This window comes from Panulirus ornatus, chromosome 40 (genome assembly GCF_036320965.1).
Source record: "Panulirus ornatus isolate Po-2019 chromosome 40, ASM3632096v1, whole genome shotgun sequence".
NCBI lineage: Eukaryota > Metazoa > Arthropoda > Malacostraca > Decapoda > Palinuridae > Panulirus > Panulirus ornatus.
In genome coordinates, this window is record NC_092263.1 from 4,780,634 (window position 1) to 4,908,580 (window position 127,947).

Genomic DNA, 127,947 nt, shown 5'->3' on the forward strand with positions numbered 1-127,947 from the left:
AGTGAATCATTCCAGCGAAGGAGATACGACCAAAGCGAGAGACAGTACGGTCTCAAGGAGAGGAGATAATATAAAAAAGAGCATTAAGAGCATTCTAGAAAATGACGAGAGAGTGAGCACATTTTAAGACAAAAGAAAACGCTGTGTGGAATGTTTGTATCTAGACTGCCGGAAAGCATTTGACACTATCACAAAGGAGCATGGGCATCAAACCAATGCCTTCACCCAGTCATAAGAGGAAGACGACTACAATGAATAGGAGATTATCTTCATGAAAGGTAACACAATATGTACCTCGTCTTCCACTGTATCACGTCATACTCAATATCTCGTCATACCCAGCATCTCGTTATACACCGGTTTCTATCCATTTTTTTTTTTTTCATCTCCTTAAGACCTCCTTCCACTTCAATATCTCTCTCAAAAACTGGGACGATTTCATACAGATTCTCTTCCAGTTGCTCAGTTACTTCTACCAACTTCATTATACTGATATTTTCATCCTCATTCAACAGATCATTAAAATCTTCTTTCTGTCGACGAGCTAACTCATATGGTTCTACTGGAAGATTTTCTTCACTATCATCCTTTATGGCATATACTGTATCGTTATTTCCTTGTCTGTGGTTCTTTGTTGTATTGTAAAGAAGAGTCTTAGTTCCAGCCAAATTGATCTGTAGATCATGTCCAATACACTTCCAGACTTCTTCTTTGTCCCTTACCTTAATCATTTCAGCTTGTGTGTAATCTTCTGCATAGTTCTCTGGTCTTCATTCATTTTCAGAATGCTAACATCTACACTTTTACCGCTTCGTTCACGTCTTCATCCCACCATGCTATACTTTAATTTCTAATTCCATGTTTTACGCTGACTCTGCCTTCTTCTTCGGCTATGTGTGGTTCCATTCGTGCCCAGTGTGTTACTCTTGTTTCCATTACTTCAGGTAACTTAACACTTATTTTGGTCATAATGTTTTACGTACGATTATTCTTTTCTAATTTTCTAATGTATTTTCTCTGTTTCTATGAAACCTTTTTTTTTTTTTTGTTGGTTTTACTAATTTTAGTTCCGGCAGCGCCAATCTCTGGCCTGAGTCCCATGACATTGATGATGTAAATTTAACATCTATAAATGTCTTATTATTCGTTATAAGCAAATCTTTCACTGACTTGTCAGCGCCTCTTTGTCTTTCATGGTTCTATCTGTACCAGGATCACTTGTCCTTAAGATTATAGGAAATTTACGTTATTGATAGGAAGATGGAAATAGAAATCACTAACTCTGTAACGTCATTATTTTTGGTTTCGACTCTCTATGCTTCTGTGTCACTTCCATCCCCCTTGCCCTACTTGGCCGTTCCAATCTCCTTATATAACTATATTTTCTCTGCATTACAATGCTCTTCGTTTTCGGCAGGAATCTTCCTTGCTAGGTAGTAAGTATTTTTGTAAGGCTCAGTTTTACAGATCTTGAATTTACTGACATGCTCATGATACGTTCACCTCTGTAATTTTATATTATCAGCTCTTTCAGATATTTGAAGTTAAGCTCAAATTGACCAGAATCAGAGCTTTTATCTACAAACTGATAATGAAATCAGAGTAAATCACAGCTATCAAAAAAATTTCTAAATCAATTTGACAATGTCAATAATGATCATCTGTTTCACAGACAACAGGACAGAGCAACCAAACGTCATAACAGGAAATCAAGCAAAATATTTGTTGGCCAAAATTCAAGGAAAAAATTCTCTAGCACCAGAGTTATGGCTGAGTGGAATCCCTTGCGTAATAGAACAGTAAATACACCTACAGAACAAGAGCTTGAAAAAGAACATTATATTAGTGAAGTTTATGAAATGGAGTTCGACGTGTATAGAACTTCCTCCTCGTACTATATTGATAAGTAATGACATAGATCATTTGCAGGAGAAATCGTCGACCATATTAAAGTACAACTGTGATCTCAGATGCAGTAGCTTACCAACAGAGTCCAGTGCCTTAACCATGTTGTTGACCTGTGTCTCTGTAGCTCCTATAGCGAGGCGGTGGTTAGGGATCTTCTTGCAGAAGGACAGGGCTGTCATGGAGGAGCTTTTCTTATCTGGCACAAGATACAGCTCCCTACCATCAGTCCACCGGTACAAGTGCGGTACAGCGGCTACAAGACGTAGATACAGTTACAAATTCAAAATAGAATATAATGATATGATACATGTCTTTAAAGTTTGAGGAAGCATAACAGAAAAATTCATTAAACAGAAAATGATAAAGTCTGCTATTGTTAAATGGGTGTGAGGCAAATAATTAAACCTGAAGCTAATCAGGATGGCAAACTGCATCAAAACAGAACACTGATAAGCTTGGGTAAAGCTTTAACCATTTATACAACTTGCGACTAAATTTTTCAGGATATATTTCTTAAGATCACAAATGGCTTCAAGAATAGCCGACAGTTCTCTCTGTATATTTCTCTGTTTGTCTATGGAAAAGGAAAGACTTTGACCTCAGCTGTAATGATTAGGTCAAAGGTTAGTGGTATCAAGGGTGTAATATTGATGATAGAAATGAATACGAAGGTGTAGTGAAAGTGAGGTTGCATGGATGATACGGGTGTAGTGAAGATGTATGTGAATGAATATAAGAGTGTAGGGAAAATGTGTGTGACTGAATATAAGGGTGCAGTGAAAATGTGTGTCAATGAAGATATGGGTGCAGTGAAGATAAGGGTGTAGTGAAGATGTATATGAGTGAAGACAAGGGAGCAGTGAAGATGTATGTTAGTGAAGATAAGGGTGTAGTGAAGATGTATATGAGTGATGATAAGGGAGTAGTGAAGATGTATGTTAGTGAAGATAAGGGTGTAGTGAAGATAGCCTTTGGCAAGACTTCCCCCAAAATGGTCCAAGCTAGGTTTAAGAGTCGTTCACAGACTGGCGAAGCTGGTCTATATCTTTATAGTGATAATGGTGATGTGTGCCGGTAAAAGATTTGACCTTTGACCTCAGCCATGAAGTTAAGATCGCATATCAATGGTATCAAGAGTAAATATAGTGCTACAGATGGTGACCTAGTGGTGATGAGATTATAGTGCAGGTATCGAGAGTATGTTTAGTACTGCAGATTGTGACCCAGTGGTGATGGGAATATAGTGTACTGTTAAACCACTTTTGAGCAGACCATTCAAGTCTTTTGTATATCTTAACCCCAATCTCTGCATTCCTTCCCTCTCAGCCCCTTACCATGATTAGTTACTCTTTGTTAGTATGATTTACTCCTGAGGAACTTTCGGAAAAGTTTTCGGAGACCTTCTGCCTTGTTCATAGTGTTCTAGTTAAGTTCCTCTGTTTTATCTCATCACAATCGTTCCTAATCTATACGTTTTAGATTCAACTTCAAAACAGACGACTTAGACATGGGCCAACGGTCCCTTTGTTGTCTGTGTTTCCCACATCCTTCCATGCAATCTCCCTTATGACCTTCAGATGCTTGCTGGCTGTAGTGCTCCCTCTGTCTCCACCACAGTACATCCCTGATCTCCCTCTCTCTCCCCCACAGCACACCCCTGATCTCCCTCTATCCACTGAACCCTATCTTTCTTGTTTCTAACCTTCCACCTTTACTTCCCTCCGTCGCATTAGATTTCACAGAACCTTCCATGACAATATCTACATCGTTACTACAAAATTCCATTTTCCAGTCCATGTTCTCTGGAAAACTATTCAGATTCATTTAGTTTCCTCAGTTATGTTTCCTCTCTGAGTTTGCATTCCCATAGCCCATTTTTATGACCTCATTTATGAGGTAACCAACGTTAACTATTTTATTTCTTTTACCAATATACATATAATGATTAATACGCTCAATGTCTATGCTGCTAGATTAAAGATAAGATTTTAGAGTGATCATATATTAGCATTTCATTCTAGCGTACACATTGATGTTCACATACAGGAAATTTGACCGAAAGAAGGAAGAACAACTTCACAATTTCAATGTACGATGAAAGAGATTATCATAACGGTTAACCTTCATGTTGTTGGTGACCACACGAAAACAATGGGAAGCATCAGCCAGTCGAGTGCCGCGGATTCTGACCTTTACGGCTGGAATACAAACATACTCTTACAGGAACAGATTTTAGTGTTGTCAATGACGTGCAAGTACAGGAAGCTTTCCAATAGGGATCTTAGGATCCGGTGTCTCCATGACTCTCTATCTTCATAAGAATCTAAACGGTTGTGTGGATTTCTACCGTGATTCAAATTCCACATTATCAGAATTGTGCCATCTCTGAAGAGTGTGTCTCATTGCCTCCTGTATCATCCTTATTGTCCCTTAAATGGTGTCTCTGTCAGTTTGTTCTGGTTTATTCAGGATCTTTGAAGGATTGTAGATTATCAATACCTCTCTGCTGTTTTTCCCCTCAGTTACTCTTCTCATAATGAACCATTTGAACGAACCGTTTGAATGAGTTACCTTCCTATATTTCCTTATGTTTAAGGACTTTCCTTGTTAAGAAGAAGAATTCCTCTCCTCCTTTACCTTCCTTCTTCCTCCTTGTTATCATTGATGCCTTACATCGAGTCACGTTTCATCTCTTCAGTAAGATTCGTCTCCGCTCCTCCAACAACACCAGGTGCGTTTTCCCTAATACTGTCCCTGAACCCCAGCTCTCTTCCACACCTGTACACATCATTTTCAGTTTGATATTGGTATCATTTAACGTTCTTAACTTCTCTAAGGTAGCGGTGGGGATGATTCGTGCCCTAACCTCTTAAAATGCCTCTTTTGTTCGTTTGTCTGTGTAATTATTTGCTGCCTTCCTTACTGTTTCCTTATCCTTCCCACTGTTTATCGTCTCTCATGAATATCCTTTCTGAATCCCTTGTGTTCGTAAGTTTCTTAGCCTGCTTAAGTTATCCCTGGCTTAGCCTGCTTAAGTTACCCTGGCTTAACCTGCTTACGTTAAGCCTGGCTTAGCCTGCTTAAGTTACCTCTGACTTAGCCTGCTTAAATTATCCCTGGCTTAGCCTGCTTAAGTTACCCCTGGCTTAACCTGCTTAAGTTATCCCTGGCTTAGCCTGCTTAAGTTATCCCTGGCTTAACCTGTTTAAGTTATCCCTGACTTAACCTGGTCTCCGCCGAATTCCTCATTAAATTCCTTAAAATGCCGGACGAGTATTACCCCATCATTCAGTCTCCTGCTAACAGATCTAATCACTACCGTATGGGTCTTGCTGATTTACCTTGTCTCTGTGTTCGTCTGTCTAATCCGTCTGTCTGTGCTACAACCGAGAAGGAAAGTAGACGGTTATAGTGTTAGTCAATAGCGTCATTGAGTATATCACAGACCCTCGTGCCGTAAGGCCTTACCCATGAAGAAGATGTAGGTTGAGCCAACTCGCTCGACAGTTTCTGGGAGCCTTTCCTCTTGACGGCGATACAGACGACAGAGCGTGGCCTCACCGTTCTTGTCCAGTGCTGCTGCCACACACGTTCTGGACGCCCAGCAAGCTGACCGGCACCCACCTGGGGCAGGACAGGTGCACGGACCTTTAACCACCAGAGCAAGCAGCACTAGACATAATTATTACTAATTATTATTATCTCCATATAATGATTTGTGATCAATCTGAATACAGAAGTCACTAAATAATATAGTCATATTATCTTTACTCTTTAAATATCAGTTTGTTGGTGGTACTCACAAACAGTGCTGATGGCTGAAGTGGTGAGGAACTCTTCTCCTTCAGCCAGCGAGGTGTTGGAGGCCACTAAGAAGTCTCCAAAAGTGGAGCTCTCCACGTACGACACCTTCCCAGACTGTGTTTCACTGTTGGCGCCAGCGGAGGTGATGATCACCAGTACTAGGCAGTGCTGCCAACTCATGACCAGGTAATGCTGACACTCCATGACCAGGTAATGCTGACACCTTACAACACTTCTAAGCTCTACTATTATATCCACTTACAACACTTCTAAGCTCTACTATTATATCCACTTACAACACTTCTAAGCTCTACTATTATATCCACTTACAACACTTCTAAGCTCTACTATTATATCCACTTACAACACTTCTAAGCTCTACTATTATATCCACTTACAACACTTCTAAGCTCTACTATTATATCCACTTACAACACTTCTAAGCTCTACTATTATATCCACTTACAACACTTCTAAGCTCTACTATTATATCCACTTACAACACTTCTAAGCTCTACTATTATATCCACTTACAACACTTCTAAGCTCTACTATTATATCCACTTACAACACTTCTAAGCTCTACTATTATATCCACTTACAACACTTCTAAGCTCTACTATTATATCCACTTACAACACTTCTAAGCTCTACTATTATATCCACTTACAACACTTCTAAGCTCTACTATTATATCCACTTACAACACTTCTAAGCTCTACTATTATATCCACTTACAACACTTCTAAGCTCTACTATTATATCCACTTACAACACTTCTAAGCTCTACTATTATATCCACTTACAACACTTCTAAGCTCTACTATTATATCCACTTACAACACTTCTAAGCTCTACTATTATATCCACTTACAACACTTCTAAGCTCTACTATTATATCCACTTACAACACTTCTAAGCTCTACTATTATATCCACTTACAACACTTCTAAGCTCTACTATTATATCCACTTACAACACTTCTAAGCTCTACTATTATATCCACTTACAACACTTCTAAGCTCTACTATTATATCCACTTACAACACTTCTAAGCTCTACTATTATATCCACTTACAACACTTCTAAGCTCTACTATTATATCCACTTACAACACTTCTAAGCTCTACTATTATATCCACTTACAACACTTCTAAGCTCTACTATTATATCCACTTACAACACTTCTAAGCTCTACTATTATATCCACTTACAACACTTCTAAGCTCTACTATTATATCCACTTACAACACTTCTAAGCTCTACTATTATATCCACTTACAACACTTCTAAGCTCTACTATTATATCCACTTACAACACTTCTAAGCTCTACTATTATATCCACTTACAACACTTCTAAGCTCTACTATTATATCCACTTACAACACTTCTAAGCTCTACTATTATATCCACTTACAACACTTCTAAGCTCTACTATTATATCCACTTACAACACTTCTAAGCTCTACTATTATATCCACTTACAACACTTCTAAGCTCTACTATTATATCCACTTACAACACTTCTAAGCTCTACTATTATATCCACTTACAACACTTCTAAGCTCTACTATTATATCCACTTACAACACTTCTAAGCTCTACTATTATATCCACTTACAACACTTCTAAGCTCTACTATTATATCCACTTACAACACTTCTAAGCTCTACTATTATATCCACTTACAACACTTCTAAGCTCTACTATTATATCCACTTACAACACTTCTAAGCTCTACTATTATATCCACTTACAACACTTCTAAGCTCTACTATTATATCCACTTACAACACTTCTAAGCTCTACTATTATATCCACTTACAACACTTCTAAGCTCTACTATTATATCCACTTACAACACTTCTAAGCTCTACTATTATATCCACTTACAACACTTCTAAGCTCTACTATTATATCCACTTACAACACTTCTAAGCTCTACTATTATATCCACTTACAACACTTCTAAGCTCTACTATTATATCCACTTACAACACTTCTAAGCTCTACTATTATATCCACTTACAACACTTCTAAGCTCTACTATTATATCCACTTACAACACTTCTAAGCTCTACTATTATATCCACTTACAACACTTCTAAGCTCTACTATTATATCCACTTACAACACTTCTAAGCTCTACTATTATATCCACTTACAACACTTCTAAGCTCTACTATTATATCCACTTACAACACTTCTAAGCTCTACTATTATATCCACTTACAACACTTCTAAGCTCTACTATTATATCCACTTACAACACTTCTAAGCTCTACTATTATATCCACTTACAACACTTCTAAGCTCTACTATTATATCCACTTACAACACTTCTAAGCTCTACTATTATATCCACTTACAACACTTCTAAGCTCTACTATTATATCCACTTACAACACTTCTAAGCTCTACTATTATATCCACTTACAACACTTCTAAGCTCTACTATTATATCCACTTACAACACTTCTAAGCTCTACTATTATATCCACTTACAACACTTCTAAGCTCTACTATTATATCCACTTACAACACTTCTAAGCTCTACTATTATATCCACTTACAACACTTCTAAGCTCTACTATTATATCCACTTACAACACTTCTAAGCTCTACTATTATATCCACTTACAACACTTCTAAGCTCTACTATTATATCCACTTACAACACTTCTAAGCTCTACTATTATATCCACTTACAACACTTCTAAGCTCTACTATTATATCCACTTACAACACTTCTAAGCTCTACTATTATATCCACTTACAACACTTCTAAGCTCTACTATTATATCCACTTACAACACTTCTAAGCTCTACTATTATATCCACTTACAACACTTCTAAGCTCTACTATTATATCCACTTACAACACTTCTAAGCTCTACTATTATATCCACTTACAACACTTCTAAGCTCTACTATTATATCCACTTACAACACTTCTAAGCTCTACTATTATATCCACTTACAACACTTCTAAGCTCTACTATTATATCCACTTACAACACTTCTAAGCTCTACTATTATATCCACTTACAACACTTCTAAGCTCTACTATTATATCCACTTACAACACTTCTAAGCTCTACTATTATATCCACTTACAACACTTCTAAGCTCTACTATTATATCCACTTACAACACTTCTAAGCTCTACTATTATATCCACTTACAACACTTCTAAGCTCTACTATTATATCCACTTACAACACTTCTAAGCTCTACTATTATATCCACTTACAACACTTCTAAGCTCTACTATTATATCCACTTACAACACTTCTAAGCTCTACTATTATATCCACTTACAACACTTCTAAGCTCTACTATTATATCCACTTACAACACTTCTAAGCTCTACTATTATATCCACTTACAACACTTCTAAGCTCTACTATTATATCCACTTACAACACTTCTAAGCTCTACTATTATATCCACTTACAACACTTCTAAGCTCTACTATTATATCCACTTACAACACTTCTAAGCTCTACTATTATATCCACTTACAACACTTCTAAGCTCTACTATTATATCCACTTACAACACTTCTAAGCTCTACTATTATATCCACTTACAACACTTCTAAGCTCTACTATTATATCCACTTACAACACTTCTAAGCTCTACTATTATATCCACTTACAACACTTCTAAGCTCTACTATTATATCCACTTACAACACTTCTAAGCTCTACTATTATATCCACTTACAACACTTCTAAGCTCTACTATTATATCCACTTACAACACTTCTAAGCTCTACTATTATATCCACTTACAACACTTCTAAGCTCTACTATTATATCCACTTACAACACTTCTAAGCTCTACTATTATATCCACTTACAACACTTCTAAGCTCTACTATTATATCCACTTACAACACTTCTAAGCTCTACTATTATATCCACTTACAACACTTCTAAGCTCTACTATTATATCCACTTACAACACTTCTAAGCTCTACTATTATATCCACTTACAACACTTCTAAGCTCTACTATTATATCCACTTACAACACTTCTAAGCTCTACTATTATATCCACTTACAACACTTCTAAGCTCTACTATTATATCCACTTACAACACTTCTAAGCTCTACTATTATATCCACTTACAACACTTCTAAGCTCTACTATTATATCCACTTACAACACTTCTAAGCTCTACTATTATATCCACTTACAACACTTCTAAGCTCTACTATTATATCCACTTACAACACTTCTAAGCTCTACTATTATATCCACTTACAACACTTCTAAGCTCTACTATTATATCCACTTACAACACTTCTAAGCTCTACTATTATATCCACTTACAACACTTCTAAGCTCTACTATTATATCCACTTACAACACTTCTAAGCTCTACTATTATATCCACTTACAACACTTCTAAGCTCTACTATTATATCCACTTACAACACTTCTAAGCTCTACTATTATATCCACTTACAACACTTCTAAGCTCTACTATTATATCCACTTACAACACTTCTAAGCTCTACTATTATATCCACTTACAACACTTCTAAGCTCTACTATTATATCCACTTACAACACTTCTAAGCTCTACTATTATATCCACTTACAACACTTCTAAGCTCTACTATTATATCCACTTACAACACTTCTAAGCTCTACTATTATATCCACTTACAACACTTCTAAGCTCTACTATTATATCCACTTACAACACTTCTAAGCTCTACTATTATATCCACTTACAACACTTCTAAGCTCTACTATTATATCCACTTACAACACTTCTAAGCTCTACTATTATATCCACTTACAACACTTCTAAGCTCTACTATTATATCCACTTACAACACTTCTAAGCTCTACTATTATATCCACTTACAACACTTCTAAGCTCTACTATTATATCCACTTACAACACTTCTAAGCTCTACTATTATATCCACTTACAACACTTCTAAGCTCTACTATTATATCCACTTACAACACTTCTAAGCTCTACTATTATATCCACTTACAACACTTCTAAGCTCTACTATTATATCCACTTACAACACTTCTAAGCTCTACTATTATATCCACTTACAACACTTCTAAGCTCTACTATTATATCCACTTACAACACTTCTAAGCTCTACTATTATATCCACTTACAACACTTCTAAGCTCTACTATTATATCCACTTACAACACTTCTAAGCTCTACTATTATATCCACTTACAACACTTCTAAGCTCTACTATTATATCCACTTACAACACTTCTAAGCTCTACTATTATATCCACTTACAACACTTCTAAGCTCTACTATTATATCCACTTACAACACTTCTAAGCTCTACTATTATATCCACTTACAACACTTCTAAGCTCTACTATTATATCCACTTACAACACTTCTAAGCTCTACTATTATATCCACTTACAACACTTCTAAGCTCTACTATTATATCCACTTACAACACTTCTAAGCTCTACTATTATATCCACTTACAACACTTCTAAGCTCTACTATTATATCCACTTACAACATTTCTATTCTTTACTATTATATCCACTTACAACACTTCTAAGCTCTACTATTATATCCACTTACAACACTTCTAAGCTCTACTATTATATCCACTTACAACACTTCTAAGCTCTACTATTATATCCACTTACAACACTTCTAAGCTCTACTATTATATCCACTTACAACACTTCTAAGCTCTACTATTATATCCACTTACAACACTTCTAAGCTCTACTATTATATCCACTTACAACACTTCTAAGCTCTCCTTCATGTGAGGTGTCATCAGAGTATATACGACACATAATACGAGGCGTCAACAGATGCAGGAAGAAGCAGGTAGTGAGAGGAAGTACAAGTGGGTCTTTCTGTAGCAGAGCCTGGAATATGGTGGCCTTACCTGCCTTGTCCAGGTGCACACACTCGGCACGTCCGACCTTTAATAATTCTGAGGCGGGAATGAGAAAGGTGTAAACACAAACACACACACACACACACACACACACACACACACACACACACACACACACACACACACACATGTACAATTATCTATCGATCATGATTTTCCCGTGACTAATTTATGTGACTGGCTTCAGGCATTACTCAGGACCAGGAGAAAGGTAGATGTGTTGGAAATGAGACGTTTGAGGACAATATGTGGTGTGAGGTGGTTTGATCGAGTAAGTAATAGAAGGGTAAGAGAGATGTGTGGTAATAAAAAGAGTGTGGTTGAGATAGCAGAAGAGGGTGTATTGAAATGGTTTGGACATATCCACCGAAACCACAGCTCCCTTTCCACATCCAGACCCCACAGCACTGTCCATGGTTTACCCCAGACGCTTCACATGCCCTGGTTCAATCCATTAACAGCACGTCGACCCTGGTATACCACATCGTTCCAATTCACCCTATTCCTTGCATGCCTTTCACCCTCCTGTAAGTTCAGGCCCCAATCGCTCAAAATTTTTTTTTCACTCCATTCTTCCACCTCCAATTTGGTCTCCCACTTCTCCTCGTTCCCTCCACCTCTGACACATATATCCTCTTTGTCAATCTTTCCTCACTCATTCTCTCCATGTGACCAAACCATTTCAACACAATCTCTTCTGCTCTTTCTCAACCACACTCTTTTTACTACCACACATCTCTTTTACCCTTTCATTACTTACTCGATCAAACCACCTCACACCATATATTGTCCTCAAACATTTCATTTCCAACACATCCACCTTTTCTCCGCACAACCCTATCTTTGGCCCATGCCTCGCAACCATATGACATTGTTGAAATCACTGATTCTTCAAACATACCCATTTTTGCTTTCCGATATAATGTTCTCGACTTCCACACATTCTTCAACGCTCCCAGAACTTTCGCCCCCTCCCCCACTCTGTGACTCACTTCCGCTTCCATGCTTCCATCCGCTGCCATCCACTCCCAGATATCTAAAACACTTCACTTCCTCAAGTTTTTCTCCATTCAAACCTACGTCCCAATTAACTTGTCTCTCATCCCTACTGAACCTAATAACCTTGCTCTTATTCACATTTAATCGTAGCTAGCTTTTTTCACACACTTTAATAAACTCAGTCACCAGCTTCTGCAGTTTCTCACATGAATCAGCAACCAGCTTTGTATCATCAGTGAACAACAAATGACTCACTTCCCAAGCTCTCTCATCCACAACAGACTGCATACTTGCCCCTCTCTCCAGAACTCTTGCGTTCACCTCCCTAACCATACAATCCATAAACAAATTAAACAACCATGGAGACATCACTCACCCCTGCCGCAAACCGACAATCACTGGAAACCACTTTCATTCTCTTCCTACTCGTACATATGCCTTAAATCTTTGGCAAAAACTTTTCACTGCTTCTAGCAACTTGCTTCCCACACCATATACTCTTAATACCTTCCACAGAGCATCTCTATCTACCCTATCATATGCCTTCTCCAGAGATAAATAAATGCTACATACAAATCCATTTGTTTTTCTAAGTATTTCTCACGTACATTCTTCAAAGCAAACACCTGATCCACACATCCTCTACCACTTCTGAAACCACACTGCTCCTCCCCAATCTGATGCTCTGTACATGCCTTCACCCTCTCAGTCAATACCCTCCCATATAATTTACCAGGAATACTCAACAAAACTATACCTTTATAATTCAAATATTCATATATATATATATATATATATATATATATATATATATATATATATATATATATATATATATATATATATATATATATATATATATATATACGAACAAAGTGCATATGAACGCGCACCTTTATACAACATACCCTCCACCCTTCCACCTCCTCTCTCTCTCTCTCTCTCTCTCTCTCTCTCTCTCTCTCTCTCTCTCTCTCTCTCTCTCTCTCTCTCTCTCTCTCTCTGTCTCCCGGTGAAAGCTGGCAATTAGAAAAGATTCGCTTGTGCGAGCGACGCGTTGTCCCTTTTTTTTTTTTTTTTTTTTGCCGTAATTAACCTTCGTCCTCTACCCACGTCTGAACCACTTCGTCACACCCTGGTTGGTTCCCTCAGTCATACTTTACTGACTACCGCACCTTCCTCTCTCTAATGCTATCTTTCCTCACACGATCAGCCCTCCCCACACAGCTCCATATATCATATATCATCCTCAGGCACTATCAACCCTTCCCACATTCAAGGCTTTAGATGAACGTCAACACAACATTGTGGGGGCTATTATACCTTGATACACACTCATTTTTGCCCTCAGAAAGAGTAATCGCTCTCTTTTTCCACACATTCCTCAATACTCCCAGAACCTTTGCCCCCTTACCCACCCTATGACTCAGCTCTGCTTCCACGGTTTCACTCATCACCATGTTTCCTTTCAGATACCTTATGGCCTCCTTTATTTCAGTTTCTCTCTGTTTTGAATTAGACTAAATAGAATCATAGAAAATGGGATAACTTGTCATCGTAGAAAAGTCATGATTAGGGGTAACTATAATAACTAACATAGTTTTTAGGTGGGGTTGGGGTAGAATTACCAGTATTATTCCACAGTGGTTGAAGCTTTTTATTTTACTATCTATTATTTTCTAACTTTTTAAACTACAGTGAACATCCTCAAGCTTTTACCATAGATGATTTACAGATGTTAATCCCATGGAAGGTTTTTGAACTTATATATAACATTTTTCCTCTGTCTGTAAACTTTGACCTCTGGATTATAAAGATGACATAAAAATCTGTGTAAACAATTATCGTAAACAAAAGATATCAATCTTTATAGTAATTACTGCACACACAGTTGCAGACAAAATATGAGCAAATGAATTATATTTTACTTGTTTTGTAAACAGTTTTAGTGACCATTAGTCAACACAAGTTCTATGAAGGAGACGTGGCACATCAGGAGAGACACGTACATGCAAGTTGAAATGTATTCATGACGTCTTCGTGATAACGTCTCGTTGATAGAGAAAAATAGTCAACATATCCGACGACGTACACACTAGTGGCGCCGCTCAGGGTCCTGCTACGCAACTACAACGAATCCATTCACTTTTCCTTTCCTTCCTCATGTTACAATAGACTCCATGCAAAGTTTACGGAACCAGGACTTCCTGTTATACATCTTCCCTGCACAAGCGAGAGTATTCTGCACACATGTCAATTATATCTATCAAAGGAATTTGCTGCTCTGATCTGCGTAAGGTGTGCTTATATTACATACATGAATACACTTTTCATCCTTGTATTTGTTCTAATTCTATTCTCGCAATGGGATATTAAGACCTTACTACTTCTTTTTTCCGACGTCGAATGTACCCCACACAAGCCCGGAGGCCTGTGTGAGGTGAGGGATCAAAGCTACGTGTGTGTGTGTTTGTGTTGACGAACGGACTTAAGGGATCAGCTGGCCTAGCCCTTTTGCTGAAGGTAATCAGGTCTCACGTTAATCGTATACTAAATGACTGTAGGAATTTTTCGCTGGCTCTAGTATAGTAAAGTGTTAAGGATGAGCCTAGTGGTCGTTGACCGAGGTAAGTGCTTCATTGAGGGAAAGAAAGCGATGTCAGTAGAACCTGAATGTAGGTCACCTTAGTAAGTCGTAGTGCCATCATGTTGTGTTATATTCACGAGAAATGCCACAACCCTTGACTTCAGGGACGGCATGAAGCGAACAAGTGATCCCAAAGGAGTTTATTCAGAGAATCTAACGATATATTCTTTGTGCAGGTCCGACCGAACAGCTGCATCACCTGTTAAGCAGTGCTGTGGCCAGAGGAACCTTGTGTATGTACGGTGGTGTTTGTGTGTGTGTGTGTGCAAGTGGTAGGCCAGTCCAGCTGAACGCTGTTCAGGGAAGAATTTTCGTTATCTGTGCAAAATGTTTCGTCTGGTGTGGCTAATGTGTATAGCAGGTTATGGCCCCCCCACGTTTGGTTGTTGATATTAGAGCACACTATGTGATCGCTCAGAGCCACTGACTACAGAATCAAATGTCAATGAACTGATGAATATAGTGGACAATGGAGAGTTATCAAAGCAGAGGGAAAAATGTAAGGTTAGAATAGTCAACACAGCCGACCTTAATTCCATACCCAGTTAGGTTATTCCAGACCTTGCAAACATAGCCACTATATCATTATTTTCCTGTGTTAATATTGGTTCAATGACTTGTGATCCGCCTTAACGTGTTGGCGTTCCTCAGGTCGAAGCGATGAGTGGAGCTGCTTCACCTGGTGATGAAGCAGCTGTTTACAACACGAGTCGGTCGCCCGTGACGCCTTGAGAGACAGTGAACTTTAAGCATTTGTTGACGAAGACGGTGTTGATGGAGGGTGTTGCTGAGGTGAGCGGTGGAGCCGTGAACTCGTTGCTAACCAACTCACTGTGTACGTCTACTAAACAGCCAACTGAACATGTTTACTGCATTAAGAAGTGACGCTTCTCGGGTGAGTGACGCCCCGTTGTCATATGATTCGCCCGCATTAGCGTGGTGGTGTAGCTCTACGTGCATAAAGCAGTCGTGAACTTCTAACGAGCTTTTAAGTATCTCCAAATGCTTGTGGGGTCATTGTCAGGTTGGATGGCCTTCCTGCATGACCGTAGTGTGTGTGTGTGTGTGTGTGTGTGTGTGTGTAAACGTTACACAAGTTTTGAGCCACTGGACCATGAGGGATGATGTGTGTGAGGCATAAGACGGAAGAGAGAGCTAAAGTCGAGGTCGGGAATGGATGTGTCTGAAGATACGGTGTTGAGGAGGGAGACTTCTGGACTGTGAATGTAAAAGATGGAAGTAGTATGAATGTGTTGGAATGCATGAAGATAATCATTATGTAGCGCACGGAGGGTTGAGTGTGTGTTGTACATGACGGTGTGTGAGAGAGAGAGTGTTGTGGTGGTATAATGAAGTATGACTGAGTGAGCCGACCAGGGTATACTGAAATGGTTCGTGTTCCTACATAAGATGAGTTAAAACTGACTGAATAAGAGGCTCTGTGCCTCCGACGTAGAGGGAGACAAAGATGGATACAGAGGGATGGAGTGAAGAAGACTCGGGTATCGGGTCCTGTACGTTCAGGAGGGTGAGAGGCAAGCATGGGATAGAAGGAATGAGACCGATGTAGAATAGGAATGTATGGAGGCCATTGTTTTTGATACTGCCTCGCCATGTTGGAAGTAGTAGTAGTTAGATAGACAAGAAATAATGTTCTGAGTATGTCTGAACACTGAATCCTTCCTCGTGTATGTGTCTAGTCATTTGTTTGCTCGGAATCCGCCATTATTGTTGACATTTCCGTTTACAGGGTTGCCATGGTTGTAGCCATTCCAGTTTACAGGGTTGCCATGGTTGTAGCCATTCCAGTTTACAGGGTTGCCATGGTTGTAGCCATTCCAGTTTACAGGGTTGCCATGGTTGTAGCCATTCCAGTTTACAGGGTTGCCATGGTTGTAGCCATTCCAGTTTACAGGGTTGCCATGGTTGTAGCCATTCCAGTTTACAGGGTTGCCATGGTTGTAGCCATTCCAGTTTACAGGGTTGCCATGGTTGTAGCCATTCCAGTTTACAGGGTTGCCATGGTTGTAGCCATTCCAGTTTACAGGGTTGCCATGGTTGTAGCCATTCCAGTTTACAGGGTTGCCATGGTTGTTGATATGCCAGTATACAAGTGTTTGAGACTGTCAGTTGCTCACTAGATCTACTTCAAAATTAAAACTTAACATTGGTATGCCAAAGTTATGAGCGTGTCTTACATATGTATGTACGTCGACCAGTGCATCAAGCCAGCTGATCCATGGTGCTAGTAGTGTTGCTGTTGTTATTGTGTTTGTTGTAGTTGATGCCAGTTGCAGCCTAGTCTGTAGGCCGCTAGACCTGGAGTGTTGCAGTGATGTTAGATCTGGAGTGTTGCAGTGGTGTTAGATCTGGAGTGTTGCAGTGATGTTAGATCTGGAGTGTTGCAGTGAGCTGGACTGTTGCAGTGGTGTTAGAGCTGTATGTTGCAGTGCTGTTAGAGCTGGAGTGTTGCAGTGGTGTTAGATCTGGAGTGTTGCAGTGGTGTTAGACCTGGAGTGTTGCGGTGGTGTTAGGCCTGGAGTATTGCAGTGTTGTTAGAGCTGGAGTGTTGCAGTGGTGTTAGATCTGGAGTGTTGCAGTGGTGTTAGAGCTGGAGTGTTGCAGTAGTGTTAGACCTGGAGTATTGCAGTGATGTTAGAGCTGGAGTGTTGCAGTGGTGTTAGACCTGGAGTAATGCAGTGGTGTTAGACCTGGAGTGTTGCAGTAGTGTTCCACGTAGAGTGTTGCAGTTGTGTTAGAACTGGAGTGTTGCAGCGGTGTTACACCTAGAGTGTTGCAGTGGTGTTAGACCTTGGGTGTTGCAGTGGTATTAGTTTTGGAGTGTTACAGTGGTGTTAGACGTGGAGTGTTGCAGTAGTGTTAGACCTGGAGTCTTGCAGTGGCGTTAGACTTGGAGTGTTGCTGTGGTGTTAGATCTGGGGTGTTGCAGTGGTGTTAGACTTGGAGTGTTGCAGCGGTGTTAGACCTGGAGTGCTGAGCGTGTTAAGCCTGGAGTGTTGCAGTGGTGTTAGACCTGTAGTGTTGCAGTGGTGTTAGACCTGGAGTATAGCAGTGGCGTTAGACCTGGAGTGTTGCAGCGGCGTTAGATTTGGTGTTGCAGTGGTGTTAGACCTAGAGTGTAACAGCGGTGTTAGACCTGGAGTGTTGCATTGGTGTTAGACCTGGAGTGTTGCAGTGGTGTTAGAACTAGAGTGTTACAGTAGTGTAATACTTGGAGTGTTGCAGTGCTGTTAAATCTGGGGTGTTGCAGTGGTGTTAGACCTGGAATGTTGCAGTGGTGTTAGTTCTAGGGTGTTGCAGTGGTGTTAGACCTGGAATGTTGCAGTGGTGTTAGTTCTAGGGTGTTGCAGTGGTGTTAGACCTGGAATGTTGCAGTGATGTTAAATCTAGGGTGTTGCATTGGTGTTAGTACTGGAATGTTGCAGTAGTGTTAGATCTAGAGTGTTGTTTTGGCGTTAGACCTGGAATGTTGCAGTGGTGTTAAATCTTGGGTGTTACAGTGGTGTTAGACCTGGAATGCTGCAGTGGTGGTAGACGTGAAATGCTGCAGTGGTGTTAGACCTGGAGTGTTGCTGTTGTATTAGACCTGGAGTGTTGCATTGTGTTAGACCTGGAGTGTTGCAGTGGTGTTAGACCTGAAGTGTTGCTATTGTGTTAGACCTGAAGTGTTGCAGTGGTGTTAGACCTGGAATGCTGCAGGGGTGTTAGACCTGGAGTGTTGCTATTGTGTTAGATTGGAGTGTTGCAGTGGTGTTAGACCTGGAGTGTTGCATTGGTGTTAGACCTAGAGTGTTGCAGTGGTGTTAGACCTGGAATGCTGCAGTTGTGTTAGACCTGGAGTGTTGCAGTGGTGCTAGACCTGGACTGTTGCTATTGTGTTAGACCTGGAGTGTTGCAGTGGTGTTAGACCTGGAGTGTTGCAGTGGTGTTAGACCTAGAGTGTTGCAGTGGTGTTAGACCTGGAATGCTGCTGTTGTGTTAGACCTGGAGTGTTGCAGTGGTGCTAGACTTGGACTGTTGCTATTGTGTAAGACCTGGAGTGTTGCAGTGGTGTTAGACCTGGAATGCTGCAGTGGTGTTAGACCTGGACTGTTGCTATTGTGTTAGACCTGGAGTGTTGCAGTGGTGTTAGACCTGGACTGTTGCTATTGTGTTAGACCTGGAGTGTTGCAGTGGTGTTAGACCTGGCGTGTTGCTATTGTGTTAGACCTGAAGTGTTGCAGTGGTGCTAGACCTGGACTGCTGCTATTGTGTTAGACCTGGAGTGTTGCAGTGGTGTTAGACCTGGCGTGTTGCTATTGTGTTAGACCTGAAGTGTTGCAGTGGTGTTAGACCTGGCGTGTTGCTATTGTGTTAGACCTAGAGTGTTGCAGTGGTGTTAGACCTGGCAGTCACTTGTTTATGTGTGGTCGTGATGGCAGTTCCCCACTGTTTGGTGTGTTGAACGATGTCTAAAGAGACACGTTATCTTCCACTGTCACCACTGACTTACGAGGTAAGGTAGTGAGGTAATTTACTATTCTAATTGTGCTAACTTGGTACTGGTTTTTTTTTCAACTTAACAACAGAGTAACTTGGATTGTACCTAATTGTACCAACTTAGGGAACATGCGATGGGAGCTGGAAGAAATAAGGGGAAAAAATCAGTAACCTCACTATTGTTACCACGTGGAAAGTAACTGGTTACCGGAGATCGGGTGAGATTACTGGGACGTGACGCGGAGAGGCACATCAAGATGGGGGTAACGTTGAGGAAGACGACAGAGGAAAGAATGTTGAGGAAGATTTGTTGAGATTTTTTACAATACTTACAGAGTAAGTGGTAGTACATCATCCCTACACTGTCCTCTGTACCACACATCATCCCTACACTGTCCTCTGTACCACATATCATCCCTACACTGTCCTCTGTACCACACATCATCCCTACACTGTCCTCTGTACACACATCATCCCTACACTGTCCTCTGTACACACATCATCCCTACACTGTCCTTTGTACCACACATCATCCCTACAGTGTCCTGTGTACCACACTTCATTCCTACACTGTCCTTTGTACCACACATCATCCCTACACTGTCCTTTGTACCACACATCATCCCTACACTGTCCTGTGTACCACACTTCATTCCTACACTGTCCTTTGTACCACACATCATCCCTACACTGTGTGTGAGGGAAGATGACAGGGTATTGCAACAATTCTCCATTGCCAGTGTTGTGATTCTATGCTCAGGGAAAGTCACATGTCGAGTTGTAGTTCTGTAGGCAAGTAGCTGTTGTGTAACGAATAATGACATTATCTTGAGTGTTTTATGTAAGGCAGAAAAGTGTGTGAGCCACGCGGCACCGCTGCCATGTTATGGTTGGATAGAGGAAAGCAAATCAAGGGGACCAGGGGAACAAGAAGATCACACGTGGGAAGTTTAGCGAGAAGATCCTGATACCAAACTTTGACAAGGGCGTTTGAACAAACGGTCTATCAAATAAGAAAACACTGCCTCAAGTGGGTCAGAGTGGCGTTGAAGTTTATAATGGGTTAAGAGAGAGAGCAAGATGGTCGGGCGGCGGGCCGAGTAAACCCAGACTTTGTGTCTTAGATCAGTTGGGAGGTGCAGGATGATGGTGAAGTTGTGTATGGAAGTTGTGATGGCTGTACTGATGCAGGAGGTCAGAGATATTGATCTGTGGTGCGGTAGGTCGGGTAAACTATCCTGTGAACAACTGTGGTGTTTATTGGCAAGTTTTGTGGACTTGGAGGTGAGGGAGGTATGGACTGTGCTGGTGGAGAGACGGTAGTATAGAGACATTGGAGAGACAATGATAGACGGGCTGTATGGGTGGAGAGACAATGATAGACGGGCTGTATGGGTGGAGAGACAATGATAGACGGGCTGTATTGGTGGAGAGACAGTGATAGACGGGCTGTATGGGTGGAGAGACAGTGATAGACGGGCTGTATTGGTGGAGAGACAGTGATAGACGGGCTGTATTGGTGGAGAGACAGTGATAGACGGGCTCTATTGGTGGAGAGACAGTGATAGACGGGCTGTATGGGTGGAGAGACAATGATAGACGGGCTGTATGGGTGGAGAGACAGTGATAGACAGGCTGTATTGGTGGAGAGACGATGATAGACGGGCTGTACTGGTGGAGAAACAGTGGTAGACTATACTGGTGGAGGGACAGTGACTGACAGAATATACTGGTGGAGAGACAGAAATGTATGAAGAGGAAAGTAAAGGTGGACCCATGCAGATGAACAGAAAGGAAAGATATGAAAGATGGAAAGAGAAAGAAAAGAATTAAAATGTTTAATGGAGAAGAGACGTGATGGAGGGAAAGAGCGACATGTTGTGACGTATGGTAATGGTTTGGATGGTGAGAAACGAAGAAAGACGAGACAATATTGCTAGTGGCAGTACAGGAACACTTGCTCAGAACACACTCTGTAAAGACGGAGGTTGGAGAGAGAGAGAGAAATGGTACCACTCATGTGAGGAGTGTGTAATGAATCAACCATTGCACTAAGTTGTTATAACAATGATACTGAGGCGTCACCAAGTGACGTAGTGGAATATTAAGTCGTAACGATAAAATGGCGTTTGATGTCGAGTGTTTTGGTTTGAGGACAGATCTCTAGAGCAATAGATATATCGAAGGTACATACTATGTGCGTAGAATTTTGGTAAATGATTTAGCGTCCAGTTTTGTACAACGTCATTTGCTGTTACATATCAATAACCAACAACCTCAAAGACCCAACATGTTGTTGATTCATAACAACACGCAATACTTGGCTCGCATCTCTTTCACCTCAGTGATATGTAATCTCGAAGATATATATCGATTGGTGAAAAATATTGACCGAAAGACTGTGAGTGTAGGGGGGTGGGGGACATTTAAGCTACTCACACGTGCCTCACTATGATACCTCATGACCGTGGCTCCCGGATGGTCCACCTCACTGTTGTGAGGCGTATGATGCATGAAATTTTAACTGGCTGGAGGAAACCACCACTCGACACACCCCCACACCCCCATGACTATCACCTAGCGATAGAACTCTCTCTCTCTCTCTCTCTCTCTCTCTCTCTCTCTCTCTCTCTCTCTCTCTCTCTCTCTCTCTCTCCAGAAACATTATTTAGTACACACACACACACATACACACACACACACACACACACACACACACACACACACAAACTGTTCCACATGTATGAATATCACGTACTATTTCCAGCGTAAATATATTCTTTTTACACATATTTCCAGACAGTTTCCGTGCCACATACTGGCCGGAAACTTTTTTAATCTCTTCTTTCGCAGGTTTACACCAAACTTCCGATGCGAATATTGAGACCTGAATTATGAGCTGGTCTCCAGTGTAAGACTTCGAACACGTACCCCCAGGTGGTCTTTCCTTTGTCATAGGAGTGAAAGCTGACAGCCACTTAAGTGTGAGTTCACTAAGGAGCCGAATTTAAACCATCCCGATGTATATGATGGAAGCAGTACTGGTAATATATTATTCATTTATTTATTCATTATACTTTGTCGCTGTCTCCCGCGTTAGCGAGGTAGCGCAAGGAAACAGACGAAAGAATGGCCCAACCCACCCACATACACATGTATATACATACACGTCCACACACAGCACATGTACATACCTATACATCTCATCGTATACATATATACATACACACAGACATATGCATATATACACATGTACATAATTCATACTGTCTGCCCTTATTCCCGTCGCCACCCCGCCATACATGGAATAACATCCCCCTCCCCCCTCATGTGTGCGAGGTAGCGCTAGGGAAAGACAACAAAGGCCACATTCGTTCACACTCAGTCTCTAGCTGTCATGTATAATGCACCGAAACCACGGGTCCCTTTCCACATCCAGGCGCCACAAAACTATCCATGGTTTACCCCAGACGCTTCACATGCCCTGGTTCAATCCATTGACAGCACGTCGACCCCGGTATACCACATCGTTCCAATTCACTCTATTCCTTGCACGCTTTTCACCCTCCTGCATGTTCAGGCCCCGATCACTCAAAATCTTTTTCACTCCATCTTTCCACCTCCAGTTTAGTCTCCCACTTCTCGTTCCTTCCACCTCTGACACATATATCCTTTTTGTCAATCTTTCCTCACTCATTCTCTCCATGTGACCAAACCATTTCAAACCACCCTCTTCTGCTCTCTCAGCCACACTCTTTTTATTACCACACATCTCTCTTACCCTTTCATTACTTACTCGATCAAACCACCTCACACCACATATTGTCCCCAGACATCTCATTTCCAGCACATCCACCCTCCTCCGCACAACTCTATCTATAGCCCACGCCTCGCAACCATATAACATTGTTGGAACCACTATTCCTTCAAACATACCCATTTTTGCTTTCCAAGATAACGTTTTCTTCTTCCACACATTTTTTAACGCTCCCAGAATTTTCACTCCCTCCCCCACCCTATGATTCACTTCCGCTTCCATGGTTCCATCCGCTGCCAAATTCACTCCCAGATACCTAAAACACTTCACTTCCTCCAGTTTTTCTCCATTCAAACTTACCTCCCAATTGACTTGTCCCTCAACCCTACTGTACCTAATAACCTTGCTCTTATTCACATTTACTCTCAGTTTTCTTCTTTCACACACTTTACCAAACTCAGTCACCAGCTTCTGCAGTTTCTCACCCGAATCTGCCACCAGCGCTGTATCATCAGCGAACAACAATTGACTCACTTCCCAAGCTCTCTCATCCACAACAGACTGCATACTTGCCCCTCTTTCCAAAACTCTTGCATTCACCTCCCTAACAACCCCATCCATAAACAAATAAAACAACCATGGAGACATCACGCACCCCTGCCGCAAACCAACATTCACTGAGAACCAATCACTTTCCTCTCTTCCAACACGTACACATGCCTTACATCCTCAATAAAAACTTTTCACTGCTTCTAGCAACTTACCTCCTACACCATATATTCTTAATACCTTCCACAGAGCATCTCTATCAACTCTATCATATGCCATCTCCAGATCCATAAATGCTACATACAAATCCATTTGCTTTTCCAAGTATTTCTCACATACATTTTTCAAAGCAAACACCTGATCCACACATCCCCTACCACTTCTGAAACCACACTGCCCTTCCCCAATCTGATGCTCTGTACATGCCTTCACCCTCCCAATCAATACCTTCCTATATAATTTCCCAAAAATACGCAACAAACTTATACCTCTGTAATTAGAGCACTCCCTCGTATCCCCTTTGCCTTTGTGCAGTGGCACTATGCACGCATTCCGCCAGTCCTCAGGCACCTCACCATGAGTCATACATACACTGAATAACCTTACCAACCAGTCAACAATACAGTCACCCCCTTTTTTAATAAATTCCACTGCAATACCATCCAAACCTGCTGCCTTGCCGGCTTTCATCTTCCGCAAAGCTTTTACTACCTCTTCTCTGTTTACCAAATCATTCTCCCTAACCCTCTCACTTTGCACACCACCTCGACCAAAACACCCTATATCTGCCACTCTATCATCAAACACATTCAACAAACCTTCAAAATACTCACTCCATCTCCTTTTCACATCACCACTACTTGTTATCACCTCCCCATTAGCCCCCTTCACTGATGTTCCCATTTGTTCCCTTCTTACGCACTTTATTTACCTCCTTCCAAAGCATCTTTTTATTTTCCCTAAAATTTAATGATACTCTCTCACCCCAACTCTCATTTGCCCTCTTTTTCGCCTCTTGCACCTTTCTCTTGACCTTCTGCCTCTTTCTTTTATACATCTCCCAGTCATTTGCATTATTTCCCTGCAAAAATCGTCCAAATGCCTCTCTCTTCTCTTTCACTAATAATCTTACTTCTTCATCCCACCACTCACTACCCTTTCTAATCTGCCCACCTACCACGCTTCTCATGCCACAAGCATCTTTTGCACAAGTCATCACTGCTTCCCTAAATACATCCCATTCCTCCCTCACTCCCCTTACATCCTTTGTTCTCACCTTTTTCCAGTCTCTCCTGGTACTTGCTTACACAAGTCTCCTTCTCAAGCTCACTTACTCTCTCCACTCTCTTCACCCCATCATTCATAGGAGTCAAACCTGACAGCCACTTAAGGACTAGCTCAGTAAGGAGCCGAATTTAAACCATCTCGATATATATGATGGAGGCAGTACTGGTAATATATATATATATATATATATATATATATATATATATATATATATATATATATATATATATATATATATATATATATTCCTCTGAGTCCACAGGGAAAATGAAACACGATGAGTTCCCAAGTGCACTTTTGTGTGATGATCACATCATCAGGGGAGACACAAGAGAGAAATATAACAATCAGTTGATATACAACGAAGAGACGTAGCTAGGACGCCATTTGGTAAACATGTGATTGTCCAAGACAGTCAACGAGCGTATCATAAACTTATTATGTGGACAAGAAGGTGAATTGTTTACAAATTTTATCGACAATGAAGTTATCCAATTTGTATAAACCATCACTAATATTAACATTATAATTCTTTGTGCGTTTGATAATAGAAGATTCAGTGATATTTGTCGTGGTAATAGGGTTAGAGTTAAGAACTGAGATGGCGTTACTCCAGTCAATACAATGATCATAGTTTTTAACATGATTAAACAAGGCATTTGATTCTTGTCCCGTTCTTATACTATATTTATGTTGCTTAAGTTTAACAGAAAGATCCTTACAAGTCTGAACAACATAAAACTTATCACAATTTCTACATGGCACTGAATGCTGCCTACCAGAGAGAGAAAGAGAGAGAGAGAGAGAGAGAGAGAGAGAGAGAGAGAGAGAGAGAGAGAGAGAGAGAGAGAATCACTAAGGCGTGTAATCTATTTTGTCTCGTATAACAATAGTTACAATTACTTCATAAGCGGTCGTTCTAACCTTACCCAAAGTAACACAGATTCCGTCATCTGATACCTTGATGTTCGCCAGCACCACTACCACTGTGGTGGGGAACTAAGGAGAGAGAGAGAGAGAGAGAGAGAGAGAGAGAGAGAGAGAGAGAGAGAGAGAGAGAGAGAGAGAGAGAGAGAGAGAGGCCCCCTTGTGGAGAAGACTGGTGGATGGGTTCGAACTCTCTTAAGTTTCAGACTAGAGTCACCTGTGAGCTATCCTCCTGCTGAGTATTGATCGCGGTAATATCTGTTCTCACACCTTCCTATACGACTGCCAATGTCAGTCATCATTTCTCTTGGAGGAGCAGTGGATGGGGAAGTGACATTTGGGACGAAGAAAGTGACTACTGTCCACCAGCAGATAACCTGGTCATAGTCCACAGGTCTTGTGTTATCTGTCCTTCCCATGTACTGTCCTCCAGCAGATAACCTGGTCATAGACCATCAGGTCTTGTGTTATCTGTCCTTCCCATGTACTGTCCTCCAGCAGATAACCTAGTCATAGACCATCAGATCTTGTGTTATCTGTCCTTCCCATGTACTGTCCTCCAGCAGATGACCTGGTCATAGACCATCAGGTCTTGTGTTATCTGTCCTTCCCATGTACTGTCCACCAGCAGATGACCTGGTCATAGACCATCAGGTCTTGTGTTATCTGTCCTTCCCATGTACTGTCCTCCAGCAGATAACCTGGTCATAGACCATCAGGGTCTTGTGTTATCTGTCCTTCCCATGTACTGTCCTCCAGCAAATAACCTGTTTGTGCATAACCAGATGTACTCTAGATGTACTTCCTTGTTTGTGCATAACTAGATGTACTGTAGCTGTACTTCTTCGTGTGTAATTACCCATAATCACTTCAGCAGACCGTCTCATTCTCACCACACACACACACACACACACACACACACACACACACACACACACACACACACACACACACACTAGCCTCGAGACTGATCAGCTGCTGATCAACCAGGAGTAGAAATATAATCAAATTTCCCACATTAATCCCGAGGAAGTAAACATCATAAGTTCTGCACGTCTGTCAACATCATTCATACCTTCATTATTGGTGAAAGAAATTGTAAATGAGTGAAGGAGCTGAAAAGAGAGAACACGAGGGCGTGTCGTGTACACCCACTATATAGAATTTGTTTTGCATCCCAGATAATGGCTTGTACAAACTGCAGGTGGCTAGTTATTTCAACTCATTTAATGGTAACAAAAGGAGACAACATTGATTATCAGTAGAACACATCCTTGACAACAGCAACAGTTCAGCTACCACCAGTAGTAAACACATGACCTCTGGTGCTATACGATGTGGTATTTGATGTATACAAACACAAGGATGTAACATGGATATAGTTCACTAAACTGAATTAGATAAGTTGTGTTTATTGTACAAAGATGAGAGACCACATCTCACACACCAACCTGGCCTGCTGTACATACACACATCTCACACACCAACCTGGCCTGCTGTACATACACACATCTCACACACCAACCTGACCTGCTGTACATACACACATCTCACACACCAACCTGGCCTGCTGTACATACACACATCTCACACACCGACCTGGCCTGCTGTACATACACACATCTCACACCGTTGTAAATACAGGTGTTGAGTAATCGCCGTGGTGGTCTTCACCAGTAGCCGTGGTGGTCGTGGCGGTGGTCTTCACCAGTGGTCGTTGTGGTCTTCACCAGTGGTCGTGGTGGTGGTCTTCACCAGTGGTCGTGGTGGTGGTCTTCACCAGTGGTCGTGGTGGTCTTCACTAGCGGTCATGGTGGTCTTCACCTGTGGTAGTGGTGGTGGTCTTCACCAGTGGTCGTTGTGGTCTTCACCAGTGGTCGTGGTGGTGGTCTTCACCAGTGGTCGTGGTGGTGGTCTTCACCAGTGGTCGTGGTGGTCTTCACTAGCGGTCATGGTGGTCTTCACCTGTGGTAGTGGTGGTGGTCTTCATCAGTGGGTCGTGGTGGTCTGCATCGTTTGTGACTGAGGTAAGAAATGTTCTCAGTCATGTTAACTTGCGGTGGTCTTCTGTCCCTTCCATAGCTGCCATCAGCAAGATTCGTCTGGGCTCCATCCTGTCCCTCCTACTGATTGTAGCGCAGCCTTGGAGCTTCAGGGGTCCTTGCAAATGGCATCCAGAGGCCTTATGGTAGTAGTGAACTGGAGTTCTTTGGTGGTGAGGGAACACTGGTCGTGGTAGTTAAGGGTGAAGTGACGAGGAGGAGATGGGAGAGGGTCAACGGTAGTTTGCGACGCTGGTTAACAATGTTCGTACCCAGCAAGGTCGAGGTCGACCAGTCGATGGCCATCAGCACAGGTCGTGTATACGTCGACCTCATGTAGGAAAGTTGCGTTACGCAGGATCCAAGCTATGTCACACGTGCAGTGAAGAGGGTTACCTGCAGGGCAAGGGCATGGTGTTACTCTGTTACTGGGGCAAGACTGTTACTGGGGCAAGACTGTTACTGGGGCAGGACTGTTACTGGGGCAGGACTGTTACTGGGGCAAGACTGTTACTGGGGCAAGACTGTTACTGGGGCAAGACTGTTACTGGGGCAGGACTGTTACTGGGGCAAGACTGTTACTGGGGCAAGACTGTTACCGGGGCAGGACTGTTACTGGGGCAAGACTGTTACTGGGGCAAGACTGTTACTGGGGCAGGACTGTTACTGGGGCAGGACTGTTACTGGGGCAGGACTGTTACTGGGGCAAGACTGTTACTGGGGCAGGACTGTTACTGGGGCAAGACTGTTACTGGGGCAAGACTGTTACTGGGGTAAGACTGTTACTGGGGCAAGACTGTTACTGGGGCAGGACTGTTACTGGGGCAAGACTGTTACTGGGGCAGGACTGTTACTGGGGCAAGACTGTTACTGGGGCAAGACTGTTACCGGGGCAGGACTGTTACTGGGGCAGGACTGTTACTGGGGCAGGACTGTTACTGGGGCAAGACTGTTACTGGGGCAGGACTGTTACTGGGGCAAGACTGTTACTGGGGCAAGACTGTTACTGGGGTAAGACTGTTACTGGGGCAAGACTGTTACTGGGGCAGGACTGTTACTGGGGCAAGACTGTTACTGGGGCAGGACTGTTACTGGGGCAAGACTGTTACTGGGGCAAGACTGTTACCGGGGCAGGACTGTTACTGGGGCAAGACTGTTACTGGGGCAAGACTGTTACTGGGGCAAGACTGTTACTGGGGCAGGACTGTTACTGGGGCAAGACTGTTACTGGGGCAAGACTGTTACTGGGGCAAGACTGTTACTGGGGCAGGACTGTTACTGGGGCAGGACTGTTACTGGGGCAAGACTGTTACTGGGGCAAGACTGTTACTGGGGCAAGACTGTTACTGGGGTCTGGGACTCACCGTAAGGGTCCAGATATCCGCCATCCTCGAGCAACTTTCGCCATGTGCCCTCGGGCAGCGACCTGAGATGGTTGTGGTGGATGTACACCCAGCCGTTGACCAGACCTGTGGATGACAACGGTAACACAGGTCAGTACTGTTCACACCCAGCCGTTGACCAGACCTGTGGATGACAACGGTAACACAGGTCAGTACTGTTCACACCCAGCCGTTGACCAGACCAACGCCTACACCGTTTGGTTATACCCTGACCCCAAGAACAGATCTGTTGTAACAACGGGGCCTCAATACTGTTTGTACACGACTGTTTGCTCGTTCATTTTCTTAAGTGACCTGCGCCAACCATGATGATGACCTGCGCCAACCATGATGATGACCTGCGCCAACCATGATGATGTTTCTTATCATTAAGTTGGTCATGAGAGACAGGACGCGTGCCAGCAGGTGTTTGACATCTGATATTGACCCATTATTCCCATGAGCCCATATCTTGCCTCCCCATACTCCCATTCTACACCCATGTCTCACCCATCACTTCCAGACCTCATATATATGGAAGGATATTTGAGTTAACCATATAGTTTATCTGAGGAGATATCCATTTTCTTTAGCTGAAGGTTTCGTACCCAAATTGCATTTTTTTATCAGCAGCTGTGTAGCCAGATGGGTTCATTTCTTCACTGAGTGAATCATTTATGAAATATCTGCATCAAATCCTTCACTTCACAGTGTTGGTCTGGCGTTCGTAGAACATGTATGATCCAGACACACGCACCTTGCCCGTAGTCTGGGTCTGTTTCACAACAGATGTTGCTTCACATCCTGTGTGTTGTCGTAGTAAGAGACCTACCTTACCCTGCAGATGTCAGGCGCGCTCATAATGCCTTGCAACTTTGAAATGAAACCAGAGTGATTGGATGGTGAGATCGTATACTACATTTATCATGTAATGTAGTAATGTAGTCGTAATAGCTCTCTCTCTCTCTCTCTCTCTCTCTCTCTCTCTCTCTCTCTCTCTCTCTCTCTCTCTCTCTCTCTCTCTCTCTCTCTCGGGTCCAGCAAGCCTTTACGTGACCCTTCCCAAATCTCTCTGAGGGCATCTGTTACCCCTCACACAAACGTGACAAGACGCTTCGTGTAACAGACTGGCATGTGACATGACCTGACACCTCCAGTACCTCTCCTGACCTGACCAGCTGTAACACACACCTCTGGCAACGTTCCTGACCTGACCAGCTGTAACACACACCTCTGGTAACGTTCCTGACCTGACCAGCTGTAACAGACACCTCTGGTAACGTTCCTGACCTGACCAGCTGTAACACACACCTCTGGTAACGTTCCTGACCTGACCAGCTGTAACACACACCTCTGGTAACGTTCCTGACCTGACCAGCTGTAACAGACACCTCTGGTAACGTTCCTGACCTGACCAGCTGTAACAGACACCTCTGGTAACGTTCCTGACCTGACCAGCTGTAACACACACCTCTGGTAACGTTCCTGACCTGACCAGCTGTAACACACACCTCTGGTAACGTTCCTGACCTGACCAGCTGTAACACACACCTCTGGTAACGTTCCTGACCTGACCAGCTGTAACACACACCTCTGGTAACGTTCCTGACCTGACCAGCTGTAACACACACCTCTGGTAACGTTCCTGACCTGACCAGCTGTAACACACACCTCTGGTAACGTTCCTGACCTGACCAGCTGTAACACACACCTCTGGTAACGTTCCTGACCTGACCAGCTGTAACACACACCTCTGGTAACGTTCCTGACCTGACTGGTTGAGGAGCCAGAGTTGTGTAGCTTCGTTGCTCTCACCTGGGAAGGCGTCGGGGGAGACGCTGCTTATCTCGTTGTATCCCACGTCGATCATGCCAGTGGCGGGGGTGCAGTCCACCGAGCTGGGAGGCAGGTGGGTCAGCTGGTTCCTACCAAGTCCCACGTTCCTCAACTTCCTGAGACCAGAGAACGTCCCTGTGGGAAGGCGAGAGATGTGAAGCAGGTGTTGGAGATGAGAGAAGGATTGTGTGGGACACCACACAGGGTGGGACGGGTTGGGTGGGACTGGTGACTTGAGATGGGTGGGACTGGTGACTGGGTTGGGTGGGACTGGTGACTTGAGATGGGTGGGACTTGTGACTTGAGATGGGTGGGACTTGTGACTTGAGATGGGTGGGACTTGTGACTTGAGATGGGTGGGACTGGTGACTGGGTTGGGTGGGACTTGTGACTTGAGATGGGTGGGACTGGTGACTGGGTTGGGTGGGACTTGTGACTTGAGATGGGTGGGACTGGTGACTGGGTTGGGTGGGACTTGTGACTTGAGATGGGTGGGACTGGTGACTGAGATGGGTGGGACTTGTGACTTGAGATGGGTGGGACTGGTGACTGGGTTGGGTGGGACTGGTGACTTGAGATGGGTGGGACTTGTGACTTGAGATGGGTGGGACTTGTGACTTGAGATGGGTGGGACTGGTGACTGGTTTGGGTGGGACTGGTGACTTGAGATGGGTGGGACTGGTGACTGAGATGGGTGGGACTGGTGACTGGGTTGGGTGGGACTTGTGACTTGAGATGGGTGGTACTGGTGACTGAGATGGGTGGGACTGGTGACTGAGATAGGTGGAACTGGTGACTGGGTTGGGTGGTAACTGTGTGTGTGTGTGTGTGTGAAAATCCAATGATATATAGTGTAAACAGAGGCCAGAGTATTTAACTGATACAAGAATTGCACACCATCATTTATATAATGCTCCCTTGGTAACAGTGTAATGTAATTCATTATGGGTTACGTATGTAATGCTCCCTTGGTAACAGTGTAATGCAATTCATATGGGTTAAACATGTGATACATCCTTCAGTAACAGTGTAATGTAATTCATCAGTTAACCAACCAATCCTGACACTGGGAAGACGTAGATACATTTAGTTGGTAGTTTTATATTTCTGTGCCAAGAGAACGTAAAAAATGCCAACATTTGTTATATTTGGGAACAAATGTTGACTGGGAAGTCTAGAAGGAAAAACATTCCATCCTGGGAGTGAATAACACCTCGCTGAATATTATGAAAATCATTATGGATAAATGTATAGTGACAACCGCTCCATCTGACAGTAGACAATATGAATGGAATTGATTAATTCGAGACTTTTATCATCCTTGACATCATACCAAGGAAAGACTGTCGAGGTTTGTATGACCAAGAGAACAGCGGTCGACTCCTGACTCGACTGAATAATGAATCAGTGTCGAGTACAGACGGGAGGTTAAGGTGTTCGCTTAAGACGTTAGTAGTTCATACCAGGGACCAGCCCAGAGATGCCGACGTCTGACAGATGAACATCAAGCAGCTCTGGTGTATTGACGAAGGCTGAGCCTGGCAACCCGCCCAGGGGATTGTGGGAGAGGTAGAGTGTCTGCAGACTGGGCGACACCAGCACGGGGAACCCAGCCAGAAAGTTGTGTCTTAGATCCAGCGACTTGAGTGACGTGAAGAAGTGAAGGTCGCTGAAGGGGAAGAGGACGATATTGTTGAAGTTGAAGACCATGTGGACCGCGGTGGCGCTGCTGCCGATAAGAGCGTTGTCCTCCACAAGTTCCAGGGCTCCGTCTGTGATCCAGAACTCCTCGAAGGTGGCGCTGCCTAGGGCATCGCTCTTGAGGATCCTCAGTTGCCTGTTGCCGAAGATGGTCAGCCTATGGAAGGTGGTGGAGGGGAAGTTTGCCTGGAACACGGCAGCTAACTCGTCCTCGCTCGTCACTTCTGAACAGTTCATGTCCATCGAATTCTGGGAGTTCAAGGAACACACGCAGGGGAAGATGTCCTGCGCGTCAGGACAGGCCAGGTCACGCGGACCATCGTCCTGGGGGCTCTGGTTCGAGGCCTCCACCCCCCCAGGTCTGGCGACACTCAGTACCAGCAGCAAGGACCAGAACAGCCAGGAGAAATCCATCATGTGGCGGGAAGGAGGAGAAGTGGACCGTCTCGTTCTGATGGCCGCCAAAGGCAGAATGAGGCAGCGTCAGCGAACCCCGGCCAAGATGGCTCGGTCGGCAGCTGTTGCCAGGGTATGAAGAGACCCCGCTGGAAACAACGTGGGAAATGGGGTGTGCTGTGAGGGTGGCGCGGGATGATGAGGGTGAGGGTGGCGCGGGATGATGAGGGTGAGGGTGGCGCGGGAAGCGTGGATGATGAGGGTCCACATCCAGGTTCTTGCTATGCAGACTCTCACTCAGGCAGCTGGCCAGTCTCACTCGTCTATTGCACCTCATTATCTCTCACCCATCTATTGCACCTCATTATGTCTCACCCATCTATTGCACCTCATTATGTCTCACCCATCTATTGCACCTCATTATGTCTCACCCATCTATTGCACCTCATTATCTCTCACCCATCTATTGCACCTCATTATCTCTCACCCATCTATTGCACCTCATTATCTCTCACCCATCTATTGCACCTCATTCTCTCTCTCATTAACTTCCAACGTTTTTATAAACACAATCCCAGTCTCTGTCACCAGCCTCTAGAACATCTTTCTGGACTCTGCCACCAGTTCCTCATCATCTGCAAACAGCAGCAGACTTACTTCCCATACTCTCCAACCGACTGGTAGCCCCAAGACCTTTCCAATTACCTCCGTAGATTAAATAGCCACGGTGCAATCACATATCTTTTATGCAGAGCTTCACCGGAAGCCACACACACACACACACTTTGCTTCCTAGAGGCACATACATCCTACTACACATGGCCACGTATAACCTCCTCCTTCCAACACGTACTTACATCCTCATTCACGCCCTTCACAGCAAAACCCTGGTCCACACACTCACCCGAAACGACTTTGCTTTCCCCCAGTCAGCTGCATGTAAACACGACACCAAACCTCTCGCTTCCCACTGATCGAAACCCCTTACAAACATACTCAACTGGACACAAGCCATTTTCTTTTGTGCTCCTAATCTCCCCCCGACTCTTTCCCTGCAGATGACTACCACTGACATATCTATTTCCTACTTCACTAGTAATTTAGCTTCCTCCCACCACTCATCATCGCCTTTCCTTACACATCCCAGCTCCTGCTACCAGGCGCTTACCTGCACACTGACGCACATCTTCCATAAGTGCCTTACATTTCTCGTGTTTCATTTACCTTCACCTTGTGCCATTTCTCGATCATTGTCTATTAGTATCACTGCATAAATTCCATTCTCCTAAAGTCACTCACTCCTACCACATCTTTCATTAGCATGTCATTTCCTGCTTCCCTGGACCCACCACCATCTTGGACTGTCGCCTCCACTAAGAAATGATAATACATTTTATCTGCCGTTTTTTTTCAGCACGTTCACGTCCAACAATCTCTCCTTTGAACATAATTCAATAAACATACAGTCCACTAAAGATCTTATACCCCACACCTCAATCTCTCATGTTTGATGACGTATGAACATTGTCTTGAACCACGCGTTCGCAATCACCATTCCTCACTCAGCACACAAGACTTAACATATTGTAAAACATAAGTCAAAAGATGGACTCTTTTCGGGCACTAATTTGCTGGAACACAGCAATATTTCAAAGCCGAGGACGAGAGGAAGAGCAAAAAAGGGAACGTTTTTTTATGTTCGTTTGGTTCCAGATGTGGCGGAAATGTTTCCAGGGACAACACCATATATCACCGTCATAATATGTCGCTGGTGTGGAGGCAGTGTGGTCGTGGTGGAGTGAGGAGGACTGTGTCACACTCTCCAACACTTGCCCTGTGAAGGTGCTCATTCTGCAGGATACACACAGTGGATTGGTAGTCACATTGCCTTGCCACGTATACCACATCATCTCTGTAGTTTACCATAACGGTTGGTGTCATACCGTCTTGGATGTTTAGCGATGAAAATACGCAACCAAGCTCTGCTGCGCGATAACATGGCGCGACCGTAAGAGCCAGCAAGCCAAGGAAGACTCGCTGTGAGCAGGAGGCCATATAATGTGACTGGTTCCCTCGTCACTGACAGAAAAACAGTTTTTACCTCTGGCATTAAGCAGATGCTGGCGCTGCCGCCAGAGGGCTGGCAAGAACCCAGGGTTGACGTAGTGACTGCTTTACTCTGATGAAGTTGTTATGTTCGCGAGTAAGGCTTCGCCAACGACTTCATTCTCGCCTTGTAGTGGCCGTCGAGAGGACGTTACAGCGGTAATGTCACTTTCATATCTGGCAGGAAAATCTCGTATTCAAATGAAGCGTAAGAATAGAAAAGAAGAAGAGGAAGAAGAGATGAAAAAAAAAAAACGGTCATGGAGAGAGAGAGAGGAAGGTGATGATGATGGTAGTCATTATGGAGAAAAGAATGAGACAAAACTGGAAATTCATGAAATGAAAATAGAAGAGGAAGATTAAGTAGAAATATCAAGAAGGAAGAACAGGAAGGCAGTCATGTATGTGAGGCCACAGAACCAGGAGAGAAGGACGTATAAATTGGAGTTTTCATGATTGATGAATTCTACCAGCGACTTACTTCTCAATGTAATTCATAAACAAAATCAAAAGAATTAATCGCTATTATGACACAGATGAATTACATTTGGCCAGGCACCTGAAGGTAATGTTCACCTGACAGTTTCTACAATTCTGAAAATAATTATTGAAGTCTTTGATAAACGTAATTTTCACTGATTACATTTGCCCAGCCTGTGACGTAATGGCCAATGAATAACTGAATTCCTAGTTACATTATGAAGGTCAAGTACCAACTGCTGGTAGGCTCGTTAGGCCTGTCAATGAGGGTCATGTCCTCAGATAAGGATTTACATAAACAGAGGCAGTACAAGAATTCTAAAGCTGAAATGACTTCTTTACTTAGATTATGTTTCTTTATATAACATTAGCATCATATAGAAGTGATCTGAAAGATATAGAAGTGATTTGAAACATATAGAACTGATCTGAAACATATAGAAGTGATCTGGACCATATAGAAGTGCTGTGAAACATATAGAAGTGATGGAGACATATAGAAGTGATCTGAAATATATAGAATAGATCTGAAACATATAGAAGTGATCTGAAATATGTAGAATAGATCTGAAATATAAACAGGTGATCTGATATATGTAGAAGTGATCTGGATCATATAGAAGTGCTGTGAAACATATAGAAGTGATTGAGACATATAGAAGTGATCTGAAATATGTAAAGTGATCTGAGACATATAGAAGTGATCTGAAACATATAGAAGTGATTGAAACATACAGAGGTGATATGAGACATATAGAAGTGATCTGACACAGGAACATGATAATCCCAAAACAATGATCTTGTAATGCATGAAGTGTTGTGATCTTGTAATGCACAAAGTGTTGTGATCTTGTAATGCACAAAGTGTTGTGATCTTGTAATGCACGAAGTGTTGTGATCTTGTAATGCACGAAGTGTTGTGATCTTGTAATGCACAAAGTGTTGTGATCTTGTAATGCACGAAGTGTTGTGATCTTGTAATGCACGAAGTGTTGTGATCTTGTAATGCACGAAGTGTTGTGATCTTGTAATGCACAAAGTGTTGTGATCTTGTAATGCACAAAGTGTTGTGATCTTGTAATGCACAAAGTGTTGCGATCTTGTAATGCACAAAGTGTTGTGATCTTGTAATGCACGAAGTGTTGTGATCTTGTAATGCACAAAGTGTTGTGATCTTGTAATGCACAAAGTGTTGTGATCTTGTAATGCACAAAGTGTTGTGATCTTGTAATGCACGAAGTGTTGTGATCTTGTAATGCACGAAGTGTTGTGATCTTGTAATGCACGAAGTGTTGTGATCTTGTAATGCACGAAGTGTTGTGATCTTGTAATGCACGAAGTGTTGTGATCTTGTAATGCACGAAGTGTTGTGATCTTGTAATGCACAAAGTGTTGTGATCTTGTAATGCACGAAGTGTTGTGATCTTGTAATGCACGAAGTGTTGTGATCTTGTAATGCACGAAGTGTTGTGATCTTGTAATGCACGAAGTGTTGTGATCTAATGCACAAAGTGTTGTGATCTTGTAATGCACAAAGTGTTGTGATCTTGTAATGCACGAAGTGTTGTGATCTTGTAATGCACGAAGTGTTGTGATCTTGTAATGCACAAAGTGTTGTGATCTTCTAATGCACGAAGTGTTGTGATCTTCTAATGCACGAAGTGTTGTGATCTCTCGCCTCTTCTCTGGCCAGTCGTGGGGAAAGTGTTGCCAGGTCACACAGCCGTGCTCTCAGTGTTGCCAGGTCACACAGCTGTGCTCTCAGTGTTGCCAGGTCACACAGCTGTGCTCTCAGTGTTGCCAGGTCACACAGCCGTGCTCTCAGTGTTGCCAGGTCACACAGCTGTGCTCTCAGTGTTGCCAGGTCACACAGCTGTGCTCTCAGTGTTGCCAGGTCACACAGCTGTGCTGTCAGTGTTGCCAGGTCACACAGCTGTGCTCTCAGTGTTGCCAGGTCACACAGTTGTGCTCTCAGTGTGGCCAGTGTGTGTCCGCCTGGCAAGGTTGTAATGCTGCTCCTGCCTCAGTGTTGACATCAATCTCGGGTATCATTATGAGGCACACAACCTGGGGTTGGGGGTGTGAGCTACCACCACAGTTGATTCTTGCCAGGCCAAAAAATGTATGAGGGGTGAGAGGAGGTAGTGAGGGGATGGTGGATTTATGGAATGGGTAAAGTTGTAGTTAACAACGAGATGGGAGATGGTTACCACAGGGCAAGGGTTAGGATCACGGCTCCGTGAGTCTGTGGTCGTCCACCTCATCACATGGAGACAACACCCACTTAGAGGCTTCCTACAGCCTCCTGGCACAGAGCCTCATCATCCTGATATATGTCCTACTGTCATTCCACAATGTCTGTCTCAACGTCGCTCCTTCTAACGTTATCGCGTCTCTGTGATTCACTGGAATGTGCCCAACTTGCTGGACCTGGACGTTCCGAATCCCATGCAAGTGTCTCTGCTTCTCAAGCCTGAGTTAAGCACTTCCCTCGACAATCCAACCCTTTACCCTCCCATCATTACTAACCCTCGCTACAGAAACTTCTTTTCATACAGCTTGAACAATGATCTCCCACTTCAAACACGGACAAGAATTATTACCTCGTGAGAACATGACTCTCCCTCTGGACGTGACAGTATCTACTGGTATACCATCATATGTGTCGACCCCTTACACCACTCCAGCCATCTCCTGCACCACTTCTGCCACCCCCACACCCACACCACTCCTCTCATACTCGCTACACACTCGGGGTCAACAACAGCAACTCCACATACCAAACACATCAACATGCTTGAAGGGAGTTTCTCCTGCGAGATGGTTCAGTTGAATTTCCTTCTTTCGTCTGCGACCCACATCCTTCTCCTTCAGTCTTGTCCCATAACTAACTCTCCACATACTACATTCCTACCCAGCCTTAGCAAGCCACCTCCCTTCCACCCTCCACCTCCGTTAAAGTCTCCACAATTCCTCCACATCGTAGATACGTTGCATTTTGGACAGTATACATGGTTCCTTCTCCTCAAAGTGAAAGGATTTTAATTATGACTAAAAATCATTTGGGTTTACGACTATTGGATGTGAAGTCAGGGGAGCAGTGAGACTGTGTGAATACATTCAGACACATTTATTCTCCACTGGACGTGTGGCTGACACAGACTATTCACATTACGACGCGGCTTTGGAAGACCCTGATCCTCAGTGTTCCAGGCCTGAAAGAACACACCGCCGCTGGAATGGATCCTGGAAATGATTGAGTCGCTGGAATGGAATTAATCTTCATTTTCGAATGACGATAGTCCAGAATTATGTCGTCCAGCCACTACTGAAGCGAAGAGAATTATTGGTCAAGATAAAGAAATATGAACTAAAAAGTGATCGTGGGCTTTATGCTTCCAACTCCATTGACTATAGCGACACCAAATGGTGTTCCAGTGTCGGAAATCAGATACGTAGTTCTTTGGCATCTGAAAACCCCTCACATCTGTACCTTCCACACACACACACACACACACACACACACACACACACACACACACACACACACACCATTATGGCACGTCGTACACCAGGGGTCATACCTCCTCCAACTCGCCTCCACTCGTATAACTCTCCATTAGTCATTCTACTTTGTCTTCATCTACATCCACAAGGGGACAGTGCACTGTTCAGGCCCTCACAAGGGGGTTGCGTTCACCTACTTACCAGTGGGGAGTGTTGGGTCACTTACCAGTGGGCAGTGTTGGCTCACTTACCAGTGGGCAGTGTTGGGTCACTTACCAGTGGGCAGTGTTGGGTCACTTACCAGTGGGCAGTGTTGGGTCACTTACCAGTGGGCAGTGTTGGGTCACTCACCAGTGGGCAGTGTTGGGTCCTCAACAGTTACCATAACCAGCTTTACACAGGACGACGGTCAGTTTTCTTTGTGAATAACATCTGTTCAGTTGATACTGGTCAATTTATAGTACAATGTATGCTGACGGAATACAGTGGATGCTGACGGAATACAGTGGATGCTGACGGAATACAGTGGATGCTGACGGAATACAGTGGATGCTGACGGAATACAGTGGATGCTGACGGAATACAGTGGATGCTGACGGAATATAGTGTATGCCGACGAGATACAGTGTATGCTGACGGAATACAGTGGATGCTGACGGAATACAGTGTATACTGACGAGATACAGTGTATGCCGACGAGATACAGTGCATGCTGACGAAATATAGTGTATGCTGACGGAATACAGTGTATGCTGACGGAATACAGCGTATGCTGACGGAATACAGCGTATGCTGACGGAATACAGCGTATGCTGACGGAATACAGTGTATGCTGACGGAATACAGCGTATGCTGACGGAATACAGCGTATGCTGACGGAATACAGCGTATGCTGACGGATAAGACAAATAAGAAAGATGCGATTAAGTTGTTGATTACCTTGGTTATAGCATGGAAAATTAGATTTATTGTCCCGTGGAGGAAGAGTGCTTCAGTATAATGTATTGAGACAACGTGGAAAGTTTACAGCTCATGGAATCGAGTGAGAGTGTGTTGTGGTGCAGACTGGAAGTGGACAAGGGCGGCCTCCCGTCCTCTCCTCTCAGTAAGTAGAGAATATAAATTCAATCACTTATCCTTTGATGGTGACGTAAACACAGGCTGAGAGATTGAAGCCAGAGTGGCTCCCACGAGCTGTAGTGTCCAACGTTTAGTCACACTAGCGGTCACCTACTGTGACGAAGTCTACCGAACATACATCAAGAAAAATATACATCCTTACGTTGTACATCTGTAATACTTGGTGGTCGTTTGTTGGCTGGGGATTCAATCTCCCATATCAAGGATACAGTGTGAACGCCACCTTGCCAATATCGACGTGATAACATGTTCTGAGAAGGATTCTGAACCTGGAGTACTTTAGAGAATGGGTTCCATATTCCTTATATGTTCTATAGGAGAATTGGTTCCAAAATCCTTATATGTTCTGTAGGAGAATGGGTTCCATATTCCTCATATGTTCTGTAGGAGAATGGGTTCCATATTCCTCATATGTTCTATAAGAGAATGGGTTCAGTATTCTTTTTTCTGTAGGTGAATGCCTTCTTCCTATAAGTTCTATAAGTGAAAGGTCTTATGCATCCTTTATATTCTATATATCTATATGTAAATACATTCCCGACGACCTGTGGAGGAAGGTGAATGTATCAGGGAAATTCTACGGTGAAGATGAAATGACAGTAGTGAGAAGTGACCATTTTTTCCCGCAAAATGTTATCATTTGGTGCATTCTAAACTGCGTCAGTCTATAGGAGGACAAATATAGCCAGTGAGATATTCTTCCATGACCCGGAAATACAATGTGAATGAGTTTGAACGATCCAAAACTGAACCAGATGATCTCAGCCCTGAACGTTGTGGAAGAATTTACTGACTCTGCTTCACGAAGCAGTAACTCACTCTCTCTCTCTCTCTCTCTCTCTCTCTCTCTCTCTCTCTCTCTCTCTCTCTCTCTCTCTCTCTCTCTCGTGAGAAGCTCCATGTGTGTGTAAGGTCGAGTCAGGACAAGTTTTTTTTCTCTCCCGACTCAGACGCCATAGTGACCAGAGATAAAGATGATTCCCACTGTCTCTAAGTCTCCTACTGTCTCTAAGTCTCCTACTGTCTCTAAGTCTCCTACTGTCTCTAAGTCTCCTACTGTCTCTAAGTCTCCTACTGTCTCTAAGTCTCCTACTGTCTCTAAGTCTCCTTCTAGTTCCTCTGGAAGGTTCCTGGTGGGAGAATTCTGAACTACTGAGCTGTTGTTGAGCTCAGGAAACATAGGAATGTAGGCAACATGTTAGAAGTGAATTATACACGTCTCCTTAACCAGGTAAAGTCATCAAGACTTAAAGAGTTAGGAGAAGGAAAGAAAATGATAGAGACAGTGTGAGGATCCTGTCCGCTCCAGAGTGTGTGATAGCTGTGTTGGTCGCCACTGAGAGGGGAATGCACTGTCTTCAATGAAGAAAATAACGTGTGTTCAGTCCCCGCGTTGGTAAACTGAGTTTCCATCATATCAAATAGTAAATAATTTGTTTTGAATGATTAAAAACCACTAATGGCTTTATGTATTTTTTTTTTTTTTTTCTGAGACGACGTGGGTAGATGAGGCCCTAATCAAGGCCGTCCTGTAACGATATATACATATGAACAGCTGGGTTGACTGTAGACCGACTGCCTGAACCAGGATTCGAACCCATGCACGCTCGACCCTGAGCGGCCTGTGAATGCGCCACGGTGAGGAAGAGTAACCGATACACCACGGTTTTGAGTTGTATGACATTCTTTAGTTCCAAACTTAAAATTTTGTGGAAAAAAAAGAATATTCTGAAGTGACGACGTGGACGAAGGAAAGTCTCGAAAACAACACGATGAACGCAGACGACAACATACACAGACGTGAAGTGAACATTTCTGGATAATTGATTTTGAAAGTGAAAACAACTTGATGTGAGGCAACTTGGCTTGTTTTGAACGGTCGTCTGCAATCAAAGTAACTCTCCAGGATTGTGATTACGTCCTGTGATCCTAAATTAGACATGTGTCTGTAGCATAATTGATCTAATCATCCGAATCTTCCATCGCTTTGAGAAAGAAGATTCCTGATAATAGACGGAATTCCTCCGGTTTCGAAGCATTGAATCTTGTGTTTGTTTGGTACCAGAAATGAACCTCAGCGAAACATGCAAATGCCGTAGACTGTCACACGACACACGACTTGCCAGGAGAGCCAGACCCGGGTACACACCCGACACCCCAAGTGTAGTACCTGAGTCGGGGAGGGTGTTTGTGTGGTGAACCGAAGCAGAGGTTCGAGACTAACGACTCGAAACACCTTTCATATATCTCCATAATTCATTTCATATGTTCGTTAACCTGATAACTGCGCAAGTCGTATGTGTATATATATATATATATATATATATATATATATATATATATATATATATATATATATATATATATATATAACTAGCAGAATTCAAGCAGATACTTGCTGACATTGACTTGATATGAAGATATGACCGAATCTCGAAGCAGGAAATGATTCGAACCGACTCTCAACAAGTGAGTAGCACACACCAGCAGGGTGGCTGATGACGACCGATGACCATCACGGCTGAGAGAGACAATGAAGTCATTTGCATATATATTTGACATCAATCTGCAGGTTGGGTCGGGTGGATCCCGTGCCTGCTGTATTATGGTGTCATGCGAGGGGAACAAATACTTCATGCAGAAGGGAAGCGAGATGCTCGAACGAAGATACTGAACCGTTTAAAAAAGGGCAGCGAGATGCCCACACGAAGATACTGAAGCGTTCAAAGAGGGAAGCTAGATGCTCGAACGAAGATACTGAGGCGTTCAAAAGAGGGAAGCTAGATGCCCACACGAAGATACTGAGTCGTTCAAAAATGAACGTATGACTCTCGTAGAAGAACGAGTTGTTATACATCAGGATAATCATATGATGAGGACACATTCGATGGATCTCTGGGTATGTGTGTGAGGCCAGTGTCCAGTGTGTTCCTGCAGTATATGTGTGTGTTATGATCTGCACCAGCAAGCGTGAATCAAGTCCCCTACCTTCCTGCTGTTAACCCCTTATCCCAGGATCGAGCCCGCATAGGATCGAATCCTGGTTAGGGCAGTCAGTCCACAGTCAATCCAGCTGTTCATCCACCCCTAGGGGTTGGTCGATGAAATGGGTACCTGGCTTAGGCTAGGGGGATATATATATATATATATATATATATATATATATATATATATATATATATATATATTTTTTTTTTTTTTTTTTTATACTTTGTCGCTGTCTCCCGCGTTTGCGAGGTAGCGCAAGGAAACAGACGAAAGAAATGGCCCAACCCCCCCCCCCCCATACACATGTACATACACACGTCCACACACGCAAATATACATACCTACACAGCTTTCCATGGTTTACCCCAGACGCTTCACATGCCTTGATTCAATCCACTGACAGCACGTCAACCCCTGTATACCACATGACTCCAATTCACTCTATTCCTTGCCCTCCTTTCACCCTCCTGCATGTTCAGGCCCCGATCACACAAAATCTTTTTCACTCCATCTTTCCACCTCCAATTTGGTCTCCCTCTTCTCCTCGTTCCCTCCACCTCCGACACATATATCCTCTTGGTCAATCTCTCCTCACTCATTCTCTCCATGTGCCCAAACCATTTCAAAACACCCTCTTCTGCTCTCTCAACCACGCTCTTTTTATTTCCACACATCTCTCTTACCCTTACGTTACTTACTCGATCAAACCACCTCACACCACACATTGTCCTCAAACATCTCATTTCCAGCACATCCATCCTCCTGCGCACATCTCTATCCATAGCCCACGCCTCGCAACCATACAACATTGTTGGAACCACTATTCCCTCAAACATACCCATTTTCGCTTTCCGAGATAATGTTCTCGACTTCCACACATTTTTCAAGGCTCCCAAAATTTTCGCCCCCTCCCCCACCCTATGATCCACTTCCGCTTCCATGGTTCCATCCGCTGACAGATCCACTCCCAGATATCTAAAACACTTCACTTCCTCCAGTTTTTCTCCATTCAAACTCACCTCCCAATTGACTTGACCCTCACCCCTACTGTACCTAATAACCTTGCTCTTATTCACATTTACTCTCAACTTTCTTCTTCCACACACTTTACCAAACTCAGTCACCAGCTTCTGCAGTTTCTCACATGAATCAGCCACCAGCGCTGTATCATCAGCGAACAACAACTGACTCACTTCCCAAGCTCTCTCATCCCCAACAGACTTCATACTTGCCCCTCTTTCCAGGACTCTTGCATTTACCTCCCTTACAACCCCATCCATAAACAAATTAAACAACCATGGAGACATCACACACCCCTGCCGCAAACCTACATTCACTGAGAACCAATCACTTTCCTCTCTTCCTACACGTACACATGCCTTACATCCTCGATAAAAACTTTTCACTGCTTCTAACAACTTGCCTCCCACACCATATATTCTTAATACCTTCCACAGAGCATCTCTATCAACTCTATCATATGCCTTCTCCAGATCCATAAATGCTACATACAAATCCATTTGCTTTTCTAAGTATTTCTCACATACATTCTTCAAAGCAAACACCTGATCCACACATCCTCTACCACTTCTGAAACCGCACTGCTCTTCCCCAATCTGATGCTCTGTACATGCCTTCACCCTCTCGATCAATACCCTCCCATATAATTTACCAGGAATACTCAACAAACTTATACCTCTGTAATTTGAGCACTCACTCTTATCCCCTTTGCCTTTGTACAATGGCACTATGCACGCATTCCGCCAATCCTCAGGCACCTCACCATGAGTCATACATACATTAAATAACCTTACCAACCAGTCAACAATACAGTCACCCCCTTTTTTAATAAATTCCACTGCAATACCATCCAAACCTGCTGCCTTGCCGGCTTTCATCTTCCGCAAAGCTTTTACTACCTCTTCTCTGTTTACCAAATCATTTTCCCTAACCCTCTCACTTTGCACACCACCTCGACCAAAACACCCTATATCTGCCACTCTGTCATCAGACACATTCAACAAACAAATATATATATATATATATATATATATATATATATATATATATATATATATATATATATATATATATATATTCTTTCTTTTTCTTTCAAACTATTCGCCATTTCCCGCATTAGCGAGGTAGCGTTAAGAACAGAGGACTAGGCCTTTGAGGGAATACCCTCACCTGGCCCAATTCTCTGTTCCTTCTTTTGGAAAATTAAAAAAAAAAAAAACGAGAGGGGAGGATTTCCAGCCCCCCGCTCCCTCCCCTTTTAGTCGCCTTCTACGACACGTAGGGAATACGTGGGAAGTATTCTTTCTCCCCTATCCCCAGGGATAACATATATATATATATATATATATATATATATATATATATATATATATATATATATATATATATATTCTTTTTTTTTTTTTTTTTTTTTTATACTTTGTCGCTGTCTCCCGCGTTTGCGAGGTAGCGCAAGAAAACAGACGAAAGAAATGGCCCAACCCCCCCCCCATACACATGTACATACACGTCCACACACGCAAATATACATACCTACACAGCTTTCCATGGTTTACCCCAGACGCTTCACATGCCTTGATTCAATCCACTGACAGCACGTCAACCCCTGTATACCACATCGCTCCAATTCACTCTATTCCTTGCCCTCCTTTCACCCTCCTGCATGTTCAGGCCCCGATCACACAAAATCTTTTTCACTCCATCTTTCCACCTCCAATTTGGTCTATATATGTGTGTGTGTGTGTGTGTGTGTAGTGTGAGCATCACTATCAGCAGTGAGTTATTTCCTGTGGTTGTGGTGGTAAGTCGTAGTGCACACAACACAGGTGTCGCTTCCGTCATCACATGATAACATATCGTCTGAAGTACGTGGGAACACCAGCAGGACCACACCAGATTTTTACCTACAAATACGGAGGGAGGGAGGTTGGGAGGGAGGTAGGGAGGTTGGGAGGGAGGTTGGGAGGGAGGGAGGGAGGTTGGGAGGGAGGGAGGGAGGGAGGGAGGGAGGTTGGGAGGGAGGGAGGGAGGGAGGGTTCGATTGGGATGAAATAAATGAGTGATAATTGGTTTATAGGAAAGGTTTACAGTAATGTATGTACCAGTGGGTAATAGAACGTAGAACAAAACACTTCAATTATTTGTTACATGACGTCGTAAACATTTTTATCGTATTGCACTTGTGGATATCTTGAGAGTGATAACGTACGTCTGGGTGAAAGACGAAGATAACAATGTATTTTCCAGCAACGTATGATGAAGATATCATTTGTTTGATATAAGCCTTTATAGTCATGCAAGAACATTATAGGTTCATGACTGACCTTCACACTGGAGGAGGTAGGTGGTGAGACACAGAATGGAGAAAGTGAGTGAAAAAAGGCATAGAGATCTTGTAGGAACTGAAGGATTCGTAAGAATCATTTTCACAAGCCCGTCGACACATGACTCTCATGATCCACCTCACAGTTACATCCTCACGTCACTCACATGTTCCACCTCACAGTTACATCCTCACGTCACTCACATGGTCCACCTCACAGTTACATCCTCACGTCACTCAGATGTTCCACCTCAGAGTTACATCATCACGTCACTCACATGTTCCACCTCACAGTTACATCCTCACGTCACTCACATGTTCCACCTCACAGTTACATCATCACGTCACTCACATGTTCCACCTCGCAGTTACATAAGAGATGAGGTAACTCCAACCTGGTAACACTCAAAGCAAGTGTAACTTGAGCTTCAGTAAACAGGAGTTGACGGCATGGTGGAGGGGTATGGCTTGGTGAGACATCATGGTGGAGGGGTATGTCTTGGTATGACATCATGGTGGAGGGGTATGTCTTGGTAAGACATCACGGTGGAGGGGTATGTCTTGGTATGACATCATGGTGGAGGGGTATGTCTTGGTATGACATCATGGTGGAGGGGTATGTCTTGGTAAGACATCACGGTGGAGGGGTATGTCTTGGTATGACATCATGGTGGAGGGGTATGTCTTGGTAAGACATCATGATGGAGGGGTATGTCTTGGTAAGACATCATGGTGGAGGGGTATGTCTTGGTAAGACATCATGGTGGATATCCGTCCATACAAGGTAAACATAAGGTGTAAACACCTACCATTACGTACTGTAGGGTCGGTTGCCCACGCCCCACGACTGTGTCTGGAGCCTTGGGTAAGACCCAGCTGGTCCAGTGATCGCCAGGGTCATGCCTGTGGGTCCATTTAGTTCGACAAGTCTCTGGGGAACGACATGACGAGGTCAAGGTGACTGTAGAGCGTCCAGACGACCAGTGGTCTGCAGTGTGACCAGTTACGGGATGTGGAGATGCAATCAGACGCTGTTGGATTGCTCTCTCTCTCTCTCTCTCTCACCAGGATCCAGAACCAGGCAGGAGGTCTCCCCCACCCCCCGAGAGAAGGCGCCTGCCGAAGGAATTCTTAAGACAAGAAACGAATCCATTTTCTTTTTACAGTCGACATAAAACTCTCGTCCAAGAAGAAGAAATAAATCTTAAAGACGGAAGGAAGGAGAATGGCAGGCCCCGGGCTGAGCTGCGTGGGTACACCATCACCACAAGGTATTCACAAAACGGCAATGTTTGTTCTACCCAACAATCGTTCACTCGTTACCTGCTGTTAATATCATCTGTCATTCAGAATTTGTTTGTTGTTTTGTCTTAGTTCTTCACGTGAAGGTTTGTGGGAGGTGAACATGCGGTTCTCATCTTCCCGACGTGTTAGCTGCGTCGTGTAGGCAATGTGTATTGGAATCTTTTCTATGAATTTGACGACATTCTAGACATCATTTGGTGAAACGTTCGAATCCCAGTTGATCAATGGTTTGTTGAGCAGTAGGACGACTGACTGAATGCTTCTTAACTGCCAACAGCGAAGGTGAGGACGTGGCAAATGGCGTGTGAGAAACACCAAACTTGCATGAATGTGTGTGTGTGTCTGATGGTCCCGGTGAGGCAAGGCTGGGTGACCCAAGTGGTGATGTGTGCACATAGTGAGGAGGCTGCCTGGTACCTACACTGCTGGGTACACAATGAAAAACAAGTTGGATGGCGGAAGAACTGAACACGACAGCATGTTTACAGTTCTTAAGTCCTTCTTTCTTATGTTCTCTAATATTATTTCTCATTATTATTCAACCATTAGGTAGAATAATGGCTCATACAAGATTTCAGTCAATACATATTGAAAGAAAAAGTGGAAATGAACTAGAGAATCCAAGACACACAAGCAGTTCTTCTCAGTGGAAGAAGAATTTCACCACTTTTGGGTCAACTGTCACCAGACAGTTCTGATGGGTCTACTGCCATCAGACAGTTCTGATGGGTCTACTGCCATCAGACAGTTCTGATGGGTCTACTGTCACCAGACAGTTCTGATGGGTCTACTGTCACCAGACAGTTCTGATGGGTCTACTGTCACCAGACAGTTCTGATGGGTCTACTGCCATCAGACAGTTCTGATGGGTCTACTGCCATCAGACAGTTCTGATGGGTCTACTGTCACCAGACAGTTCTGATGGGTCTACTGTCACCAGACAGTTCTGATGGGTCTACTGTCACCAGACAGTTCTGATGGGTCTACTGTCACCAGACAGTTCTGATGGGTCTACTGTCACCAGACAGTTCTGATGGGTCTACTGTCACCAGAAAGTTCTGATGGGTCTACTGTCACCAGACAATTCTGATGAGTCTATTGCTATCAGACATTTCTGATGGGTCTACTGTTACCCAACAGTTCTGATGGGTTTACTGCCCCTAGACGTTTCTGGTGGGCCACATAGCCACATGGGAGAGTGCTTCCCTTACAGGGTCTTCAGTTTCTAGGATACTTCTTGGGTCATGAACTTCACTAAATGCTTCCTATATATTATTATGCTTTACCTTGCCCTACGTATTAAAGGAAGCACAAGTTAATTACTACTAAAAGATAATTGCCTGGGTTTTCGAAAGTTTTACAACTGACAAGTAAGAAAACAATATAAATATTGCTAATGTTAAAGTTGTGAAACTGTTATCAAACCCATCCAGGCTCTGTTATGTGTTCACCATCTAAGATTACTTATATATCTTCTATCTATTTATATCTCTGATGCCCATTCCATCCAGGAACTCCCTCAAGTGGGGTGGCTAAGACAAGTCTCCATAACCGATGAGCTCCAATTCCACTTCTTAGCCTTTAGTGCCTAATCTTTGACAGGCCACTGGCAGAGTGCCACTCTAACACAGGGTTTTCAATGGTTCCTGCCTGTTGTTTTTACTTACTACTACTTACTGTGTCTACCTAATGTTCCAACCTACTTCTACCTAATTCTCCCACCTAATATTCCTACCTACAGCTTCTGCTTAATGTTTCTGAAGTTCCTAAATACTAGTTCTATCTATTGCTCCTTAATGTTCTTACCTACAGCTTCTGCTTAATGTTTCTGAAGTTCCTAAATACTAGTTCTATCTATTGCTCCTTAATGTTCTTACCTACAGCTTCTGCTTAATGTTTCTGAAGTTCCTAAATACTAGTTCTATCTATTGCTCCTTAATGTTCTTACCTACAGCTTCTGCTTAATGTTTCTGAAGTTCCTAAATACTAGTTCTATCTATTGCTCCTTAATGTTCTTACCTACAGCTTCTGCTTAATGTTTCTGAAGTTCCTAAATACTAGTTCTATCTATTGCTCCTTAATGTTCTTACCTACAGCTTCTGCTTAATGTTTCTGAAGTTCCTAAATACTAGTTCTATCTATTGCTCCTTAATGTTCTTACCTACAGCTTCTGCTTAATGTTTCTGAAGTTCCTAAATACTAGTTCTATCTATTGCTCCTTAATGTTCTTACCTACAGCTTCTGCTTAATGTTTCTGAAGTTCCTAAATACTAGTTCTATCTATTGCTCCTTAATGTTCTTACCTACAGCTTCTGCTTAATGTTTCTGAAGTTCCTAAATACTAGTTCTATCTATTGCTCCTTAATGTTCTTACCTACAGCTTCTGCTTAATGTTTCTGAAGTTCCTAAATACTAGTTCTATCTATTGCTCCTTAATGTTCTTACCTACAGCTTCTGCTTAATGTTTCTGAAGTTCCTAAATACTAGTTCTATCTATTGCTCCTTAATGTTCTTACCTACAGCTTCTGCTTAATGTTTCTGAAGTTCCTAAATACTAGTTCTATCTATTGCTCCTTAATGTTCTTACCTACAGCTTCTGCTTAATGTTTCTGAAGTTCCTAAATACTAGTTCTATCTATTGCTCCTTAATGTTCTTACCTACAGCTTCTGCTTAATGTTTCTGAAGTTCCTAAATACTAGTTCTATCTATTGCTCCTTAATGTTCTTACCTACAGCTTCTGCTTAATGTTTCTGAAGTTCCTAAATACTAGTTCTATCTATTGCTCCTTAATGTTCTTACCTACAGCTTCTGCTTAATGTTTCTGAAGTTCCTAAATACTAGTTCTATCTATTGCTCCTTAATGTTCTTACCTACAGCTTCTGCTTAATGTTTCTGAAGTTCCTAAATACTAGTTCTATCTATTGCTCCTTAATGTTCTTACCTACAGCTTCTGCTTAATGTTTCTGAAGTTCCTAAATACTAGTTCTATCTATTGCTCCTTAATGTTCTTACCTACAGCTTCTGCTTAATGTTTCTGAAGTTCCTAAATACTAGTTCTATCTATTGCTCCTTAATGTTCTTACCTACAGCTTCTGCTTAATGTTTCTGAAGTTCCTAAATACTAGTTCTATCTATTGCTCCTTAATGTTCTTACCTACAGCTTCTGCTTAATGTTTCTGAAGTTCCTAAATACTAGTTCTATCTATTGCTCCTTAATGTTCTTACCTACAGCTTCTGCTTAATGTTTCTGAAGTTCCTAAATACTAGTTCTATCTATTGCTCCTTAATGTTCTTACCTACAGCTTCTGCTTAATGTTTCTGAAGTTCCTAAATACTAGTTCTATCTATTGCTCCTTAATGTTCTTACCTACAGCTTCTGCTTAATGTTTCTGAAGTTCCTAAATACTAGTTCTATCTATTGCTCCTTAATGTTCTTACCTACAGCTTCTGCTTAATGTTTCTGAAGTTCCTAAATACTAGTTCTATCTATTGCTCCTTAATGTTCTTACCTACAGCTTCTGCTTAATGTTTCTGAAGTTCCTAAATACTAGTTCTATCTATTGCTCCTTAATGTTCTTACCTACAGCTTCTGCTTAATGTTTCTGAAGTTCCTAAATACTAGTTCTATCTATTGCTCCTTAATGTTCTTACCTACAGCTTCTGCTTAATGTTTCTGAAGTTCCTAAATACTAGTTCTATCTATTGCTCCTTAATGTTCTTACCTACAGCTTCTGCTTAATGTTTCTGAAGTTCCTAAATACTAGTTCTATCTATTGCTCCTTAATGTTCTTACCTACAGCTTCTGCTTAATGTTTCTGAAGTTCCTAAATACTAGTTCTATCTATTGCTCCTTAATGTTCTTACCTACAGCTTCTGCTTAATGTTTCTGAAGTTCCTAAATACTAGTTCTATCTATTGCTCCTTAATGTTCTTACCTACAGCTTCTGCTTAATGTTTCTGAAGTTCCTAAATACTAGTTCTATCTATTGCTCCTTAATGTTCTTACCTACAGCTTCTGCTTAATGTTTCTGAAGTTCCTAAATACTAGTTCTATCTATTGCTCCTTAATGTTCTTACCTACAGCTTCTGCTTAATGTTTCTGAAGTTCCTAAATACTAGTTCTATCTATTGCTCCTTAATGTTCTTACCTACAGCTTCTGCTTAATGTTTCTGAAGTTCCTAAATACTAGTTCTATCTATTGCTCCTTAATGTTCTTACCTACAGCTTCTGCTTAATGTTTCTGAAGTTCCTAAATACTAGTTCTATCTATTGCTCCTTAATGTTCTTACCTACAGCTTCTGCTTAATGTTTCTGAAGTTCCTAAATACTAGTTCTATCTATTGCTCCTTAATGTTCTTACCTACAGCTTCTGCTTAATGTTTCTGAAGTTCCTAAATACTAGTTCTATCTATTGCTCCTTAATGTTCTTACCTACAGCTTCTGCTTAATGTTTCTGAAGTTCCTAAATACTAGTTCTATCTATTGCTCCTTAATGTTCTTACCTACAGCTTCTGCTTAATGTTTCTGAAGTTCCTAAATACTAGTTCTATCTATTGCTCCTTAATGTTCTTACCTACAGCTTCTGCTTAATGTTTCTGAAGTTCCTAAATACTAGTTCTATCTATTGCTCCTTAATGTTCTTACCTACAGCTTCTGCTTAATGTTTCTGAAGTTCCTAAATACTAGTTCTATCTATTGCTCCTTAATGTTCTTACCTACAGCTTCTGCTTAATGTTTCTGAAGTTCCTAAATACTAGTTCTATCTATTGCTCCTTAATGTTCTTACCTACAGCTTCTGCTTAATGTTTCTGAAGTTCCTAAATACTAGTTCTATCTATTGCTCCTTAATGTTCTTACCTACAGCTTCTGCTTAATGTTTCTGAAGTTCCTAAATACTAGTTCTATCTATTGCTCCTTAATGTTCTTACCTACAGCTTCTGCTTAATGTTTCTGAAGTTCCTAAATACTAGTTCTATCTATTGCTCCTTAATGTTCTTACCTACAGCTTCTGCTTAATGTTTCTGAAGTTCCTAAATACTAGTTCTATCTATTGCTCCTTAATGTTCTTACCTACAGCTTCTGCTTAATGTTTCTGAAGTTCCTAAATACTAGTTCTATCTATTGCTCCTTAATGTTCTTACCTACAGCTTCTGCTTAATGTTTCTGAAGTTCCTAAATACTAGTTCTATCTATTGCTCCTTAATGTTCTTACCTACAGCTTCTGCTTAATGTTTCTGAAGTTCCTAAATACTAGTTCTATCTATTGCTCCTTAATGTTCTTACCTACAGCTTCTGCTTAATGTTTCTGAAGTTCCTAAATACTAGTTCTATCTATTGCTCCTTAATGTTCTTACCTACAGCTTCTGCTTAATGTTTCTGAAGTTCCTAAATACTAGTTCTATCTATTGCTCCTTAATGTTCTTACCTACAGCTTCTGCTTAATGTTTCTGAAGTTCCTAAATACTAGTTCTATCTATTGCTCCTTAATGTTCTTACCTACAGCTTCTGCTTAATGTTTCTGAAGTTCCTAAATACTAGTTCTATCTATTGCTCCTTAATGTTCTTACCTACAGCTTCTGCTTAATGTTTCTGAAGTTCCTAAATACTAGTTCTATCTATTGCTCCTTAATGTTCTTACCTACAGCTTCTGCTTAATGTTTCTGAAGTTCCTAAATACTAGTTCTATCTATTGCTCCTTAATGTTCTTACCTACAGCTTCTGCTTAATGTTTCTGAAGTTCCTAAATACTAGTTCTATCTATTGCTCCTTAATGTTCTTACCTACAGCTTCTGCTTAATGTTTCTGAAGTTCCTAAATACTAGTTCTATCTATTGCTCCTTAATGTTCTTACCTACAGCTTCTGCTTAATGTTTCTGAAGTTCCTAAATACTAGTTCTATCTATTGCTCCTTAATGTTCTTACCTACAGCTTCTGCTTAATGTTTCTGAAGTTCCTAAATACTAGTTCTATCTATTGCTCCTTAATGTTCTTACCTACAGCTTCTGCTTAATGTTTCTGAAGTTCCTAAATACTAGTTCTATCTATTGCTCCTTAATGTTCTTACCTACAGCTTCTGCTTAATGTTTCTGAAGTTCCTAAATACTAGTTCTATCTATTGCTCCTTAATGTTCTTACCTACAGCTTCTGCTTAATGTTTCTGAAGTTCCTAAATACTAGTTCTATCTATTGCTCCTTAATGTTCTTACCTACAGCTTCTGCTTAATGTTTCTGAAGTTCCTAAATACTAGTTCTATCTATTGCTCCTTAATGTTCTTACCTACAGCTTCTGCTTAATGTTTCTGAAGTTCCTAAATACTAGTTCTATCTATTGCTCCTTAATGTTCTTACCTACAGCTTCTGCTTAATGTTTCTGAAGTTCCTAAATACTAGTTCTATCTATTGCTCCTTAATGTTCTTACCTACAGCTTCTGCTTAATGTTTCTGAAGTTCCTAAATACTAGTTCTATCTATTGCTCCTTAATGTTCTTACCTACAGCTTCTGCTTAATGTTTCTGAAGTTCCTAAATACTAGTTCTATCTATTGCTCCTTAATGTTCTTACCTACAGCTTCTGCTTAATGTTTCTGAAGTTCCTAAATACTAGTTCTATCTATTGCTCCTTAATGTTCTTACCTACAGCTTCTGCTTAATGTTTCTGAAGTTCCTAAATACTAGTTCTATCTATTGCTCCTTAATGTTCTTACCTACAGCTTCTGCTTAATGTTTCTGAAGTTCCTAAATACTAGTTCTATCTATTGCTCCTTAATGTTCTTACCTACAGCTTCTGCTTAATGTTTCTGAAGTTCCTAAATACTAGTTCTATCTATTGCTCCTTAATGTTCTTACCTACAGCTTCTGCTTAATGTTTCTGAAGTTCCTAAATACTAGTTCTATCTATTGCTCCTTAATGTTCTTACCTACAGCTTCTGCTTAATGTTTCTGAAGTTCCTAAATACTAGTTCTATCTATTGCTCCTTAATGTTCTTACCTACAGCTTCTGCTTAATGTTTCTGAAGTTCCTAAATACTAGTTCTATCTATTGCTCCTTAATGTTCTTACCTACAGCTTCTGCTTAATGTTTCTGAAGTTCCTAAATACTAGTTCTATCTATTGCTCCTTAATGTTCTTACCTACAGCTTCTGCTTAATGTTTCTGAAGTTCCTAAATACTAGTTCTATCTATTGCTCCTTAATGTTCTTACCTACAGCTTCTGCTTAATGTTTCTGAAGTTCCTAAATACTAGTTCTATCTATTGCTCCTTAATGTTCTTACCTACAGCTTCTGCTTAATGTTTCTGAAGTTCCTAAATACTAGTTCTATCTATTGCTCCTTAATGTTCTTACCTACAGCTTCTGCTTAATGTTTCTGAAGTTCCTAAATACTAGTTCTATCTATTGCTCCTTAATGTTCTTACCTACAGCTTCTGCTTAATGTTTCTGAAGTTCCTAAATACTAGTTCTATCTATTGCTCCTTAATGTTCTTACCTACAGCTTCTGCTTAATGTTTCTGAAGTTCCTAAATACTAGTTCTATCTATTGCTCCTTAATGTTCTTACCTACAGCTTCTGCTTAATGTTTCTGAAGTTCCTAAATACTAGTTCTATCTATTGCTCCTTAATGTTCTTACCTACAGCTTCTGCTTAATGTTTCTGAAGTTCCTAAATACTAGTTCTATCTATTGCTCCTTAATGTTCTTACCTACAGCTTCTGCTTAATGTTTCTGAAGTTCCTAAATACTAGTTCTATCTATTGCTCCTTAATGTTCTTACCTACAGCTTCTGCTTAATGTTTCTGAAGTTCCTAAATACTAGTTCTATCTATTGCTCCTTAATGTTCTTACCTACAGCTTCTGCTTAATGTTTCTGAAGTTCCTAAATACTAGTTCTATCTATTGCTCCTTAATGTTCTTACCTACAGCTTCTGCTTAATGTTTCTGAAGTTCCTAAATACTAGTTCTATCTATTGCTCCTTAATGTTCTTACCTACAGCTTCTGCTTAATGTTTCTGAAGTTCCTAAATACTAGTTCTATCTATTGCTCCTTAATGTTCTTACCTACAGCTTCTGCTTAATGTTTCTGAAGTTCCTAAATACTAGTTCTATCTATTGCTCCTTAATGTTCTTACCTACAGCTTCTGCTTAATGTTTCTGAAGTTCCTAAATACTAGTTCTATCTATTGCTCCTTAATGTTCTTACCTACAGCTTCTGCTTAATGTTTCTGAAGTTCCTAAATACTAGTTCTATCTATTGCTCCTTAATGTTCTTACCTACAGCTTCTGCTTAATGTTTCTGAAGTTCCTAAATACTAGTTCTATCTATTGCTCCTTAATGTTCTTACCTACAGCTTCTGCTTAATGTTTCTGAAGTTCCTAAATACTAGTTCTATCTATTGCTCCTTAATGTTCTTACCTACAGCTTCTGCTTAATGTTTCTGAAGTTCCTAAATACTAGTTCTATCTATTGCTCCTTAATGTTCTTACCTACAGCTTCTGCTTAATGTTTCTGAAGTTCCTAAATACTAGTTCTATCTATTGCTCCTTAATGTTCTTACCTACAGCTTCTGCTTAATGTTTCTGAAGTTCCTAAATACTAGTTCTATCTATTGCTCCTTAATGTTCTTACCTACAGCTTCTGCTTAATGTTTCTGAAGTTCCTAAATACTAGTTCTATCTATTGCTCCTTAATGTTCTTACCTACAGCTTCTGCTTAATGTTTCTGAAGTTCCTAAATACTAGTTCTATCTATTGCTCCTTAATGTTCTTACCTACAGCTTCTGCTTAATGTTTCTGAAGTTCCTAAATACTAGTTCTATCTATTGCTCCTTAATGTTCTTACCTACAGCTTCTGCTTAATGTTTCTGAAGTTCCTAAATACTAGTTCTATCTATTGCTCCTTAATGTTCTTACCTACAGCTTCTGCTTAATGTTTCTGAAGTTCCTAAATACTAGTTCTATCTATTGCTCCTTAATGTTCTTACCTACAGCTTCTGCTTAATGTTTCTGAAGTTCCTAAATACTAGTTCTATCTATTGCTCCTTAATGTTCTTACCTACAGCTTCTGCTTAATGTTTCTGAAGTTCCTAAATACTAGTTCTATCTATTGCTCCTTAATGTTCTTACCTACAGCTTCTGCTTAATGTTTCTGAAGTTCCTAAATACTAGTTCTATCTATTGCTCCTTAATGTTCTTACCTACAGCTTCTGCTTAATGTTTCTGAAGTTCCTAAATACTAGTTCTATCTATTGCTCCTTAATGTTCTTACCTACAGCTTCTGCTTAATGTTTCTGAAGTTCCTAAATACTAGTTCTATCTATTGCTCCTTAATGTTCTTACCTACAGCTTCTGCTTAATGTTTCTGAAGTTCCTAAATACTAGTTCTATCTATTGCTCCTTAATGTTCTTACCTACAGCTTCTGCTTAATGTTTCTGAAGTTCCTAAATACTAGTTCTATCTATTGCTCCTTAATGTTCTTACCTACAGCTTCTGCTTAATGTTTCTGAAGTTCCTAAATACTAGTTCTATCTATTGCTCCTTAATGTTCTTACCTACAGCTTCTGCTTAATGTTTCTGAAGTTCCTAAATACTAGTTCTATCTATTGCTCCTTAATGTTCTTACCTACAGCTTCTGCTTAATGTTTCTGAAGTTCCTAAATACTAGTTCTATCTATTGCTCCTTAATGTTCTTACCTACAGCTTCTGCTTAATGTTTCTGAAGTTCCTAAATACTAGTTCTATCTATTGCTCCTTAATGTTCTTACCTACAGCTTCTGCTTAATGTTTCTGAAGTTCCTAAATACTAGTTCTATCTATTGCTCCTTAATGTTCTTACCTACAGCTTCTGCTTAATGTTTCTGAAGTTCCTAAATACTAGTTCTATCTATTGCTCCTTAATGTTCTTACCTACAGCTTCTGCTTAATGTTTCTGAAGTTCCTAAATACTAGTTCTATCTATTGCTCCTTAATGTTCTTACCTACAGCTTCTGCTTAATGTTTCTGAAGTTCCTAAATACTAGTTCTATCTATTGCTCCTTAATGTTCTTACCTACAGCTTCTGCTTAATGTTTCTGAAGTTCCTAAATACTAGTTCTATCTATTGCTCCTTAATGTTCTTACCTACAGCTTCTGCTTAATGTTTCTGAAGTTCCTAAATACTAGTTCTATCTATTGCTCCTTAATGTTCTTACCTACAGCTTCTGCTTAATGTTTCTGAAGTTCCTAAATACTAGTTCTATCTATTGCTCCTTAATGTTCTTACCTACAGCTTCTGCTTAATGTTTCTGAAGTTCCTAAATACTAGTTCTATCTATTGCTCCTTAATGTTCTTACCTACAGCTTCTGCTTAATGTTTCTGAAGTTCCTAAATACTAGTTCTATCTATTGCTCCTTAATGTTCTTACCTACAGCTTCTGCTTAATGTTTCTGAAGTTCCTAAATACTAGTTCTATCTATTGCTCCTTAATGTTCTTACCTACAGCTTCTGCTTAATGTTTCTGAAGTTCCTAAATACTAGTTCTATCTATTGCTCCTTAATGTTCTTACCTACAGCTTCTGCTTAATGTTTCTGAAGTTCCTAAATACTAGTTCTATCTATTGCTCCTTAATGTTCTTACCTACAGCTTCTGCTTAATGTTTCTGAAGTTCCTAAATACTAGTTCTATCTATTGCTCCTTAATGTTCTTACCTACAGCTTCTGCTTAATGTTTCTGAAGTTCCTAAATACTAGTTCTATCTATTGCTCCTTAATGTTCTTACCTACAGCTTCTGCTTAATGTTTCTGAAGTTCCTAAATACTAGTTCTATCTATTGCTCCTTAATGTTCTTACCTACAGCTTCTGCTTAATGTTTCTGAAGTTCCTAAATACTAGTTCTATCTATTGCTCCTTAATGTTCTTACCTACAGCTTCTGCTTAATGTTTCTGAAGTTCCTAAATACTAGTTCTATCTATTGCTCCTTAATGTTCTTACCTACAGCTTCTGCTTAATGTTTCTGAAGTTCCTAAATACTAGTTCTATCTATTGCTCCTTAATGTTCTTACCTACAGCTTCTGCTTAATGTTTCTGAAGTTCCTAAATACTAGTTCTATCTATTGCTCCTTAATGTTCTTACCTACAGCTTCTGCTTAATGTTTCTGAAGTTCCTAAATACTAGTTCTATCTATTGCTTCTACCATTTTGCCAAAAGACAGGGCAAGTGCATAGCACTCACCACATGAAAATCTAGTTACGAAGAATGAGTTGTGCGAGTTAAGTTTTATCAAATGTTGTGTGACAATGAGTGACTACATGTTTGTGGACAGATCAGCTGTTCACGTGTGGTGAAGGCTGTATGAAAAGACAGCTACTTGGATCAAACGAGTGCAACTTGAAAACCACATTGAAGTGCTGGCTTACTAAGCAGCTGTCACTAACCCTTCCAATACCTAGGTGGGTAGTACCAGTAATATATCTACCTCGTTGGTAGTTCCCTACTAAATATCACCTGAGATTACTTAGCAATAATATTGTGTTACTATATTCCCAAAATATGAACCAATGTGTAAATAAGAACACAATAAAGACAGGGGGACCCTCCCATTTGCTGAATATAAAAGGTTATTGCATAGGAAAAAAAATACTAACGAAATTCCACTTTCACAAGATATATTTGTGGTTTGTGTTTATCTTTTTCTTCCCCAAAGGGAAAAGTAAAGTCTTTTTTCACTGTTGCAAAGTTATCTTAAATTTACTGAAGTTTTCAGGGAACGATGATATGACTGGAAAGAAAATTGTCATGATAAATATCTTTTGCAGTTAACTGTAAATGCTGCTGATGGAGCTGACCAAGAATATCAATGCAGTTGCCCACTGGAGCATCCAGATGAATGAGAGAAAATAAAATAATTCATCTCAGTTACTACAAAATAAATTGTGATTAATAAATTTAATGACTTCCACACATTCTTCAAGGCTCCCAGAATTTTCGCCCCCTCCCCCACCCTATGATCCACTTCCGCTTCCATGGTTCCATCCGCTGCCAGATCCACTCCCAGATATCTAAAACACTTCACTTCCTCCAGTTTTTCTCCATTCAAACTCACCTCCCAATTGACTTGATCCTCAACCCTACTGTACCTAATAACCTTGCTCTTATTCACATTTACTCTTAACTTTCTTCTTCCACACACTTTACCAAACTCAGTCACCAGCTTCTGCAGTTTCTCACATGAATCAGCCACCAGCGCTGTATCATCAGCGAACAACAACTGACTCACTTCCCAAGCTCTCTCATCCCCAACAGACTTCATACTTGCCCCTCTTTCCAAAACTCTTGCATTTACCTCCCTAACAACCCCATCCATAAACAAATTAAACAACCATGGAGACATCACACACCCCTGCCGCAAACCTACATTCACTGAGAACCAATCACTTTCCTCTCTTCCTACACGTACACATGCCTTACATTCTCGATAAAAACTTTTCACTGCTTCTAACAACTTGCCTCCCACACCATATATTCTTAATACCTTCCACAGAGCATCTCTATCAACTCTATCATATGCCTTCTCCAGATCCATAAATGCTACATACAAATCCATTTGCTTTTCTAAGTATTTCTCACATACATTCTTCAAAGCAAACACCTGATCCACACATCTTCTACCACTTCTGAAACCACACTGCTCTTCCCCAATCTGATGCTATGTACATGCCTTCACCCTCTCAATCAATACCCTCCCATATAATTTACCAGGAATACTCAACAAACTTATACCTCTGTAATTTGAGCACTCACTCTTATCCCCTTTGCCTTTGTACAATGGCACTATGCACGCATTCCGCCAATCCTCAGGCACCTCACCATGAGTCATACATACATTAAATAACCTTACCAACCAGTCAACAATACAGTCACCCCCTTTTTTAATAAATTCCACTGCAATACCATCCAAACCTGCTGCCTTGCCGGCTTTCATCTTCCGCAAAGCTTTTACTACCTCTTCTCTGTTTACCAAATCATTTTCCCTAACCCTCTCACTTTGCATACCACCTCGACCAAAACACCCTATATCTGCCACTCTATCATCAAACACATTCAACAAACCTTCAAAATACTCACTCCATCTCCTTCTCACATCACCACTACTTGTTATCACCTCCCCATTATCTCGGAAAGCAAAAATGGGTATGTTTGAAGGAATAGTGGTTCCAACAATGTTGTATGGTTGCGAGGCGTGGGCTATGGATAGAGTTGTGCACAGGAGGATGGATGTGCTGGAAATGAGATGTTTGAGGACAATGTGTGGTGTGAGGTGGTTTGATCGAGTAAGTAACGTAAGGGTAAGAGAGATGTGTGGAAATAAAAAGAGCGTGGTTGAGAGAGCAGAAGAGGGTGTTTTGAAATGGTTTGGGCACATGGAGAGAATGAGTGAGGAAAGATTGACCAAGAGGATATATGTGTCGGAGGTGGTGGACGTGGAACGAAGGAGGAGAGGAGACCAAATTGGAGGTGGAAAGATGGAGTGAAAAAGATTTTGTGTGATCGGGGCCTGAACATGCAGGAGGGTGAAAGGAGGGCAAGGAATAGATGGTGGAATTGGAGCGTTTGTGGGTATAACCGGGGTGACGTGCTGTCATTGGATTGTTCAAGGCATGTGAAGCATCTGGGGTAAACCATGGAAAGCTGTGTAGGTATGTATATTTGCGTGTGTGGACGTATGTATATGCATGTGTATGGGGGGGGGTTGGGCCATTTCTTTCGTCTGTTTCCTTGCGTACCTCGCAAACGCGGGAGACAGCGACAAAGTATAATAAAAAAATATAAAAAATTTAATGAGATGATCAACAGTTTATTGGGGAAGTTAACCTGGCCAGTACTTGCCTCTCTCCATGGTGGAACTGATAACATCATCTGAGACCATCACTCCCAGGTGATGTTTCTCATGTACAGTACAGTGATAAGAACAAGATAAGAAATGGAATATTTACCTTCATGATAAAACTTTGGCTGATGATGGCACCATGGAGTCCGATTGCATGTGTAGGTACATATGAATATATACATTAAATTTATGGATGCGGTTGTTAGGGAGGTGAATGCAAGAGTTTTAGAGAGAGGGGCAAGTATGCAGTTTGTTGTGGATGAGAGGGCTTGGGAAGTGAGTCAGTTGTTGTTCACTGATGATACAGCACTGGTGGCTGATTTGGGTGAGAAACTGCAAAAGTTGGTGACTGTATTTGGTAAAGTGTGTGAAAGAAGAAAGTTGAGAGTAAATATGAATAAGAGCAAGGTTCAGTAGGGTTGAGGTACAAATCATTTGGGAGGTAAGATGGAATGGAGAAAAAATGGAGGAAGTGAGTTCTTTCGACCATCTGGGAGTCGGATTTAACAGTGGATGGAACCATGGAAGAAGTGAGTCACAGGGTGGGGAAGGGGGCAAAGGTTCTGGGAGTGTTGAAAATTGTGCGGAATGCGAGAACGTTATCTCGGAGAGCAAAAATAGGTATGTTTGAAGAATAGTCGTTCCAACAATGTTACATGGTTGCAAAAAAAAAAAAAAAAACAAAAAAAAAAAAAAAAAAAAAAAAAAAAAAAAAAAAAAAACAGGCATGGCCTATAGATAGGGTTGTGCAGAGGAGGGTGGATGTGTTGGAAATGAGATGTTTGAGGACAATGTGTGGTGTGAGGTGGTTTGATCGAGTAAGTAACGTAAGGGTAAGAGAGATGTGTGGAAATAAAAAGAGCGTGGTTGAGAGAGCAGAAGAGGGTGTTTTGAAATGGTTTGGGCACATGGAGAGAATGAGTGAGGAAAGATTGACCAAGAGGATATATGTGTCGGAGGTGGAGGGAACGAGGAGGAGAGGAGACCAAATTGGAGGTGGAAAGATGGAGTGAAAAAGATTTTGTGTGATCGGGGCCTGAACATGCAGGAGGGTGAAAGGAGGGCAAGGAATAGAGTGAATTGGAGCGATGTGGTATACCGGGGTGACGTGCTGTCAGTGGATTGAATCAAGGCATGTGAAGCATCTGGGGTAAACCATGGAAAGCTGTGTAGGTATGTATATTTGCGTGTGTGGACGTATGTATATGCATGTGTATGGGGGGGGGGGATTGGGCCATTTCTTTCGTCTGTTTCCTTGCGCTACCTCGCAAACGCGGGAGACAGCGACAAAGTATAATAAAAAAATATAAAAATTTAATGAGATGATCAACAGTTTATTGGGGAAGTTAACCTGGCCAGTACTTGCCTCTCTCCATGGTGGAACTGATAACATCATCTGAGACCATCACTCCCAGGTGATGTTTCTCATGTACAGTACAGTGATAAGAACCAAGATAAGAAATGGAATATTTACCTTCATGATAAAACTTTGGCTGATGATGGCACCATGGAGTCCGATTGCATGTGTAGGTACATATGAATATATACATTAATTTATGGATGCGGTTGTTAGGGAGGTGAATGCAAGAGTTTTAGAGAGAGGGGCAAGTATGCAGTCTGTTGTGGATGAGAGGGCTTGGGAGTGAGTCAGTTGTTGTTCACTGATGATACAGCACTGATGGCTGATTCGGTTGAGAAATGCAGAAGCTGGTGACTGAGTTTGGTATAAAGTGTGCGAAAGACGAAAGCTGAGAGTAAATGTGAATAAGAGCAAGGTTCAGTAGGGTTGAGGTACAAATCATTTGGGAGGTAAGATGGAATGGAGAAAAACTGGAGGAAGTGAAGTGCTTTAGACATCTGGGAGTGGATTTAACAGTGGATGGAACCATGGAAGAAGTGAGTCACAGGGTGGGGGAGGGGGTGAAAGTTCTGGGAGCGTTGAAGAACATATGAAAGGCAAGAAAATTGTCTCGGAAAGCAAAAATGGGTATGTTTGAAAGAATAGTCGTTCCAACAATGTTACATGGTTGCAAGGCATGGCCTATAGATAGGGTTGTGCAGAGGAGGGTGGATGTGTTGGAAATGAGATGTTTGAGGACAATATGTGGTGTGAGGTGGTTTCATCGAGTAAGTAATGAAAGGGTAAGAGAGATGTGTGGTAATAAAAAGTGTGGTTGAGAGAGCAGAAGAAGGTGTATAGAAATGGTTTGGTCAAATGGAGAGAATGAGTGAAGAAAGATTGACGAAGAGGATATATGTGTCAGAGGTGGAGGGAACGAGCAGAAGTGGAAGACCAAGTTGGAGGTAGAAGGATGGAGTGAAAAGGATTTTGAGCGATCGAACCATGAACATGCAGGAGGGTGAAAGGCGTGCAAGGAATAGAGTGAATTGGAATGACGTGGTATACTGGGGTTGACGTGCTGTCAATGGACTGAACCAGGGCATTTGAAGTGTCTGTGGTAAACCATGGAAAGTCTTATGGGGCCTAGATGTAGAAAGGGAGCTGTGGTTTCAGTGCATTACACATGGCAGCTAGAGACTGAGTGTGAACGAATGTGGCCTTTGTTGCCTCTTCCTAGCATTACCTCGCATGCATGCAGGGGGAGAGGGGTGCCTTTTCACGTGTGGTGGGGTGGCGATGGGAATGGCTGAGGACAGCAAGTATGAATATGTACACGTGTATGTATGTATTTGTCTGTTTATGTATATATATGTATACATTGAAATGTATAGGTATGTAAATGTACATGTGTGGCCATGTATGTATACACATATGTATGTGGGTGGGTTGGGCCATTCTTTCATGTTTCCTAATGCTACCTTACTAATACAGGAGACTGCAACAAAATATGAAATATTAAAAAAAAATATATATATATATATTTTTTCTATTATACTTTGTCGCAGTCTCCCGCATTAGTGAGGTAGCGTAAGAATCAGATGAAAGAATGGCCCAACCCACCCACATACACATTTATATACATACACGTGGAAAGGATCACAATTTTGCGCGTGATCAAGATATTCCTTGAGTCCACAGGGAAAATGAAACACCGAAATGGCGTCCTAGCTTCGTCTCTTCGATGTATATCAACTGACTGTTATATTTCTCTCTTGTGTCTCCCCTGATGATGTGATTAGTACACAAAAGTGCACTTAGGAACTTTTCATGTTTCATTTTCCCCTTGGACTCATAGGAATACATACACGTGTATGTATATACATACACACCACATATACATATCTATACATCTCAACATATACATATATATACACACAAAGACATATACATATATGCACATGTACTTAATTCATACTGTCTGCCCTTATTCATTCCTGTCGCCACCCCGCCACACATGAAATGAAAACCCCCCTCCCCCGCACGTGCATGAGGTAGCGCTAAGAAAAGACAACAAAGGCCGCATTCATTCACACTCAGTCTCCAGCTGTCATGTATAATGCACCGAAACCACAGTTCCCTTTCCACATCCAGGCCCCATAAAACTTTCCATGGTTTGCCCCAGACGCTTCACATGCCCTGGTTCAATCCATTGACAGCATGTCAACCCCGGTATACCACATCGTTCCAATTCACTCTATTCCTTGCACGTCTTTCACCCTCCTGCATGTTCAGGCCCCAATTACTCAAAATCTTTTTCACTCCATCTTTCCACCTCCAATCTGGTCTCCCACTTCTCCTCGTTCCCTCCACCTCTGACACATATCCTCTTGGTCAATCTTTCCTCTCTCACTCTTTCCATGTGACCAAACCATTTCAAAACACCCTCTTCTGCTCTCTCAACCACACTCTTTTTATTACCACACATCTCTCTTACCCTTTCATTACTTACTCGATCATACCACCTCACACCACATACTGTCCTTAAACATCTCATTTCCAGCACATCCACCCTCCTCCGCACAACTCTATCTATAGCCCATGCCTCGCAACCACATAACATTGTTGGAACCACTATTCCTTCAAACATACCCATTTTTGCTTTTTGCTTTCCAAGATAACGTTCTCGGCTTCCACACATTTTTCATCGCTCCCAGAACTTTTTTGCTCCCTCCCCCACCCTATGATTCACTTCCACTTCCATGGTTCTATCTGCTGCCAAATCCGCTCTCAGATACCTAAAACACTTCACTTCCTCCAGTTTTTCTCCATTCAAACTTACCTCCCAATTGACTTTTCCCTCAACCCTAACATACCTAATAACCTTCCTCTTACTCACATTTACTCTCAGCTTTCTTCTTTCACACACTTTATCAAACTCAGTCACCAGCTTCTGCAGTTTCTCACACGAATCAGCCACCAGCGCTGTATCATCAGCGAACAACAACTGACTCACTTCCCAAGCTCTCATCCACAACAAACTGCATACTTGCCCCTCTTTCCAAAACTCTTGCATTCACCTCCCTAACAACCCCATCCATAAACAAATTAAACAACCATGGAGATATCACGCACCCATGCCGCAAACCAACATTCACTGAGAACCAATCACTTTCCTCTCTTCCTACACGTACACATGCCTTACATCCTCAATAAAAACTTTTTACTGCTTCTAACAACGTACCTCCCACACCATATATTCTTGATACCTTCCACAGATTATCTCTTTCAACTCTTATCATATGCCTTCTCCAGATCCATAAATGCTACATACAAATCCATTTGCTTTTCTAAGTATTTCTCACATACATTCTTCAAAGCAAACACCTAATCCACACATCCTCTACCACTTCTGAAACCACACTGCTCTTCCCCAATCTGATGCTCTGTACATGACTTCACCCTCTCAATCAATACCCTCCCATATAATTTCCAAGGAATACTCAACAAACTTATACCTCTGTAATTTGAGCACTTACTCTTATCACCTTTGCCTTTGTACATGGCACTATGCAAGCATTCTGCCAGTCCTCAGGCACCTCACCATGAGTCATACATACGTTAAATAACCTTACCAACCAGTCAACAATACAGTCACCCCCTTTCTTAATAAATTCCACTACAATACCATCCAAACCTGCTGCCTTGCCGGCTTTCATCTTCCACAAAGCTTTTCCTAACTCTTCTCTGTTTAACAAATTATTCTCCGTAATCCTCTCACTTTGCACACCACCTCAACCAAAACACCTTATATCTGCCACTCTATCATCAAACACATTCAACAAACCTTCAAAATACTCACTCCATATCCTTCTCACATCTCTACTTGTTATCACCTCCCTATTAGCCCCCTTCACTGATGTTCCCATTTGTTCCCTTGTCTTACGCACTTTATTTACATCTTTCCAAAACATCTTTTTATTCTCCCTAAAATTTAATGGTACTCTCTCACCCCAACTCTCATTTGCCCTCTTTTTTGCCTCTTGCACCTTTCTCTTGACCTCCTGCCTCTTTCTTTTATACATCTCCCAGTCATTTGCATTATTTCCCTGCAAAAATTGTCCAAATGCCTATCTCTTCTCTTTCACTAATAATCTTACTTCTTCATCCCACCACTCACTACCCTTTCTAATCTGCCCACCTCCCATGCTTCTCATGCCACAAGCATCTTTTGCACAAGCCATCACTGCTTCCCTAAATACATCCCATTCCTTATATATATAAGGATGTAAGGCATGGGTACGAGTAGGAAGATAGGAAAGTGATTGGTTCTCAGTGAATGTTGGTTTGCAGCAGGGGTGTATGATGTCTCCATGGTTGTTTAATTGGTTTATGTTACGTGAATGCAAGAGTTTTGGAGAGGGGGGGCAAGTATGCAGTTTGTTGTGGATGAGAGGGCTTGGGAAGTGAGTCAGTTGTTGTTTGCTGATGATACAGCACTGGTGGCTGATTTGGGTGAGAAACTGCAAAAGTTGGTGACTGTATTTGGTAAAGTGTGTGAAAGAAGAAAGTTGAGAGTAAATATGAATAAGAGCAAGGTTATTAGGTGCAGTAGGGTTGAGGGACAAGTTAATTGGGAGGTAAATTTGAATGGAGAAAAACTGGAGGAAGTGAATTGTTTTAGATATCTGGGAGTGGATTTAGCAGTGAATGGAAACATGGAAGTGGAAGCAAGTCACAGGGTGGGGAAGGGGGCAAAGGTTCTGGGAGTGTTGAAAATTGTGCGGAATGCGAGAACGTTATCTCGGAGAGCAAAAATAGGTATGTTTGAAGGAATAGTGGTTCCAGCAACGTTATATGGTTGCGAGGCTTGGGCTATAGATAGTCCGGAGGAGGGTGGATGTGTGGGAAATAAAATGTTTGAGGACAATATGTGGTGTGAGGTGGTTTGATCGAGTAAGTAATGAAAGTGTAAGAGAGATGTGTGGTAATAAAAAGAGTGTGGTTGAGAGAGCAGAAGAAGGTGCATCGAAATGTTTTGGTCACATGGAGAGAATGAGTGAGGAAAGGTTGACAAAGGGGGTATATGTGTCAGGTGAGGGAAGACTGACAAAGGGGATATATGTGTCAGGTGACGAAAGACTGACAAAGAGGATATATGTGTCAGGTGAGGAAAGATTGACAAAGAGGATATATGTGTCAGAGGTGGAGGGAATGAGAAGTGGGAATCCAAATTGGAGATGGAAGGATGGAGTGAAAAAGATTTTGAGCGATTGGGGCCTGAACATACAGGAGGGTGAAAGGCGTGCAAGGAATAATAGAGTGAATTGGGATGACGTGGTATACAGGGGTTGACGTGCTGTCAGTGAATTGAACTAGGGCATGTGAAGCATCCGGGGTAAACCATGGAAAGTTTTGTAGGGCCTGGATGCGGAAAGGGAGCTGTGATTTTGGTGCATTACACATGACAACTTCAGAATGAGAGTGAGCAGATGTGACTTTTTTTGTCTGTTTTCCTTAATCATATATTATCTAGTTTGGGTTTTCCTCTCATAAATTCTACCTCATTTTCATGTGTATGCACAGATACATCACTGCATAGTGGTGGATACGAACAATCATTACAAGTATGTGATATTCTGAAATTATCAGAAGCCTTAATTAATATGTAAAAAAAATAAATCAATATAACAAATTGCACTTTATTTGTAAACCAAGATATAAGCTCATCAGAATATGAAATCAACACAATAAATGCATCATTTCAGATTACATAACCTTTCAAGCTACAGAGGATAACTGTTATTACTGACAAAAAGTTAAATTTAAGAGATGCATATCTCATTTCCAAAGTATTTAATCTTGCTATGCATAGATTAAATTTTTCATTTCAATACAGACAGGTTTAATGTCAGAAAAACTTATGAGGAATTTTACTTTTCTAATCAACCACACACTTCTCCTCTTGCTTTAGTAACGTATTTGAGGCTGCTGGGTGAGAAGCAATCCAAATCTTCTCTTGATCAATATTCGGTATCGAGAATACTTATCCTCTGGTGTAAACCTTGCTGAAAATGTTAAAAGCACATTAGGTTTTATCCTATAAATATTAACATTAAAATATAGCAAACTTAAGATTAAATGTAAAAATGAGTATTCCATTCCTAATGTATGAGCACATAGGGTTTTAAGTTAGTACAGTACCTCTAACCATTTCACTGTGGGTTAAAAGTGAACATAAATATTACTGTACTCATTATACAATGTTGTTTTACTGTAACTTGTTGCTTGATCAACCTTGAAATTAGACAAAATAAAAATATTTTTACTGATTTTTAAGTTTTAAGTATCTGCCCATCATTCTTTCCCCAACTATACAGCATGAAGAACAGACAGCTTAGCCTTTAAAGCAAAATTCTTTCTTGGCTGCTTCTGTTCCAACTTTTGAAAGGTGACAGAAAGATTTTCCGGATCCTGCTCCTAATACTCCAAGGTGCCTTCCAAGACAAGTGGGACATCCTTGGGTGGTATTCTTTTTTCCCATATCACCTGGGATTTTGCTACTGCCTTTCATATAACTTACATATGGAAAAATTCAACACATTACCCTTTAAATAAAACTACTGAATCACCATCCTTCTACATACGTATTCAACAATTTACTTCTCTCTATATAAAGACACATACAGAGGCTTATGAGATCAATTCCAGACGCATCACTTTTGCATTTAAGGCCAGCAAATCCCATGCCTAGAGTCCCTTCATGCTATATACATATATGCATCTACATCCCTTGGTAACATGTGTTCAACAAAATAATGTAGCACCACACCTGAGAGTTTAAAACAGTTTTCACTATACACAGGAATGGTAGAGTTAACATCATACATAAGATGGCCTTAACATTATTCCTATCAATTCTGTATGACATCCATCAACAATAAAACCCACTGAATATATAGCTTAATACATGATCAAATATATAACAATGAATGCAGTGATAATTCTAGCATTTTAAATCTGAAAAGTATGTCATCTGAGAGTAAAGATATGTCAAGATATCAATATTAGGCGACTAGATTTCTGTTGACTACTTATTCATCCAGTCAAATCCTGAAGTATTCCTTAAGCATCCTTGAATCCAGACAAACATTCAGTAATTCTGAATCGCTTAAATATGTCACCTCTTCGCAATGATATCTGGTTGCTATGCCATACTAGACTTGCAGAAATGACATTTTGAAATCGGGGATTTCTTAGGAGTTTTAGTATGCAGCTATAAGGACTTCACAAAAATGCACAGTGGTAAAAAACAATTGTGTTGCAACTTGTTCCATGTTGGTAAAAGAAATGGACTAAATCTCCTTGAACACCGTTTCCATACTTTTCTGAGGTAATGGCTCTGCAGCTTATGCAAAGAATTCATGGCCTATCTCCGATTTTGGTATACTGGGTTTATCTTAAGTTTAATAAGTCAACTATATCAAAATTCATTAACCTATTACTAAGACAAGCAATTATGAGAGAAAATGCACAGGGAAGGTGATACAAAAAATAAATGTTTATCATACAAAATGCAGTCAACTGAAATAAGCAAACACTCTAACCATGTGAAATTAACATATTCCCATCTGAAGAGCCTTAATGGATGTCTCATCTAACAAGAGTAATGCATGAACGAAACCTTGAATAGTAATGCTGCATGACTTATGACCTAGTTTTAACATGTCATCCACAGAAAAATAAATCTGTTGGAGTTTGTCTGTCTATTATGTCTATTACCAGTAGATGTCTTACCTGGGTGTGCGGAAGACGTTGGCTTCCCAAGAGGATCAGTCCTCTGTAAACAGTAAAGGGGAAAAATGATTATCAATCTCATACCAATTATCAAATTTTAATATCCTAATTGGACATTGTATAATTCAAGAATATAAAAACATTTGACAGTGTAGATGAGAATGTCATTCCCTCTGTTTGCTATAAAATTTTACAAAAAGCATCCTCTGCTTTGTTGGTCTGGTACTTTGTAAATACTTGACCAGGGAACTCCTTAACTTCTTGACTGTGCATTCCTTGGAGTTTCTAATGATTGCAGGTCACTTAGTGAAGATTCTCGGCCCCAGCTGTTTTAGGTTTTTTGAGCATGTCACATCTCAGGATTTCTGAGGAAGCATTTTATGGTCTTTCATACCTGTTGTAACCGCAAGATGTTATTTCTTTGAGTACGATAGGGACCATGCCTTCTATGAATTTCCAGGAATACATGATGATATACCTCTCCTGTCTGTGCTCTACTGAGTACAGCCACTGTACAAGGGGAAACAATCAAATGCTCAAACTAAGCTAGTCTAACGTTACTGAACCTTACTTTCAACCTCAACCTCATCCTCACTTAAAAGTTGAAGGTAAGGTTAAATTAGATTTGGGTTCCCTCTACATTAGCTTGTGTGACGACTATCTCCTTCAATGACAATAGCACTTCAGCTCTCTACAACATTTTCCCTGAAATTCATAACCATGACCACCATCACCTTATCTAATATTGTAGAATGAAAAAATATATTAATATTGTAGTATGAAAAGATGATGTTCCAAATCAAGCAACACATCTTTTCTTCTTGTCCCTAGACACAACCATTAAAAAATCTAATCAACATTCAGAGTTTGTTTCAGTACACACCAGCTCGGGTAAATTTTCAAGATCAAATTGGTTTTGATCAACGAAGAGGGTTGGTACTCTCCCAATAGAACACAGAGTAAAACAGTTGAAATATGGATCCGTGTAACATCATAGATGAAAGTGCCTGAGAATATATGAAAATTATAGTTAAAATATTATATAATGAGTCCAGGTATGGAACAAGAGTTAGATTTATTCCACACTGTGCACCACCCAGGAGGCTTTGACAAGGCTTTATATATGTATATCAATATAGTCTTATGGAATGATATTCCAATATGAGTCGAACAACTTCAAAGATGCTTTTGAGAAACAAGTATAATCGTAATCTTGGATTAAGTTCTGTGATAATGATCTTAATGCAATTGATATTTAACTCATTTCCACTGGAAGAATAACTGTACCCAGGTCTTTGAAATTAGTTTTTGGTTATTTTGCATCCAGTTCCATTCTGTTTTTGGACTCTCTCGTTGTTGTTATTCCTTATTTTGAATGTATTATGAAGGCAACACAAGAAGTAAATATGTATATTTACTTTTACTCTTTTAAGTGCCATCTTCAGTATAATCAAAATGTAAACTTTACGTACTAAACTCACTGAGGAGCATCCCTCAAAATGTACTTCACTTGTACATTCAGTGCGTTTAGTGCCAGGAATACAATGATATTATTATACAAGTGAAGTTTACCACAAGAAAATCGAAAACAGTAGTTGGGAAAACAATGACAGACTCAACAGGGCCAAAGAATGGGCCAAATATTCCCTACATAATGTTTATGAATAACATTTCTTCAGGCTTACCTTAAGGGTGTACACTCTTTTACCCTGCTCGTCAAAATAATAATTTAGAAACATTTTGCAGATGAATACAAGGTAAAAACGTGCTCGTTCTGAACCTCTGACGCTGTTGTTGTGCTAGTGACCACGTGCAGCGAGGAACTTACCCAGCAAACACGTGTGGCGCACAAAACACGGCACCACACACAGCGAACACACTTCATAGCGAACACGCAACCAACTATGAGGATAATGGCCGATCTATAAGTTTAAAACTTTTTAACCATTATTTTTAATCATAATTCGTGTCATTTTTTTTTCAAAGAATAACCAGTTTGTCATATCAGATGAGACCAATACTGAAGAAAGACTCACTCAATGGGCCAATGGACCGTGTACTGAATTGCTTCTATCATTTATATTTATTGTTTCTAAAAACATTTTCAGCAAAGTCTACTCAACAATGGAGGATATTTTTCAGTTTCAATGCCAAATTATATGACTTACCGTATAATGTTGGCTTAGATCAGGAAAATGACCTGCTTGATTCGTACTAACACAATGTTCCCTCTCCAAATTTAAATGTCTTTCTGGGATCTTTCAACATAAGACCATGTTTAAATACAGGATGTCGTCCCACTATGCGCTTGCAAGAGCAATGCAAAATGTCATTAAAACCTGCAACTTTAAATTTGCTTATATTTCCCAATACTGCCGCAAGTTTTCAACGAATTGTAGTAAGACACTCGAACAAGTTTAAGTAAAATAAGTTTAATTCTCCCTTTAAGAAAAGCCTCTGTCGCTCACGTCCATCTCCTTGCTTTCATGGATAATGCATCGAAACCACAGCTCATCAAAAACCAGGCCCCACAGAACTTTCCTTGAGATTTTCCCCGGCTACTTCACAAGTCCCAGCTCAGTCCATTGACAGCACATCTTCCTTGTATACTACATGCCTGTTCACACCTTTTACCCTCCTGCATTTACGGGCCCCAAGTACTCAATCTTTTTCACTCCATCCTTCCGTGTCCCTTTTAATTCCGTTCCCTCACTCATTCTTCCAATGTCCAAACCATTTGAAATCACATATTCAAGTTTATGTAGTGGTATAGTCGTACCTGTGGTTTCTGTGTTGGGGGCCTAACTGTAAACCGGTTCGTTGTACTTTTATTTCTATATCTACCTTGAGGTTCAACTGCCATTTTAATACCTTGCTATATATCCATCCGAGCACTAATACCTTGCTATATATCCATCCGAGCCCCTAGCAGCACTGATTACGGTAATTCAAAGGTGGGTTATAACACCATTTAATATAATTTTCTAATGTGGGGAACAAATGGATTAAAGTTACATATTTAATTCCCATTGAGTAACAGATGGGCAGTTAGGGTAGGTAAAGCAATCTGCAAGTGTCTGCTAAGCAAAGCAGGTGACAAGCACTTGGATTTCAATAGACATTCAATATAGGTGTCATTATATTCTGGGGAATGTTACACACAATGGAGACCGTGAATGAAACTGAAGCAAGTACTCATTAATATGTATGGGAGCAAAAGTGGGTATGTTTGAAGAAATAGTAGTTTCAACAATGTTACATGGTTGGAAAGCATGGACTATAATGATAGGATTGAACGGAGTATGGTGGATGTGTTGGAAATGAAATGTTGAAGGACAATATGTGGTGTGCAGTGGTTTGATCAAGTAAGTAATGAAAGGGTAAAAGAGATGTGTGGTAATAAAAATTGTGGTTGAGAGAGCAGAAGAGGGTATTGAAATGGTTTGGACAAATGGAGAGAATGAGTGAGGAAAGATTGACAAAGAGGATATATGTGTTAGAGTGGAGAGAAGAAGAAGCAGGAGACCAAAATGAAGGTGGAAGGATTGAGTGAAAAAGACTTTGAGTAACTGGGGCCTGAACACACAAGTGGGTGAGAGGTATGCAAGGAATAGAGTGAATTGGAACGATATAGTATAATGGGCTTGACATGCTGTCAGTGGACTGAACCAGGGCAAGTGAAACGTCTGGGGTAAGCCATGAAAAGGTCTATGGGGCCTGGATGTGGATAGGGAGCTGTGATTTTGGTGCACTACACATGACAGCAAGAGACTGGGAACGAATGTGGCTTTCTTGTCTGTTTTTCTGTCGCTACCCCACTGAAGCAGGGGGTAGTGATGCTGTTTCCTGTGAGACGGGGCAGCACCAGAAATGGATGAGGGCAAGCAAGCATGAATATGTACATGTGTATACATGTGTATGTCTTTATTTTATTTATTTATTTTGCTTTGTCGCTGTCTCCCGCGTTAGCGAGGTAGCGCAAGGAAACAGAAGAAAGAATGGCCCAACCCACCCACCTACACATGCATATACATACATGTACACACACGCCAATATACATACCTATACATCTCAACGTATACATATATATATATATATTTATTCATTTCGCCTTGTCGCTGTCTCCCGCGTCTGCGAGGTAGCGCAAGGAAACAGGAGAAAGAAATGTCCCAACGCACCCCCATACACATGTATATACATACACGTCCACACACACAAGTATACATACCTATACATCTCAATGTACACATATATATACACACACACAGACATATACATATATACACATGTACATAATTCATACCGTCTGCCTTTATTTATTCCCATCGCCACCTCACCACACATGGAATAACATCCCCCCTCCCCCATGTGTGCAAGGTAGCGCTGGGCAAAGACAACAAAGGCCCCATTCATTCACACTCAGTCTCTACCTGTCATGTAATAATGCCCGAAACCATAGCTCCCTTTCCACATCCAGGCCCCACAGAACTTTTCATGGTTTACCCAAGACGCTTCACATGCCCTGATTCAATCCATTGACAGCACGTCGACCCCGGTATACCACATCGATCCAATTCACTGCCAATTCATCCGCTGCCAGATCCACTCCAAGATATCTAAAACACTTCACTTCCTCCAGTTTTGCTCCATTCAAACTTACCTCCCAATTGACTTGTCCCCCAGACCTACTGTAACTAATAACCTTCTCTCACATTTACTCTCAGCTTTCTTCTTTCACACACTTTACCAAACTCAGTCACCAGCTTCTGCTGTTTCTCACACGAATCAGCCACTAGTGCTGTATCATCAGCGAACAACAACTGACTCATTTCCCAAGCTCTCTCATCCACAACAGACTGCATACTTGCCCCTCTTTCCAAAACTCTTGCATTTACCTCCCTAACAACCCCATCCATAAACAAATTAAACAGCCATGGAGACATCACACACCCCTGCCGCAAACCTACATTCACTGAGAACCAATCACTTTCCTCTCTTCCTACACGTACACATGCCTTACATCCTCGATGAAAACTTTTCACTGCTTCTAACAACTTGCCTCCCACACCATATATTCTTAATACCTTCCACAGGGCCTCCCACACCATATATTCTTAATACCTTCCACAGAGCCTCCCACACCATATATTCTTAATACCTTCCACAGAGCATCTCTATCAGTTCTACCATATGCCTTCTCCAGATCCATAAATGCTACATACAAATCCATTTGCTTTTCTAAGTATTTCTCACATACATTCTTCAAAGCAAACACCTGATCCACACATCCTCTACCACTTCTGAAACCACACTGCTCTTCCCCAATCTGATGCTTTGTGCATGCCTTCACCCTCTCAATCAATACACTCCCATATAATTTCCAAGGAATACTCAACAAACTTATACCTCTGTAATTTGAGCACTCACTTTTATCCCCTTTGCCTTTGTACAATGGCACTATGCAAGCATTCCACCAATCCTCAGGCACCTAACCATGAGTCATACATACATTAAATAACCTTACCAACCAGTCAACAATAGTCACCCCCTTTTTTAATAAATTACACTGCAATACCATCCAAACCTGCTGCCTTGCTGGCTTTCATCTTCCACAAAGCTTGTACTACCTCTTCTCTGTTTACCAAATCATTCTCCCTAACCTTCTCACTTTGCACACCACCTCGACCAAAACACCCTATATCTGCCACTCTATCATCAAACACATTCAACAGACCTTCAAAATACTCACTCCATCTCCTCACATCACCACTACTTGTTATCACCTCCCTATTTGCCCCTTCACTGAAGTTCCCATTGATTCCCTTGTCTTAAGTTGTTAGAAGCAGTGAAAAGTTTTTATCGAGGATGTAAGGCATGTACGTGTAGGAAGAGAGGAAAGTGATTGGTTCTCAGTGAATGTAGGTTTGCGGCAGGGGTGTGTGATGTCTCCATGGTTGTTTAATTTGTTTATGGATGGGGTTGTTAGGGAGGTAAATGCAAGAGTTTTGGAAAGAGGGGCAAGTATGAAGTCTGTTGGGGATGAGAGAGCTTGGGAAGTGAGTCAGTTGTTGTTCGCTGATGATACAGCGCTGGTGGCTGATCCATGTGAGAAACTGCAGAAGCTGGTGACTGAGTTTGGTAAAGTGTGTGGAAGAAGAAAGTTAAGAGTAAATGTGAATAAGAGCAAGGTTATTAGGTACAGTAGGGTTGAGGGTCAAGTCAATTGGGAGGTGAGTTTGAATGGAGAAAAACTGGAGGAAGTGAAGTGTTTTAGATATCTGGGAGTGGATCTGGCAGCGGATGGAACCATGGAAGCGGAAGTGGATCATAGGGTGGGGGAGGGGGCGAAAATTCTGGGAGCTTTGAAGAATGTGTGGAAGTCTCGGAAAGCAAAAATGGGTATGTTTGAAGGAATAGTGCTTCCAACAATGTTGTATGGTTGCGAGGCGTGGGCTATGGATAGAGTTGTGCGCAGGAGGATGGATGTGCTGGAAATGAGATGTTTGAGGACAATGTGTGGTGTGAGGTGGTTTGATCGAGTAAGTAATGTAAGGGTAAGAGAGATGTGTGGAAATAAAAAGAGCGTGGTTGAGAGAGCAGAAGAGGGTGTTTTGAAATGGTTTGGCCACATGGAGAGAATGAGTGAGGAAAGATTGACCAAGAGGATTTATGTGTCGGTGGTGGAGGGAACGAGGAGAAGAGGGAGACCAAATTGGAGGAGGAAAGATGGAGTGAAAAAGATTTTGTGTGATCGGGGCCTGAACATGCAGGAGGGTGAAAGGAGGGCAAGGAATAGAGTGAATTGGAGCGATGTGGTAAACCGGGGTTGACGTGCTGTCAGTGGATTGAATCAAGGCATGTGAAGCGTCTGGGGTAAACCATGGAAAGCTGTGTAGGTATGTATATTTGCGTGTGTGGACGTATGTATATACATGTGTATGGGGGGGTTGGGCCATTTCTTTCGTCTGTTTCCTTGCGCTACCTCGCAAACGCGGGAGACAGCGACATGCCACAAACCTACATTCACTGAGAACCAATCACTTTCCTCTCTTCCTACACGTACACATGCCTTACATCCTCGATAAAAACTTTTCACTGCTTCTAACAACTTGCCTCCCACACCATATATTCTTAATACCTTCCACAGAGCATCTCTATCAACTCTATATATATATATATATATATATATATATATATATATATATATATATATATATATATATATATATATCTACATATATATATATATATATATATATATATATATATGTGTATATGAGTGGATGGGCCATTCTTCTTGTTTCCTGCAGCTACCTCGCTGATCGGGGGAAACAGTAAGGGTAATATAAAAACATAAATATAATGATTTGCATTGGCTGTATTCCAAAAAGGACCTGAATTTAATGGATTCATTATATCACTTTCATGTGAGCATTTGGCTACTTATTTGTTTTTATTGAAGTTTGGTGCAACTGTTCCATCCTATTTACTACATAAAGGAGCATGAAATATGCTGAGAGAATTGTTCCAAATGCATATGAGCTCCAAGTGTCTAATAAGTGATCGAAAGTGAAATTTCAGAAAAAACAAAGAAATTTAAAACAAGATAATTTCAACTAAAGGAATTAATTAAACAACAATAGCCAATTTATTCTATTTGTACACACATATGAATGGAAAATACAAAAATATGAAATACAGTGAGAGTATTCCATCTATCTGTCTATATCTCTGATGCTTGTTCCAATTGGAACTTTTTTATATAACTAAAGAACTCTAGTGCTGCCTCTTGAAAATCACTAAAAAGCATAAATATTCAAATTACTATAGCAAATGGCAATTAAATTGTCCAAAATTGAACATTTGCTTCAACTGGCACTTGCTAGTACGATCCAGTTGTCCAGTCCTGGAAGTTGGCTTTTTTAGTATTTCATGCAATAACAGACGTTATCAACACTTCAAATGAATAACGGTAAAAATATAGGACTAAAAGCAAAATGTTTTCCTTTACTGTTGTCTTTCAGCTACTGATAACTCCTTTAGTCAAAATGACACTGCAGCCCTACTTTCCTAAAACCTTACACTTTACCTAATTCCTTTTTTCTCATCTTCATATATGCCAAATACATGAGTGACAACTTATATCCTCTTCACACTAATAACCTTACTTAGGGCAACTTTGCAGTTACATCATGGTTAACCTTGCATGTTGTTCTTTAACAAATGTGACAAGTGCCGCTCATGGGTCTCACTATTTGACTATGATGCATAGTAACAAAACTGATTGGCAAGATTCTATAAGTGTTACACGACTTTCAGTGTAATCCTTGCACCCCCTTTAACATGGCCCTACAGCTTCAACACTATGGAACAATCAGTAGCAGGGAAATGATACAACTATGCAGGTGATATTTCAATCATGGCATAACCTCATGCAGGAGCATTCTAGTAAAACCACAAAATTGGGAGAATCCTAAAACACCCTGCCTTCAATGCAAGAGCAAGCATGTGATATCAGGGACTTCATGGTAAAGAAATCAATAACTGAGCAAAAAAGCTAGAAAAAAAAAAGCTATGCAGGGAGTGCTCATCCTCCTTGAAGGCTCATGCTGTGGTGTCATAATGTATGTGGATGTAACGAAGATGAGAAGAGAGGAGAGACAGGTAATGTTTGAGGAAAGAAACCTAGATCTTCTGCCTCCAAGTGAAACAAAGCTCAAGGATAAAGGAGAAGAATGGTTTAGAAATGTCTTGGGAATAAAGGCAGGGGTTGGTAAGAGCATGAGTTAAGAGAGGAGAGACAGGTAATATTTGAGGAAAGAAACCTAGATCTTCTGCCTCCAAGTGAAACAAAGCTCAAGGATAAAGGAGAAGAATGGTTTAGAAATGTCTTGGGAATAAAGGCAGGGGTTGGTAAGAGCATGAGTTAAGGAAGGAGTAGCAAAACACCTTAAGTCGGAGATGTGGGAATGCATGACAGTGTAAGGGAGTAAATTCTATACTGATGTGAGTAATAATGAAAGCGAATGGCAAGAGATGGGTGATTATTAGTGTTTATGCACCATGCCACGAAAGGAAAACCCATGAGGCAAGTTTTTTTGAGTAGCTGATTGTGTCAGCAGTTTTTGTGCAAGACACAATATTAGTTATAGGTGATTCAAATTTGAAGATGAGTAATATGGCAGTTGAAGGTAAAATTTGGGAGGATGGGGTATTCAGTGGTATAAATAGAAAAGAACAGCTTGTGGAGTTGAATGCAGAAAAAGGACTGGTGATTGGGAATATCTGATTTAAAAAGAGGGACATACACAAGTATAAGTAGGAGAGATGACATAGCAGTTAGCGTTTTTGACCGTGATGCACTCATGGGCCGCCCAGGGTCTAGCAAATAGGTTCAGATCCTGGTAGCAGCAGTCAGTCCACATTCAACCCACTTGTTCATCCACCCCTAGGGGTTCATCAATAAAATGGGTACCTGACTCAGGCTAGGATATATATATATATGGGAGGTGGGCAGATTAGAAAGGGTAGTGAGTAGTGGGATGAAGAAGTAAGATTATTAGTGAAAGAGAAGAGAGAGAGGCATTTGGATGATTTTTGCAGGGAAATAATGCAAATGACTGGGAAATGTATAAAAGAAAGAGGCAGGAGGTCAAGAGAAGGGTGCAAGAGGTGAAAAAGAGGGCAAATGAGAATTGGGGTGAGAGAGTATTATTAAATTTTAGGGAGAATAAAAAGATGTTTTGGAAGGAGGTAAATAAAGTGCGTAAGACAAGTGAACAAATGGGAACATCAGTGAAGGGGGCTAATGGGGAGGTGATAACAAGTAGTGGTGATGTGAGGAGATTGAGTGAGTATTTTGAAGGTTTGTTGAATGTGTGTGATGATAGAGTGGCAGATATAGGGTGTTTTGGTCGAGGTGGTGTGCAAAGTGAGAGGGTCAGGGAGAATTATTTGGTAAACAGAGAAGAGGTAGTAAAAGCTTTGCAGAAGATGAAAGCCAGCAAGGCAGCAGGTTTGGATGGTATTGCAGTGTAATTTATTAAAAAAAGGGGGTAACTGTATTGTTGACTGGTTGGTAAGGTTATTTAATGTATGTATGACTCATGGTGAGGTGCCTGAGGATTGCCGAAATGCTTGCATAGTGCCATTGTACAAAGGCAAAGGGGATAAAAGTGAGTGCTTAAATTATAGAAGTATAAGTTTGTTGAGTATTCCTGAGAAATTATATGGGAGGGTATTGATTGAGAGAAAGAATACTTCCCACGTATTCCCTGCATGTCGTAGAAGGCGACTAAAAGGGAAGGGAGCGGGGGGCTGGAAATCCTCCCCTCTCATTTTTTTTTTAAATTTTCCAAAAGAAGGAACAGAGAAGGGGGCCATATGAGGATATTCCCTCAAAGGCCCAGTCCTCTGTTCTTAACGCTACCTCGCTAATGCGGGAAATGGCGAATAGTATGAAAAAAAAAAAAAAAAATTGATTGAGAGGGTGAAGGCATGTACAGAGCATCAGATTGGGGAAGAGCAGTGTGGTTTCAGAAGTGGTAGAGGATGTGTGGATCAGGTATTTGTTTTGAAGAATGTATGTGAGAAATACTTAGAAAAGCAAATGGATTTGTATGTAGCATTCATGGATCTGGAGAAGGCATATGATAACAGATGCACTATGGAAGATATTAAGAATATATGGTGTGGGAGGCAAGTTGTTAGAAGCAGTGAAAAGTTTTTATCGAGGATGTAAGGCATGTGTACAAGTAGGAAGAGAGGAAAGTGATTCGTGCTCAGTGAATGTTGGTTTGCGGCACGGGTGCATGATGTCTCCATGGTTGTTTAATTTGTTTATGGATGGGGTTGTTAGGGAGAGTGAATGCAAGAGTTTTGGAAAGAGGGGCAAGTATGCAGTCTGTTGTGGATGAGAGAGCTTGAGAAGTGAGTCAGTTGTTGTTTGCTGATGATACAGCGCTGGTGGATGATTTGGGTGAGAAACTGCAGAAGCTGGTGACTGGGTTCGGTAAAGCGTGTGAGAGAAGAAAGCTGAGAGTAAATGTGAACAAGAGCAAGGTTATCAGGTACACTAGGGTTGAGGGACAAGTCAATTGGGAGGTAAGTTTGAATGGAGAAAAACAGGAGGAAGTGAAGTGTTTTAGATATCTGAGAGTGGATTTGGTATTGGATAGAACCATGGAAGCAGAAGTGAGTCACAGGGTAGGGAAGGGGGCGAATGTTCTGGGAGCGTTGAAAAATGTATGGAAGTTGAGAATGTTATCTCGGAAAGCAAAAATGGGTATGTTTGAAGGAATAGTGGTTCCACCAATGTTATACGGTTGTGAGGCGTGGGCTATAGATACAATTGTGTTGAGGAGGGTGAATGTGCTGGAAATGAGATGTTTGAGGACAATGTGTGGTGTGAGGTGGTTTGATCGAGTAAGTAACGTAAGGATAAGAGAGATGTGTGGAAATAAAAAGAGCGTGGTTGAGAGAGCAGAAGAGGGTGTTTTGAAATGGTTTGGGCACATGGAGAGAATGAGTGAGGACAGATTGACCAAGAGGATATATGTGTCGGAGGTGGAGGGAACGAGGAGAAGTGGGAGACCAAATTGGAGGTGGAAAGATGGAGTGAAAAAGATTTTGTGTGATCGGGGCCTGAACATGCAGGAGGGTGAAAGGAGGGCAACGAATAGAGTGAATTGGATCGATGTGGTATACCGGGGTTGACGTACTGTCAGTGGATTGAATCAGGGCATGTGAAGCGTGTGGGGTAAACCATGGAAAGCTGTGTAGGTATGTATATTTGTGTGTGTGGACGTATGCATATACATGTGTATGTGGGTGGGTTGGGCCATTTCTTTCGTCTGTTTCCTTGCGCTACCTCGCAAATGCGGGAGACAGCGACAAAGCAAAAAAAAAAAAAAAAAAAACTCGCTATTTCGCATCTATTCATTTAAGTCAGGAAAATAGGATCCAAAGGGAAAATCAATGCGAAATTACTGATGTACAACAAAATCTTAATTAAACTATAAAGCCCAATCTTCGAATCAATGCAGAGGATGGAAGTTAGAAAAAATTAATAGAAAAGCAGTAAATTTTCCAAACTCAAGCAATCATAGACATTACAGAAAGGAATAACCATAATTTTCTTTTAGAAACTCTCAAACACAAGTCAAGCACTGCTCCCTTACAAAAATGAATTACGTCCTGAATATGCATCTTCTATGTTCTTGATTTTGCACATGATAGAGATCACAGAGTTGAGAAGAATGAATGGAATAGTGTAATGACAAGGATTAGAGGAGACTATTTCGCCATTGATGGGAGTTCCCAAAGATAACAGGCATCAGAAATATTTATAGACAAACAGTCATCCATCTGCTTCCAGTGGAAAAAACAGTCCAAGCAAAAACTGTATTTATTTCACTAAACCATTAATCCATTTTATTGTCACAGTTTTTTTTAGAAATGTAATTCAAATTCTTAGAAATTTATTTCCCAGCATCAAAATATGTCTTTTTTTGATTACATATACACACATAAAATAATAATAATAAAACCATGACAAAAACTGGCAAAACTGATCTAATGAGTAACTTCCGAAACAATTGCTACATCAAATTAGTCAGTAATTTGATAACAAAATTTCTTTAATCAACAAAAATACTTACTTTTCTATAATTCTGCTTACAGTTGCATTTTCAACTTAGCAACTTTAGCAGATAATTTGTGCCTATCAAAGCACCATAAAAAACAATATTAGGATGAAGGAAGGCTAAAATAATGGGGTAGTTTTTAAAAATGAATTCTACAAATTCTTTTCAACTTAATTGTTTATTCAGTTCTGCAACACTAGCTAGAAACCCTCAATTCTCATGAGTAATATTCACAGTACATGTGTATACCATATTGAGCTGCTAACAAATTATCAACATAAATTTACAACTGTTGAAGGAGCCATAGATGCTTTGAGAGAACACACTTAAGAAATTCCAAGATAGCACAATAAGCTGTAAGAAATGTATGTTTGTATCAAGTACATGGAATATCAATGTATGTTTTGTAAGTCTGTATGTGTATGTACATGCATGTTTGAATGAGTACCTAAGAAAAAAAAGACAGTGTCTCCATGAGGTAAATGAGTGTAATGATCTTTATACTTCTTAACTCGAGAAAAATTAAATATTTACAGGAATTCTATTTTCTGTACATACAGGAGAAAAATTCCAGCCAACCCCTTCAATACAACAGGTGTAAAAAATAATAAAGATTTTTGCCTACCAATCAAAAACTACCTTTGGCCAAGAAAATCATTAAAAGGTGGATCAAGGTAAACTTAATACCCTGCTGCTGAACATAAAAAACAAATTGTTAAAATCAAATTTCCCCAGCATAAATCTATCAGTAAATCAATACTCTTTGCAGCCTCCATTTCACTGCAAAAGAATTACATAAATTCACGACGATAAACAAAAAAGTCACGTTTACCTGTGTATGCTTCTGCAAATCCCATACCACTCTCAGTGGGATCAGAAAAGGCAATATCATCCATGCTCAAGAAGTAATTTCTAATCATGTTGTCCCTCATCGCATCCACTAACATTGAAGCAATGCCTTTCCCACGTTCAGACTGCAGAACCCATAAACGGCTGATACCTGCCCACACTTTTGTTGGTGTTTTGGAGCAACACATCACACTCCCATTGCCTTGTGTCACTGACTCTTGTGGGATGACTTTATAAGCTTTATTCAGCCTCTCGGCAATTAGGCAACCAACAATTTTGCGTTCAAGAACGTAGACAAAAGCTTTTGTATTCTCCTTGGTATGAATGCCATTTTCAGAAAATCCCAATTCCATATCAACAATCTCAAGGATTTCTTCTACTTTCCGCCAGCAGTGTGGAGGATCTTCTGAAGAAATCATTATTACTCGTCCACCTAAGTAATCCAAGTCACGTGCAAGTTTCTCTTTCTTCCATCCCTGAAATAAAGCAATCAGAACTTATCTTTTTCAAATATCAAAATTGTTGCAAATACATACTTTCACCTCAAGAATGTTTAATCTAATGCACACAATACAAATGCAAAAAAAAAAAAAAAAAAAGAGACAAAAGCAAGACAGACACATTTATGGCAAAAAAGAGAGGTAGTATGCATGATGTGTTGGGGTTTGTCAGATCATATGATAGTCATATTTGGTAGATCAGCCCTTTGTCCCATATGATATAGGATTAGAAATGCATATGAAAATCAAAATAATATGGGTAAAAGCAGAAAAGTTGAGAAACAGAAGTGTAAAACATGATTCCAAGAGAAGCTAGAGCCTCATAGAATTCATGAAGATGATGAATATTGAGGCTGATGTAAAGTGGAGGCAATTAAAAGAGTGCATTATTAAAGGCTGCTACAGACATGTGCAATAGTGTAGGTAAAGGTTGTGGAAAGAGAGGAACAGCAAAGTGGAATGATGATTCAAGAAAGTTGGTTGGAGAGAAAAAGATGTTTTGGAGGAAGCTTTTATCTTCCATCAATACTGGTGATTGCAAAGCAAAATGCTGAAAGTACATAGCCAGAAAACAATCAAGAGAATTCAGGTACTCACCATGAACTTGAGCGCATTTAGGAATCGATCATGGTAATCCCTGTGAGAGATTTCATCTGAAAGACTGCCTACTTCATAAACAACTCCACACATTGAACACTGTTGGGCACCAAACTTCTTCTGTCCAGCATCCATCATCATCTGTGTACTATCATCATCAACAGTTTGGCGTTTATTAGTTCGCCTGAAATAAACACACATAAGTGATTATATTCTATTTTGGATATTTTCTATATCTATCATCTTTAAAAATATAAAGAATTATTTTCAATCAATGAGAAGTCAATGTTTTGCAAGTCCAAAATGATGCATTTCTAAATGCTGCAAGTCATGGAATAGGCATAATTTTTCCAAATATGAATGTTTGGAGAGCCTAAAGTTAACAAAACTAGCTTCCCACACACATATCAAACTTACACAGATGTTTAAAGTTAAGTGAGACAAGTACAATAATAAAGGCATCATTCCCAAACCAAATGGTCTGCAAAGAAGTCAGGATTGAGAATATCATTTCCTGCATACGTTTAGTGTTTATAGGTGACTTGAGAAAAAAAGTGTCAGAAAAAGTATCTCAACTATGTAGCATATAATTTTCACCTGGACAATCATCTTATCAATGTAGTATTCATTCTTCTTTACAGTAAAAACTCTAGTCTCACTTATCCAAACCCTGCCTGCCACAATAAAATTTACAATGCTCTTTTTCTATAGTATAGTCACTGTGCATGCCCTTAAAGTACTGTCCATACTAAGCTTGTACTTACTAACATAACTTTTACAGTTACACATTTTCATGTTGTACAGCATGGATACCATACATAAAAATGCAAAACAAAATCTGTTGGAAATGATGTGCTTGAGGACAAAGTGTGGTGTGATGAGGGGTAATCAAATAAGAAATGATACAGCTAGAGAGAGGTGTTGTAGTAAGAATAAATATGAGAGCTAAAGACGGTGTCTTTAAATATCTGGATATGGAAAGGATGACTATGAGGGTAAACATGCTGGAATAGGAAGGAATAAGGATAAAGAGGAAACTGAAGAGGAGGTGAAGGGATGGAGTAACAGACACTTAGAATGTCTGGGGCCTGAACATACAGGAGGATGTGAGGCATATTTGAGAAAAATATAATGAACTATGTCGTATGTAGGGGTAACATGCTGTCAGTGGGCTAAACCAGGGAATATTAAGTGGTCAGGGGAAACTGATGAAAGATCTGTGGACTTTGATTGCGGATAGGAGGCTCTGGTTTCAGTGCATTACACATAACAACTAGAGAGTGGATATAAGTGAATGAGGCCATTTCGTCTTTTCATGGAACTGCTTCACTAATGTGGGAAATGGCAAACAAGTGTGAAAAAAGTGAACTAATTTTGCTTAATTCTTGTTTGCATTTTTCCTGCCTTAGCAAGATAGTGAAATGAACAGATGAATAAAGGTTTCATTTGCTCCCATTCATTCTCTAGCTCTCATGTAGAATGCACAAATACTAGAGCCCACCATCCACAGCTAAGGCCAGCAGACATGAGCGAAGCTAGAAAAATTATTCAATGCACTACCTGGAGAAATAAGAAACATGCATGGAACAACTATAGTAACATTTAAAAGGAAACCTGATACATGGTTGATATCAGTGCCAGATGAACCCAGGAGACTATTATTCAAAAAGTGTAGTGGTAGAGACAAACAGTACTATTCAACAGGTAAGGTGTGCCGTGAGTGCTATGCATTATCCCTGTCTGTTGGCAAAATCTTGCTGCAAAAATGTACATACATACTCCATAGCTCTAACTCTCAACCTGGCAGATCTTAAATTAGTCCTGGTTAAGGAGTGATTCAGAATACAGGTATGAATATAACTAATGTATACTTTTGACCTCAAATGCACAAACATAAAATGTAAATACTCATAAAATAAGTCAATAACAGTATAGAGAATAACTTACTTATTTCTAGTGTTGCTTAAGGGAATTTTCTGGTCTATATGTCTCCTATGAGGATCAAAAATGGGAAACACTTTCATATTTTCAGAACTCTTTAAGCTTCCTTGTCTTGAAGGCTTTCTTGAAGGGGACACATTTTCATTTGTTTGAAACTCTCCTTGTGAAGACCTGTTTGCTACTTTCCTTGGGGATGTTCTTGTAGGAATACTACTTTGCCCTAATTTTTTCAATGGAGATGCTTTTTCTTCTAATTTTCTTGGAGATTTTCTTAGTGGAGAAACAATCTTCCCTAATTTTCTCGGAGACTTTCTGGTTGGAGAATCACTCTGCCTGAATTTCATCGGTGTCTTTCTACAGGGAGATGCAGCACAACCCAGTTCCCTTGTAGGCTTGATACTTTCAGAATCCTGAGGAGGAAAAAATTACAGCCTGAGAGTTACTTCAAGCTATAAGGTGATAATATAAAAAAGGAGGGAAAGACAAGTGATAGGCAGGGTACAAAATCCACCCAAATGACCTGAGAATGGAGGGATGACCGTATAGAAAAAACAGAATAACAGATATTTGCATAATATAAATGCATGACTAGAACATGAATGAATTCATACTATGAACATCAAACTCTAACCTATGTATGTATATACAAAAATTTTTATCTCATGAATACTTTGCTTATAAACTGATTTTAACTGCCTGCATGATGTAAAGAAAATTGAGACATTATGTATATACAGGAGAGACATAACATAAAAGCAAAGTTAAATCAGACAATCATGTGTGACATAGAACCATTGAAGAAGAGTTCAACAGACATAACATGAAAGTAAACTTAAATCGGACAATCATGTGTGACATAGTACCATAAGAAGAAGAGGTCAACTCCACTTTGTCAAAGAAACATTCTTTCTAAAATCCATTACATACCTATTCTTTATGTTTATAGGCACAATGCATCTACATTCATACACTAAATACAAACCAATGTCTTGTCAGATGAAAATTTTTCAGCTGCACTTGTTTCTTTTCTTCCACATACATCCCATTCCTCAAGAAGAGATTCCATATCCTGCAGCTCTTCTTCAGTGGAACAACCAGAAACATTAGACTTATTATGCACACCAGTCTTATTTTTATATTTCTGGGGTGAAGGTGTTCGGGACTTCCTGCGCTTCACTGAAGATTTCCCAGGAGATGGGCTAGATGGTACACGCGTTGGGACTGGCCGAGGATTAGCTTGCACCGAGGGTAGAGACAAAACTTTTTCCATGCTAAAATAAAAGACATACAATGTTATATACAATCTGCACATAGCATCAGATTAAGGAGGGCAAAGTGTAGTCAGGTGTGACTGAAGAAGGGTGGATTGGGTGTCTGCTTTGGAGATTTTGTGTGAGAAATACTGAAGAGAAAAAGAAGGATTTGTATATGGCATCTATGAATCTGGGGAAAGCATATGATATGGTTGATAGGGATGCTTTTTGGAAGATGTAATAATTATACAGAGTAGGAGGAAAACTATTAGAAGCAGCGTGGATTTTCTTTATTAAGACAATAAGGTGTATTTGCAGCAGGGAGAGGGGAGGGCGAATGGTTCCAGGTGAAAGAAAGTACATGGAAGGGGTGTGTGACATCACCCCATGGCTGTTTAATGTGTTTATGGATGGGGTGGTAGGAAGGAAAATGAGTCTTAAGGGTAGGGGCAGGTCTGCAATCTCTTAGGGGTCTAGGGTTCTGGAATCCAGTGAGTCAGTTAGTACTTGCTAGTGACATGACTCTAGTGGCTCATAAACTGAAAAACTGTAGAAATTTGCTTCTGAATTTAGGAAAGTGTGTGAGAGGAGAAAAGATCTTACTTAATATATTCAGATGTAAGGTTACTAAGTTCAACATGAAAGTTTTCACCACAAACAGTGTTGGAGATAATATTACTATTTTTCTTATATTTCTTATTATACTTAATTGCTGTTTCCCACATCAGCTAGGTAGCGCCAGGAAACAGATGAAGAATGGCCCAACCTCTCACATACACACATATATATTTATTTTTTATTGTTTTGCTTTGTCGCTGTCTCCCGTGTTAGCGAGGAAGCGCAAGGAAACAGACAAGAGAATGGCCCAACCCATCCACATGCACATGTACATACATACACGTCCACACACGCACATATACATACCTATACATCTCAACATATACATATATATACACAGACAGATACATACATATATACACATGTACATAATTCATAATTCTTTATTTTCATTTTATTTTGCTTTGTCGCTGTCTCCCACGTTAGAGAGGTAGCGCAAGGAAACAGAAGAAAGAATGGCCCAACCCACCCACATACACAAATATACATACCTATACTTCTCAACGTATACATATATATACACACAGACATATACATATATATAGACATATACATACATACTTTTTCTTTTTTCTTTCATATTATTCGCCATTTCCCGCATTAGCGAGGTAGCGTTAAGAACAAAGGACTGGGCCTTTGAGGGAATATCCTCACCGGGCCCCCTTCTCTGTTCCTTCTTTTGGAAAATTAAAAAAAAAAAAAAAAATGAGAGGGGAGGATTTCCAGCCCCCGCTCCCTTCCCTTTTAGTCGCCTTCTATGACACGCAGGGAATACGTGGGAAGTATTCTTTCTCCCCTATCCCCAGGGATAATACATATATACACATGCACATAATTCATACTGTCTGCCTTTATTCATTCCCATCGCCACCTCGCTACACATGAAATAACAACCCCCTCCACCCTCATATGTGCGAGGTAGCGCTAGGAAAAGACAACAAAGGCCCCATTCGTTCACACTCAGTCTCTAGCTGTCATGTAATAATGCACCGAAACCACATCTCCCTTTCTACATCCAGGCCCCACAGAACTTTCCATGGTTTACCCCAGACGCTTCACATGCCCTGGTTCAATCCGCAAGTCGACCCCGGTATACCACATCGTTCCAATTCACTCTATTCCTTGCACGCCTTTTCACCCTCCTGCATGTTCAGACCTCGATCACTCAAAATCTTTTTCACTCCATCTTTCCACCTCCAGTTTGGTCTCTCACTTCTCCTCGTTCCCTCCACCTCTGACACATATATCCTCTTTGTCAATCTTTCCTCACTCATTCTCTCCATGGGACCAAACCATTTCAAAACACCCTCTTCTGCTCTCTCAACCACACTCTTTTTATTACCACACATCTCCCTTACCCTATTATTACTTACTCAATCAAACCACCTCACACCGCATACTGTCCTCAAACATCTCATTTCCAGCACATCCACCCTCCTCCGCACAACTCTATCTTCCCCTACACCATCCATCCTCCACGTTGTCCCTACATCATATCTTCCCCTACACAACTCCTCCTCCACGTTGTCCCTACATCATATCTTCCCCTACACCACTCCTCCTCCATGTCCCTACATCATGTCTTCCTCTACACCATCCCTCCTCCACATTGTCCCTACTTCATGTGTTCCCTTACACCACTCCCACGCTTCGCAACCATATAACATTGTTGGAACCACTATTCCTTCAAACATACCCATTTTTGCTTTCCGAGATAATGTTCTCGACTTCCACACATTCTTCAACGCTCCCAGAACTTTCGCCCCCTCCCCCACCCTATGATTCACTTCCGCTTCCATGGTTCCATCCACTGCCAAATCCACTCCCAGATATCTAAAACATTTCACTTCCTCCAGTTTTTCTCCATTCAAACTTACCTCCCAATTGACTTGTCCCTCAACCCTACCGTACCAAATAACCTTGCTCTTATTCATATTTACTTTCAGCTTTCTTCTTTCACACACTACCACACTCAGTCACCAGCTTCTGCAGTTTCTCACACGAATCAGCCACCAGCACTGTATCATCAGCGAACAACAACTGACTCACTTCCCAAGCTCTCTCATCCACAACAGACTGCATACTTGCCCCTCTTTCCAAAACTCTTGCATTCACCTCCCTAACAACCCCATTCATAAACAAATTAAACAACCATGGAGACATCACACACCCCTGCCGCAAACCTACATTCACTGAGAAACAATCACTTTCCTCTCTTCCTACAAGTACACATGCCTTACATCCTCAATAAAAACTTTTCACTGCTTCTAACGACTTGCCTCCCACACCATATATTCTTAATACCTTCCACAGAGCATCTCTATCAACTCCATCATATGCCTTCTCCAGATCCATAAATGCTACATACAAATTCATTTGCTTTTCTAAGTATTTCTCACATACATTCTTCAAAGCAAACATCTGATCCACACATCCTCTACCACTTCTGAAACCACACACTCTTCCCCAATCTGATGCTCTGTACATGCCCTCACCCTCTCAATCAATACCCTCCCATATAATTTCCTAGGAATACTCAACAAACTTATACCTCTGTAATTTGGGCACTCGCTTTTATCTCTGCCTTTGTACAATGGCACTATATACATGAATGCCCATACGCACACATATACATATAAGGACATATACATATATACAAGTGTACATATTCATATTTGCTAGCCTTCATCCATTCCTATCACTCAACCGCCACACAGAAAATAGCATCTCCCACCTTCAGTGAGGAAGGACCAGGAAAGGACAAAAAAAGGCCACATTCGTTCACACTCAGTCTCTAGCTGTCATGTGTGATGCAGCACTCTAACCACAGCTCCCTATCCACATCCAGGCCCCACAGACCTTTCTATGCTTTACCCCGGATGCTTCACATGCCCTGGCTCAGTCTACTGAAGGCACGTCAACCCCAGTATACCACATTGTTCCAATTTATCCTGTTCCTTGCACGCCTTTCACCCTCCTGCATTTTCAGGCCCCAATCTCTCGAAAATATTTTTCACTTCATTCTGCCACCACCAATTTGATCTCCCGCTTCTTGTTCCCTCCACTTCTGACACATATATCCTCCTTGTCATCTTTTCCTCACTCATTCCCTTCATATGTCCTGCCCATTTCAACACATCCTCTTCTGCTCTCTTAACCTCATTCCTTTAATTACCACACATATCTCTTACACTTTCATCACACTTGATCAAACCACCTCATACCACATTTTATCCTCAAACATTTAATTTCCAACACATCCACCCTCCTCTGTACAACCCTATCTATAGCCCATGCCTCACAACCATATTGTTGGGAGTACTATTCCTTCAAACACATCCATTGTTGCTCTCCGAGATAATGTTTTCTCTTTCCACACATTCTCCATCGCTCCAAGAACCTTCACTCCCTCCCTCACACTACGACTCACTTCCGCTTCCATAGTTCAATTTGCTGCCAAGCCCTCTCCTAGACATCTAAAACACTTCACTTCCTCCAATTCATTTCCATTCAACTTACATCCCAACTAACTTGTCCCTCAACCCTGCTGAATGTAATAACATTGCTTTTATTCACACTTACTTTCAGCGTTCTCCTTTCACACACTGTTCCAAAATCAGTCACCAATTTCTGCAGTTTCTCACTCAAATCAGCCACCAGTGCTACATCATATGCAAACAACGACTTGCTCACTTCCCAGGCCCTCTCATCCCCAAAAGACTTCATACTCACCCCTCTCTCCAAGACTACTACATTTACCTCCCTTACCACCCCAACCATAAACAAATCAAATCACAATGACATCACACACCCCTGCCACAGACCGACCTTCCTACTCATACACACGCCTTACACCCTTGGCAAATATTTCTTATTGCTTCTAGCAGCTTAATTCCCACATCATATATTCTTAAGCTTCCACAAAGCATCTCTATCAACCTTATCATATGTCTTCACTAGATCCATAAATGACATAAATAAATCCATTTTTTTTCCAAGTATTTCTCACACACATTCTTCAAAGCAAACAACTGATCTGCACATCCTCTACCACTCCTGAAAACACGCTGTTCTTCCCCAGTTCTATACATGCCTTCATCCCCTCAATCAATACCTTCCCATATAGATTTCAATGTATACTCAACAAACTTATGCCTCTGTAGTTTGAACACTCACCTTTATCCCCTATGCCTTCATTCAGTGGCACTAAACATGCATTCCTCCAATCCTCAGGTGTTTCACCACTATCCATACATACATTAAATATCCTTACTAACCAATCAGAGAAGAGGTAGTAAAAGCTTTGCAGAAGATGAAAGCCGGCAAGGCAGCAGGTTTGGATGGTATTGCAGTGGAATTTATCAAAAAAGGGGGCGACTGTATTGTTGACTGGTTGGTAAGGCTATTTAATGTATGTATGATTCATGGTGAGGTGCCTGAGGATTGGCGGAATGCTTGCATAGTGCCATTGTACAAAGGCAAAGGGGATAAGAGTGAGTGCTCAAATTACAGAGGTATAAGTTTGTTGAGTATTCCTGGTAAATCATATGGGAGGGTATTGATTGAGAGGGTGAAGGCATGTACAGAGCATCAGATTGGGGAAGAGCAGTGTGGTTTCAGAAGTGGTAGAGGATGTGTGGATCAGGTGTTTGCTTTGAAGAATGTATGTGAGAAATACTTAGAAAAGCAAATGGATTTGTATGTAGCATTTATGGATCTGGAGAAGGCATATGATAGAGTTGATAGAGATGCTCAGTGGAAGGTATTAAGAATATATGGTGCAGGAGGCAAGTCATTAGAAGCAGTGAAAAGTTTTTATCGAGGATGTAAGGCATGTGTACGTGTAGGAAGAGAGGAAAGTGACTGGTTCTCAGTGAATGTAGGTTTGCGGCAGGGGTGTGTCTCCATGGTTTTTTAATTTGTTTTTGGATGGGGTTGTTAGGGAGGCGAATGCAAGTGTTTTGGAAAGAGGGGCAAGTATGCAGTCTGTTGTGGATGAGAGAGCTTGGGAGGTGAGTCAGTTGTTGTTCACTGATGATACAGCGCTGGTGGCTGATTCATGTGAGAAACTGCAGAAGCTGGAGACTGAGTTTGGTAAAGTGTGTGAAAGTTAAGAGTAAATGTGAATAAGAGCAAGGTTATTAGGTACAGTAGGGGTGAGGGTCAAGTCAATTGGGAGGTAAGTTTGAATGGAGAAAAACTGGAGGAAGTAAAGTGTTTCAGATATCTGGCAGTGGATCTGGCAGCAGATGGAACCATGGAAGCAGAAGTGAATCATAGGGTGGGGGAGGGGGCAAAAATTCTTGGAGCCTTGAAGAATGTTTGGAAGTCGAGAACATTATCTCGGAAAGCAAAAATGGGTATGTTTGAAGGAGAAGTGGTTCTAACAATGTTGTATGGCTGCAAGGTGTGGGCTATGGATAGAGTTGTGCGGAGGAGGGTGGATGTGCTGGAAATGAGATGTTTGAGGACAATATGTGGTGTGAGGTGGTTTGATCGAGTAAGTAATAATAGGGTAAGAGAGATGTGTGGAAATAAAAAGAGTGTGGTTGAGAGAGCAGAAGAGGTGTTTTGAAATGGTTTGGTCACATGGAGAGAATGAGTGAGGAAAGATTGACAAAGAGGATATATGTGTCAGAGGTAGAGGGAACGAGGAGAAGTGGGAGACCAAGTTGGAGGTGGAAAGATGGAGTCAAAAAGATTTTGAGTGATTGGGGCCTGAACATGCAGGAGGGTGAAAGGCATGCAAGGAATAGAGTGAATTGGAACAATGTGGTATACCGGGGTTGACGTGCTGTCAATGGATTGAACCAGGGCATGTGAAGCGTCTGGGGTAAACCATGGAAAGTTCTGTGGGGCCTGGATGTGGAAAGGGAGCTGTGGTTTTGGTGCATTATTACATGACAGCTAGAGACTGAGTGTGAATGAATGGGGCCTTTGTTGTCTTTTCCTAGTGCTGCCTCGCATACATGAGGGGGGAGGGGGTTGTTATTCCATGTGTGGCGAGGTGGCGATGGGAATAAATAAGGGCAGACAGTATGAATTATGTACATGTGTATATATGTATATGTCTATGTGTGTATATATGTGTGTACATTGAGATGTATAGGTATGTATACTTGCGTGTGTGGACGTGTATGTATATACATGTGTATGTGGGTGGGTTGGGCCATTCTTTCGTGTGTTTCCTTGCGCTACCTCGCTAACACGGGAGACAGCGACAAAGCAAAATGAATATAATAAAATAACTAACCAATCAACAACACAGCCACCCTCTTTCTTAATAAATTCAATTTCAATACCATTCAAACCCGCTGCCTTGACAGGTTTCATCTTCCATAATGCTTTCACTATCACTTCTTTCTTAACCAAACTATTCTTCCTGACCCTCTCACTTCGCACATCATCCCGACCAAAACACCCTACATCTGCCACTCTATCATCAAACACATTCAACAATCCTTCAAAATACTCACTCCATCACTACCTGTTATCACTTCCCCTTTTGCTCCCTTCATCTACGTCTCCATCTGTTCTCTTGTCTTTTGCCCATTATTTACCTCCTTCCAAAACATCTTTTTAATCTCCCTAAAGTTTAATGATACTCTCTCACACCAAATCTCATTTTCCCTCTTTTTCAACCCTTGTACCTTCCTCTTGACCTGCCACTTTCTTCTATACATCTCCCAGTCATTTGCACTTCTCCCTTGTAAGTATCATCCAAGTGCCTCTCTTTTCTCTTTCACTAAGAACTTTACTTCTTCATCCCACCACTCACTACCCTTTCTAATCTGCTCACCCCTCACCTTTCTCATGCCCCATGCATCTTTTGCACATGCCATCACTGCTTCCCTAAATACGTCCCATTCCTCACCCAATCCCCTCAAGTCATTTGCTCTCACTTTTTGCCATTCTACATCAATCTCTCCTGGTACTTCCTCAGACAAGTCTCCTTTCCAAGCTCACTTACTCTAACCACTCTCTTCCCCCTAACATCTCTTCTTTTTTAGAAAACTCTACAAATCCTCACCTTCACTTCTGCCTGATTGTGATCAGACATGCCACCAGCTGCCCCTCTCAGCACATTAACATCCGAAAGTCTCTCTTTTACATGCCTATCAATTAACACAATCTAACAATGCCCTTTCACCACTCTCCTACTCACATAAGTATACTTATGTATATCTCTCTTTTTAAACCAGGTATTCCTAATCACCAGGCTTTTTTCAGCACACAAATCCAAAAGCTCTTCACCATTTCCATTCACATATACATAAAGATAAAATGGCACTTAAGTAATTCAGATAATTCTCTTTACTGGTATTTTACAATACACAAAACATAAAGAGTTTCACATGGGCAATCCACCTCATCAGGTGTAAACAGTTCATAAAGTTTCAAATCCCAACACCAGCAAAAGGCTTGAACATCATGTTACTGTCATGTATGTCAGCAGATATGGCCTTTCTTCATCTGTTCCTGGTGCTACCTTGCTAACGTGGGAAACGGTGACCAAGTATGGAAAAAAGAAAAGATGAGGAGTAATTATGCTACCAGCCTAGGGCCCTCTCCCATCCGCTTAATACCCCCCAACACCAAAAATAGGGGAAGTACACTTTTCTATTATACTTTCACAAAGTATAATAAAGACCTGCAAGGAAACAAAATAATTTTCTTTTTCATAACTGGGGAAGGGAAATTTTGGGGAATTTCACAGTTAAAAGGTTAACATATCATACTGCTTGCACTAAAAATTAGTGTGACTGGTGAGTGGCTGGCATGGGTAGGAAGGATATTGGGCACCTTTTCTTTAGAAATATTGTAGCTCAATCTATCATCTGTTACCAAAATCCATCACTCTATGATTACTGATAAAATTAGTATAGATACAGTTGTTTCATAATTTCAAGACCAAGCACAAATGTGGTAGAGATGCAGGTGGAGCAGTCCCTTCCTGGCCTACCTAATATAATCTCAATGAATGTCAATTATTTCTTCCAATCATTCATTGTATTCTTCACCAAGTGATACACATAAGAGTTCCTCCTCATCACTCAAGTCATTATAAATAATCTATATATTATCCCTAGGTTCATACCTAAGTTAGTACCTAATCTTTTAACTGATGTGCATTATGATAAGTCAAATTGTGAATGGATAATCATTTATCTGAATAAGAATGTCAAAAAAATGATAATTTGATTTCTATCTTAAATCCCAACCAAGAAAAACATTTAACAACCAACCTTTGATTTTCATCTGACTTTTTCAGATACTGATGCAATTCATCCTCTATGCGGCGGCCAACATTCTTCTTTGTGAAAGTTCCTTCACGCTGCTTTAGGGACAGATCTCCATATTTAGCAGCCAACCTAAAAAATAATGTCCTTTTTATCTAAATAATTGGACAACGCTACCTCGCTGAAAGAGGGGACAGCGATGATGCTTCCTGTGGGGTGGGGTGGGGTGGCGCCGGGAATGGCTTGAAGGCAAGCAAGTGTGAATATGTACAAGTGCATATATGTATATGTCTCTGTATGTATATGTGAAAAGCAAATGGATTTGCATGTAGCATTTATGGATCTGGAAAAGGTATATGATAGAGTTCATAGAGATGCTCTGTGGAAGGTATTAAGAATATATGGTGTGGGAGGCAAGTTGTTAGAAGCAGTGAAGTTTTTATCGAGGATGTAAGGCATGTGTAAGTGTAGGAAGAGAGGAAAGTGACTGGTACTCAGTGAATGTAGGTTTGCAGCAGGGGTGTGTGATGTCTCCATGGTTATTTAATTTGTTTATGGATGGGGTTGTTAGGGAGGTGAATGCAAGTTTTGGAAAGAGGGGCAAGTATGCAGTCTGTTGTGGATGAGAGAGCTTGGGAAGTGAGTCAGTTGTTGTTCGCTGATGATACAGCGCTGGTGGTTGATTCATGTGAGAAACTGCAGAAGCTGGTGACTGAGTTTGGTTAAGTGTGTGAAAGAAGAAAGCTGAGAGTAAATGTGAATAAGAGCAAGCTTATTAGGTACAGTAGGGTTGAGGGACAAGTCAATTGGGAGGTAAGTTTGAATGGAGAAAAACTGGAGGAAGTGAAGTGTTTTAGATATCTGGGAGTGGATTTGGCAGTGGATGGAACCATGAAGCGAAAGTGAATAATAGGATGGGGGGGGGGGGGGGACGAAAGTTCTGGGAGCATTGAAGAATGTGTGGAAGTTGAGAACATTATCAGGGAAAGCAAAAATGGGCATGTTTGAAGGAATAGTGGTTCCAATAATATTATATGGTTGCGAGGCGTGGGCTATAGATAGAGTTGTGCGGAGGAGGGTGGATGTGCTGGAAATGAGATGTTTGGGGACAATATGTGGTGTGAGGTGGTTTGATCGAGTAAGTAATAATAGGGTAAGAGAGATGTGTGGTAATAAAAAGAGTGTGGTTGAGACAGCAGAAGAGGGTGTTTTGAAATGGTTTGGTCACATGGAGAGAATGAGTGAGGACAGATTGACCAAGAGGATATATGTGTCAGAGGTGGAGGGAACGAGGAGAAGTGAGAGACCAAATTGGAGGTGGAAAGATGGAGTGAAAAAGATTTTGAGCGATCAGGGACTGAACATGCAGGAGGGTGAAGGGCGTGCAAGGAATAGAGTGAATTGGAACGATGTGGTATACCGGGGTCGACGTGCTGTCAATGGATTGAACCAAGGCATGTGAAGCAGTCTGGGGTAAACCATGGAAAGTTCTGTGGAGCCTGGATGTGGAAAGGGAGCTGTGGTTTCGGTGCATTATTACATGACAGCTAGAGACTGAGTGTGAATGAATGTGGCCTTTGTTGTCTTTTCCTAACACTACCTTGAGCGTGTGCGTGGGAGGAGGTTGTCATTTCATGTGTGGCAGGGTGGCGGCAGGAATGAATAAAGGCAGCAAGTATGAATTTTGTACATGTATTTATATGTATGTGTCTCTGTACATATATATATATGTATACGCTGAAATGTATAGGTATGTATATATGTGTGTGTGGACAAGTATGTGAGTGGGTTGGGCCATTCTTTCGTCTGTTTCTTTGAGCTACCTCGCTAAAGCGGGAGACAGCGACAAAGTATAATAAATAAACATGATTTTTTTTCATCAAATAACCATGAATAATGTTCAAAAGAATTAGCAGGAACAACATTAACAATCAAAATATACATTCGTAACATACATTATGTTCTTGCCAATGTGGACTGTAGCAGCAGCACGGGACCGGCTGGTGAAAAATCTCCCATTCTTTGACTCTGGTACAAAATCACTTGTTGGCTGCTGACATGAAAAGAAATAAAGTGCTTCAGATTACTAGTTCACTATGAAGACTTTAGCAAATATTTCAGATACACCTATCCCTCACTTTATGCAGGATCACTGTCTGCAATTCCACTACTCTGCGAGGAACCTACTATTCTCATGTGGTCAAAATTCACTGCTATGTGGGTGAGTGTGGTAGAAAGTGCACAAAACTTCAGTTTTCTATATGTTTATTGGTTCGGTATATGTGATTTTTCTTTGTGCAAGGTTTTTGCAGGACATAACCTCTATGTGGAGTGAGGGATGGATGTATACCATATCATGTTTCAATCACTGCACACTTCAACTGACAAAACATGGTAGGCCATTTTCATAGCTAGACAACAAACCAGACTCATTCACAAAAGCTTCACTTCCAAAACCCTTAAACTCAACATGGGAATTCCCTAAGGAACAGTTCTTCTTTTGGCAATCCTCAATCTCTCCCAACATCACCTTCCAACACCTCCAGTAGACCACACTGAATTCTTTTACATGCAGATGACCCCCAATATTACATCACAACACCCTGACTCCAACCAAAAATACAACAATCATGCATCATTACATCACAACATTTGTTCACATAAAAATATGTCTGCATACCCAGAGAAATCCATTGTAATCCTCTTACAGGATAGTCATATACCGAACCAATATGTTTATTGGTTCAGTATATGTGATTTTTCTTTGTGCAAGGTTTTTGCAGGACATAACCTCTATGTGGAGTGAGGGATGGATGTATACCATATCATGTTTCAATCACTGCACACTTCAACTGACAAAACATGGTAGGCCATTTTCATAGCTAGACAACAAACCAGACTCATTCACAAAAGCTTCACTTCCAAAACCCTTAAACTCAACATGGGAATTCCCTAAGGAACAGTTCTTCTTTTGGCAATCCTCAATCTCTCCCAACATCACCTTCCAACACCTCCAGTAGACCACACTGAATTCTTTTACATGCAGATGACCCCCAATATTACATCACAACACCCTGACTCCAACCAAAAATACAACAATCATGCATCATTACATCACAACATTTGTTCACATAAAAATATGTCTGCATACCCAGAGAAATCCATTGTAATCCTCTTACAAGATAGTCATGCATCTAATCTACTCCTTCCCTTAACCCTGAACTGCCAACAACTTCCACTCAACAGATTTCTAGCCTTTCTAGGTTGCTACCATGTAAAAAACAATATGAAATTTACTCCCCATTCCACAAACATAAAAACACTATATGCCCTTTAAACATTCAGTGGCATGAATTTTGAGCAAAGAAAAGCACCCCTTTGCATCCTCAACAAACAGTTCATCGACTGAAGCCTAAATTATACCTCACCTGCTTGATCATTCACTGTGTCTATCTATCAATATCTCTAATGCCCATTCCCTTTGGGATCTCCCTCAAGGGAGTGGCAATGGCCAAAGAGTCTCCATAACTGATGAATTCCAGCGCCGCCTCACCCCTAACAGGCCACTGGCAGAGGGCAACTCAAGCACATGGTTTTCAGAGGCTCATAAATAATGTTCCTATTGACCACTTCTACCTAATTTGTCTACCTAATGCTACTACCTACAACTTCTACCTATCATTTCTACCTAATGCTCCAGTCTACAATTTTTACCCACTACTTCTATCAACAGCTCCTAACATTTTGCCAAAAGGCAGGGCTTGTACAAAGCACTCACACAGGAAAATCTATATCTACAATGAATGAGCTGAGTGAGATAAGTGCTGTCAAGTGTTGTGTGTGACAAGGAGAGGTTGCAAGTTTGTGGAAAGAATGCCAGCAGCCCACATGTTGGTTATGCAGAAAGAAAAGACAGCTACCTGGGTCAAAGGGGTGCAACTTGGCAACCACTGAAGTGCTGGATCACTATGCAACCATCACTAACCTCCTGATACCCAGGTGGGTAGCACCAATTAAACACCTCCCTGGTTGATGGCTGCCTCCCAATAACTACCTATCACTGACTACTATCTACCAAAAACAAGCATAAAAATAGCAAATCACACAAAATATGGTTCTCAGACAAATCAGACTACAAATGTTTGACACCTGTACAATGAAACAAAGACATTGCCAATAGAATCCAACTTCAATGTGTTTCGCATCCAACTTTTGGCAACAGTCCCTGACCCTTCCATGCAAACTACACCATAATAAACCAAATAAATCTCCAAGCAGAGATGAGAAACTTACCCTTCCTTCAGACTTTAGCCATCTCAACTTACAGATCAACCCCCCCCAAAGAAAAATACATGACAAGCACAGAGTACCTGACAAATACTAAAAACAACCATCCTACTACTACTAACCCACTCTTAACTTCCACCTCACTGGATATGCAATCATTAGGTAGAAGTAGTCTGTAGGAACATTAGATTAGTGCCTCTACAAACACTGTGCTAGATTTGTCCTGTGCCAGTGGCCTGTTCAGGGTGAGGCATTAAAGGCTAAGAAGCAGCACTGGAGTTCTCTGGTTATGGTGACTCTATTGCCATGGTCATCCCCTTGAGGGAATTCCAATTGGGAACTACTGTCAAGAGATAGACAAAATAGATAGCGTGCAGTAATACTTTTTCTTACAGTTCAACAAAATTATATGTTTGATAACCTATTTACCTCAGTTTCTAAGAGGGACATGCCTGGAGAAGAGAGCACTCGCCGCTTCTTCTGGAAATCAAAAAAATTTTCAGAAAAACAATTCATAATATCACTTAAACAGCAACACATCAATTTTATACAGCATTCATGATGACTCTAATTGAAGTCTTAAGGTCTTAGATTTTCACCAACCTCATTTATGACACTGAAGTTAAAATACACGAAGAAAATATCTACAACTGTATTTGCAAGTACAAACTTGCATCCCAGAGCCTGAAGATACCTATGTTAACAATGTGGTTATCTAATTCATTCATCTAGCAGAGCAAAGTCTAAAATCAAAGCACTTCAATCTATAAGATTCCCTCTCATAAACAACCATCCTAAATGTCAAGCAAATTAACAATTGCTTCTTGGAAAGTGAAAACTGAACTCCAAAATTTTCTCAACTTCTAAATGCATGTTGTCCTCAGGTATCATCCATGAAAACTGTCTTTATCAATGCTGTATCAAGGATTTCATGATCAGCACAATAAATCAATTATGCCATATTGATATGCATCATATTCAGCTACATCTTTGCTTTCATCTACCTACTTGACAAATTCTGAATAGTAGCAACAATGCATTAAAGTACACACAGCTGAAAGAGTATCTTTCTGGAGGGTTCAATGAATTTCAAAATGATCAGTACAACACATGTTGTGTCAGTAGGGTTGGTAATCATGAATGTAAGACAAATTTCCAAATAATTATGTTTGTATGCCCCCATCCAAGCTAGACCACACAATACTCGGCAAGCTGCTGCATCACATGATTACTATGTGACCACAGGCGATTGAAGGGAGGCGCTCTGATACCTGTTTCTATTCCTACATCTCAAAGCTATGGAACTCTCTACCCTCTCATGTCTTTCCCCATAACTATGACCTGGCACATTTTAAAAGACAGGTTTTACACTTACTCCAAAATTTTTAAATACTCTCCTTTGTCACTTCTTTTTCCCTTTCATAACCCTCTCTATATTTCAATGAAGGCTCATCCTGAGCATGGACTTTTGTATGTGACTGAACCCTTACAAAAACAAAAAAACATAGATATTTCCACCAAAATATGAAATCAACATAACATTTATTATATGGCACATATTACAAATGATATATTATAATAACATGAAAGCTGGGCTATTAATGTAAGGTTAGACCAATTGGCATCACTTAAAATCTTTCATCCATGGGTCACAGCAATTCACAAAAAAGTGGTAAGATACTTATTCTACCATGTGTAAATGTGCTGTATTTCCTGAGGAGTAACATGTTCAATAATGGGGAAGGCCATTCTTTCCTATCCTAAACAATCGATTTTATGCAGAACCAAGTAAATAATACAGAAACTGTTAAATAAGGAAAAAATTGAAAATGGTCAGACAAAACAGCCAAGACTTTTTCAATTTGGTTGTCTTGAAACAGAATTACTTTTGCATGCCTCTCATATAAAATTCATCAAAATGGTGTTTTACAAAGTGTTTAAACACAACAGATGCTCAGCATCATATTGCAATGGCAGTAAACATATTTGCTATGTAGCCTACAATGCCTGCACACACAAATCTGTCCCTTGGCTTCTTGCTTAATATATGATAAAAAGACACGAATATGAAATATGCCTTTCATAGCAAATTTTCCTCACTTAATACCTGGCATGATTTTACCTCTAACATAAAATTACATCAACTATGGAGCTAATGTAAAATGACCCATTGATACCATCCAATGCTCTCTTTCATTTAGTTTCATATTACATTTACTTACTTTTTCTCCTGATGGAGGAGACTTCATAGGACTACGATTTGAAGGTAGGCATGGGGTATAGTTCCCTTCCTTCAACCGCTTAACAACAGTCTTGACATTCTCCCTTCTCTGTTGGAAGATAAAGTACACAATAGTGTCAGTCATATAGTCATATAGTTTGAAAATATCATAATGCCATTAATCTAATAAGGGAGAGGCAACTCTCTCTCAGTCATAGACGCACTTAAGTAAGTGTTTTCACCCACTGTGGTGATGCGAGTTCTGCATCAATACTCTTAGGTACTGTACACACTGTATTCAGAGTACAAGTGTCTGAAAGGATTATCACTATGTGAAAACCTGATCTTAACATGTTCTTCCTGAACGTACCTCTGAGGAAGTTTGCATCTATGACACTTTCCTATCCATCTCTATTTGAAGAGCATTAGGCTAAAACTGCTTAAAAGAATTTGATTTAAGGATGGGTTCTGATCATCAGGACAAAATTTTACATTTCTTAATTTTTCTGTAAATTTCCATGGTTTCACATCTGTGGCTTACAATTTTGTAATACCTAAAGTAAGTAAGTTTTCTATCTTGAAAGCTAACACCTTCATCAATTCCCAAAGATACTTAGAGCTCAGTGGCTATTAAGCTTACATGTAACCCGAATAATCCCACCTCATGTTCTTCCTATTTTGTTACTCCAACAACACTTCTAGTGCACCATCAATATACCATACTTGCAAAACTCTATTCTTTACCTCAGCCCTCCAGTCAACATGCATTAACCATTAAGCCAGACCTTTCATTTGTTACTCTTGAGGAAATGTAATAACTTGTGCTTAACAGTGAAAAACACAGAAAGTCAGCAACATACAAAAAATATTACACTATGCAAAAAAGTGCCTGTAACATGTAATTCAAAGTAAAGCACAATTCTGGATTGCATTTTACAGCTATAAAAGAGAAATGGGAAGGACAGTGACTCTCTACCTTCTATTTCAAGCAAAGCATAACAACCTAGAGCCTGGAGGTAAAACAGTAAAAGGGCTCGCCTTTGCATTCTTTTCATTATTCAAATCAATGTACATAAAGACTCATGACATGTTCTCATGAATACAGTGTTAGTATCATTCGTAGTTACAACCTTTGGATTCAGGGTTTTATATTTTATGCTTTTTCTCCTGTGGCCAGCTTGAGTGGACAAAAAACATTTTCTATTGACCTCAAACCGACTGTGAATGACATCAGACCATCTGTGATTAGCCTATGAGAATTTGGAATTAATCTCAGAAATGTAGAGAACACATGTGAAAGCCAGCAATATGCAGTAAGGCCAACATCAAAATTATATGCAACCCATCCGAAAGAATGTAACACTAGACTGAATCATGAAGTTCCCTATGAATACATATGGAAAGTGCTTAACTGACGGCATAATGGTATACATACAGCATAATCTTTGGAAAGATTAAACACTGGATTCAATACTTAATGAGTGGTAGGAGAGGATTCATGGAAAATGTAGCAGCTACCCAGACACAAAAATATGGTGCCCTAATAATGACAGTGCACTCTATATTTTCTGTACAAAAAATAAGGTTGGTCAGTCATTTGTCTGAAAATTCTTACATGTTAAATGAAGGAAGTGAGATAGAGTGATCTGCAAGGATACAAATACTTCTGAATACAAAGCATACATAAATGGATTCTGTGACAGGAGGAGGGAGAATGTGTGAGAATACACCTGTGAAATCAAACATACATGTTGATAATTCCTTTGGACTCATCTCACCTTTATTTTTTCTTTTGTCTTCTGCTTAGGTTTTTTAATCTTGTGGCCAACACCTTTATTTATGCCCTCTCTGGGTCGTCTAATATGCTTACGGCTAGGAGGTGGTTCAATCTTACGATAAGGGCTGACAGTGTTCTTTGGAGACTTATAAAAACCAAAGCTGAACCCTGCAAGAAGCCCAAAAGAGCTATAACAAAAAATTTCAACGTACAATATTCATACGGACAACCATCAACTTTTTGCCAATTTACAATCAAAATGTACCAAACACAAGTAAATCAACAGAGTGTTGGATATAACAGGCAAAAGAAAAAAGGTATTCAATACTAAAAGGAACTCATACATTTCTTGTAGTTCTGACGGTAATAAGCAGAGAATTAAAAATACATCATTGCATCATCACTATTTCTTATTAGTTTTTATCTCTGTTATGGTTTGTGATACATTGGTAATAAATTTCTAACAAAAGTATAGTTTAGCTCAGCATCAGTACTAGCTATGGATCTAATTCTGTTCTTCAGTACTAGTGTAGTGGTTACATAATTCAATAACAATTGTAGACCATGAAATTGAAAATTATAAAAAGAAAAAAGTAGTACATCAGAGAAATTGTGGCAACAATGTAGTTGGTAATTCACTTCTACAAAATTAAAAATCTTACGGAAACCTCACCTAACTTCTCTAGCAGTCAAGATTTGTCTTAAAGTTCAAAATTCTAACATATATACATGTCATACACACGAATGAGCAACAAGCAAAATACACCAGATGACATAATAAAGCAATCATCTGTGCAGTCCCCAGCAGCAGATGAACTTAATGTTAGTAAACCACAGAAAGATCAGTGGGACCTGATTGTGGATATGGGTTCTGGTTTTGATGCATCACACATAACAGCTACAAAGTGGATGCAAGTGAAGTAGTTCATTCTTCATCTGTTCCTGTGCACCTCATTAATGCATGAAAAGGCAAACAATTATGAATAAAAAATCATTAATTATGGCTATAACACTGAACTGTAATACGAGATGATCTTTTGAAAAGGGCACTGAGGAACCTCCCTCAACCAAAACTTTGATATTCACAGAGGTTGCCATTGCCCCTGGGTGCTTCATATGCCCTGGTTCAGTCCTTTGACAGCATGTCACCCCATGTATACCAAACCACCCTAGTTCATTGTACCTCATGCACACCTAAATGGCAACTTCTCTTGCTATTGCTGTTGAAAACACTGGGTCAGTAATTCATATGACTCAGGTTCTGGTGCTAAAAATTAGCTAAATTCCAGCAAAATGCTCAGGAAAGAATAAAACCCTGGAGGTAATAATAAGAAGCTCCTTCAAGCTCAATCCTTACCACCAAAGATCAAACACTGGGAAAGACATCTCCCAGAATAACAGCTAAGAAAAAAGGTTAAAAAAGAGTGCATAGGATAACCAGCACATTCCTAACCCAGACTGGCACCATCCTAAGGATGACATCACCATCAAAAACATTGTTGTAGTCCCCACCTCTCATGTAACTACTCCTCCAGGGCCCATAGTGTCAGCTTCTACGAAGAATGAAAACATTCCTGATAAACAAAAACAATAAAACAAGCAGAAAAGGGGGAGGTATACATGAGCCCTGCAATGGAAATAAAAATATAATTCACAAAGTTTAATCCAATATGGAAATAAAAATATAATTCACAAAGTGTAATCTAATATGGAAAATCAATATAATTATAGATGCACAAGATAATCCACAAAATACTTAAATACCAATCCAAGAATAGGGTATGGGAAGATATAAGAACAACCACCCTAGTGATGAATATGTACACAACAGCAATCCTGAGAATATTGTACTCGTCATATGTAGCTGGGGATAATATTGTATTCGTCATATGTAGCTGGGGATAATATTGTATTCGTCATATGTAGCTGGGGATATCATCTTGAGTAAAACGATGGCATCATGAACCATGAGGTCACAGACTGTCCCATTCTATGGTTCAAGCCTGCCTCTGGTCCATGTTTCTCTCATAGAACTGACAAAAGTAACCATGAAAAATTCAAATTACACCTGAATACCTTAAAAACTTCTCAAAATGCACACAGTAAAACTAGATTATTGATGTCCAAATTTCCAATGGACCATTCTCTAGTGTGATGCTTTTGCAACGCGCCAAAAATCATTACCTGAACTAAGGGTTACTCCAGACATCTCAGATGGTACTGGTGAGGCACAAGACAATTTATATGCCTTTTGTGATGTCAGAGCTGTTTTAGCTGGAACAGGAGAGACTTTCAAACCATTTTCACATAAATTCAAAGATGAAGTTCTCCTGGGAGTGGATAAAACTCCACAGTCAGGGATCATTGGAATCATGATCAAGCTTTCAGTTTCTGCAATACAAAAAAAATGAAACATGAGCATATTAAAAATGTTCTAATTCAGATATTGACAATGTACCCCTGATTCTGGTTGGTGGGAAAAAAGAGTTTGGACGCAAAGGATAAATCTGTTAAAAACTGGTGATAAATGGAAAGGAACAAAAAGAATTTACGTTCTACATAATTCAAAAGAAAAAATATAATATTAAAAGGAAAGCACAGAATGGATAAAATTCTTAGCGTCTTGAAAGCTTCTTTAATCCGCAGTTCTACCTGCTTTCCTACATGCACGTGTTGTACACACAGGAACAAGTGGTCTATGATAATCTTTCCTATACCCGAGCCTGCCTATGGACCGGTCCAGCGTAGCCACATGGTTTTTCAATTCTCCTAGATATAAAATCATATAACACAGCAGTAAAACATCTACAATAGGACACAATTAACAATCTATACCATATATTAATAAACAGAGTGTACGAAGAACAAAATACCTGCAATGTTTACAAACAAGTTTACAGCAAGCAATGGGCAGCTTCGCGCGCTATTTGAAAGTAATTGACAAACATAACTACTGGTTCTTAGTTGATATTTTATGTTGGCATAATATGTCAAGCTTAAATTTCTATCAATTTGAATTTATTTCTATACTATTTCTAAACATACTTTAAGAAAAAACTGTATATGAAAAGATATTTGCAAAAAATATGAATGCGGTCACTGCTGTACTGAGATTGATCAAATGTTTTCACTATTTTTGCTTGACATATAGAATCTTATTTAAAATACCAAGAAACTCTATATTAACCTTATCTTTTATTATTTCATTCATCATGTTTTGACATGGTTCACCCATTTTGAAGCGGAGTTTGAACCGTGAAGCATCGAACTCTGAATCGCGAGTCACAACATCAAAACAGTATCAGCTCGGATGGCTCAGGGGGGACCGAGGGTCATTGAACAATTTCGTCTATTTAAAGGTGATACAAATAAACAATATCCTTCTTGATAATAAAAAGATCCTTCATTTCTTGCCGTTACCATATATAGATATTTGTCGTAAAAAAGAATGTGCTGCTGTTTTGTTGGGTTTAATGTGGCTGGAAATCCTCCCCTCTTTTTTTTTTTTAATTTTACAAAAGGAGGAACAGAGAAGGGTGCCAGGTGAGGATATTCCCTCAAAGGCCCAGTGCTCTGTTCTTAACGCTACCTCGCTGACGCGGGAAATGGCGAATAGTATGAAAGAAAGAAAAGACATTATAGAGTAATGTTCTGAGGTGAAAATAGTTGCAGAAAGGTATACTACATATGTCATACTGGGAGAAATATTTGGATATATATATATATATATATATATATATATATATATATATATATATATATATATATATATATATATATATATATATATATATATATATATCCTGAAAATGTATTTTAACAGATAAATCAGTCAGACTCATCTTACAACCTTGTACTGTACGATGAAGGTATAACAATATCCTGGGAAACTGTAGGAAAGTTGTACCCAAATCTTCGATTTACAAGATTTTAACCTTTTTTTAAGCGTCTACAAAAATAGATTACAGCCAAAGAAATTTCGCAACTTTATTACAGCCAGAATACGTATGATAACATAGTCGTTACAGAAGAAATACAGAAAAACAAATTCAAAACGAGACAAGTCGCTCAGGTCGATACCTAGTCAAAAAAAGATCTGTAATATGATGGCACATGGCCGCTAATATCGGGCAGAGAAAATTTACCTGAAAACCGTACATGTGTAGAAACACTTTTGTGAACCACATTTATGAATCAGATGATAAAAAGAATTTAGGAAATGACTTTCCGGCTCAGCCCGCCATACCCGCTCAAGGATTTGATCAACTCCAGGAGACAAGCAGAGGTATTTCTAACACATTTTCTTGCCATTCTAATCCATTTTCAAAGAAATGTTGTAAATAATCTGTTTCAAGATGTTCAGGTATAATTTTCTTTAGTCTATACTCTATTTACGTTTGGCAGTTGAGTAAATTGTACGAGAATTCCATTTAATGATGAGTATCCTATGAATGGATCACACTACCGTACGAGGTTCGACATTTTTAAATGAATGAAATGTTTAAATTACCAACCTTTAAATGGAGCAATTTATGAATGAGTTTAAACTTCCAACCTTTAAATGGAACAATTTATGAATGAATCTTTAAACTGCCAACGTTTAAATGGAGCAATTTATGAATGAAGGTTCTTTAAAGGTTTAAAAGGCCTTCATTGATCAAATTTCTGAAATACAAGACAGAATGGGTCAGTTTTTTGTGAATGGATTAAAGTTTTGTAGGAGATTGAAAGGTTGTTAATGAATGAAGTTATTTAAGAATGGAACATTAGAAAATGAAGTAAATATTGTAATCAAACTATTTCCATAAACTTATTGTGAATCTTTCAATTAATAACGTGAAAATTATAAGTATGTCACGTCAAAGGTCCACGAATAAAATAGATTTTTTATTTAGAATGTTTGACTAGCGTTTGCGTCAAGGGCCATAACAGTTGTGATTGAATTGACTAATTTAAATGAAATACAAAACAGGTTATGAGAGAACACCGTGTCCTTTCAGAGACGTACTTTAAATTGAAAGAAATATGAGACTTGCTTTTGATACAGAATTTATTAAGGCTAGGTTAGATAAGGAATTTTCATTTAGGATCCAGAAATACCTGTAGATGTTATAACTAACCACTAAGGTACATACATCATTTATGCTGTGTGACCCATCTCGTGCTAGTCATCTAATGTAACATCTTCCACAGCAAAATTATAATGTAACGATATCGTAAATTATAATGTAACCATGTCGTAAATTATATTGTAACGATATCGTAAATTATAATGTAACCATGTCGTAAATTATATTGTAACGATATCGTAAATTACAAATCCATATTTTGTAGATAGCCTAGCCACTCTACCATGTACTCTTACCCGTACCTTAACCTTCCTTACCTTATTGATACCAAAGCTGACCTAACCTAACAATCTAGCCCAACCTAACCTAACCTAACTTAGCCTAAACCTAGCCTAGCCTAACCTAGCCTAGCCTCACCTAACCTAGCCTAAACTAATCTAACCTAACCTAGCTTAAACTAGCTTAGCCTAACTTAGCGTAGCCTAACCTAACCTAGTCCAACCTAACCCCTGAATGGAACGCCAGCTACTGAATTATTTTCATTTCCTAATCCAATTTAATTTAACATCCTACAACCATTTTTTTCATCGAAATAGACTACACCTCGGAAAGTGAAATCTTGGAGTACCGTTTCTTTCTAACCTATTTCAAGCCTAGCTGTAGGTAAGTTGACCTGATCAAATCGTAAGGACGTAATGTATTAATACACCTGACCAAGGCATGTTAGGTCAAGGTAAGCCCATGGGTAAAACATTTGTTAGAAAGTTCTTCTCATGCTACCTCAAGTCCAGGGAATACCACAGGAGGTAATTTGTGATTTTCTCATGACTTTAATAGATTGGGAACCATTTCAAAGACCAGTATTTGGCTCCAGCGACTTTCTGATGGATTTATTCAAGTTTAGATAAGGACAGCAATGTTAGGGCTAACATAATATTTCCCTAAGTGTATTAGGTTAGGCTAGGTCAGGGGTAGCTCTCAAACATTTGTTAGAAAACACATAATTTTCTGGGGATATGAAATACAGTTTATGATCTCCTGACTTTAATACACAGGAATTTGTTTCAAGTTATGAACAGTGGAAAATCTATTAACACTGTAAGACGAATAAGTCTCCTATTACACAGTTCTGTAAGAAAAGTCACTTTCTTTGAGAAAATGGATATCTTGGTCACGTTTATCAATATATTGTTGAATTTGGAGACATCACATCGTGGCCTTGTTGCAATCTGGAGATTAAAGTGCCTCATAAGAGCATGAAGTTCGAGGGAACATTGTTAAACCAAAGAATCACTGACTAGTTAGGTCAAAAGAAAATAACTAGTTAGACCTGTCATTAAACAAACAGGATTCTTAGATAACTTCTGTGTCCGTTTCAAGAAACCAGTGCTTATATCCTGGCCATAATTATAAATCTACAGTTATTATCAGAGAAGTACATTGAGGGAATATGGTCTTCATGTATGTTGCTTCAAAGTGCTCTTCATAACATGATCTCCATAAAACCTGACTACTTGATTCGACAAAGATTAATATAATTGTATCATGCGGTACGAAAAGACGATTATGACATCCTTTTGCATCCTTTACGAAGAAGCGCTGAGATATTTTGAGGGGAAGAACATGACAATGGTCAAAGAAATATAACGTTCAGTAACCCAATATACAGTTGAAATAACGATATTGGACTCTGTCATTTATTTGAATGATTTGTTACACTGTATAGTGTATTTCATTCACAGAAACATTCTCATGTCGGTAACATTGGTCACATAAGTGTATTTCTTTCCTATGTTTTCCATAGGAAAATTGAGCTTTAAATGATCCCACTCGCTTCCTTGTTTTTTAGGAAGACATTCACTTTGTTCTCTCTTGATGGGAGACAAATGTAATTTTTCTTCATGTACTGAATTTTTTGGTTATTAGATTGAGCTATGGAAAGGAGTTCAATTTTAGAAATATTCGAAATAAAGTCGAAATCGGATTCTATTTCATATTTCGAAGCTGAGATGGGTCCGGGAGGTTCGAAACACGATCATGAATGGTTCGTTTTGAGGCGAGAACGAAGCATAAGCTGTTTACATCCAGGGACGGGTACACTACCCTAAGGTGAGTCTAATTTTAATGCTCTTGAGTGAATCCCCTGTGATGGCCTGTGCTTTATTAGTAACAAAGTACGATTACTTCCAGGGCTTTATGATGTAACTTGAGACGTGCATGGATGTAAATGAAGGGTGCTCCTTAATAACCATCCGAGTGATGGTGTGTTTTAGAGTGGAATTTATGGACGAAGGTGATGGTGCTGAGGATATGCATATATCGCCACACATAATGTAAGTAATGAAAGAAAATTGCACATAACTGGGAGTTTAAGAATGTTTTTCACATGAGTAACACCATAGTATCTTTCATGTGCATATGAAATAAAGATGCTGTATGACTGGTCCATATTTCGTGAAGCATATTTAGGTTATTGTATGATAGGTTGGCTGTACAGCAGCTTTTTTTTGCAGCATGTAGAATGTATGTTTGATGTGGATATTTGGATTATGATTATGTATCAGATGATATTCTCATCACGTATTGATGGTGCATATAACCTAGGATTATTTGTTTCTGTAGTGGACACTGGTGCATTGATGAACCTGGAGGGTTTTCTTTTTATCAGTTTTTCTTTTCATTCTAGGATCATTTTAGAAACGTCTCAGTAATTTATTGGTCAAACTTAGTATTCTTAGGAGCTTTGACAATTCAGTGATTTTCTTTTGTAGTGTTTAGGAAAGGCAGTAGCAGTTATAGAGCATGATTTTGACCATACTTTATTGAACTATGATAGATAAGATAGATAAGGGATATGTAATTACCTTAATTTCCAGTATTCTTTTTGGAATATATCAGTCACACTGATGCGGGAAACAGAGATTAAGCATAATGATATATATATATATATATATATATATATATATATATATATATATATATATATATATATATTGGGAGGTGAGTTTGAATGGTGAGAGGCTGGAGGAAGTGAAGTGTTTTAGATATCTGGGAGTGGATCTGTCAGCGGATGGAACCATGGAAGCGGAAGTGGATCATAGGGTGGGGGAGGGGGCGAAAATTTTGGGAGCCTTGAAAAATGTGTGGAAGTCGAGAACATTATCCCGGAAAGCAAAAATGGGTATGTTTGAAGGAATAGTAGTTCCAACAATGTTGTATGGTTGCGAGGCGTGGGCTATGGATAGAGTTGTGCGTAGGAGGATGGATGTGCTGGAAATGAGATGTTTGAGGACAATGTGTGGTGTGAGGTGGTTTGATCGAGTAAGTAACGTAAGGGTAAGAGAGATGTGTGGAAATAAAAAGAGCGTGGTTGAGAGAGCAGAAGAGGGTGTTTTGAAGTGGTTTGGGCACATGGAGAGAATGAGTGAGGAAAGATTGACCAAGAGGATATATGTGTCGGAGGTGGAGGGAACGAGGAGAAGAGGGAGACCAAATTGGAGGTGGAAAGATGGAGTGAAAAGGATTTTGTGTGATCGGGGCCTGAACATGCAGGAGGGTGAAAGGAGGGCAAGGAATAGAGTGAATTGGAGCGATGTGGTATACAGGGGTTGACGTGCTGTCAGTGGATTGAATCAAGGCATGTGAAGCGTCTGGGGTAAACCATGGAAAGCTGTGTAGGTATGTATATTTGCGTGTGTGGACGTGTGTATGTACATGTGTATGGGGGGGGTTGGGCCATTTCTTTCGTCTGTTTCCTTGCGCTACCTCGCAGACGCGGGAGACAGCGACAAAGTATAAAAAAAAAAAAAAAAAAAAAAAAAAAAAAATATATATATATATATATATATATATATATATTTTTTTTTTATACTATTCGCCATTTCCCGCGATAGCGAGGTAGCGTTAAGAACAGAGGACTGGGCCTTTGAGGGAATACCCTCACCTGGCCCCCTTCTCTGTTCCTTCTTTTGGAAAAAAAAAAAGAAAAAAAAAACGAGAGGGGAGGATTTCCAGCCCCCTGCTCCCTTCCCTTTTAGTCGCCTTCTACGACACGCAGGGAATACGTGGGAAGTATTCTTTCTCCCCTATCCCCAGGGATAATATATATATATATATATATATATATATATATATATATATATATATATATATATATATATATATACATACATATATATATTTGTGTATGGGTGTGTGTGTGTTAATGAGTGGATGGGCCATTCTTCATCTGTTTTGTGACACTTCATCACTGATGCAGGAGACAGCAATCGGGGAGAGGTTGGGGACTGGATTGGAGGTGGAGGGATGGAGTGAGGGAGATTTTGAATGATTGGGGCCTGAACATACAGGAGGGTGAGAGGTGTGCAAGGCATGGAGTGAATTGGAACAGTGTGGTATACTGGGATCGACATGCGGTCAGTGGACTGAACCAGGGCACGTAAAATGTCTGGGGTAAACCATGGAAAGGTCTATGGGGCTTGGATGTGGATAGGGAGCTGTGGTTTTGGTGCATTACACATAACAGCTAGAGACTGAGTGTGAATGAATGTGGCCTCTTTTGTCTGCCTTCCTAGCGCTACCTTGCTGAAGCGGGGGGTAGCGATGCTGTTTCGTGTGGGATGGGGTGGCGCCAGGAATGGATGACGGCAGTCAAGTATGAATTTGTACATGTGTATGTCTGTGTATTGCGCTACCTTGCTAACACGTTAGACAGTGACAAAGTATAATAGATAAATAGAATATAAATGTCTGTGTATCATCCATGGGGATAGGGGAGAAAGAATACTTGCCACGAATTCCCTGTGCATCATAAAGGGCGACTAAAAGGGGAGGGAGCAGGAGGCTGGAAATCCTCCCCTCTTGTTTTTTTTTAAATTTTCCAAAAGAAGGAACAGAGAAGGGGGCCAGGTGAGGATATTCCCTCAAAGGCCCAGTCCTCTGTTCTTAACGCTACCTTGCCAACACGGGAAATGGCGAATAGTTTGAAAGAAAAGAATAATATATATATATATATATATATATATATATATATATATATATATATATATATATATATATATTGCACTTGTAAAATTTATTTCTTTATGTGTAATTTTTTTTCTCTTCATAAGGTAACAGATCAAGATGGGGGATGACAATAAAGATGAGGAGCGTGTGTATGGAGGTTGTGAAGGACCTGATGCTATGTATGTAAAGTTGATATCATCTGATGGTCATGAATTTATTGTCAAGAGAGACCACGCCCTCACCTCTGGCACAATTAAGGCCATGTTGTCTGGTCCAGGACAGTTTGCTGAAAATGAAACAAATGAGGTCAACTTTAGGGAGATACCGTAAGTATACAACTTTTTTTTATGGTAGCTGAAATGGCACAGGCAACTGAATGCTCCTTATCAAGTTCATCTGATTTATGTTACTGGTACTAGCTACTTGGATATCGGGAGGATTAGTGATGGGTGCATAGTAAATCAGCATTTCAGTGGTTGTCAAGTTAAACTCCTTTGACCGAGGTAACTGTCTTTTCTCTCTGCCTTACCAACATTTGGACTGCTGTCATTCTGTTCACTAATGTACAATTTCTCCTCGTCATGCATAACACTTGACAAAATGTAACTCACTCGACTTATTCTTCATAACTTTAGATTTTCCTCCAGTGAGGACTTCACAGTAGACATGCCTTTTTGCAGCATATTAGGTACAATAGGTAGAAGTCGTGAGTAGGAACATTAGGCAGGAGCATTAAGTAGAAATAGTTGGTAGGAACATTAGCTTGGTGCATTAAGCAGAAGTAGTAGGTTGAAACATTTGGCAGAAACATTAGGTAGACGTATTAGGAAGTAGTTACCTGGAACATTAGGTAGGTACCTCTGAAAACACTGTGCCAGAGGTGCCCTCTACCAACAGCATGTTTGTTTAAATTTTCTCAAACGTATACATATCGAAAAAAGTATTGTATGGAGAGTGTTTAACATCTTTTATGTAGTTTTCACCCTTTCCCATAGACATAATACCAGTCTTTTTGTGAAATCCTGTAGGTCTTTTTGAGAGATCTTGAAGCATCTTTTGTAACTGAATCAGCTTCTTCAGAGTTTTTCTCTTAGTCTTTTAGCAAGAAAATACTAATAACTCTGTTTCTTCATGTGAGTGCTTGTTAAATGCTTCTGACTGTAGAATTTGACTTTAAAAGTTTACAGCTCTGTGTAAAGTAGTTTTAGTACTTTGTTGTAGTAGTATGTTGGTAGTGGTTGGTAGGTAGCCACCTACCAATGAGGTATATTACTTGTGGTACCTGCTTGGGTATCAGGAGGGCTTGTGATGGCTGAGTAGTGAACTAGAACTGATCAATATTTAACTCACACAGCTCATTATTTGTAACTAGATTTTCCTGCAGTGAGTGCAGTGTGCTAGCCCTGCCTTTTGGCAAAATGGTAGGATTTATTGATAGAAGTAGAAAGTAGGAGTATTAGGCAGGAGCATTAGGTAGGAATGTTAGGTAGAAGTAGTAGAGAGGGACATTAGGCACCAGCATAAGTTAAAAGTAGTAGGTTAGAAAATTAGCTGGGAGCATTAGGTAGACAAAATAGGTAGAAGTAGTCAATAGGAACATTAGGTAGGAACCTTTAGAATCACTGCTAAAGTTGCCATCTGCTAGTGGCCTGATAAGGGTGAGGCGCTAAAGGCAAAGAAGTGGCACTGAAGTTCACCAGTTATGGAGGCTCTTTTGCCATGGCTGCTTCCTTAAGGGAGTTCCTGGAATGAATGAGCATCAAAGATAAAAATAGGAAGAGGAGTTTTTTGAGATCCCTCTTCCTTTATGAAGCCTCTGCTTTTTCTCTGCTGGACTATAATGGGAGATGGTGAAGTTCTTGAAACTTTTACATTGTGTTTACTTGCTTCTGAATAATGTGGCTTGCTAATGCCCTTATATGAAAACTTGGTTCCTTTTAGCACTGTGAGAAGGGTTGACAAAATCATGCAGTGTATAGGCGATAAAATCTAATGAGTTGATTGTCGTCTTGTTTAGGTAACAAATAATCCAAACCCAAAATTTCCTTTCAGACATACATAAAGAAGAAAGTATGGAGAATGTTTAACAGATGATTTTTATATAACATAGTTCAGTCCATTGACAGTATGTTACTCCCTCTATATAACGTCACTCCTAATTCTTTTTATCCCATGCATGCCTTACACCCTCCTGCATGGTAAGGCTCTGATCCTTTCATTTCATTCTCAGGCTTCTCCTTTTAACGTATACATGCTCCTAGTCAGCCTCTCCTCTCTCTCGTCCTCTCCATATGTACAAACTGTTTTAGGACATTCTCTTCAGCTTCTCATACATCTTTATTTTTTACTACTGCACCTATTTCTTACTCTGTGATTTACTTAGTGAACACTCTTCACATCATATGTTGCCTTCAAGCATTTTGTTTTTAACACATCCACCCTCTGACATACTTTTTTTTTCTTTTCCATACCTAGGGCCCATGCTTTACATCCTTACAGCATCACCAAGACTACTTTACCATCAAACATACCCTTCTTTGCCATGATGGCCACTTGACTCTTTCGAAACAGTCATTACAGCATCTAGGACCTTATGTCCTTATGCATATCTCCCACTAACTCACACTCCTTCCCTGCAAGTTCAGTAACACCCTTTTTTTTTTTTTTTTTTTTTTTTTTTGTCACTGTCTCCCGCGTTTGCGAGGTAGCGTAAGGAAACAGACGAAAGAAATGGCCCAACCCACCCCCAGACACATGTATATACATACGTCCACACACGCAAATATACATACCTACACAGCTTTCCATGGTTTACCCCAGACGCTTCACATGCCTTGATTCAATCCACTGACAGCACGTCAACCCCGGTATACCACATCGCTCCAATTCACTCTATTCCTTGCCCTCCTTTCACCCTCCTGCATGTTCAGGCCCCGATCACACAAAATCTTTTTCACTCCATCTTTCCACCTCCAATTTGGTCTCCCTCTTCTCCTCGTTCCCTCCACCTCCGACACATATATTCTCTTGGTCAATCTTTCCTCACTCATTCTCTCCATGTGCCCGAACCATTTCAAAACACCCTCTTCTGCTCTCTCAACCACGCTCTTTTTATTTCCACACATCTCTCTTACCCTTACGTTACTTACTCGATCAAACCACCTCACACCACACATTGTCCTCAAACATCTCATTTCCAGCACATCCATCCTCCTGCGCACAACTCTATCCATAGCCCACGCCTCGCAACCATACAACATTGTTGGAACCACTATTCCTTCAAACATACCCATTTTTGCTTTCCGAGATAATGTTCTCGACTTCCACACATTCTTCAAGGCTCCCAGAATTTTCGCCCCCTCCCCCACCCTATGATCCACTTCCGCTTCCATGATTCCATCCGCTGCCAGATCCACTCCCAGATATCTAAAACACTTCACTTCCTCCAGTTTTTCTCCATTCAAACTCACCTCCCAATTGACTTGACCCTCAACCCTACTGTACCTAATAACCTAACACCCATACAGCTCTCTTTTCTCTTTGTCCAACAGCCTTACTTCTTCATCCCTCCACTTACAACCCTTTCTCTCATGTCTATATTCCACCTTCCACATGGTGCCCACTTCTCTTGTACATGTAAGCACTATTTCCATAAATACTATAACATTCTATACCCATTCCCCAAGTTTTGCTCTCTCTTGCCTTTGCCATTCTTAACCCAGCCTCTCTTGGTGTCTGCTCACACAAGCCTCTTTTCCAAACTCACTTTCACTACCCTCTTCCTACTCATATCATTTCTTTGTTTCATTGCCTCAACAAACTTTCACCTCTGCCTCCACCAAAAAGTCATCACACATCCACCAGCTTTCCTTCTCAGCTCATGTACATTCAGAAGTATCTCTTTAGCACCTGTCACTTTAGCATATGTAATAGTTTCCATTTGCCATTAACCCCACCCACCCTTTTTTACTTTTATATCTTTTTAAACCAGGTACCCCCAGTTATTTTATGCTCATTCATTGCAATCAATGTTCTTCCGTCTTATAAACTTTGATAAACATATAGTTGTTGTCTGCATTGTAGCTTTCACATAATGTGACTTTTAAATGTCCTTAATTATGTTTGCTCTTTTATTTGTTTCTGATTTCTAAACACTGTATATCACTTTAATCTGTTAATGTAAATAAGCTTTGTTTTGGTCATATTCTTGTGAAAACCCACTGAGGTTTATTGAAAATAAAAAAGAATACTCAACAGGCCTGGCCAGAATATAGTGTTTGTTGCTTTATTGGTACTGAGGTACTTAACATTGAAATATCATAGCCTCAAATGTCAGATCCTTGCTAGGGAAGCTAGGTGACAGACTGAGCTGTTGGGGCAGGGGACAATTTAGCTTACACTATATGCAACATAAGTTATGAAGTTAAAGGAGTAAAACATATTGTCATAATCCTTTAACATTTATTTTTTTTATTATTATTAGATATGATGGTTTGATCAAGTAATGAAAGGGTAAGAGAGATGTGTGGTAATAAAAAGAGTGTGGTTGAGAGAGCAGAGGAGCATGTTTTGAAATGGTTTGGTCACATGCAGAGAATGAGTGAGGAAAGATTGACAAAGAGGATGTATGTGTCAGAGGTGGAGGAAACGAGAAGTGGGAGACGAAATTGGAGGTGAAAGGATGGAGTGAAAAAGATTTTGAGCGATTGGGGCCTGAGCATGCTGGAGGGTGAAAGGCGTGCAAGGAATAGAGTGAATTAGAACGATTTGGTATACTGGGGTTGATGTGCTGTCAGTGGATTAAACCAGGGCATGTGAAAAGTCTGGGGTAAACCATGGAAAGTTTTGTGGGGCCTGGATGTGGAAAGGGAGCTGTGGTTTTGGTGTATTATACATGACGGCTAGAGACTGAGTGTGAACGAATGTGGCCTTTGTTGTCTTTTCCTAGTGCTACCTTGCTTGCATGCGGGGGGAGGGGGTTGTCATTTCATGTGTGGCGGGGTGGCGACGGGAATGAATAAGGGCAGCAAGTATGAATTATGTACATGTGTATATATGTATATGTCTATGTATGTATATATATGTATACTTTGAAATGTATAGGTATGTGTGTGTGTGTGTGTGTGTATGGACGTGTATGTATATACATGTGTATGTGGGTGGGTTGGGCCATTCTTTCGTCTGTTTCCTTGCACTACCTCGCATACGCGGGAGACAGCGACAGAGTATAATAAATATAAATATATGAATAAATGATAGTAATGATTTTATTTTACTATAGCTGATAGATATTTAACAAAATAGAATTTGCTGAAAATTTTTAGGATAATTAGGATTCTATATTATGTATCTCTTGCAGTTAGCTACTTAAGGGATTAATCATAGAGTGACAGTCTTTTAAACACAGCAGGGTGATTATGTCTCCATCATTGTGATCAGTTTTTGAATTATATGAACATTAGTTAAATTTCATGTAAGATTTGTGGCATTGTGTTTAATTGGGGAGGCATCTTTGGCCTGTAAGTGTATTTCAAATTCATGTATCTGTTGGATTGTTTTTTGTTTGTGGATAATTATTGTTGAGTTAGCCTTTTATTAATATAGATTTTTCATATATTTTCAGGTCACATGTTCTTCAAAAAGTGTGCATGTATTTCACATACAAGGTTCGGTACACTAATAGCTCTACAGAAATACCCGAGTTCCCTATTGCTCCGGAAATTGCTCTTGAGCTCCTAATGGCTGCTAACTTTCTGGACTGCTGAACAAATCATGATTAATCCAGATGCCTTGAGATTTTTTAGTGGATGTTATCTGCAGATATCAATTATGAACTTTTAAGCATTGCAAGAAAAAATTTGGAGACACTGAAGGGTCATTCAGCAATTGATATCATCCCTGTGCACCAGAAAATGCCCATGATTTAAAAAAATATGAAAGATATTTATAAGATGAAGTCAGTAATGTATGTTATCTTCCTGTTGAAGTTCGGGATTGCTCAACAGATTGGCAAAAATATGTTAGCTACAATGAATTTATTTCAAATTGATGACTGAATCTCAAGGAACTATGTGATGGAAGAATTTATTTTTAAACAGAAATCCTACTTAGATTTTCTGTTTAGATATTAATTCGTCAGTTGTTTTAGATATCTCCACTTTTAAGAAAGACATAGTTAATAATTTGGAACTGATAAAGTGAAAAGCAGAATTAAGTATGTATAAGTAATGAAACCTAAGAATTTGATAATATTTGTATTAGGAAAGATGGTGCTGCTGTATACATCACATTAACTAGATCCTTCTTTATTTGGGGTAATTGTTTTCTCTAGAGTAGACCAAGATCCTCTAATGTTACAGTAAATTATATATGTATTGTGCCTACATTGTTAATTAAAATAGTCATTCGGACAAATTGAATTATATGAATTAGAATTGCCAGTGTTGATATATGAACAGTCCTCACCTTTGAACCCCAGTTTATCAAATGTTAGTGCTTGAAATTTCAGTTAATTTGTTTCTGTTATCCATCGTAGACTGTAATGTTTTAAGTTTACGAATGGAAATTATTGTATTTTAAAAAGTGTACATATAAGGCAATCATTTGGCACTTAATTGCACATGCAGTTGCAAATAGATGATGCACATGCCTATCAGGAAGTGCTTTATTATTTAAAAGATCATAAAGCTTATGTGTTATATTAAGTTGTTTTGAAAAACTATTTAGTATGTGAGGGGAATATAGTTGATATTGGGAGTATTTGTCCTGTATTTTCCTTAAATTAATGGTTTGATATTCATAGATCCAAAGTCTGAAATTTACAGTTATATATGTATATTCATCATATTGTTCCTCTTTTTGGTAAATTTTTTTTCTTGAATTCATGTAAGATTTTGATTCATTTCTTGCATGTATTGTATAAAAAATTGAGAATTTTTTTTCTCTTGTATCGATCCAGTTCTAAATAAAATATTGGTAAATATATGAAATTTTCTTCCTTGTGTGGAAGCTAATAGCTGTAAGTTGTTGATATTAACATTATCTGATGTATAGTCATCTAAAGTCTTACAGATACTTAAAATTGGCACATCAGAACCATGTTGGACTGTAGACCTTCAGACAGCTGGGTAACTCACATAGAAGTTAGGCTTTTTATACCTTATATAGATAGAGCAGATAGCATACTGGAAATCCATAATCTTCATATGTGTACATTGCAACCAAGTTTTCTAATACTTCGTTCTATTTCTAGCAGTGCATATTTCAAGACAATTTAACTATCAAGATCTGTTCCTTTCAGATTAAAAGTGGAAAGGTCTGTAATGTTTTTTTAAGCAGTTGTACTTTCTTATAATTTTTCTTTTATGATAACAATATTGCACATTATCAATCTATCTATCTGTATCTCATGTCTTCTGTTCCCTCTGGGAACCCCCTAAAGGGGGTGACCATGGCTGAAAGCCTCCATAACTGATGAATTTCAGTGCTGTTTTTTGGGCCTTTAGTGCCACACTCTTAATAGGTCACTTGCAGAGGGCAACTCTAGTGCATTATTAATTTGCATATTATTCCTGTGATAAGTGTAGAAAGAATACTACTCTTGTATCTCCATGTAGAAGGCAATGATAATTGTTGTGAGCTGGGAACTGGAAAGCCATGTATGTTCAGTTTCCAAAGGTAAGAATACAAATAACCAATCAAAAAGTTCTCATCCTCCAAAAAGGCTCAGGCTGACGCCCCAAAAATGTATGTGCATGAATGTAACCAGAATAAGAAGGAGGGAGAAACAAGCTGTATATTTGGGGAGGAGAACCTGGGTGATCTGGTTTAAGTGAAACAAAACTCGAGAGTAAGGGAAAAAATGGTTTAGGAATGTCTGACAGGTTAAGTATAAGGTTTGTGTGACTGAGAACAAAGAAAAGGCTGGCACTTCAGCTGAAGAAGGAATTCTTGGAATACATTAGGGAGTGTAAGGAAGTGAGTTTTAAATTGATGTAGGTGAGAAAGAAAATAGATTACGATAGGTGGGTGATGATCTGAGTTGTGAGGAAGGGGCAATTGTTTTGGGAGGAGCAATTTTGATGGAGGGAGATTTGGGTGCAAAAGTGGGAGATACTGATAGCTGAGGCATGGTTTACTTGGTGTAAATAAAAATGATCAACATTGTGAGTAGTATGCTGGAAAAGGCAAAGTAGCACAAGGAAACAGATTAAAGAATGGCCTAACCCACCCACATACACATGTATATACATACATGTCCACACACGCATATATACATACCTATACATTTTAATGTATACATATATATACATACCGACATTGACATATACACATGTACATAATTCATAGTTGCTGCCTTTATTCATTCCCATCACCACCCTACCACACATGAAATGACACCCCCTTCTCCCTCACGTGCATGAGGTAGCACTAGGAAAAGACAACAAAGACCACATTTGTTCACACTCAGTCTCTAACTGTCATGTATAATCCACCAAAAACAACAGTTCCCTTTCCACATCCAGGCCCACAAAACTTTCCATGGTTTACCCCAGACACTTCACATTCCCTGGTTCAATCCATTGACAGCATGTCGACCCCTGTATACCACATAGTTCCAATTCACTCTATTCCTTGCACGCCTTTCACCCTCCTGCATGTTCAGGCCCCAATCGCTTATTATCTTTTTCACTCCATCCTTCCACCTCCAATTTGGTCTCCCACTTCTCCTCGTTCCCTCCACCTCTGACACATATATATATCCTCTTCTGCTTTCTCAACCACATTCTTTTTATTACCACACATCTCTCTTACCCTTTCATTACTTACTTGATCAAACCACCTCACACCACATATTGTCCTCAAACATCTCATTTCTAGCACACCCACCCTCCTCTGAACAACCCTATCTATAGCCCATGCCTCACAACCGTATGACATTGTTGGAACCACTATTCCTTCAAACATACCCATTTTTTGCTTTCTGAGATAATGTTCTCGCCTTCCACATATTCTTCATCGCTCCCAGAACTTTCGCCCCTTCTCCCACCCTGTGACTCACTTCTGCTTCCATGGTTCCATCTGCTGCCAAATCCACTCCCAGATATATAAAACACTTCACTTCCTCCAGTTTTTCTCCCTTCAAACTTACTTCCCTGTTGACTTGTCCCTCACCCCTACTGTACCTAATAACCTTGCTCTTATTCACATTTACTCTTAGCTTTCCTCTATCACACACTTTACCAAAACTCAGTCACCAGCTTCTGCAGTTTCTCACCGAATAAGCCACCAGCGCTATATCATCAGCAAACAACAACTGACTCACTTCCCAAGCTCTCTCATCCACAACAGACTGCATACTTGCCCCTCTCTCCAAAACTCTTGCATTCACCTCCCTAACAACCCCATCCATAAACAAATTAAACAACCATGGAGAAATCACACACCCCTGCCACAAACTGACATTTACTGGGAACCAATCATTTTCCTCTCTTCCTACACGTACACATGCCTTACATCCTCAATAAAAACTTTTCACTGCTTCTAGCAGCTTGCCTCCCACACCATATACTCTTAATACCTTCCACAGAGCATCTCTATCAACTCCTTCATATGCCTTCTTCAGATCCATAAATGCTACATACAAATCCATTTGTTTTTCTAAGTATTTCTCACATACATTCTTCAAAGCAAACACCTGGTCCACACATCCTCTACCACTTCTGAAACCACACTGCTCTTCCCCAATCTGATGCTCTGTACATGCCTTCACTCTCTCAATCAGGAATATCAGTAAAAAATAAAAAAAAAAAGTGCCTATGCAAGTATGTGTGGATGATTGGCTTTAGGGATGAATGGGCATGATTGAATTATGTACTAAGTGGTAGACATGCAAAGGAGAGAGTTGGATTGCTTTGAGGGGCAACAATTGCAATGTCTGATCATTTTGTGGTGGAGATGAGTGTGAAAGTGTTTGGTGGCTTTAAGAAAAGAGGTAAGAACATGGGTGGTGAAGGTAAGAGAGCTTGGACAAGAGGCTTGTGTGAGGAGATACCATGAGAAATTAGGTTAGAAATGGCATAAGGTGAAAACAGAACTAAAGTGGATAAAGTATGGAAGATGCTTTGGGAAGCAGTGCTTACATGTGCAGGTGTATTGTGTGGCATGTGGAAGGGGGGATTTGGAAGGCTGAGAGAAGGTAGCAAGTGGTGGGATTTTAAGTTCCCAGTGAAAGAGAAGAGTTGTATAGATGATACCTGTAAGGAAGAAGTAAGAGTTATTGGGAAATGTACAAAAGGAAGCAACAGAAGATCAAGAGAAAGCTGCAGGGGCTGAAATAGTGGGCAAATCAGAGATGGGATGACAGAGTATTGGCAAAATTTAGGGAGCATAAGAAAGTGTTTTTGGAGCAAAATAGTGTAAGGAGAACAAGACAATAAAGGGGAGCATTGGTGAAAGGAGATGAAGTTGTAACAAGCAAAGAAAGTACCTAGAGGATGGAATAAGTATTCTGAAGGATTGCTGAATTCATTAGATGACAGGGAAGGATGAGGTGGTATGCAGAGTATGAGTCGAGCTGAATGGTGTGGTGAAAGCTTTGTATAATGTGCAGCAAAGTAGCTGGGGTGGATGGGACTATGGTTGAAGTTTTCAATAAGGGATTTGTTAGTCAGCAGGATTTCCAATATATGGCTCTAGGTGAGGTAACGTAGGATTGATGGTATGCCTTTATAGTACCACCATATAAAATAAGGATGACGAAAGTTAATGTTTAATGTACAAAGTATGTCTTTTGAGTGTACCTGGTTAAGTGTGTGAGAGACTGGTGAATGGGAGTGATGGCAATCAAAGAGCAAGAGATTGGGGAGAAGCAGTGTGGCTTTAGAAGTGGTATTGGACGTGTGTCTGAAGTGTTTGCTTTGAATGATTTGCATGGCATTTATGGATCTGGAGAAAGTGGATGACAAGGTTGGTCAAGATGACAAGGTTCTACAAATGTTTGGTGAAGGTGAAAGCTATTCGATAAGTTGAATTCTTATAAAAAGAACGTGTTTGTGCAAATAGTGAGGGGGTGAGTGAAGTAGGTCTAAGTCAAGGATATGCGACGTCCACACAGCTTTTTTTTTTTTTCATAAGTTGTGTATGGTTTACTAAGGAAGTACATGCGAGGGTTTGGGACAGAGAGGGTGGCCTCCTATACCCAGCCTGTTCCAGTATCGATATATCTGAGAACATACATCTGACCTGTGCCAGTGATGACATCTGAAAATGGATTATCATTGACAAGGTCTCGAGCCAGGTTTATTCTTGGATAATCTTCACCCACACACAAAGTACACAAATATCGAGATCAAGGATTATGGAGTTGTATCAGAAGTCTGGTTCAATCATTAAGGCTTTACATAGTTTGC

General features: G+C 40.3%; 3 protein-coding genes and 1 long non-coding RNA gene across 9 annotated transcripts; 2 read left to right on the forward strand and 2 right to left on the reverse strand.

Annotated features, from left to right (window-relative positions):
• The first annotated feature begins 15,072 nt into the window (after positions 1-15,072).
• LOC139761326 (uncharacterized) lies at positions 15,073-60,666 on the forward strand. The gene is made up of 3 exons (XR_011715498.1): positions 15,073-15,165; positions 15,941-16,184; positions 60,326-60,666. It is a non-coding gene; the product is annotated as an uncharacterized lncRNA (long non-coding RNA).
• LOC139761325 (oplophorus-luciferin 2-monooxygenase non-catalytic subunit-like) lies at positions 27,517-33,770 on the reverse strand. The gene is made up of 4 exons (XM_071685391.1): positions 33,033-33,770; positions 31,549-31,704; positions 29,716-29,820; positions 27,517-28,747 (listed from the first exon to the last, which is right to left on the reverse strand). The coding sequence occupies exons 1-4, from the start codon at positions 33,685-33,687 to the stop codon at positions 28,608-28,610; spliced, it is 1,056 nt and encodes a 351-aa protein (XP_071541492.1). The 5' UTR covers positions 33,688-33,770; the 3' UTR covers positions 27,517-28,607.
• Positions 60,667-84,336: 23,670 nt separating the features above from the next.
• Positions 84,337-109,389, reverse strand: eco (Establishment of cohesion). 3 transcript variants are annotated; one of them, XM_071685383.1, is made up of 11 exons: positions 109,334-109,389; positions 108,645-108,851; positions 106,462-106,628; positions 104,685-104,792; positions 102,892-102,942; positions 100,131-100,228; positions 98,182-98,307; positions 89,047-89,335; positions 88,071-88,474; positions 86,124-86,307; positions 84,337-85,502 (listed from the first exon to the last, which is right to left on the reverse strand). In XM_071685383.1, exons 2-11 carry the CDS (start codon positions 108,832-108,834, stop codon positions 84,969-84,971), a joined length of 2,151 nt encoding a protein of 716 aa, XP_071541484.1. In that variant the 5' UTR covers positions 108,835-108,851; positions 109,334-109,389; the 3' UTR covers positions 84,337-84,968. The 3 variants fall into 3 exon arrangements, with proteins under 3 accessions (XP_071541484.1, XP_071541483.1, XP_071541482.1); XM_071685382.1 differs by lacking the exon at positions 109,334-109,389 and adding an exon at positions 109,113-109,280 and having other exon boundaries at positions 84,833-85,502; positions 100,131-100,225; XM_071685381.1 differs by lacking the exon at positions 109,334-109,389 and adding an exon at positions 109,113-109,280 and having other exon boundaries at positions 84,833-85,502.
• Positions 109,390-113,531: 4,142 nt separating this feature from the next.
• EloC (elongin C) lies at positions 113,532-123,516 on the forward strand. Of its 4 annotated transcripts, none has more exons than XM_071685389.1 (4): positions 113,559-113,638; positions 113,720-113,862; positions 116,648-116,862; positions 122,160-123,516. In XM_071685389.1, the coding sequence occupies exons 3-4, from the start codon at positions 116,654-116,656 to the stop codon at positions 122,299-122,301; spliced, it is 351 nt and encodes a 116-aa protein (XP_071541490.1). In that variant the 5' UTR covers positions 113,559-113,638; positions 113,720-113,862; positions 116,648-116,653; the 3' UTR covers positions 122,302-123,516. The 4 variants fall into 4 exon arrangements, with proteins under 4 accessions (XP_071541487.1, XP_071541489.1, XP_071541490.1 ...); XM_071685387.1 differs by having other exon boundaries at positions 113,561-113,638; positions 116,641-116,862; XM_071685386.1 differs by lacking the exon at positions 113,720-113,862 and having other exon boundaries at positions 113,532-113,638; positions 116,641-116,862.
• Positions 123,517-127,947: the final 4,431 nt, after the last annotated feature.

Excerpts from the sequence above, each read along its gene's own strand:
- LOC139761325 (XM_071685391.1), bottom strand. The coding sequence starts at position 33,687 with ATGATGGATTTCTCCTGGCTGTTCTGGTCCTTGCTGCTGGTACTGAGT. Across the intron at positions 31,705-33,032 it reads CATCTCTGGGCTGGTCCCTG|GGACGTTCTCTGGTCTCAGG; the intron begins GTATGAACTACT and ends GCCTTCCCACAG. Across the intron at positions 28,748-29,715 it reads CGGATATCTGGACCCTTACG|GTAACCCTCTTCACTGCACG; the intron begins GTGAGTCCCAGA and ends CTTGCCCTGCAG.
- eco (XM_071685381.1), bottom strand. The coding sequence starts at position 109,245 with ATGATTTTATATCTAGGAGAATTGAAAAACCATGTGGCTACGCTGGAC. Across the intron at positions 104,793-106,461 it reads AGACAAAAGAAAAAATAAAG|AGAAGGGAGAATGTCAAGAC; the intron begins GTGAGATGAGTC and ends ATCTTCCAACAG. Across the intron at positions 88,475-89,046 it reads TTTCATCTGACAAGACATTG|GATTCTGAAAGTATCAAGCC; the intron begins GTTTGTATTTAG and ends TTTCCTCCTCAG.
- EloC (XM_071685386.1), top strand. The coding sequence starts at position 116,654 with ATGGGGGATGACAATAAAGATGAGGAGCGTGTGTATGGAGGTTGTGAA. Across the intron at positions 116,863-122,159 it reads GTCAACTTTAGGGAGATACC|GTCACATGTTCTTCAAAAAG; the intron begins GTAAGTATACAA and ends ATATATTTTCAG.